The following is a 143,233-nucleotide window of genomic DNA, read 5'->3' as shown; positions in this document are numbered from 1 at the left end:
AAAGACAGTACGTTTAAAGAGCATTCAAAGCAATGGCAATACTTTGTTTTGTTTTTGGGTTTTTACGACGTAGGATCTTACTCTAGCACAGTCTGACCTGGAATTCACTATGTAGTCTCAGGATGGCCTCAAACTCATGGTGATACTCCAACCTCTGCCTCTCCAGTGCTGGGATTAAAGGCATGTGCCACTACACCCAGCCCCGTGGCAATGCTTTAAATAGAACATATGTGGTATTAACTGTTTACTGGTGGACATGGACATTTCTACTATGGAGGAAGCTTTCCCAGAAGGTGCTGGGATTTAATATCAGAAGTACATTAATAGGTCTTTTGGAGGGCGGATCCACAGGGCTCCAAGCACACACCAAGTCTCAGAGATTCCTCCGTGGCTAGTGCAGTCAGCAGAATGGAGTCTGAGTGGAAAAATGGGACTCAACATGACTGCTGTGTTTTGTAGGAGTGACAGGGGCCTGAAAAGTCAACTTCTAAGTACTGATCCCAGCATGTGAAACTTCTAAAGATCAAGGGGCTGCAGAGGTTGTAGATTCAGGAGCACTGGCTGCTAAGGTATATGATCCTGATTTGAACGCCCCACACTAACGTCAGCACAAGCCTGGAAGTCTACACCTCTAACCCCCGGCAGGGAGGCGACATATGACATCTCTGGGGCTTGTTGTCGAGCCACATATGTGAGTTCTAGGTTTGGCGCCAGACCCATTCTCCAAATTAACGTGGAGAGTAACTATGAAGGACCCCAACGTCAACCTGTGGGCTTCAAGTGCATCCGCACCCACATACACTCAAGTCTCCACGTACATATAAACATGCACAGCACATATACAACACACTAAAAGAAATATGAGCTGGGGCTGGGGTTTACGTTTGAGTACCCAGAATAGCAGAAAGGCTTTCGAGGCATTGCCTGAGAATTTTCCTAAAAGGAAGTCACCATGGCTATGACACAATACACCTGAGCTGGTGAACACCCTCTCCACTGGTGTAAAGAGCCTGGGGACTGGGAAGCATCCATGATGTCCTCCAGAGACTTAGGGAGGTCTTGGAATTAATACTGTTAAAACTTTAATTATAACAATTAGCCTATGGATATTCAGGGGTTTGGGCTGCTGTTAAAGTACATTCTCTGGGCTAAATATTATTATTACTGTCATGACTAATAATAAGAGAAGTACTGGGGAAGAAGGACTGAGTAGTAGCTTATGGCTTAAAGAGTGCAAAGTCATCTCTTGGTAGAACCACTCCACTCCCACCTCAGTGGCTGGTGCTGTTAGAAATGAAGGTGGCTCCAAGTGAAGGCACCGAGCATGCCCTGGGAAGGACAAATATGTAAAGATGCTGGGGAGCATCAAGGAGCATCACCATTGTTGGCAGAGGTGGCAGTGGAAGGGAACTAGTGAGATCAGTTGACCAGAGAGAGCAGTATGGGAGATAGGTTCTAGTCACTGGAGAGCCTGGTATTGCCACTACTGCAAAGACACTGGCTGTGTGAATGGGGAACTGGCAATGAGTGGTAAAAATGGAACACATGCCCCTGTGCAGGGCATAAGGGATCAGTTGCACCCCAAGGTGAAGATGAGCCCTGTTAAGATGCACATGGGTGGCAGGGTTCAAGGTTTTGCCATGAGGAAGAAAACAAGAGATTTGCAGAGGGTGTTCTCAGAGAGCTTCCACACTGGGGACCAAATGAAGGTGAGAGTGTGACAAGAAGGGGTACGTGAGTGGCCAGAGAGAAAGAGTCTGTGCCTTGCCAGCAGAGTGAGCAGGACCGCAGGAGGCAAAGCAGGCGCCCAGCACATGGGCAGAGCGGCAGCCTGAGGCGGGCACCGCTCCTGCCTGAGGCTGTGGAGCTGAGCCAGAGGGGCTGAGGGCAGCACTCTGTGCAAGACCCACCCCAAAGCTCAGGGGCACTTGGGATGCCATTTTGATTATCTCCCACAGGTGCTCATCTACCCTTCCCAGGAGTCTGGTAACAATCGTGTGTCAAGGGGGGAGGGAGCAGAAAGCCTGGTTCATAGTAATAGAGAACAGCGGTAATTCCAAGACATCTTCAATGGGAAGTTGTTATAAAACGTTCGTTGTCAATAGACAGCAGGCATCATGAAATGTGGATTCAGGGCTAGGGCCCTGGTTTGGTGGGAGAATACTTGCCTTGCGTGTGCAAAAAACAGGGGCCAATCCCAACTACCACCCCAGAACAAAGCAAATAAAATGAAAATGCTGGCCACAGGGCCCCTAGACCAATTCTGCTCTCTGACATTTCCATTTACTGACTGAATTCAAATTTCACTCAAAGGAAAGGATGTCCATTTGTGTGTGGATTCACATGTTGTACTGACACAGCCAACTCCTGGCTTCCCTCACATGAACCACACCTCCCTGGGGAGACTCTAGTATTCAGAACAATATCTGCCTGCGCCCGCTACCTGGAGAGAACTGACATGGCTGTGGCCCGGAGCAGCCCGGGGACATGCTCTTCCCGCTCCAGCCCCCTGTCCCGGAACTTCACCGTTCTTGGAGCTTGCCCACTCTGTTAGAAGATGAGGGGTAGCTTATGGAAATCCAGGCTGTTACAATTTATTTATTTTTAGAAAACTCACCAGGTCACAGCAGTCTCATCTCTGGCAGCTGAAACCTGCACATTGTCCCCAGGCCACCTCGCCCTGCTTATCTCTAATGGAAAGTCCCATTATGAAACCCCACAGGACCAGTCCAGGGGGACTGTGACCCTGAGTTCCCACCACATACCTAAAATCCAGCACCCTATGGAAGCAGCATTGGCTTGAAGTGAAGAGCCACCGTGGGTTCTCCCAAACCTAGAGTGACTTTGGTGCTGGCCTGTACTGACTGTGGGAAACCGCTCGATACTATGGAGTCGAGCAGTCTATGTGTAAAGGGAGAGAGGTGCAATGAGATATGGTCAATTGTGTTTCAAGTCATTTCCAGCCATGAAACACCCCAGGATGGTGGATAGCACATAATACCCACATTTGTGTTTTCCTGGGTCTGCAGAGTTTCCTACAGCATGGGTTCATTATGCCCTGGCAGTATTTCAGTGATAGACATGTATAAGAGATAGATCACAGGGCTGCTAGGTAATTATGTGAACATCTTCAGTGTGCTTCCACAAAGTTGGAATGGTATAGGTCAATCGCAACATGTGGCCTCCTGGGGCAATGAACAGACATGATAAACAGTAGAGGCATGAGGCCGATGCTGGTATAAAAGGAAAGATTTTGTTATACAGAAAAAATTCTTCACAAGTATTACACTTAAAAAATATACAAACCAGGAATGTACTCATGTGTTAGTACTAAACATGATGTCCTGTATGGAACTGTACGTGATTCCCTTTCCTGTGAATGTCAGCAGTGCACATGTCTGCACCAGTGTTTCCAATCACACGTGACTGACCTCAGTGTTCGATGTCCTCACGACCATGATGTCACTAGTCAATAGGAACTTTTCTGCTCCATCTTAATTTCTTTTTGTTTTTTTTTTTGGTTTTTCGAGGTAGGGTTTCACTCTAGCTCAGGCTCTCCTGGAATTCACTATGTAGTCTCAGAGTGGCCTCGAACTCACGGCAATCCTCCTACCTCTGCCTCCCGAGTGCTGGGATTAAAGGCATGTGCCACCACGACTGGTTTGTCATCTTAATTTTTTTAAAATATTGTATTTTCATTTATTTATGTATTTGAGAGAGAGAGAATTGGGGAGCTAAGGCCTCTAACCTCTGCAAACAAACTCCAAATGCGTGCCCCCCTTTGTGCATCTGGCTAACGTGGGTCTGGGGAATCGAACTGAGGTCCTTGTCTTTGCAAAATAAATGCCTTAACTGCTAGCCATACCTCCAGCCCATCTATCTTAATTTTATGGGCAACATTGACTGATGTGTGTTTTGCACCTTATGGCTGTGTTTAGTCTTTCATCAACACCTCATCCAGCATTTTCTATCTAATGGCTACTGAGGTAGACAATGAGGATCAAAACTATGCAATGATTTCATGAAAGTAGCACTTGTAATGTAATGCTCTTCAGGGGAATATGCATGTATAAGAGGTATCTCATTGGTATATGAGGACAGAATCAAATAAGATTCTAAAAAGTACATGGGGGTGATTACGTATGCAGAAGGTTAAGGACAAGGTAAAGCAAGACATCACTAATTCTCCTAAGATTGCTGTCTCCCATCAAGAACAATTATAAATAATATGAAAAAAATCAATAATGGCTGATGTTAAAAAAAATCTGTTCTCCATTCACTTCCCACAGTCTTGAAAAACAGCTGCCCATCAGTGCATTAAGGCCTTGGAGGAAAGACATTTCTCTTGCTTTCTTCTGGTAAGCTACTCATCAGGATCCAAGAAGACGTGGGGAAGGAAATGGACTTGTGCTCTGCTGAGTCACATTCCTCCAAAGCCTCCCTATCAGAAGAGAGAGGCCATTCCTCCTGAAGGTTACCAGACACACCAGTAGGCACCAGCAGGCCCTGGATCCTCTTCTCTTTCCAGAGGCCTTCTGTCTCTGGGCAGCCCACTGGGCTCTGCCCGACAGAATGTGTCAGGACAAGTCATTAGGAAGGGGTGGTGGGGTTCAGTCTCCAGCCACTGTTGGCAACAGCAAGTACAGTTATGAAACACAGAGCTGCTGCGCTGGTGGACTTCCAGCCCGCGTGGTTCTCCAGAGGCATTACGCCTTTATCACCAACATTTGCAAAAGACAGTGGCAATTTATAACATCTCAGAATTTTTTAATTTGGGTTTGAGAGATTGTTCAGTGGTTAAAGACACTTGCTTGCAAAACCTGATGGCTTGGGGTCAGTTCCTCAGGACCCACGTAAAGCCAGATGCACAAGTGGTGTATGTGTCTGGAGTTTGTTTGCAGTGGCAGGAGATCCTGGAGTGCCTATTCTTTCTCTCTCTCTCTCTGTTTCTCTGTCTTCCTTTTTCTGCCTGTCTTTGTCACATAAATTAATAAAATATTTTGAAAAAAAATTTAAATTTGCTATGAAATTCTACAGAGTTTGAGAAAGTAAGAACTCATTTGGGTATGGGAAAGTTCTCCAGTACCAGTAATATTTCCTAAGTTTTGCTAAAATTTAAGTGATCAATAATGACTACCTCTTTCAAAAATATTTATTTATATTCAAGAAGAGAGACAGAGAGAGAGAAATGGGCACACTGAGGCCTCTTTAACTGAAAATCAATTCCAGACATGTGTGTCTCTTTGTGCATCTTGCTTTATGTGGGTACTGGAAATTGAAACTAGGCCATCAGGCTTTGCAAGCAAGCCATTTCTGAAGGCAAAAATTACCACATCGTATGCATCCTTTCTAACCCCTCTGTACCAGAAGATACTCATACATCTAAATCAGTGAGAAGACTGGAATTTTTACAAGGAACAAAATTTTGGTAGATATGGACAATAAATAGTAAATAAACAGTTACATCAGAAAGAGACTCCTCGGATTCTCCTGTGTCAGGAAGCTAACATCTCAAGAATTTCTCAGTTCATGATGAGGGGTTTTTTGTTTGGTTTTTGTTATGTTTTATTTTGTTTTTGCAGCAGGGCCTCACTCAAGCCCATGTCGAAATGGAACGTACTCTACAGCCCAGGATGGCTTTTACTCACAATGATCCTCTTATCTCAGGCTTCCAGTGCTGGGATTAAAGACATTCGCCACCAGGCCTGGCTGTTCATAGGTTTTACATAAACATTCCAGCTCATTCACTGACTCTGCAGTAAGTAGAGGCAGCTGGCCACATTGTCTCTGCAGTCAGGAAGAAGAGAGAGAAGAATGCTAGTGCTTACTTCACTTTCTGTGTGTTCCTTTGCATTCAAGTTGGGATGGTGACACCCACATTCAGGTGGTTGTTCTCTCCTCAACTAAACCTCTCAGAAAACAGCCTTACAAGAAGCACACAATTTTGCACAGAACCCACTTGAACTGTAAGCTAAAGAAGTATGTAAATAATAAATAAATATGCCTTTCCTATTGTAAGTTTGTTATTTCAAGTATTTTGTTATCCAAATACTTGCTGGTAAATTATTTTGGATGTCTGTGACAAGCTCTCATTGATCATCATGAGTTTGCAGAACCTCTAGCCAGTGGAGCCATTTAGCTTTCTTGAGAGATCCTGGGAATGTAAAACGTGAAGCTGGAGAGGGTGGGGACCATGATCTAACACACAATGCTCCTTAGGAAATGTGTGTTATAAGGAAATAGCTTAGAGGTGGGTTTGAAAGGAAGGAGCAGGTAGACATCTCTGGCCAGAAGTCGAGTTTTGTTCTGAGGTCACAGAGGGACACTTCATATTTCAGCAGTCTTGGGACTGGAAATGTAAAATGTAAAGCAGATTTTTGCAGAGGGCTTTTATCTAAAGGTAAGGTCTTGCTAGCAGGAAGAGAGAGGGAGGGGATGAGGGAGTGATGGGTGCCAGCTGCTTCTCTCAAAATAGCCGAGATAGTTGCCCAGCTCATCCAGTGTCTTTTGAGATAGTCAGGGCAGTGTTATGATCTTCAGCCAGGTTCCGGGGCATCCAAGAGTTTTCTGCTGAATTTCTGAAAATCATTTTCCCTCAGTAAAGAGATTTCTCAACCCTGCTGACTCCTTTAGGTATGACGTGCAGAGAAAGGGGCACGCATGAGTGGCTCCAGCACAGGTCCACAGTTGCCCTGTCCAGTTTGGAGCCACTCATTTGCTGATTTGAGGCCATGTACTGCTTTCTCATCCTCTTCGTAGCTCTGTCCCTTCCCAAGAGTTTTGCTCAAGTTACTAAATACCCAGCTTCAGCCTGAAGATGAAAGAGAGAGAAACAACCCACAGCTCATGTGTCCCCAGCCTCTGTTCTGGTCCGCACCCCGGCTCCAGAGTGAGTCCTCTCCTCACTGCACTGTGCCTGCGCCAGCCCGGGGAAAGCCGGTCTGACCAGCTGTAATTTTTGTCAGGTACTGTCACTACCGATGTTAGACTCATGCATCACACAAAGAGCTCTTTCCTCTATTCCCAATGGGATAAGATTGTCCGCAGGTGTGCTGCACAGTTTTTGCATAGCACTGTCCCTGTGACAGTGTGGCCCCAGGATTGCACCGGAGCAGTAAGAGGTCCCATATTCCATCTCATATGAAGACTTCAGATGTACATGTGTGTGTGTGTGTGTGTGTGTGTGTGTGTGTGTGTCTGTCTGTCTGTCTGTCTGTCTGTCTGTAAGTCCTGAAAGTAAAAAGGGAATCATAAGAGAAGGGGGAAAGGGCTTAAGAGAGAGAGAGTGTTGGAATACATGTGACAAGAAAACAGAATGGGGAGGGGGTTGCACGTGGGAAGGGACAAGCAAGAGAGAGAAGCAGAAATAAGAATAGGGTTGAGGAAGAGGTGGTGAAAAAAGAATAAAGTACAAAGACATGCATGTGTCACAATATGATAATGAGACTCATTACTTTGACTTTCTTTTTTCTTTTTTTTGTTTTTGTTTTTATGGAGGTAGGGCCTCACTCTGCTCAGGCTAACCTGGAATTCACTATGTAGCCTCAGGGTGGCCTCAAACTCAGAGTAATTCTCCTCCTAAATGCTGGGATTAAAGATATGCCCCAACATGCACAGCCTGAATACTGGCTTTAACAAAGACTTAAGAACCCACTCCATTATCTTCCCACTCAGGAGTCAGCTTAGTTAATGAAGAATTCAGAGTTGTGTATGTTTGTGTGTGCGTGGTGTGTGTGTGTCTGTTTTGAATGTAGAAATGGAACTGGGAATGAGGGAGAGGATTTTGAAACACGAGTGATGGATTACATGTGATATGAAAGCAGAATAGGGGGATGACTTGATTACGTGGTAGGAAGAAAGGGACCAATGAGAGAAGCAGAAAGAAGAATAGAGTAGAGGGAGAGGAGACAAAATAAGAACACAGTACAAAGACATGCATGTGTTCTAATACAATAAAGAGACCCATTACTTTGAATACTGACTTCAACAAAGGCTTAAGAGCCATTATCTTCCTCACTCAGCAGTCAGCATAGTTAATCTACCTGCTAACTGCCTGAGGCAGCTGTGCAGGGGACACCTGTGCCTTAGGCAGAGACTTCAGTGTGCCACACTGCTAGAAGCACTTTCCACATTCCAGGCCCTGCACGATGATGATCACGCCTGGGGCACCCTGGACAAGGCTGTGTCTGCAACGTCAGCCCTGAGCTCGAAGCGGCTTCCTTTCTGGCACAACTGCATCTACCCAATAGAGCTGATCCGGAGGAGAGCTGAATCTCAGCTGCAAGCCTCCCGACTCTTCTCCTTCCTGCAGTCCTGAGGCCACCATGGGAGCTGCCTCCTGCCACCACACAGGCCCAGCCTCCCTTTCCACAGCAGAGTCCCTCAGCACACGTGGCTTCCCTGCGAGCAGAGCACGGCCGCCTGTTGCTCTCTCATGCGCAGCCCCCGGGGCTTGCAGGGTCCTCGGTTCGTCCGCAGTGTGTCCCCTGAACTCCTGGGCTGCTTCCTGTTGGCTCCCACCTGCACAGCTCAGGTTGTCACTTTAATCTGGAGCACGCAGTGTCGCTCACCATCCTACAGGTAAGGTGACAGACTTGACGACTAGATGCATATGTCATCTTTGAGGGTGATTCAAATACATACCCTTTTCTGTTCATTTTCCTTAGTAACAAACCCAGGAGCTACTTAATTATTACATATATTAAAATTTCTCCCGTCAAAGTCCTGCTTGGCCTCTGTCCACTGGCAGTACCCTCGGTGATAAGAACATTTTATCCTAACTGCTCTTCACAACCCCTCTTTCATGAATGTGACCTAGGTCAGATGCAGAAGTCATCAGAGAACATTCACAAATGGTGTACTTTGTGTCACTTAGGCTTCAAATGAGGCAATGACGGGAGTCGGAGGCGGGGATGGTAGCACATGCCTGTGTGTGTGAGGCAGAGGCAGGAGCATCACAACTTTGAGGCTGGTTTTGGCTGTATGGCGAGTTCAAGACCAGCTTCAATTCACTGTGAGAAGCTATCAGGACAAGGAATGGGGACGTAACTCAGTTGTAGACTGCTTCCATGGCAGGGGAAAGGCTGGCCTTCAATCCCAAGAAAGCCAACACACAAAAAGAAAGAACAAGTAGAGTGGGTTCTACTGAGTTCTTCTTTTCCTGAATGGATGAAAACTGGTGAATAACTGGATTTGTATGTTTGACTGAGAGGAACAGAAGATCCAGGAGACTGGGCAGGATTCGATCATGCACTGTTCCCAAGTTTTATCTCCTGCCCCAGAGGCAGCAAAAACAATGCAGGGACAGTAGGGATGGAGTGTGGAGACGCAGAACTGCAAAGGCCTAGAAACAGTGGCACTGTAACCTCAGGAGCCTAGGGTGAAGAGCCAGGCTCAATCTGCACGAGAGAGGGGACCAGTGAAGTTGTCTGCTCTGTGTGACCACGGAGCTCATGTCACCCACCCGTAAGTTCTTTGTCCCAAGAGTGCCTTCAAGTGATGACTGTGGTTGACCCTTTTGTACCCACAAAAAAGATCTTTCACGGTTACAAGAAGTTCAGCCTCATAAACATTTATTACAACATACTGAGTACATTCTAATTTGCTGGACATAGGACTGAACAACTACAGGCACTGTGGTCAGGCCCACAGCCCAGTGTCCTGAGAGAGTGAGGAGGAAGTCAGTACTTGTCAGGCAGGCCTCTTGGTCTGAAGTGATTGGGGTCTTTGCCACTGCGACCCCATCTGTTGGCTTCCTGGTCAGCCATGGTGTCCTCGTCTCCTCTGCCAAAGAAACTCTGAAGACTTTCTCTTAAATCACTGATGGAGGAAGGAAGAAAGGAGGAAGGGAGAGAGGAAGGAAGGAGATTCATCCAGGCTGTAGAGCCACAGTGCACACTCCCATCCTCCCCTTTGCATGAATGGCTCTGCAAGGAGCCCAAGAAGAACCGTGACTAAGAGGCTGAAAGTTGGGCTGGAGAGATAGCTTAGCAGTTAAAGTATTTGCCTGCAAAGCCAAAGGACCCAGATTCAACTCCCAGGACCCACATAAGCCAGATGCACAAGGGGGTGCACACATCTGGAGTTCCGTTGCAGCGGCTCTAAGCCCTGGCACACCCACTCTCTCCCTCTCTCTCTCTCTCTCTCTCTCTCTCTCTCTCTCTCTCTGTCTGCCTATTTCTGTACTTCAAATAAATAAATAAAAATAAAATATTTTTTAGAAGATGTTGAAAGTGATTCTAACAGGCCCAGCTCAACCCAGCTGAGGCTGACCAGCCTATAGTCAATGACCATCAGCCACAGGGATGTGGATGGGAATGACTCCCTATCTGTAAGTGGGAGTCAGCTCACCCAGCACGAGCTGTGTGCTGGCTGTGTCCAGAGCCCAGGCCCTGCACTTGGCATGGATGAAGAGGACGGTAGGATGGGCAGGTGGTGGAGCTCCTCGTCCCCTAGGGTCACACATCCTGCTCACACAGGCCTGGTGTCCCCAGCCATCTGTGTTACCTAATCTTTTCAGCAGCCCATTCACCACCAGGCCCCCTTTGGGCAGCGTCATAGTTGCCCCGAGCGTGGAAGTATTTGTCCGAGTTTTTCCAGTTGGCTTCCTTCATGTCAGAGTAGGCTCGCCACATGTCCTTGGCCCCTGGACCGGGAAGGAAAGGCAAAAGAAACATGAAGCAAACAGGAAAACCGTGGTGACACTTTGCAGAGGGACAGAGGAGAGAACAACGTTCAAGTTTCAGCCTGTGATCACGGGTGATTCCTCTAGCCCTCTCTGGCCTCCCCATGCCCCACTACTGAGAGACGTTGGGGGGTGACTGTGCTGCTGTGAGCTCTACCTTACTCAAGGGTCAGGTACAATGGACAGAGGGGGTGAGCTTACGTAGGGGGATGTCCCCACCTCAGCACTATGGAAACTTTGGTCAGGCAGGTCTTGATGGTCCAGGCTGATCTGAGCACTGTAGTGTGCTGACCACACTGATGGCATATTCCCCCAGGTGGACATCCAGATATATCTCCAGATGCAATGACCTCAGCTTAAGGGAAGGACCTGGTCACCTGGGTAGACACTGACCATCCCCACGCGAGGCCTCACCAACAACAAATCATCACAGGCCTCTGGGGGGAGGAGTAAGGTTGGCTCATGTCATGTGGGCCTGACAGTGTTTGCAACTGAACTTAGGAAGAGGTCAGCACACACATTGACTTCTCAATTGGGTCCTCATGCACAGCTCGGTTACATCCTGTGCTCGACCCTCGGCCACATTCAGTCCTTTACAGAAATACTCCCTAGAACCCCTGGTGCATTCTGACGCTCAGGGCAGCTCAGCCTGACAGAGGCTCCAGTGCTTCAGGGTGCTCACGATGACCCCTACAGACCATGTCTCCACCATCCCCCTTACCTCCATAAGCCTCGCTTACAAATGAAAACCAGCTGCCACTGATTCCCAGGACCAAGGAGCAGAAAATGAGGCCTGTGAACAGCTTCATCCTGCGGACATGAAAGGGGAAGAGATCAAGGAGACAGGGACAGACTGGCACTGCCCCCTCTGGCATCTGTAAGTCAGGGAGAGCCTGGCCCTTCACTCAGCTGCTGTTCACTAACATCCCAGCAGGGCCAGGAGACCTTGGCGCAGGACTCCCCTCAGAGCCACAAGCCCTCAGTTCTAATGCTACCATCTTTGAACCAAGTCTGCCTGGGTGACCTTTGGCAGCAATTATGGAGAAAGAGAGGATGGAGGCAGGTTTGTCACCCTTGTGGGAGCCTGTAATTCACTGAACATCTCCATGTGTCCTTTGTTCCCTACACAAACCACAGGTCAGATGAATACAAAACACAAAATTTATTCTAGAAGAAATAACATTGTTTGAAGGGAAGAAATAAGAGGGTCTTTTGAGTTGCTCTGTGGAGCTGTCTCTCACCTGAGGTCTGGTAGAGCAGAGCTTCGGGTCTCTGTCTTCGTGGTGAAGAGTTGGGTATTTATGGTGAGTCTCCCCACTGGGAGCACGGCCAGGATGAGCCTGGCACGGTTCTTGGGGAAAGTCCCACAGATCATTTCCTATCAACGGTTGCAATAGAATCCTTACTGGACTCCAGTGCCCTCCACCCTAGGGTCATTTTGACCAGTTGTGCAACCTGAGGACCAGTTTAGTTTTGTTCTTCCTTTGCAGACAGCTGGGTAATACCTTTAAAAAGTACATGTATAGTATTAACCGCTTACAGATGGACAGCAACGTTGCTAGTAATGCAGAAAACTTCCAGGCAGAAGGTTGGATTTAATACCAAAGTATATCCATGGGTCTTCTGGTGTGCAAGGCCAGGTGGATCCAAATACATAGTAAGCTAAGAGACACCTCTCTGGCTGGTACAGCCAGCAGGCTGAAGTGTGAGTGGGCAACTAGGACTCCACATAGATATTTCAGAGATGTGGCAGAGGCCTGAAAGTGTGTCTCCTTTTAAGTCGTCACCACATTTAAAACTGATTTTAAAAGACATGTTGTAACCCAGGTGTAGTGGAGCACGCCTTTAATCCCAGCACTCGGGAAGTAAAGGTAGGAGGTTAGCCGTGAGTTCGAGGCCACCCTGAGACTACATAGTTAATTCCAGGTCAGCCTGGACCAGAATGAGACCCTACCTCGAAAAAAAGAAGAAGAAGAAGAAGGAGGAGGAGGAGAAGAAGGAGAAAAGAAGAGACATGTTGTAAGTGACTGGGGAGACAACAACACAGCAAGTAAAATGTGGCTCAAACACGAGCAGCTAAGTTTGATGTCCAGTACCAACGTCAAGCTGGGCCTGGCAGGGTAGGTGAGACAAGAGCATCCTGGGTCCTGTTGTCTAGGCAAATTGGTCAAGTCTAGGTATGATGCCAGACCTGGCCCAAAAAACTAAGGAGAGGCTGCTCAGTAGTTAAGGCACTTGCCTGCCAAGCCTAACAACCTGGGTTGAATTCCCCAGTACCCACATAAAGCCAGATGCACAAAGTGGTACTTTTTGTTTTGCAATGGCTAGAGGCCCTGGTGCACCCATTCATTCCCTCTCCCTCTCCTTTGTCTCCCTACTTGCCCTGGTGCACCCATTCATTCCCTCTCCTTTGTCTCCCTACTTGCAAATAAATAAATAAACAAATTTTTTTTAATTAAGTTGGAAGGCTGGGTGTGGTGGTGTATGCCTTTAATCCCAGCACTCAGGGGGCAGAGTTAGGAGGATCATCATGAGTTTGAGGCCACCCTGAGACTACAGAGTGAATTCCAGGTCAGCCACAATAGAGTGAGATTCTACCTACAAAAAAAAAAAAAAAAAACAAGCACTAAACTGTGAAAGACAGCAATGTCCACATTCAGGTTTCAAATACTTGAGTACCACATACACATGTTTCCACACACATAAAAACATGCATATACATGCATGCACAAAACACAACACATTCAAAAAAAAATACATGAACTGGGATTAGGATTTCATTGTCAGTTCCCAGAACAACACAAAGTCTTTCCAGCTACTGCCTGGGAATTTTCCAGAAAGGAAGTCACCATGGTTACTTCACAATACAACTGAGCTAGTGAATACCCTCTCTCCACTGGTGTAAGAGCGAGAGGCTGGGCTTTATCCATGACACACTCCAGAGAGTTACAGGAGTCTTGCAATCGATACGTTTTTAAATCAGTAAAAATTTGTCCTAGTCTTAATATCAATAGCCTCAATGTCCCAACAAAAAGACACTGGCTTGGTGAATGGATGAAAAAGGCAAGATCCTGCTGTTTGTTGCCTCCAGGAAACTCATATCTCAATAAAAGATAGACACTGTCTTAGGGTGAAAGGATGGAAAATGGTACTTCAAGCAAATGGGCCTAGGAAACAAGCAGGAGTTGCTATCCTAATATGTGACAGGATAGACTTCAAACCAGCATTAGTGAGGAATGATAAAGAATGTTACTTTATACTGATTAAAGGAAGACTCCAACAGGAGGACATTATAATCCTAAACATATATGCACATAACATGGGGGACTCCCAGTTACATTAAACAAATACTATTAGAATTAAGGTCACAGATAACATCAAACACAATTGTAGTAGGTGATTTCAATGCCCCACTCTCACCAATTGACAGGTCATCGTGGCAAAAAATAAACAGAGAAACATCTGAATTAAGTGATGTCATGGAATAAATGGACCTAACAGATATCTACAGAATATTCCATCTAAATACTGCAGAATATACATTTTTCTCAGCAGCACATGGAACATTCTATAAAATAGACCATATATTAGGACACAAAGCAAATATCAAAAAAAAAAAAATACAAAGAATCAATGAAACAAGGAGCTGGTTCTTTGACAGGATAAACAAGATTAATAAACCCTTAGCAAATCTGATCAGAGAAAAGAGAGAAGAAGCAAAAACCAGTAAAATTAGAGATGAAAAAGGCAGCATTACAACAGATACCAAAGAAATTCAGAAAATCACAAGGGCATACTTTAAGAATATATATGCTTCTAAATTTGAAAATCTGAAATAAATGGATGATTTCCTTGATTCATATGACCTACCAAAATTAAATCAAGATAGATAAACTATTTAAATAGACCTTGTGGGAGTTTGAATAGAAGGTCCCCAATATAGTCAGTATTTTATTAGTTTGTAGTTTGCATCTGTAGCCACCTGGCTGGAGGCAGTGTCACTGGATGGATCTTAAGGGGTGGTGGTGGGTTTGAGATTTCAACCTAAAGATATGCAAAGCGTGCCTGGCTGGAGCTCCTGGAGTGTGCTGTGTTGTGTGGCTTTTGGCTTTTAAGCTTGTGCTTCTGTCTTTCTCTCTGCTTGGACCTGTGAAGGCAGGCCAGCTTCTTCTGCCATTATGGAACTTCCCCTGGATCTGTAAGCTTCAATAAATATCCCTTCCTCCATAACTGTGCCTGGTCTGGAAGTTCATCACAATGAACTTGAAGCTGTCTGCTATAGACCTTTGACAAGTACAGAGATCCAAGTAGTTATAAAAAGTCTCTCAACTAAAAAAAGTTCAGGCCCAGATGGATTCACTGGTGAATTTTACCAACCTTCATGGAATAACTAACACCACTGCTTCTCAAACTTTTCCCTAAAATAGAAGAAATTCTACCAAACTCTTTCTATGAAGCTAACATCACCCTGATACCAAAACCAGACAAACACAGAACAAAAAAAAAAAAAAAAGAAAAGAAAATTACACACCAATCTCCCTAATGAACATAGATGCAAAAATTCTGAACAAAATATTGGCAAACAGAATACAATATATTAGAAAGATTATTTACCCCAACCAAGTTGGCTTTATCACAAGAATGCAGGGATGGTTCAACATATGCAAATCAATAAATGTGATACATCATATAAATGGTCTGGAAGACAAAAATGACATGATCATCTCAATAGATGCAGAAAGGCATTTGACAAAATCCAACATCCCTTCATGGTAAAAGTAGTACAGAAACTGGGAATAGAAGGAACATACATCAACATAATAAAAGCTGTTGTTGCAGTCTGGTTCACATTGCTGGTAGAAATCACCCAACCAAGAGTAGCTTCTGGGAAAAAGAGGTTTATTTTGCTTACAGGCTCAAGGGGAAGCTCCACGATGGCAGGGGGAAACGATGGCATGAGCAGAAGGTGGACATCACCCCCTGGCCAACATAAGGTGGACTACAGCAACAGGAGGGTGTGCCAAACACTGGCATGGGGAAACTGGCTATAAAGCCCATAAGCCCGCCCCCAACAATACACTCCCTCCAGGGGGCATTAATTCCCAAATCTCCATCAGCTGGGAACCTAGCATTCAGAACACCTAAGTTTATGGCAGACACCTGAATCAAACCACCACAGCTGTTTATGACAATCCTACAGCCAACATAATACTAAATGGGAAAAAAACTTGAAGCTTTTCCACTAAATTCAGGAACAAGACAAGAGTGTCCACTGTCCCCACTATTATTTAATATAGAACTGGAAGCCTTAGCTACGGCAATAAAGCAAGAGACATACATAAAAGGGATACAAATTGGAAAGGAAGAGATCAAATTATCATTATTTGCAGATGATATGATTCTGTACATAAAGGACCCTAAAGACTCTATCACCAAACTGTTAGCATTGATAAACACTTTTAGCAATGTTGCAGGATACTAATAAACACACAGAAATCAGTAGCTTTCCTACATATTAACAACAAACATGTGGAGGATGAAATCAGGGACTCTCTCCCATTCACAATTGCCTCAAAAAAATAATGATAAGGGCTGGAGAGATGGCTTAGCGGTTAAACGCTTGGCTGTGAAGCCTAAGGACCCCGGTTCGAGGCTCAGTTCCCCAGGTCCCACGTTAGCCAGATGCACAAGGGGGCGCATGTGTCTGGAGTTCGTTTGCAGAGGCTGGAAGCCCTGGTGCGCCCATTCTCTCTCTCTCCCTCTATCTGTCCTTCTCTCTGTGTCTGTCACTCTCAAATAAATAAATAAATAAATAATTAAAAAAAATAATGATAAAACAGTACCTTGGAATAAACTTAACCAAGGAAGTAAAGGATCTCTAGAATGAGAACTTTAAAACACTCAAGTGAGAAATTGCAGAAGACACAAGGAAATGGAAAGATATTTCAATGTCTTGGATTGGAAGAATCAATATTGTGAAAATGTCAATTTTACCCAAAGCAATCTACACATTTAATGCAATCCCCATTAAAATTCCAATGTCATTCTTCACATAAAGAGAAAAAACAATCCTAAAATTCATTTGGAAGCACACACACAAAAAGCACCCTCAAATAGCCAAAACAATTTTGAGCAACAAAAATAAGGCTGGTTTAATCACCATACCTGATTTTAAGCTATATTACAAAGCCATAGTAACAAAAACAGCATGGTATTGACACAGACAGACATGTAGATCAGAGGAACAGGATAGAGGACCCAGATGTTAATCCAGGCAGCTATAGCCACCTGATTTTTTGACAAAAGTATTCACTGAAGAAAAGGCAGCCTCTTCACCAAGTGCTACTGGGAAAACTGGATATCTATATGTAGAAGGATGAAAATCAACCCTTGTCCCCATGCACAAGAATCAAATCCAAGTGGATCAGGGCCCTTAATATTAGATCTGAAACTCTGAAATTGCTAGAGGAAAAGGTATAGGGAATGACTTTCTGAATATAACCCCAATTGCTCAGGAAATAAAACCACTAATCACTGGGATCTCAAGAAATTACAACAGTTTTGTACAGCAAAGGACACTGTGAATAGAGCAAAGAGACAACCTACAGAATTGGAGAAAAATCTTTGCCAGCTACACATCTGACAGAGGATTAATATCCAAAGAACTCAAAAAACAGGGGAAGAAATGGAATTTCAAAGGGGAAAGTGTCGGCGGGGAAGGAGGGAATTACCATGGGGTATTTTTTTATAATCATGGAAAATGTTAATAAAAATTAAAAAGTAAAAAAAAAAAAAAAAAAAAAAAAAAAAAACAGGGGAAGAGACTGTATAAAAGAAGGGAGGGGGAGGGTCAATTAAAACTCAAGATATTCTGAATAAGACATATGAAAACCTACTTTTTTGAATAATGGCACATCCAGAAGCCATAGATTGTTACTAGAAAATTTTCAGTGCTAAGGGTGGAATTCCTTCCAATGAGTTGTTGGTAAGAGAGGTCCCTGTTGCCTCTAAAACATTACAGGCTATTGCCAAGGCCCTTGGTTTCCCTTGAGAAAGAGATGGTAAGACCCTACTGCTGAAGACTTCACATGCCTGAGCAGCAAAGTCACTGAGAAATCAAGCTTGTGCTGAGCAGAAAACTTTCTCCCTATAGTCCAGCCAACTGAAAGCTGTAAAAAGCTGCACTGTATGCAGCCCTATAGGAGACAGAAGTCATCAGCAGTGAAAACAATGGACACTAAAAGCCTCAAGTTAGGCCAGACAGGCCAAATAACTGAACAAGTGCAATAGTGGCATGTCTGCTCTGGGGAAAATCAACTGCTCTTTTTTTTTTTTTAATTTTTTTTGTTCATTTTTTATTTGTTTATTTGAGAGTAACAGACAGAGCGAGAAAGGCAGATAGAGAGAGAAAGAGAGAATGGGCACGCCAGGGTTTCCAGCCACTGCAAATGAACTCCAGGCGCGTGTGCCCCTTTGTGCATCTGGCTAACATGGATCCTGGAGAATTAAGCCTCGAACCAGGGTCCTTAGGCTTCACAGGCAAACGCTTAACTGCTAAGCCATCTCTCCAGCCCTCAACTGCTCTTTAATTGGACCAAAAGCCCGCTCTATTGGAGGGAATACATGCCTAGTACTGAAAACCTAATCAAAAGCCTATGCAGAGGAGGTCGTGACCCTTAGGGGTATAAAGCCTGCTCTTGTCAGGATTAATGCATATATTATTCTCACCAAACTGCCCTGAAAGCACTACACTTAATGTTCATACTCATATATTAATGCTACTCTCACTTCTGGTTAGAGAAGCTTCTATTTTCAGCCAGTGATGACCACTGGGGTAACCCAAAAGGCAACATAGTGTTGAGAAGAAGGGACGGAGGAGTGTCTAGTTCTGAAACATCTCATACCCTCCAAGGTTCAGGGTCCATTGTGGAAGAGGTGATAGAAAGAATGTAAGAGCTAAAAGAAGGGTACCACTCCTTACATGCAACTGTCCAGACAGAAACTGGCCTTGATATTCATGACTTCACAGTGCCTAGCAATACCCACAGAAGACCCTCATAATAGGAGAAAAATATGATGACATCAAATTAAAAGAGAGACTAATGGAGAGAGGGAGGGGATATGATGGAGAGCAAAGTTATGAAGGGGAAAATGGGAGAGAGGAGGGAAATATGGTTTGTTGTCTGTAAGTATAGAAGTTGTCAATATATATATAATTAGTATTTCAAAGAAAAAAAAAGAAAAGGAAACTCAAACTGTTCCCTGCTGTAGAGAAATAAGAGGGCTGAAAGAAAATGAAAGTAAAACCACTTGCACAGACTTACACTCCCTAGATAAATATAAGAATATGACTAATAAGGAGTTCTTTGCAAGTTACAGAAAAAAAGAATTACTTGGTCCTCCCATTATGACACCAGAAATTCCAAGGTCCACCTTGAGGAGCTAAGGCAAATACACTTAGGTTTCCTGATCCTACTGACCCACCACTACCCTACATAGGAATTTGTGATGAAAACTCAGGTCACATAGTGAATAAGAATGTAAAATGGGTACGCTATAGTTCACTACCCTTCTTGGAAAGGCTTGCTCGACCAGGCCCTGCTTGGTGTTTGCTATCCAGAGAACAATAGAACTCTTTAATCGAACAGGTTAGTAAGTAACCTTGCCAAGCTTGGCTACAAAGAATGTACAAGAAAGTTAGAAGAATGGCCTTTCAGTATGAAACAGTATGTCTGGCACTTTGCTGACGTTTGTTTTTTTTGTGGTTTTTTTGTTTTGTTTTGTTTTGTTTGTGCTGAGAATCGAGTGTTTTGATATTTCCTGGAAAGTAAGCCTGCTCTTGTTCTGTAGTAGTATAATTAAAACACAAGGTTTGGGGGAGGCAGAGATCCCGAATCACCTGGCACAGCAACCTGGTGACTCTCATTCTTCCCCTGGGACTCCGCATTTCCTTCCAGGACCTCGCTCCAGCTGGGGCTGGCTCCCGTCAAATATGCATGTGCAAGCGTGTGTTTGTGTGTGCACATGTGTGTATGTGAGTGTGCATGGGTGTGTGTTTACGTGTGTGAGTGTGGATGGGTGTGTGTTTACGTGTGTGAGTGTGGATGGTGTGAAAGTGTGTGGCTTTAAGTGTGTGTGTGTGTTCTTTGTGAGTGTAGCTTTGTAAGTGCTGCCGCTCTGGAGGTCAGAGAACTTTGGGTTCGATCCTCGTCCTAAGTGGTGCTGTTGACTGGCGCGTCCCTATGCCTGTCCTGACGCTCCTAGGAAAAATTTGCATGGACTCTAAGCAGCTATCCCAGTAGCACTGATGAGGCAAGTATGAATAAACCATGGGCCAGAAATGTGCCTATACTGAGGATTTGTTTTTAAGGTGTCAGAGTGCCCAAAGGAAGCGTCTTCGGTGGTGTGGGAACTGATTATAAGGGTCCAAAGGCAAGCAGTCCCGCCGCAGCAGCCCGCGCTGGCAGACCCGCACAGGGGCTCCAGATGAAGCCCCCAGTGTTCCCGGGAGAGAAAAGTGCCAGGAAAGGCTTGCCGAGCACCAAAGAGCATCACGGTTACTGGCAGAGATGGAAGCTGAAGAGGACTGGTAGGAGCAGTGACCAGGGGAGCAGCCGGGAAGGCTGGCGTGGTCACTGCAGTACCTACCCTTGCCCACCACAGAGGCTTTGCTTCGTGGCTGTGGAAATGCGGGTGGGGAGTAAAGTGGGGCACTCTGTTCTCTCACCGTTTTGTGCAAGGGGCAAGGGAGCAGGGGCACCCCAAGGCAAAATGAGCCCAACTGAGACCCACGTGGATGGTAGGGTTCAGGGTTTTGTCATGGGGAAGGACATAAGGAGAGAAGAGGGTGCTCAGAGTCTCCTGGCTGAGGACCAAAAGAAGATGATGGGGACAGGAAGGGTGTAGGTGAATGTGACCAGCGAGAGACGAGTCTGCGCACTGCCAGTCTGCTCCGAGTGAGAACAGCGAGGGAAGCAACCATTCAGAACCCAGTCGGAGATCCTGGCCTAGGGGACCTCCCTGCTCCGGCCAGAGAGGGGACAGCTGAGCTAGGCAGGGCTGAGTCTCAGCAGCCAATGGAGCCCCCTTCCCAAAGCATGAGCGAACTCTCAGGCAAACCCTGGGGCACCTTTTCTGATGATTTCCCTCAGGTGCTCAGCCTTCCCTTCGTGGGAAATGGAGACGATGGTATATCAAGGGTGGAGGCAGGAGAAAGTCTGATAATTAGGGATAGGAAAATAGTGTATTTTCAAGAGATCACTAATAGGAAAATTTTTTAAACTTTAAAAAATATATTTATTTATTGGAGAGAACGAGAGAGTGAGAGACAGAATAGGCATGCCAAGGCCTCTAGCCATGGCAAACGAACTCCAGATGCCTGTGCCAGTTGTGCATCTGGCTTTACATGGGTACTGGGGAATCAAACCTGGGTCCTTAAGCTTCACAGGTAAGCACCTTAGCCACTAAACCATCTCTTCAGCCCTTCAAACTTTTTATTGAACACCTCCATACATATACACAATATGCCATGATCATAATCCTCTTCCACAACCCTCAATTTCCCTCCTCCAGTATCCCCACTCCACTGAATCCCTTCTTTCCAACTAGTCTCTCTTCTATCTTAATGTCACCATTTGTCCCTCCTATTATGCAGGTCTTGTGTAGGTCATCAGCCACTGTGAGGTCATGAATATCATGGCCACTTTGTGTCTGGAAGACAGTATTACAAAGCACTCCTCCCCATACTTTGGCTCTTATATTCTTTCCAATGCTTTTCTATAATGGTCCCTGATCCTTGGAGGAAATTTTAATTCAAAAAAGTTTCACTTACAAAGCCAATACCCATCAAGCAAATGTGGATTTGGGGCTAGAGACGTGGCTTAGTGGCAGTGTGCAAGAACCTGGGGGCAATCCTACATACCACAAAAAACAAAAACAACAACAACAACAAAAAAAAAACTTACAAAACTAAACTGCCTACTACAGGACTACAAGGGTAATTCTGCTTTCTGGGAGTAATGTTCACGGACTAAAGATTCAAATGTCACTCTAGGGAAGGAGCACTGGTTCATCCATGGATTCACATTTTATAGGGACGCAGCCAGTCATTTCTCCCTTCATGTGAACCACACCTCCTAGAGATTACTCTGGAACTCAGGAAGAAAAAAGTCTACTTCAAATCCCCTATCCAACAGAGAGCAATAAAGAATCTCTCAGGCTCATGCAAGGACTGGCCCCCAGGATACAGCAGCCCATGGCCCTGCTCTGCCTACACCACCATCCTGTCTTAGAAATCACAACAACCTTTCTCGTGATAAGATGAGGGTACTTAGGAGAATTCCCTGGGTCACAGCAGTCTCGGCTCTGGCAACAGAAACCTGCACATCATCCCCAGGCCACTTTACCATGTTTATCGCTAAGGGAAAGTCCCATTATGAATCGCTAAGGGAAAGTCCCATTATGAAACACCAGAGAATCTTTCCAGGAGAGGTTGTGACCCTGAGTTCCAATCTCATACCCTCAAATCTAGCACCTGGTCTTGGAACCAGCATGGCCTTGATGTGAAAGGCCACCATGGGTTCCCCCAAACCTAGAATGACTTTGGCTCTTGGCCTATACTGACTCTGTGGGAAAAGTTGTAATGCTCTGGAGTCGATTAGGCAATGTTCAAAAGGACAGAGTGCACTTGGACACAGTCCCATATTTGCTCAAAGTCATGTCTCTACCATGAAACAAAACTTGGGAAGTTGTACATTAGATGGTTTTCATATTTTTACTTTCTTGGGTCTTCTGAGTTTCCTAGAGTGATACATTCACTGATGCTCATGCATGATTGAAGAGATGGGTTGTTGCAGTCCGGTTCGCATTGCTGGTAGAAATCACCCAACAAAGAGGAGCTTCTGGGAAAAAGAGATTTATTTTGGCTTACAGACTTGAGGGGAAGCTCCACGATGGCAGGGGGAAACAATGGCATGAGCAGAGGGTGGACATCACCCCCGGCCAACATAAGGTGGACCACAGCAACAGGAGGGTGTGCCAAACACTGGCAAGGGGAAACTGGCTTTAATACCCATAAGCCCACCCCCAACAATACACTCCCTCCAGGAGGCATTAATTCCCAAATCTCCATCAGCTGGGAACCTAGCATTCAGAACACCTAAGTTTATGGGGGACACCTGAATCAAACCACCACATTCTGCCCTGGCCCCCATAAACTGATATCCATACACGATGTAAAATGCAATGCATTCATCTCATTTTAAAAGTCCTCATAGTTTTTAATCAATCCCAATGATGTTCATACATCCCCATAGTTCAAGATCTTTTAACTGAGCCATAATATCAAAAATCAACCTCAAAAAACCCATAATGGCACAGAATAAATATTTACACTGCAAGAGATGGCATTGGGCATAGCAAAGAAACATTCAACCAATACAAAATTTAAATAACCAGGGCAAACATCAAACTCTGTAGCTTCAAGTCCAGCAATTCTAGCCAGTGACAAATCTCCAAGTCCGATAATTCTAACCAGCAACAAGTCTCTGGCATTCCAATTCCTAGTGCATCTGGGGACCACGCTGGTTCACTCTGGAGAATTGAGGTGACATCTAGTTTGTTCTAGGCTACTCACAGTCCTGGGAAACTTCATCGGGGCCGGCAGCTCCTCGGTAGCCATCTCGTGGTCCCAATGTCTCTACTGGGTCTCCACTACAAGCCACGGTTCATCCTCATGGCCCCATGGGGTCTCTATGCAGGCAACCAGCCAACCCGCTTCACACTGCCCATGGCCATTTCCAAAACACAAGACCGTGTTGCAAACTCAATGACCCTCTTTCCAGCATTTCTTATACTCCATGATACCAGGTAGGGTGCCAATTTGTTAATCCAGAGGGGATTAAAGCAGACTTTGAAGAACAGGACTCCTTGAGCACTCAGGCCCCTTCTAAAGAGTCTACATTCTTCCTGTTTCCCCAGTGCAGGTCAGCTAGCCCAGTCTCAAAAGTTGTGATCTCTCAGTTGCAGCTGAACGGGCAGCAGTTCACCCAAAGAATTTTCTTTCTGTGCCATATCCTTCTGCACACACCAGCTCATTTCTACGCAAAGCAACCCTGAACAACTTCTCAGGACATGGGAACAAGAGCAAACTTCTCACACAAACTGCTAGCTCAGTCCAGGCAAAGCTCTTTCTCACCCTCATAAGCCAAACCTCACAGATCATAGTTTTACTGCATTCAGGTCTTGCAGCTCAGACCAGAATAGTACATCAAGCTGTACTTACAGCACTGCAAGGCATATCTTAGGCCAAAGTTTCAAATCCTCCCACATTCCTCTTGAAAATCAGCTCCAAAAGGCCAAAGCTACATAGTCTGGTGTCTAGCAGCAACCCCACTCCTGGTACCACTTTACTGTTGCAGTCCGGTTCACATTGCTGGTAGAAATCACCCAACAAAGAGCAGCTTCTGGGAAAAAGAGATTTATTTTGGCTTACAGACTTGAGGGGAAGCTCCACAATGGCAGGGGAAAATGATGGCATGAGCAGAGGGTGGACATCACCCCCTGGCCAACATAAGGTGGACCACAGCAACAGGAGGGTGTGCCAAACACTGGCAAGGGGAAACTGGCTTTAATACCCATAAGCTCGCCCCCAACAATACACTCCCTCCAGGAGGCATTAATTCCCAAATCTCCATCAGCTGGGAACCTAGCATTCAGAACACCTAAGTTTATGGGGGACACCTGAATCAAACCACCACATGGGTGTATTTAGGGAGATGCATCACAGGTGATTGAGTCATTATGTAAAGATCTTTGCAATGTACTTCCACAAAGCTAGATGGTATAGGTCAGGAACCATTCACCATTTTCTTGAGAGTTGCTGGAAAAGTCAAACAAACAGCCTGACTGTGAGAAGCAGTTTCTGGCACTTACCCTTTCTGGGGTAATGTGGTGTGATATGATGAGGAAGGGGCATTCCTGAGTGCACTCCAAAGCACAATACCACCCCTGGCTCCACTGTGAGCCCTCTCTCATGGACATACTCATGAATCAACCCCTGTAAAGCTAGTGGGTTTCTGCTGGTATTCCCATCAGACAGGGTCACCTACCTGAAGTACAGTTTACATCACACAGAGAGATGTCACCTCAATTCTCCAGAGTGAACCAGGGTGGTCCCCAGATGCACTGCCTATGTATTCTACAATACTCTTTCTGTGGCAGTGTGAGCCTCCAGGATTGCCCTGGAGAAGTAAACGCCCCATGTTTTCTCTCATATGAGAACTTCAGAGCTAAATTTGTGGTATTTTTTTTTGGGGGGGGGAGGTCCTGAAAGTAGAAAACAGGCTGTGAAAGAGGAGGAAGAAATGTGGAGAGGACAGAGGAATAAGAGAGAGGAACGGAATACATTTGACATGAAAACAGAGTGGGGGATTGCTTCAATGAAATAAAGGCACAAACAACTGGGAGGCAGAAAAAAAGACAGAGTAGTGAGAGAGAAGGAATATGAACAAAGTACAATGGCATATGTATGAAAATGTGATAATGACACCATTACTTTTTATACTGGCTTTAAAAAAAAAAAAAAGAAGAAGAGCCCACTCCACTGCCTTCCCTATCCAGGAGTCAGTTTAGCTAATCCACCTGCTAACTTCCTGACCCAGCTGTGCAGGGGACATCTGTGCCTTAGGCTGAGACCCCACTGCTATCAGGCACTTTTCAGAGTCATTCATGGGACAATCTGTTCATTTTCTACCACAGTAACTTCAGACCTGAGCTAAAAGAGGCTTCCTCTCTGACACAAGGAGGGTTAAGTCTTAGCTGCAAGCCACCCCTGACTCCACCCCTCCTAGCAGTCCTGGGGCCACCATGATGGATCTGCCTCCTGCCCCTGCACAGGCTCAAGTGTCCTAGTTCTTCTTGAAGAGCCTATCTGCACAGCTGGCTTTCCAGAGAGCCAAGCACATGCTTCCTGTTGCTCTCACATGAGCAGCTCCTCTGTCTCCTGATGCACATGTGCTATGGCAGCAACTTCACAGTGGTTTCCACCTTCTGCTCATTTGATCCAATCAGCATAATGGCATCAATCTAATGGAGCAACATGAGACCTTCTGGTAGGAACAGATGATCAAGATCCCCAGACCCTAAGTTATGAAAGTTCATGTTGGTGACTACAGAAAATTGGTGCCAGTGGGTGGGATCATTACTACTAGACTCCTGACTGTGTGACTTTGGGCCTTTTGGAACTAATTTCTGAGAAGAATGTGGGAGGATTTTAATCTTTGATCTAAAAGACACCTTGTGGTGTTAGAGGCAGAATTTCTACACAGAGTTAAAAGACCTTAATGCAGAAGGAACTGTAAACTGAAGTTCAGTTTATAATAAGAGGAAAGAGCTTTGTGCAGACTGGGCTAGAGGCAGTTTGTGTGAGAGGTTAGCTGTGTTCTTCCCATGCCCTCAGAACCTGAGCAAGGGTGTGTTGCATAGAAATGGACTGGTGTGAGCAGATGAATAAGACACAGAAAAAAAAAAAAAAAGACATGGGAAAAAAAATCTTTGGGCCTAAACTGTGGCCTGTGCAGCTGTAATTGTTTGAGAGATTATAACCATTGAGACTGGGCCACCTGTTGTGCATTGGGACAGCAGGAAGAGTGCATGCTGATTTTTTTTGTTGTTGTTGTTTGTTTTGGTTTGATTTGGTTTGGCTTTGTTAGGTAGGATCTCATTCTAGCCCAGGAATACCTGGGATTCACTATGAAGTCTCAGACTAGCCTTGAACTCACAGAGATCCTACCTCTGCCTCCCAAGTACTGACATTAAAGGTGTGCACCACCACAAGTAAGGGGCCTTAATGCTGAAGGCATGTCCTGCTCTTTAAAGTTGGCTTTATTCCCCACAGGATTAATAAATATGGTTACCTACCTGGTACTATGGGAGTATAATAAATGCAGGAAAGACAGGGTCATTAGATTTGCAATGCAGTTTGTGTTTTGAAAATGGCCAACCAGGTGATGTGAAGCAGGGTTGTTGGAGTATCTGTGTGAAGGCCTGATGGAGTCATGAGGATAAACCATGGGTTTCAGTGGAGACCAGATGACTTTTTGAGATGCCAGAACTGTGGGATAACTGCCAGCACTTGGGAGGCAGAGGTAAGAGGATTTCCATGAGTTCAAAGCCACTCTGAAATGACATGGTGAATTCCAGATCAGCCTGAACTAAAGTGAGACCCTACCTCAACAACAACAACAACAACAAAAAGAAACATTGGAATATCAGGATGTTTGAACAGTACTGGGATTAAAAATAAACTATGGGGAAGCCAGGCATGGTGGTGCATGCCTTTAACCCCAGCACTCAGAAGGCAGAGGTAAGAGGATCGCCAAGAGTTCAAGGCCAGCCTGAGACTACATAGTGAATTCCAGATCAGCTTGAACTAGAGTGAGACCCCACCTTGAAAAAAAAACCAATAACAATAAATAAACTATGGGGACTTTTAAAGTTGTACTGGGGGCTGGAGAGATGGTTTGGCTGGTAAGGTGCTTGCCTGTGAAGTCTAAGGACCCTGGTTTGACTCTCCAGAACCCATGTAAGCCAGGTGCTCGTGGTGGCACATGCATCTGGAGTTTGCTAGAGGCCTTGGTGCATCCATTCTCTCTCTAATAAATAAACAAATAAATAAAAAACAAATAAAGTTGGACTGAATGCATGGAATTTTACATCATGCATGGTGATAAGTTTATGGCAGGTAGGGGCAGAACGTGGTCATTTGAATTAAGTGTCTCAGAAATTTATGTTTTGGCTTGGTTCCCAGCTGGTGGCAATTTGGGAAGTGGAGCCTTGCTGGAGGAGGTGTGTTGCTGGGGTGACCTTGATGTTTATTAGCACTAGCTTGTCAGTGTCAGTTCGGTTCACTCTCCTGGTGCTGTCTTTCACCTACTGTGGCAGAGGTGATGTCCATCCTCTGCTCAAGCCATATTTTCCCCTGCCATCATGAAGCTTCCCCTCAATATTGTAATCCAAATTTTAAAAACTTGGGCTGGAGAGGTGGCTTAGTGATTAAGGCACTTGTCTGCAAAAATCAAAGGACCCAGGTTTGATTCCCAAGGACCCACGTTAGCCAGATGCATAAGGTAGTGCATGTGTCTGGAGTTCGTTTGCAGTGGCTAAAGGCTCTGGCATGCCCAATCTCTCTCTCTCTCTTTCTCTCTCTCTTTTTTTCTTTCTCTCTCTAATAAATAAAAAAAATTAAATCCTCCCAATCAGCTGTTTTATAGATGGGTGCTTTATCCCACCAATGACAAGGTAACTACAACACATTCCCATGAAGATCAGGACTTGAGCATTCAGTAACAGCATCCCAAGATACAATGTGCTGGGAAGATCATTCAGGAATACTAGTTGGCTTCTCCAACTAACTCTCATGAGGGTTACTAGGGGACGACCTGGCCTATATTTGCTTTTCCGAGCACTGTACTGCTGGCAACTGCACCTTCCCCTAAGTCGGATATGTGCAATGGAGAGGAGGCTCAAGTCCTGAGTCTCTTTCTTTCTTTGACTCTCCTCAGAGCCTCAGGAGAGGTGGCAAGACTATGCCAATGAGCAAAGATATGAAGAGGTACCAAAATGTTTCTGTGCTCAGGGTAAGTAGAACATTGCCCAAAGGGACCTGAAGTGAGCAGGGGATGCCAATGGCTGGGCTCTCCCAGCCTGGGTGAGCAGGACCTTAGTTCCGCGGAACAAGGGTGTGATAAGCCTTGAGAAAGTCCTCTCAGAGTGTGCCTGTCTTCCTCCTGCCCATTCTGCCACCCGCTCAATTGATGCTCAGTTACTCCAACTACAGACAGGGGGTGGCTCCCCTCCCCACTTGTCTGGGTGCTCTTCACCCACTATAGAGTCCAGCCTGGGTGTAGTAGAGCTGGAACAGTCAGTGTCTCCCCTCTTCCTGGGTCTGGCTGGACTCCTCATAGAGCTATTCCACGTGAAGGGGAGAAATGAGAGGATTTGGGGTGTGGACTGTGGCTTTGTAGCTGGTGATGGGGCTCCTTTCTTTTGCCTGCCTCCATGAGTGTTGCCAGAGAAAAAAGTTCAGAGTCTCTGTGGCAGTGAATGTGAAGACCCCTTGGCCAACCAGGAAGCCAACAGATGGGGCCTCGGTGGCAAAGATCCCAATCACTTCAGACCAGCCCCCGCCTGACAAGTATGAATCTCCTCACTCACAGATTTTCAGACTAGGTTATGTGCCCTGTGGTCAGGAACCTGGAGTTCTTCAGTTCAATTCACAAGAGGTGCCAGGGAGCACACAATAGGTATGTAATAAATGCATAAGGAATCAAATTTCTTGCAACTGTGTGCAGTTTTGTACAGTGTGAGGGCTGGCTTGACACAATAGTTGAACAATCAATACCACCTGGAGTTCCTGCATGGATTGTTTACGTGTGGGAGACGTGATCTCAACAGTCACATAGGCCACACACGTGCACTGACACCAAGGCTCAGACCCGCTCCCTTCTCTGGGTCCCTGAGATTACATTGTCACTGAATATGAGCCTTTATGTCCAGACCTCCACCCCACATCAACTGTGTCCTGTTGCCTTCTCTTCCTTCAATGTGCTGGTCTATTGTTCTCACTGCCTCTGAGGACAGAGGACACACCTGTGTGACCACTGGTCTGCCCTGGCCACTGCCCCCTTGATTCTGTTTATCTCTGCTAGACCTACAGATCCAATTATTCAACAGTTTCTGATCATTCCATCAGTGTGTCCCACCCCTTCATCAGCTCATAGGCAACTAGGCTGATCCTATTTCTTAGCTGTTGTGAATAGAACAGCAACAACCATGGCAGAGCAAGCATCTCAATAATAAAGTGTATAGGCCTTCCAGTATACAACAGGAGTGGTACAGCTGGGCCATGTGGTAGATTTATTGTTAGGTTTTTGAGAAACATCCACACTAATTTCCATATTGGCTATACCAGTTTATATTCCAACCAACAGTAAACAAGGGTTTCTCTTACTCCACACTCTTGCCAACATTTGTTGTCATTTAATATTTTGAAGATAGCCATTTTTACCAGAGTAAGATAAAAATTCAAAATAATTTTAACTTGCATTTGCCTGATTGTTAATGATGTTCAACATTTTGAGATGTTTATTAGCCATTTGTATTTCTTCCTATGAGAATTTTCTTTTCAGTTCCCTACCCCAGTTTTGATTATGTTGATATATGCCTACGCCACCTAGTGGGCATGTGTAACCTTGTACTTGCCTCAACTTCGTGCATCTGGCTTACATGGGACCTGGAGAGATCCAACCTGGGTCCTTAGGCTTTGCAGGCAAGTTTGACCACTAAGCCATCTCTCCAGCCCTGCTTATATTTTTGAGTTCTTTACATGTTCTAGGCATTGATTGTCTGTCGATGCATAGCTGGCAAAGACTTTCTTTCATTGTGGCAGTTGTGTCTCAACTTGGTTGCTGGTTTCCTTAGCTTCACAATAGCTTCTTAGTTTCATGAAATTCTGTTTGTGACTCATCTTATTTCATGGGTAATGGAGTCTGTTCAGAAGTCCTTCCCTACACCCATATATTGAACAATTCTCCCTGCTTTCCTCTAGTCTTTCCAGGGCTTCAAGTGTACATTGATGTCTGTGATTCATTTGGAGTTGATTCTTGAACATGGTGAGAGAGAATGGTCAATATTCGTTCATCTACATATACATAACCAGTTTCCCCAGCAATATTTTTTTCTTGTAAATTCTGTCTTTTCTGCAATGTGTGTTTTTGGCCTCTTTGTCAAAGATCACATGACTGTAGTTACTTGAACTTATACTTAGGTTTTTTTTGTTTTTTTTTTTACTCAGTTCCAGTGATCTATGTGTTTGTTTTTGTGCCAGTGTCATGCTGTTATCACTATGGCATTGCATTATAACTTGAAATTAAGTATAGTGACACCATTTCCAGCAGTATTCTTTTTTGTTGAGGATGTTTTTTGATATCTTAAGCACTTTGTGCTTCCATATGAATTTTGAAACTTGCTTCCACTGTTGTGAAAAACGGTGCTGGAATTTTTTTTTTTTTTTTTTGGCGGGGGGGGTGGTGTTGAGGTAGGTCTCACTCTAGCCCAGGCTGACCTGGAATTCACTCTGTATTCTCAGTGACCTCAAACTCATGGTGATACTCCTACCTCTGCCTCCCGAGTGCTGGGATTAAAGGCATGTGCCACCACACATAGCTGGTGCAGAAATTTTGATTAGAATTGCACTTAATCTATATGTTGTTTTTGGTTGGATGGCTTTTTTTTTTTTTTCTTAAAATCCATGAGCATGGGAGATCTTTCCATTTTCTGATGTCTTCCTCAATTTCTTTCTCCAGTTTTAAAGTTTTCATTGTAGAAGTCTTTCACTTACTTGACTTAGGTACTCTGAGATATTAAATATTGGCGGGGGGAGGGCGTTGAAGTAGGGTCTCACTCTAGCTCAGGCTGACCTGGAATTCATTATGTAGTCTCAGGGTGGCCTTGAACTCACTGTGATCCTCCTACCGCTGCCTCTAGAGTGCTGGTATTAAAGGTGTGCACCACCACACCCAGTTTTAGGTATTAAATTTTCGTGGCTCTTGTGAATGGGTCTATTTCCCAGATTTCTGTTTCAGTGTGCTTTTCATTGCTACATAAGAAAGTTGCTGATTTTCATGTGTTAATTTCATATCCTTCAACTTTACTTAAAGTGTTTATGAGCTCTAGGATTTTGCTGGTGGAATCTGTAGGCCTGTTAAATGTAGAATCATATCATTTGCAAATAAGAGTAGCTTGGATTCTTCTTTTCCAGTTTGTATCCCTTTTATTTCTTTCACTTGACTTACCACCCTAAAACATCAAGCACTATGTTGAATGGCAGTAGAAACAGTGGACACTCTTGCATTGCTTCAGATATTAGTGGTATGTGTTGCAGTTACCTTTATTCTCAGAATAAAGCACCCGACATTATCTTCTGCACTACAGGACAGGAAGAGCTCTCCCACAGTGTCAGTATAGGCCAGAGCTAAAGCCGTTCACTGTCTAAGGAGCTCAAGATGGTTCTTCACTTCCAGGCCATGCTGTCTCTAAGGCCGTGTGGATTTCAGGGGAGGTGATGGGAACTCAGGGTCACAGCCTCCCCTGACATGTTCTCTGGTGTTTTGCAATGGGACTTTCTCTTAGAGATAAGTCTGACAAAGAGATAAGTCTGACAAAGTGACCCTGGACAATGTCCATGTTTCTGTACCAGAGCTGAGACTGATGTGACCCATGCCTTCTCGACACCAAGTCACCACCGTGGAGTTACCGTTAGCCACCCCTCTTCTTCTCAGAGGGTGAATACATTCCCAGAAAGGTCATCTGTGAAGTTGGAGGGAAGGGAGCTAGAGCACAAGGAGCGGGGCCAAAGCTGCTCTGCACTGAGCCTGGTAGATTCTCTATAGTTCTCTGCAGAAATGGGGTGGGAAAGCAAACTACTGGAGCAGATAAACACTTTCAGAAAGGTAGCAGGATACAAAATTAACACACAGAAATCAGTAGCTTTCCTATATACCAACAAATGTGCTGAGGATTAAATCAGAGAAATACTCCCATTCATGATAGCCTTCATAAAATTAAAGTGCCATGGAATAAACCTGACCCAGGAAGTAAAGGATGCTGTGGTGGTTTGATTCAGGTGCCCCCCATAAGCTTAGGTGTTCTGAATGCTAGGTTCCCAGCTGATGGAGATTTGGGAATTAACACCTCTTGAAGGCAGTTATTGTTGGGGTGGGCTTCTGGGTGTTATAGCCAGTGTCCCCTTGCCAGTGTTTGGCACACTCTCCTGTTGCTATTGTCCACTTTATGTTGACCAGGGGGTGATGTCCACCCTCTGTTCATGCCATCATTTTTCCCTGTCATCATGGAGCTTCCCCTTGAGTCTATAAGCCAAAATAAACCTTTTTCTCACAAGCTGCTCTTGGTTGGGTTATTTCTTCCAGCAATGTGAACCAGACTGCAACAGATCACTACAATTAAAACTTTAAAACACTCAAAAGAAATTACAGAAGACACTAGGAAATGGAAAGACATCCCATGTTCATGGATTGGAAGAATCAATTTTATGAAAATGTCAATCTTACCAAAAACAATGTACACATTTAACATAATCCCCATCAAAATTCCAGTGGCATTCTTCATGGGAATAGAAAAAAACAATCCTAAAATTTATTTGGAAGCACAAAAAATCCTTCAATAGCCAAAACAATTTTTAGCAACAAAAAATAAGGCTGGTGCTATCACCATACCTGATTTTAAGATATATTACAGAACCATAGTAACAAAAACAGCATGGTACTAGCACAAAACAGACACATAGATCAGTGGAACAAAAGAGAGGACCCAGATGTAAACCCAAATAGCTACAGCCAACTGATGCCAAATGTCAAAAATACTGACTGGAGAAAAGACAGCCTCCTTAACAAACAAATGGTGCTGGGAGAACTAGGTATCTGTATGTAGAAAGATAAAGATGGATCCTTATCTTTTTCTATGCACAAGAGTCAAGTCCAAATGGATCAAAGACCTTAATATCAAACCTGAACTGCTAGAGGGAAAAGTAGGGGAAACATTTCAACATATTAGCATAGGCAATGACTTTCTGAAAATAACCCCAACTGCTCAGGAAGTAAAACCACTAATCAACCACTGGGATCTCATGAAACTAAAAAGCTTTTGTACAGCAAAGAACAGTGTGAATAAACCAAAGAGGTGACCTACAGAATGGGAGAAAGTCTTCGCCAGCTATACATCTGACAGAGGATTAATATCTAGGATATACAAAGAACTCAAAAAACTAAACAATAAGAAATCAAAAAACACAGCCAAAAAATGGGCTATGGGGCTGGAGAGATGGCTGAGCAGTTCAGACATTTGCTAGGAAAGCCAAAGAACCCAGGTTTGATTCCCCAGTGCCCATTTAAAGCCACAAGGTGGTTCATGAGTTTGGAGTTCCTTTGCAGTGGCTAGAGACCCTGGTGTGCCCATTCCCTTCCACCCTCCCTCTCTCTCTCTCACCCTGGTGTGCCCATTCCCTTCCTCCCTCCCTCCCCCCCCCCTCTCCCTCCCTCTCCCCCTCTCTCTCTCTCTCTCTCATTTCTTTCATAGGAGAAAGAGAAAGAAAGAATGGGTGTGCTAGGGCCTACAGCCACTGCAATTGAATTCGAAACGTGTGCACTACTTCACATGCATGTGCAACTTTGCCCATGAGTCATCTTGGGAATCTGGTTTACGTGGGACTTGGGGAATCAAACATGGGTCCTTAGGCTTCAAAGGCAAGTGCCTTAACCATTAAGCCTTCTCTCCAGCCACGCCCCTCTCTCTCTCTCTCTCTCTCTAATCAATAAAATATTTTTAAAATGGGCTATGGAACTAATGGTTTAAAAGAAGAAATATAGATGGCCAATAAGTATCTAATAGCATGTTCTACAACCTTGGCCATCAGGGAAATGCAAATTAAAACTACTTCGAGATTTCTGTCAGAATGGCTACCATCAAGGTTTTCCTTGAGCCTCTATGCTCAGATGCACACATATGCACAAACATTTGAGCACATACATGAACCTGCACACACATGCACACAAGGGATAATCAGAAAGAGCATCACAGTGGCATGCACTTCCCTTGTCACAATAGATCTCTTAGGAAATCAGTCAGAGCAGAAGCTGTGTGGGAAGGCTTTCTCAGCCTTGCATGGTGTCTCCCCAGTTATGAAAGTTCTGTACCACATGTTCCTTCCATCCTGAACACTGCTTCTTGCCTAGGCGTCATGTGGCTTCCAAGAGACATTTTCAATGTTTGGAGACATGTTTGATTGTCACCCTGGGGAACTGTGCTATCAGTATCTGGTGGTGAGTCAGGATGTCAGCACCCTACAGCGCTCAGATCATCCTGGACCACAAGGAACTTCCCAGCTAACATTTGTGGAGTGCTGAGATAGGAAATCCTCTGATCTAACATCTCCCTCTCTCCTGTCCCCATGAGCAAGGTGCACCCCCCAATGTCTCTCAGTAGTTACCCCAAGTGCCAGTGAAAACAGAGAATGACCTCAACCTTGGCATCTCAGGCTGCTGGGCTGGGAGGCTGCAATCTTCTTTCTCTGCCTCTTCTCAGAGGTGTGGGCAAGGAGTGTCCACATGTGCGTGTGCTTACTGCCTTTTCCAGCCCAGGGGCTGAGGACAGGTGGCAAGCCTACACTGACATGAAGAAAGCCACTGGAAGAACAAACACTTCCACGCTTTAGAGAACTATGACGCTGCCCGAGGGGACCAGGGAGTGTCTGGGCTGCTGAAGTATTACTGGAGACACCAGGGCTGGGTAAGCAGGACTTCACTGGAGATGAACTACACAGAAGGCATGGGCAAAGCTCATGCTGAGACAGCCTACTCCCAAAAACAGACAGGGAGTGACTCCCATCCACCCATTGCTGGGTGCTTCACATCCAATGTTGTGAGGCCAGCCTAGATGGAGTGGAGCTGACCCTGGTGGGTCACTGCTTCAGCCTTCCAGAGTCTCCCTGGGCTCCTCGCAGAGCCATTCAGGCAAAGGGGAGGATTGTGAGTGTGCTCTGTGGCTCTGCAGCCTGGTGATGGATCTCCTTCCTTCCTCCCTGCCTCTCTACCTCCCTCCCTCCCTCTCTCCCTCCCTCCCTGCCTCTATGAATGAGTTAAGAGATCTCCTTGAGGGGAGGTAATATGATGAAGAATGGAATTTCAAAGGGGAAAGTGTGGTGGGGGGGAGGTATTACCATGGGATATTTTTTATAATTATGGAAAATGTTAATAAAAATTGTGGAAAAAAAAAAGAGATCTCCATGACAGTGGACACAAGGACTCCATGGATGAGCAGGAAGCCAACAAACAGAGCCACAGTGGCAAAGACCCCATCACTCTAAATCTGCTGGCCTGCTGACAAGGACTGGCTTCCTTTGCACTATCTCATGACACTGGGCTGTGGGCCTGAGGACAGGAGGCCTGGCGCTCTTAAATTAGAAGAAAGCATATAATAGTTATCTAACAAGTATATGGGAGATTGGGCATTTGAAACTATGTTATTCTTGAAGTAATTACTGCTCGCTTTGGAAAAAGGGGTAATTAAACACTCTCATGATACAGAGACTGAACCTGAGTGTCGTTTGTGGGGTTACCTTTGGCAGTTATACAGGTAGAAACCACCCTTCCAGAATCAGGTTTGATCCCTTCCTCAGACCTCTCTGTTGCAGGTGTATGTTGCTCTTTCCAGACCTTTCCATGCCCAGGCCACCTCACTCCCCATCAGCTATGTCCTGTAACCTTCTCTTAGTCCTCAGTGGTCTCTGTCTCTAGGAAAAGGGGATACAGCCATAAGAGGATGTCCTGGAATCCTGCCACTGTCACCTTGATCATTGATTCGTTTCTCAGCAACAAATGCAAATCCAATATTACCCAATTCTGCCCATCCTAACAAATGCTTCCAGACCTGTTTCCCTCTGCTTTATTCTCATGGACGTTTGTGAAATTTCCCAAAGCGCACCATATCTGGAGATAGAGATATATGGACACCATGAACAAAATGGGTCTCTTTGAGAGAGCTACTGGGCCTTACTTATTTTAGCTCTTGCGTGGACATAACTAGGAGAGTAGGATACTAGACTCTTAAAGGTCACAAAAGCTCTACTGGAGCAGAGGCTCTAGACTTCTTTCTCAAATGCAAGAATGAATCTCACAGACAAGAAGTTTGAGGGCTAAGGAGATGGCTCAGTGGTTACAGGTACTTGCTTGCAAATCCAGCTGGGTCAGATTCAATTCCCTAGTGCCCACATAAAATAGATGCACAAGGTAGCACATGTGTCTAGAGTTTGTTTGCAGTGGCTAAAGGCCTGGCATGCCCATTTTCTCTCTCTCTCTCTCAAATAAATAAGTAAATAATATCAAAGGAATCAAAGAGGAAATCAAAGAAGACGCAGGACACCAATTTAATAAAATAAAGAAGGCAATACAAGACATAAATAAGGAAATAGAAATAATAAAGAAAAACCAGTCAGAATTACTAGCAATAAAGAACACAGTTAATGAAATAAAAAATTTTGTAGAAAATCTCACCAGTAGAATGGAAGAAGGAGAGGACAGAATATCTAAGCTAGAAGACCACGTGGCTTTCCAACAAAGAGAAAGACAAACTTATAGAAAAGTATGAGTGGGAATTTCAAGAGATTCGGGACACTATGAAAAGATCAAATATAAGAATTCAGGACATAGTAGAAGGAGAAGAATTCCACTCCAAAGGCATAGTAGGCGTCTTCAACAAAATCATAGAAGAAAATTTCCCACAAATTGGGAAAGAGGTGCCAATGCAGATACAGGAAGCCTTTAGAACCCCAACCAGACAAAACCTGGAAAGAACCTCTCCTCACCATATCATAATCAAACTACAAAACACACAAACCAAAGAAAAAATATTGAAAGCAGTTAGAGAGAAAAATCAAGTTACCTACAAAGGCAAGCCCATCAGGATCACAGCAGATTACTTGACACAAACTTTAAAAGCCAGAAGGGCTTGGAGTGATGTATTCCAAGTTCTGAAAGATAACAACTGTCAACCAAGGTTACTTTATTCTGCAAAGCTATCCATTCAAATAGACGGAGAAATAAGGACAGTCCATGACAAAAGCAGGTTAAAGAAGTATTTGAAGACAAAACCAGCTCTACAGAAAATGCTTGATAGAATTCTCCATGCTGAAGAAAAGGAAAAGCGCCCATATAAGGAACCTGGAAAAAACAAGCAATACTCAAATACTAGTTAACACAAGAGAGCAAAGGTAGAACCAGAACCACAAATACACACCTTTCAATAATATCTCTTAATATCATGGTCTCAATGCCCCAACCAAAAGACATATGTTGGCAGACTGGATTAAAAAGCAGGATCCTACAATTTGTTGTCTCCAAGAAACTCACCTTTCTACAAAGGATAGACATTATCTTAGGGTGAAAGGTTGGAAAATGGTGTTTCAAGCAAATGGGCCAAGAAAACAAGCAGGGGTTGCTATCCTAATATCTGATAAGGTAGACTTCAGTCCAACGTTAGTCAAGAAAGATAAGGAAGGTCACTTTATATTGATTAAGGGCACACTCCAACAGGAGGACATTACAATCCTAAACATATATGCACCTAACATGGGGGTTCCCAAATTCATCAAACAAACACTATTAGAACTAAGGTCACAGATAACACCAAACACAGTGGTGGTGGGTGACTTTAACACCCCACGCTCATCAATTAACAGGTCAACCCAGGAAAAAATAAATAGAGAGGCATCTGGATTAAATGAGGTCATAGAAGGAATAGACCTAACAGATATCTACAGGACATTTCATCCAAATGCTGTGGAATATACATTGTTTTCAGCAGTACATGGAACATTCTCTAAAATAGAACACAAAGCAAATCTCAAAAATTCAGGAAAACTGAAATAAATCCTTGCATTCTATATGACCACAATGGAATTAAACTACAAATCAGTAGCAAGAAAGGCTATAGAGCATACACAAAATCATGGAAACTAAGCAATACACTACTAAATGATGAATGGGTCAATGAAGAAATCAAGAAGGAAATCAAAAATTTTATAGAGTCAAATGATAATGAGAACACAACATACCAAAATATCTGGGACACATTGAAGGCAGTTCTAAGAGGTAAATTTATAGCCGTAAGTGTCAATATTAAGAAATTAGAAAGGTTGCAAGAAAACGACCTAATGCTTCAACTTAAAGCCTTAGAAAAAGAAGAACAAGGCAAACCGAAAATCAGTAGACAGGAAGAAATAATAAAGATTAGGGCAGAAATTAATGAAATAGAAACAACAACAACAAAAAAATCCAAAGAATTAATGAAACAAAGAGTTGGTTCTTTGAAAGGATAAACAAGATTGATAAGCCCTTAGCAAATCTGACCAAAAGAAAGAGAGAAGAGACATAAATTAATAAAATCAACAATGAAAAAGGTAACATCACAACAGATTCCAGAGAAATTCAAAAAATCATAAGGACATACTATAAAAGCATATACTCCACAAAGTATGAAAATCTGAAAGAAATGGATGAGTTCCTTGATTTATATGACCTACCTAAATTAAATCAAGATGAGATTAATCACTTAAATAGACCTATAACAAGCATGGAGATCAGAACAGTTATCAATAATCTCCCAACTAAAAAAAGCCCAGGCCCAGATGGATTCACTGCTGAATTTTACCAGACTTTCAAGGAAGAGCTAACACCATTGCTTCTTAAGCTTTTCCAGGAAATAGAAAAAGAAGGAATTCTACCAAACTCCTATGAGGCCAGCATCACCCTGATACCAAAACCAGGCAAAGATAGAACAAAAAAAGAAAATTACAGACCAATCTCCCTCATGAACATAGATGCAAAAATTCTCAACAAAATATTGGCAAACATAATACAAGAATATACAAAAAGCTCATTCACCCTGACCAAGTGGGCTTTATCCCAGAGATGCATGGATGGTTCAATGTATGCAAATCTATAAATGTAATACATTATATAAATGGGTTGAAGGAAAAAAAATCACATGATCATCTCATTAGATGCAGAGAAAGTATTCAACAAAATCCAACATCCCTTCATGATAAAAGTCCTACAGAGACTGGGAATAGAAGGAACATATCTCAATATTAAAAAAGCTATTTATGACAAGCCTACAGCCAACATATTACTAAATGGGGAAAATCTGGAAGCTTTTCCACTAAAATCAGGAACAAGACAAGGGTGTCTACTGTCCCCACTTTTATTTAATATAGTTTTGGAAGTCTTAGCCATAGTAATAAGGCAAGAGACACACATAAAAGTGATACAAATTGGAAAGGAAGAGATCATGTTATCATTATTTGCAGATGGCATGATTCTATACATAAAAGACCCTAAAGACTCTACTAGCAAACTGTTAGAGCTGATCAAAACCTACAACCATGTAGCAGGACACAAAAAAAATACACAGAAATCAGTAGCCTTCATATATGCTAACAACAAACACACAGAGGATGAAATCAGAGAATCACTCCCATTCACAATTGCATCAAAAAAAATAATAATAAAGTACCTTAGAAACCTAAAAAAGGAAGTAAAGAATCTCTACAATGAGAACTTTAAACCACTCAAACGAGAAATTGCAGAAGACACTAAAAAGTGGAGAAACATCCCTTGTTCCTGGATTGGAAAAAATCAATATTGTGAAAATGGCAATCTTACCAAAAGCGATCTACACATTTAATGCAATCCCTATCAAAATTCCAAAGGCATTCTTCATGGAAATAGAAAAAACAATTCAAAAATTCATTTGGAATCACAAAAAACCTAGAATATCTAAAATAATACGGAGCAACAAAAATAAGGTTGGTGGTATCACTATACCTGATTTTAACCAATACTACAGAGCCATAGTAACAAAAGCAGACATATAGATCAGTGGAACAGAATAGAGGACCCAGATGTAAGTCCAGGTAGCTATAGCCACCTGATATTTGATAAAAATGCCAAAAATAATCATTAGAGAAAAGACAGCCTCTTCAGCAAATGGTGTTGGGAAAACTGCATATATATCTGCAGAAGGATGAAAATAGATTCATCTCTTTCTCCATGCACAAGAATTAAGTCCAATGGAATAAAGACCTTAACATCAGACCTGAATCTCTGAAACTGCTAAAGGAATAAGTAAGGGAAACCCTTCAACATATTGGTCTTGGCAAAGACTTTCTGAATACAACCCCAATGGCTCAGGCAATAAAACCACAGATTAATCACTGGGACCTCATGAAATTACAAAGATTTTGCACTGCAAAGGACACAGTAAAAAAAGCAAAGAGGCAACCTACAGAATGGGAAAAAATCTTCGCCAGCTATATATCTGATAGAGGACTAATATCTAGGATATACAAAGAACTCAGAAAGTTAAATAATAAGGAAGCAAACAAGCCAATCAAAAAATGGGCTATGGAGCTAAATAGAGAGTTCTCAAAGGAAGAAATACGAATGGTATATAAGCATCTAAAAAGATGTTCTACGTCACTAGTCATCAGGGAAATGCAGATTAAAACTACATTGAGATTCCATCTCACTCCTGTCACATTGGCTACCATCATGAAAACAAATGATCATAAATGTTGGCAGGGATATGGAAAAAGAGGAACCCTTCTGCACTGCTGGTGGGATTGCAATCTGGTCCAGACATTGTGGAGGTTCCTAAAACAGCTAAAGATTGATCTTCCATATGACCCAGCTATAGCACTCCTAGGCATATATCCCAAGGACTCATCTCATTTCCTTAGAAGAACATGCTCAACCATGTTTATTGCTGCCCAATTTATAATAGCTGGGAAATGCAACCAGCCTAGATGTCCCTCAACTGATGAGTGGATAATGAAGATGTGGCAGATTTATACAATGGAGTTCTACTCAGCGGTAAAGAAAAATGAAGTTATAAAATTTGCAGAAAAATGGATCTAGAAAGGATTATACTAAGTGAGGTAACCCAGGCCCAAAAAGCCAAGCACCACATGTTCTCCCTCATATGTGGATCCTAGCTACAGATGATTGTGCTTCTGTGTGAGAATGAAAATACTTAGTAGCAGAGGCCAGTAAGTTAAAAAGGAGACATAAAGGGAAGAGAAAGGAAGGGAGGAGGGTACATAATAGGTGGGTATAGTATATATGTTAAGTACAATGATTGAGATGGGGCGGTAATATAATGGAGAATGGAATTTCAAAAGGGAAAGTGTGGGGGGGATGAGGAAGGGTATTACCATGGGATATTTTTTATAATCATGGAAAATGTTAATAAAAATTGTGAAAAGAAAAAAAAAAAGCCCCATGGTAATACCCCCTCCCCCCACCCCACTTTCCCCTTTGAAATTTCGTTCTCCATCGTATCCCCTCCCCATCTCAGTCTTTTATTTTGATGTCATGATCTTTTCCTCCTCTTAGGATGGTCTTGTGTAGGTAGTGTCAGGCACTGTGAGGTCATGGATATCCAGGCCATTTTGTGTCTGGAGGAAGCACATTGTAAAGAGTCCTACCCTTCCTTTGGCTCTTACATTTTTTCTGCCACCTCTTCCACATTAGACCCTGAGCCTTGGAAGGTATGATCGAGATGTTACTCAGTACTCCAGTCATTTCTTTCCAGCACTATGATACCTTCTGAGTCGTCCCAAGGTCACTGCCATATGAAAAGAGAAGATTCTCTACCCAAAGTGAGAATGGCATTAATATAAGGGTATAAATATTAAGAGAAGTGCTTACTGGGCAGTTTGATAAGCATAGTATATACATTTTTCCAGACATCAGCAGATGTTAAGCCCCTAGGTCTCATGACTACCCCTGTCTTAAGTTTTCAGTGTCAGGGATATATTCCCTCCCATGGAGCAGGCCTCCAGTCCAATTGCAGGGCAGCTGGTTTCCACCATGACAGACATGCCACTATTGCACCCATTGGCTCACTTGGCCTGGCTGGCCAATTATAAGGCTTGCAGTGTCTACTGTTGAGTATCTTCACTGGTGGTATCTCTAAATAAATATTTTTTTAAATTCATTTTAAAGAAGAAACTTTATTACAGAGAGAAAGCAAGTTTAGAGAAAAGCTTACATATTTTTATTGAGAAGTGAAAGAAGTAAAAATAAAAACAAAACTATTTATCAGCAGAGAGGGGTCCTCAACAAGTTGCCAGGTAGCACTCAGACCGCAGGTTACATATTGTAGAACAAAGAAGGCAGTTTGCTTGGTCTAAAGAGTCTCCAGGCTGGATGGGGCCTCCATGAGGTCTGGGGTCTTATGCTTCCCGTTCCCCTTTCAGACATCACACTGAACGAGAGAAAGCGGGGGTCAGTCTTGTTACCCAAAATGATCTGGATTTCTGGATTTTCCTTATCTGGGGCTGGCAGTTGGTACCGGTACCCCCTAGGTCTGCGTCTTAACTGTAGGATGTCCTCTAGTGATGTGACTAGTGTTTGTCAGGGCATGCAGATACTTGTGTTGCTTGGGCCTGCAACTCTGACTAAGTACACAAAATGCAGTTGCCTTCTCCTAATGATGCAAGATTTGGGAGCTTGGAAGACAGCTTCCAAGACTTGTCAATCCCAATTTTTGGATTCTTATATGGATTTTAACAAAGAATTGATTAAAACCAAAAAAACAGACTGGAAAAGGGCAAATTACGAATTATTGAGCTTCTTAAAGAAGAAATCATAAATCATGAGGTTTATTTAGAAGAAATTGGTGTAATATCTAGGAAAAGGCTGGAGCAATTGCACACATGCAAGACAGGACCTAGAAGGCCTGCAAAGATTTAAGAGTGGGTTGGGGAGATGGCTTAGCAGTTAAGCATTTGCCTGCAAAGCCAAAGGATCCCAGTTTGATTCTCCAGGACCCACGTAAGCCAGATGCACAAGGTGGCACATGCCTCTAGAGTTCATTTGCAGTGGCTAGAGGACCTGGCACACCCTTTCCCTCTCTCACACACACACATATATATACTCTCTACCTCTTTCTCTCTCAAGTAAATAAATAAAATATATTTTAAAAGATTATCTTTAAAAAAAAGATTTAGAAGAAGCAGGACATGGTGGTGCCCACCTTTAATCCCAGCACTCAGGAAGCAGAGGTAGGAAGAGAGTTTGAGGCTAGCCTGAGATTACATAATGAATTCCAGGTCAGCCTGAGCTACAGTAAGACCCTACCTCAAAAAGCAAAAAAAAAAAAAAAAAAGATTTAGAAGAAACACACACTAGTGAGGTCAAAGCACTAGCCCTGGGCTGGAGAGATGGTTTAGCTGTTAAGGCACTTATCGGCAAAGTCAATGAGCCAGGTTCAATTCTCCAGTACCCACGTAAAGCCAGATGCACAAGGTGGCACATGCATCTGGAGTTCATTTGCAGTGGCTACAGGCCCTGGTGTGCCCATTCTCTTTCTCTGTGTGTGTGTGTGTGTGTGTGTGTGTGTGTGTGTGTTTAAATAATTTTTAAAGGTATCTTTATTCGATCTCCTTCACTAACTTTTCTTTTGCTTTTGGTTTTTCAAGGTAGGGTCTCACTCTAGCTCAGGCTGGCCTGGAATTCAGTCTCAGGGTGGTCTCTGACTCATGGCGATCCTACTACCTCTGCCTTCCAAGTGCTGGGATTAAAGGCTTGCGCCACCACGCCCCCAAGTGTCAGCACTGCTTTAACACTTCCGGCCTGGAGAAGCTGTTTGCTTTGCTTCTTAAATCCACCAGAGAGCAGTCTGCAGCATCCTACTGTCTCAGGCGAGCAGGTCACTCATTAAAAAAGGGTTTGGGCTTGGGAAAGGATGGTATAAATCATAAATTCCTGAGTAAAACAAGCACTTTATTCCTAGGATAAAGTCATTGAATTTTTGCCTAAATTACAGTAGCAAGAAATGAATAATATGGCCCTTTAGAAGCTAATGAATGGACTTTGCTTTCCAAGTACTACTACTTATAAAATGCTGCTTTTTTTTTTTTTTTTTTTTTTTGAGATGGGATCTCACACCGTAGCCCAGGCAAGTCTTGAAATCAGGCCTATTAATTTGTTTCAGCCTCCAGAGTTCTGGAATTAAAGGTGTGTATAACCACATTGCTTTACAACAATAATTTTTCATATTTAAAATATTTTGGAAGGCTTACTTTATCCAGCCTTAAAATTTTGTTTTCAAACAAGATTAAGAACTTCAAGGTTGGGTGTGGTGGCACATGCCTTTAATCCCAGCAGTTGGGAGGCTGAGGTAGGAGGATCACTATGAGTTTAAGGCCACCCTGAGACTACAGAGTGAATTCCAGGTCACCTTGGACTAGAGCTAAACCCTACCTCAATGAAACAAACTAAAGAAAAAAAAAAGTTCATTCTTTGCAACAGCAATCTAATCCTGAACCTCCTCCTAGCAGCATTAGTCTCCCAGGGTCAGTTTGCAGTATCACACAGAAACAGAGGTCATGGAGCTCTGAGCTAGCTCTTACCAGCCACCTGCCACCAAGGTCTCCCTAATTCCATTTATCTTGCCCCTATTTCCTTTCTCTACTCCTAATCTCCCTCTGCCTCCACCTGTCTGTGCCTCTGACCAGAAGTGAATGACCATGGTCTGCTGTGATCTGCTCTACTTTACACTCCCAGATTTTCTTCTTTCTTTGCCAGAGATCTTCAGTTTTCCCACCCCGTTTAAGATAACTATCATTAATCAACTCCCTTGGGAGTTCTCCACAATGCCACTTTCAAAGTAGGAACACGGGCCAGTTACTGAACTGTTTACCTTGAGCCCCACATCAAGCATGCCATGCCCTCCAAGCATTGTATGCCACGTTGATTCCACCCTGGCTGAGGTGGGCTCCGGACACCTGTTCAGAAGAGCTGAAGGAGGTTGACGATAAGGAAGTGCAACATGACAGCCATTCTTTAATTAGCATGAAAATGTAGGTGTGACAGCTTAGGCCTTGAATCCCAGCATTCAGGAGGCCTGTGAGTTCAAGGCCAGCCTGGGCTACAGTGAACACCTGCCACAAAAATTAATTAATTAAATAAATATCTCAATAGTGAGATGGCTCAGTGGCTAACGGTGCTTGCTTACAAAGTCTTCTGGCCAAAGATTCAATTCCCCAGGGCTTACATAAAGCTACTTGTTCAAAATGATGTGTCTGAAGTTCGTTTGCAGTGGCAAGAGACACACCCACACTCTCTTCAATCAAAAATAAATTTAAAAAAAAACCTGAATGAGAGACTGGAGAGAGTCTATCAGCTACCAGCAGTTGGTGGAGTGGGCTTCCCAAAGACTAGCAGACACAGAGAAGGGGCTCCCACATGACTGAGGCAGGAGAGTTGCTGAGATCAGAGCACAGAGAGATCTGGAAACAGCAACAAAGTAACTAGACAGGTCTCAGCGCAGGTGGGTGAGAGGTATGATACACCTGTCTGTGTTGCCTTAAATAGAAAGTCAAAGAGAATGCTTGGTTAGGACACAGAAACCAGGCAGAACATTAAAAAGGATTTATGAAGGAACAGAGGATAAATCCTTCCTGTGGCCCCCACAGACAGATGTCACTCCCTAGGGGAACTGGATTGTCTCATAAGACATTGAAGGAGTCTGGGAATGCCATAGGTTTTAGGAATATGTTGGCATTTCTAGCAGCAAAGTATACCAGTTAATATAACACATAATTGCTTAAAACAACTTATTTTCTTTCTTTTTGTTGTTGTTGTTATTTTGTTTTTCAAGATAGGGTTTCACTCTAGCACAGGCTGACCTGGAATTCAGGATATAGTCTCAGGATGGCCTCAAACTCATGACGATCCTACCTCTTTCCCAAGTGCTGGGATTAAAGGTGTGCACCACCACACCCAATAACAATTTATTTTCTTACAACAAAATATTTTGCTAGAAGTTGAGGTAAAATTAGGGTACTGTAAAGGCCAGTATAGTTAAGGGACATAAGGAACATGTTGATGTTATACCCAAGATTCAGGAACAAATTGTTTTCTTTTTGAGATACTTGGGGATCAAACCTACAGTCTCATACCTGTAACATAAGCACTTGACCACTGAGCTACATTCCCACCTCATGAGGGCCATTTTTACTTTTTAATTTTTGTGTGTTTTTTGTTGTTGTTGTTTGGTTTTCGAGGTAGGGTTTCACTATAGCTCAGGCTGACCTGGAATTCACTATGTAGTCTTAGGGTGGCCTCAAACTCATGACGATCCTCCTACTTCTGTCTCCCGAGTACTGGGATTAAAGGTGTGTGCCACCATGCCCAGCTTTTTTTAATTTTTAAGAGCAATTAAAAATATTTTATATTTATTTAGTTGACAGAGAAGAAAAGGAAAAGAGAGAGCGAGAAAGAGAATGGTGTGCTAGGGCTCCAGCCACTGCAAACGAACTCCAGACACATGCGCCCCCTTGTGCATCTGGCTTACATGGGTCCTGGGGAATCAAACCCGGGTCCTTTGGCTTTGCAGACAAACACCTTAAGTGCAAAACCTTCCCTTCAGCCCTTGAGAGCAATTTTTAAAACAATAAATCCCTCAACTTTATTATAAGCTGGACTTTGACCCCAAAATTCAAAGCAGAACTCTACGAAGCCAGGGTGCATTGAGAGGTCCAAGCTAGAAGTCTAACAGATCTTCTCCCCAGGTCCAAACTTGTGTCTCTAAATGCACACACCAGAAAGGCCATTCCAGTCTGTACCGGCCAGCACCAGAGGAGGGGAGCAAAGGAGGTTGAGCTTGTGTCTGACTCCATGGGAGAGCTGGATTCCCACTGCACACCTCACAGAGGTCTTCCTGAAATTAACTTGCTTCCACTAGTTCAGATTAGACTGAATTGCTGCAGCATAGATACCACAAAATACAGATGCTTATGGATCATGCATTTACCTCACACTTCAGTGTGCGACCAGGGGTCAGTTTCAAGGGTTTTGGCTCTGTCCTCACTTTTGGCTTCCTTTCAAGCTATTATTCTACCATACTCCGGATGGTGTCTTGCTCCTCAAATTGTACTCTGCGGACCAGAAGCTCAGTCACTCAAAGTCCTCACTAGATTGGCTGTGTCATCACAATCACTTAGGTAACATGCAAAATAAATGTGAGGAACCTTTGTCCAGCAACTGTTTAGAATCCCAAGACAGAAAACTGAGCAATACACCAGAAGTGGGACTTAGAGAGTCCCAGGGCTCTGAGTGTACATGTGGATGCCCATGGGGAAGGAGGCCCGTGAAGACCCGTGACATCCCCAGACTGCTTCCAAGCCACTGCAGTCTCACACCCATAAAACAGGACAGTTGGGATTGAAAACACTGATATTATGTCATGAAACTCAGACTTCACTGCCCAATAGCAGATATACTCAAACTAGAGGAATGGATAGACTTGAAATTTTGTTTGAAAATCTTGCTATGTAGCCCAGGCTGACCTGGAATTTATGATGTTCCTCCTGTCTCAGCCTCCTGAGGACTGGGGATATGGGTATGCACCACTGTGCCCTGCTTGCCTTGACTATTTAGACTGGCTTACAGTAAGCAGAGAGTCAGCGTGGAACAACTTGTGATCTGGACAAGAAGAGAAAGCAAGCAGAAATCTGGGCGCATGTGCTCTGGGTCAAGGGCAGGTGGTGCGGAACCCTTGGGAAGTAGCACAGTGGAATTTTCCAGGCCTTTCTTCTGCTCCTGCTTTTTGCAATGGACCAGGCTGGTCTGGAATCTACAGGTTTCTGGGGGCAAGGCAGTGCTGTGCACTGTTATTCTGCAGTATTATTTGGGAAATTCAATGATAATTTCTAAGTAAATTAAGATGTGGAGAACGCCTGGTTTTAGTCATGAGCTCTCAGTTGAAAGAGATTTCCCGAAAGAGATTTCCCACTGCATCACATGGAGCCCGAAAAAGATGAAAGGAAAGCGCTTACCAGAGGAGCGGACTGACTTGGAGAAAGCCTCCAGAATTAGAGGACCTGGGCTGGGGACTGAGGCTGTGCCTCAAGAGGACAAGGCTTCCAGCAATGGATCTGACATTAACTTCCCATGTGACAGAGGCAACTCCTGCTCAGGGGACTGTTTACTTTCAGCTGGGACAATGTTATAACTGAGTCTGGGAACGGAGGCCGGGTAGCAAGCAGACAATAGATTAAAGAAGTACTGATCTACAGACCCCACGACAAGTCAGGATCCCTGATATTGTGTGACAAGCTTCTGTAGTGATTGTGACTTGTGGTCTGCTTTGTGGACAAATGCCTTTAGAGCTCTGTGCTCAGACTGTTAAGTGGCAGTAGGGATGACCTTCAAAGGATATTGGACAGCCTCAGTGCTCTATGGCAGGAAGTAATGGGATTGAGTTGGTGGCAACAGAGTAGGAATAATGTAAATAGAAAACACCACAGACAATTAAAAGGACTTACCTAATAATTAAAAGTGAGGGTAGAAGAGGAGGCAAAGATGAGATTTCAAGACTTGACCCAGGATATGACACAACGGCATTTTAACACACAGAAGGAAATTATTCACTTCAGATCTATGGCTTCCATTCTCTCTCTCTGGTCCATATAAATCCATTTTCTATGGGTCTGACTTCTACTAGGTGAAACAAAGATGTCCCAAACCACTAACATGAGCCTGGCCACTGTACTGGTGATTGGTATGATCTAGAAACAAAAATGTAAGTGAGGTAACCATGTATCAGTCTGCCTAGAATTTTTTTTTTTTTTCTTTTTAAAGAGGCAGAGAGACAGAGGCCAGAGGGTGGGGTGGGGAGGAGAGAATGAACACACCAGGGCTTCCAGCCACTGCAAACAAACTCCAGAAGCATGCACCATCTTGTGCATCTGGCTTACGTGGGTCCTGGGGAATCAAACCTGGGTCCTTAGGTTTCAGAGGCAAATGCTTTAACCACCAAGCCACTTCTCCAGTCCTAGATTTTTAAAAATATTTTATGTATTTATTTTCAAGCACAGAGAGACAAACACAGAAAAAGACACACACACAAACACACACACAGAGAGAGAGAGAGAGAGAGACAGAATAGCTGCGCCAGGGCCTCCAGCTGCTAAAAAATAAATTCCAGATGCATACGCCACTTTGTGCATCTGGCTTTACATGGGTCCTGGGGGATCAAACTCAGTTCATTAGGATTTGAAGGCAGGTACTTTAGTTGTTGAGTCACCTCTCCAGCCTATCTAGACTGTTTTTTAAAAAAATTTCTTTCAATTCATTTGAGAGGGAGGGAATGGCACAATGTGCCAGGGCCTCCAGCCACTGCTAGTGAACTCAACACATACACCTCCTTGTGCTCTTGGCTTTACGTGGGTCCTGGGGGTCCTTTGACATCTCAGGCAAGTGCCTCACCCACTAAGCCATCTCTCCAGTTCCCCACCTAGACATTTTAAGCAAATGAAAGATGCACCTCATTGGAAAACAATGCCTAATACTTGTAGACTGTTCAAAGGTAAAATACTCAGCTGAAGGGAATTTTTTTTCATTTGGCCTTGGAAGACAACTTCAAGTAATGTGATTGAAGGACTATCTCTGTACCCTGCTGGAGAATGAGGACTCCTGTAACTTGCTCTATGACGGGCTATCATGACAGCTTACCACCTCTGCTTGTCATGAGATGTCCTCAAGGCCCTCTTTTAGCCACCATGCTATGACTGACAGTGAAGGGAGGCTGTTGCAGTCAGTTTTTTCATCACTAAGACAAACACCCAACCAGAAGCAGCATACGGAGGAAAGGATTTCTTTCAGGTTTACAAATCTAGGGGAACACCAGGAATGGCAGAAGCTGGCTCCCTTTTGTAGATCCAAGCAGAGACAGCTAACACCACAAAACTGCCCAAGTCCAAATTGTTCTCCACACACCTTAGGGCTAGACTTAAGATCTGCCCCAAATACATACTAGGTCTGGACTCCAAGACTGGCCCCCAGTGACATACCCCTGTAGCAGGGATCTGCCTGCTTTGAGTTCATGTTGCAAGCTCAGTTTTAATGAGGCCATACATTCAGACTACCAGAGACTCTTACTCTTTACCCAGTACAGACTCACATTCAACATGCTCCAATATAACCACCTGAATAATCCATAACCGGGGCAAGGCTTTCCACACTGTACAGAGTTTGTTTGTTTTTTCAAGGTAGGGTCTCACTCTAGCCCAGGCTGACCTGGAATTTACTATGTAGTCTCAAGGTAGCCTTTAACTCATGGCAATCCTCCTACCTCAGCCTCCTGAGTGCTGGGACCAAAGGTGTGTACCACCATAACCAGCCACTTTGCAGGTATTTTTTTCCTTTTTAAAAATATTTATTTTTTATTTACAAATGAGAGACAGGAGACAGACTGACAAAACAGGTGTGCCAGGGCCTCCAGCCACTGCAAATGAACTCAAGATACATGCACTATTTTGTGCATTTGGCTTTACATGCATACTGGTGAATTCAACCCAGGTTGTTAGACTTTGCAAACAAGTGCCTTAACCGCTGTGCCATCTCTCCAGGCCTACTCTACAGATTTCTAATCAACTTTGTGAAGCCTCCTTTCCCTGCCAACCCTTTCAGTCCACCTAGTCACATTGCACCCAAGGGTCACATATAAGTATGAAAGAAACTTGTGACTTTGTTCTCTGGTTTTGTTTTAAATGGAAAAAGGAAAAAAAAAAAAACTGTTCAGGGGGCTGATGAGATAGCTCAGCAGTTAAGGCACTTGCCTGCAAAGCCTCAGGACTTGGGTTTGATTCCCCAGTACCCACATAAAGCCAGATGCACAGGGTGGCGCCACTTTCAGTGGCTAGAGGCCCTGACATACCCGTTCTCACTACCTGCCTCTTTCTCTCAAATAAACAAAAATTTTAAAACCTGTTCAGTCTTCAACGACTCCAACACTTAACTCCATACTAAATTTATCACATCCCTCCCTGGAAATCACTCAGGAATAAATAAATCTCATGTCTATATGCTAGTCAAACAAAGGCTTTCATCAGCTCTTACGTGTACTACTAATATAGCATGCTCCATTAAGTGTACAGGAACCTGACAAATGACAATCCAGCGACACAGCTTAAATAATATACTCACTCATTATAGTATTTGTTAGTACTCAGCTTTCTTTTATTATGGCTTTTTAAAGATAATATTTTTAAAGTGCATGACTTTCTTGGCCTATTCTCCTTAGGAAAAATTATAGATAACATACTACCAGTGATAAGTTAGTCAATTGTATGGTATATAAGTTCAGATTAGAAAACATCAAATAAATACTGAAAATAAAATAAATTTGTTCACCTGAGGTGTGGACAACTTATTTGACATTTAATTTTAATCTTCAATATTTATTATGTTAATACCATTAATTTAGGTCTATTTCAGTAATTTTTCAACTTCCCAAACAAGTAAAAACGATTCAACTCCAGTTAGTAACATGATATGTCTACCTTCATGTAGGAAAAAGCTTCTGCTCTCAACCCAGGAGCCACAGTAGAAACCAATGCCCTGACACCCGGTGATGAGCAAATAATACTGTAGTGCAAAATCAATACTTTCCAATCGTGCGCGTTCTCATTCTGCTTCCAACATCTGGCCACAGCCTTCCTCCAAAATCCAGCTTTGGCCAAGAGATGTTGAGGTCACAGAGCCACAGAGGACACAGTACGTAGCAGGTGGGGGCTCTTCTTCAGTAACAGGTGCACTTCAAAGGTTCCATAGCACAATGCCATTTTTTTCAAAATGTTATGACATCTTGCCAAATCTTCAATTAGGCCTGCTGTGACCAGAGAAATCGATCACATTTTTCAAGCATACTTTGTATCAAGGCCCTGAAATCGCAGAATAAAGAAAAACATTAGAAACAAAGCAAAATTAGCTATAACTCTTCTTTCTTTTTTTTCCCCAAGGTAGGGTCTCACCTAGTCCTTTTAAATTTCAAAACCTAAAGGCTTAGAGGATTTAAAAAATTGACTGATCCTATAAAACAAGACATACAGGCTGAAATCGAAAGAAATTTAGGGACTCAGCTCAGAGGTGGAACACTTTCCCAGCAAGCCTGAAGCCCTAGGTTCAATCCCTAGTACTCGGGTGTGGGGGATGAGGGAGTAAAAAGACAACCCATGGAATGAGTAAAAATATGTGCAAATCCTAAGTGACAAGCAGCTAACAACCAGAATATGAAAGAACTACAAACTTAAAGGAACAAATATTGGGACTGAGGATATGGCTCAGCAGTTAAAGGCATCTGCCTGAAAAGCCTGATAGTCTGAGTTCAATCCCCAGCCACTAATGAAAAGCCAGATGGGCATTCATCTACAGAGGTGAGAGACCCTGATGCACATGCACTTACATGCATACACACATGCAAATAAATCAAAATTTTACAAAAGGACAAGATGTTCATTAAGCATCACTAGGCCTTAGGAAAATGCAAATCAAAACCACAATAAGGGCTGGAGAAATGGCTTAGTGGTTTCCCACAATGCCTAACAACCTGGGTTCAATTCCCCAGTACCCACATAAAGCCAGATGCACAAGGTGGTGCATGCAGCTGGAGTTTGCAGTGGCTAGAGGTCCTGGTGCACCCATTCATATTCTCTCTGACCCCCTACCCCCACAAATTAAAAAAAAAAAAAAAACACAATGAGATATTACGTCACACACATTAGATCATCCATCCTCTACACCAGGGACAGGGCACGAGAGACCAGTATTACCTCTGCCTTTTCTCAGCAATCCTCAGGATATCACAGGTTCTGGTAAATTTCTCTGACAATTCAAGGGTCAGACCACATTCCTGGAGCAGTGACCAGGCCCCATCTGGGCCCATGGCCTTAGCTAACAGAAGTGCCACATTCTCCACGTTGATGGGGGCAGGTCCATCACTCAGGTTCCCACTTAGTGACTCATGGGGAGCTGGCCTGGAGCTCTTGTTCTGCGCGAGGCGTAGGAGAAGCTTCCATTCCTCTGCAGTCTCTGGGACGCAGCCTAACAACACAACAGCATCAGAAATGGGCAGTGTGAGCTGGGCGTGGTGGCACACACCTTTAATCCCAGCACTTGGGAGGCAGAGGTAGGAGGATTGCCGTGAGTTCAAGGCCACCCTGAGACTCCATAGTGAATTCCAGGTCAGCCTGGGCTAGAGTGAGACCCTGCCTCGAAAAACCAAAAAATAAAAAATAAAAAAAAGAGAAATGGGCAGTGTGTAACAGCAAACACACCCAAGCACGTGACCACATCGCCTCAGCACAGCATTCTGAGCATCAGTTGACTAAATAGTCCATGACATACAGAAATCACAAGGTTTGCTTCAAGGTTCCTGGATCTGTCACAGGAACAAAACAGTCCCCAGGCCCTATGCTCTTGTAGCAATTTCAGACTAGTAAAGAAGGTAAACCTATAAACTAACCCGTAGTTATAAACTCTGTTAAATAAATGAAGGAAAATAACTAGAGACCATTAGAGTAGCAGGTTTTTAAAAATATTTTATTTTATTTACTTGAGAGAGAGAAAGATATAGATAGAGAGAGGATGGGGGTGCCAGGGCCTGTAGCCACTGCAAATGAACTCCAGACACATGTGCCTCCTTATGCATCTGTATTACATGGGTCCTGGGGACTCTAACCTGGGTCCTTAGGCTTTATAAGCAAGTGCCTTAACTGCCAAGCCATCTCTCCAGCCCTAGAATAGCTGATTCTGTGAGGACCTGAGAAAGGTACTATGAGGAAGTGACATTTAAGCAAAAAACTAAATGGAAAAAGGAAAAAAAAAAAAGCCAGGCGTAGTGGTGTATGCCTTTAATCCCAGCACTTGGGAGGCAGAGATAGGGGGATTGCTGTGAGTTCTAGGCAACCGTGAGACTGAGCTAGAATGAGGCCCTACCCCCCCCCCAAAAAAAAAGCTAAATGGCAGGTAGGCACAGAGGGCTCATGCATGTAATGCCCAAATCTTGAGCAGGGACATTAATGGATGAGAGGGGCCGGCATCCTGACATAGGAGACATGGCAGATGAAGTGACACAGGAAGAGGTGGTGAGCTCAAGGATTTCTTCAAAGCACAAAGCAGCAGTGTACAGTGGGGACAGAATGATGCACTTGGACCTCTAGGACCTGAGTTTCATCTGAGTTCAGTGCAAGGGTTTCACGGAAGAGCATGTAAGTCCATTTCTGTTTAAAAGAATCATTCTGGCTGCTGAAAGGAAAATGGGTTAAAAGTAGACAAGCATGGCCAAGGCGTGGTGGCACACACTTTTAATCCCAGCACTTGGGAGACAGAGGTAGAAGAATCGCCATGAGCCTGAGGCCACCCTGAGACTACATAGGGAATTCCAGGTAATCTGGACTAGAATGAAACCCTACCTCAGAAAAACAAAAACAAAAACAAACAAAAGTGGGCAAGCTCGGAAGGCAGATGGTCAGTAATGAGTATATGTGGTACCCTAGACAAGCGGCAAGGACCAACATGATGGAGGTGGAATAAAAGAAAGGAAGTAGGGTGAGATGTATATTTGACAACAAAAGTGACATGCCCTGATCAGTGACTGATATGCATTCATAAGAACAAATGTTAAGGACTGGAGAGATGGCTTAGTGGTTAAGGTGCTTGCCTGCAAAGCCAAAGGTCCTTAGTTTGATTCCCCAGTACCCACATAAGCCAGATGCACAAGGTGGCGCATGCATTTGGACCTCATGTGCAGTGGCTGGAAGCCCTGGCGTGCCCATTTTCTCTCTCTCTGCCTCTTTCCCTCTCTCAAATAAATAAAAAAAATATATATTTTTTAAAAAGAACAGATGTTAAGGGAAAAAAATCAATAAACCAAGAATGTGAGTAACTATTAGCATAATTATAGTGACAAAATATTAGGTGTGCTTTTCTCTTGAGTGGAAAAGACTAAGTGATATTTTTATGCTTTATGAATTTTCAATTTTTCTATAAAAGCATAATTTAACAAAAAGTTAGAATTTGTTATAACTTTAAAAACACACACTAATTATATCCTAACTAGTCTAGTTATTTTCAGGAGTATATGTAGTCTATACCTCTAGTCTTACAAACCTGGATGGTGCTTGTGTTTCATTTCAGAATTCAAGATGATCTCAATAATTACAGCTACAGCTATAAGGTCTGAAGCCATCCCTGACAGCTGGTTTCTTGGCTCAGTTTTAACTTGCTCTCTCCCATGCCAACAGGGATGAGAGAGGCTGCAGTGAAGCATCCTGGGTCCTTCCATTGTTGGGCATGTGATCCGTGTTCCTACTCTGAGACGAATATGTGAAACTAAGGGTCATCCCAATGAGCACTCCCTGCACCCTCTTCCTACTCAGCAGGGCAACATGACGCCAGGCAGAAAACAAAAGGACCTGTCTTGAGAAGGATTGGGTCTAAATACCAGCTCAGTATTTATTAGCTGTACGACTTGCACGTAAAAAACAAACACAGCTGAAGAGATGGCTTAGCGGTTGGTCAAGGCATTTGCCTGTGAAACCTAAGGGCCTACATTTGATTCCCCAGAGCCCATGTTAAGCCAGATGCTCATGGTGGTACATGTGTCTGGAATTCTTTTGCAGTAGTTTGAGGTCCTGCTGCACCTATTCACTCTCTCATATATGAACATAAATATATTTAAAAAAAAAAAAGCAGTGTAGTGTGTAAGACAGCAAGCACTCATTAATTTAAAAAAGGTTTCACAAACTGGGCACATGCCTTTAATCCCAGCACTTGGGAGGCAGAGGTAGGAGGATCGCCAAGAGTTTGAGGATACCCTGAGACTACAGAATGGTTTCCAGGTCAGCCTGGGCCAGAGTAAGATCCTACCTTGAAAAAACAAAAAATAAAGGCTTCACAATACACCAAAGTACAGATTTTACACAGTCACTAAAATGTTCAACAATTTTGTTCAGTGAAAAGTCTCAGGCTTTTAAATACTACAACTAGGAGTTACAGGTTGGGATTTACACACCATTGTCCCCTTCCATCAGGCTCATATCATTCAGGTACACAATATTGGTGAAGGCCTCTCTTCTCCTCTCTAGCTCCAAACAGAGTGTAAGATATCCAGGCCAGAACCTTTACAGGGACCAAAATTGAAGAAAGGAATAAGAAGCGGTAAATTTATCTGGAACTGCACAAAACTAGCATGTATTTAAACTTCATTAAAAGAAAATAATTTAAAATTTAAAAAACTGAAAAATGTCTTACACTTGACTAGGCCAAATTTCAAACACTTGATGGCCACATGCAGCTAGTGGCTACTGCACTGGACAGTGAGGAAGAGTATTCCCATTACCACAGACATTCTATCAGACAGCCCTGACCTTGCTTCTCCAACTACATTCTCCTTGATTCCCTCCCTCCTGTCAGGTGGTGGATCCAAACTTTCCACTGCATTTTCCAGTGAAAGGACCCTCGGTATGATCCCTCCTTATCGCCAGTCCACTCACACTTGAATTGCTGCAGTTTTCTAGCAGGAAATAAGCTTCAAAGCTCCACTTTCATTATGCTACCATTGTACCCGAAAGGCTAACTGGGTCTCTACAGATTAACAAAACTCTTTTGCCCAGCTTTTCAAGGAGCTGTATGATCTTATCACCTGCCACCTGGCCAGTCTCATCCTTCATTATCAATGAACAAATATGTATCACATACTTGTCACTGTGAGTTAGACCTTCTAAGGGGAAAAATCAAAGGTCCCTCTAAAAAGGTAATTTAGGAGGATAAGGCAGCATCACCAAGAAATAAACAGCCCATGGGTGATGTAGAGAACAAACAACATCAGTCTTTCATTGCTCTTAAAGACTTCTGTTACCAGGCGCTCCCTACTAAACCCTAGCCAGCGCTCAGCGCTGATCTCCTAAGTCGCATCTTCTTCCTGAGTTCTTTACCAGGGATTCTACAGAACCTACTCTCATTTCTCCCTTCCTGGAAGTCTTTTATCCATTTAAGTGGTGCTTAATTAAATTAATAGCTACATGCCTGAGAACTGGGGTGAGCAACTAAACAGAGGGAATGGAGAACTAGCAAGTTTGTCTCTCTTCATGCAATATATGCACAAATTTAAAAGGAAAAAAGATGCTTACTGTCACTTAAAAAGGTGTATTTATTTTTAGGTAGAAAACTGAATTCTCAGGTATTATAGAGCAAATCAACTCAAACCCTTAACTACAAAGTTACACTCCCATTCCAATGTTAATTTCAGCTTCTATGGAAATTTCCACTTACCCACATGACCTACAGATGTCAGTCATTTTCTCTTTGGTTGTAAAATCTGCAGGAAGCTTAATCAGAAGAAGGATAAGCTGACTGTAACCCCAAGAGAGCAAGTGTGAGTGAGGCCTGTAGAATCAAAGTGTCAGCAAATTAGGTAGGAAATAAACTCTATAAAATACGCATCATCATCTATAAGGTAAGAATACAGCTTGATAGCATTCCATTATTACTTTTCAAAATTTCCTAATCAGATTGTGAAAAGCTACAAATAGGTTCTTTTCCTATAGCCTGTCCATCTAAAATGAATAAATAAACCAGCAGCAATAGAGACAAGAAGTGTAACCCAGTGCTAGACTTGTCACTAGCAATACAGAAGATACTGGGTTTAGTCCCAGCACCAAGAATAAGTCCATCACACAAGCCACTGCACTTTTCAATGCTTTTTGTTTAGGCATAAGGCAATAAAATAGGCATTTGCAGGACTTGGGAGCATAAGGAACATTTCTGATACAAGTATCAGTGTTGATTTTTTTGCAGATTCTATTTAAAAAATTCTAGCCGGGCGTGGTGGCGCATGCCTTTAATCCCAGCACTCGGGAGGCAGAGGTAGGAGGATCACCATGAGGTCAAGGCCACCCTGAGACTCCGTAGTGAATTCCAGGTCAGCCTGGGCTAGAGTGAGACCCTACCTTGAAAAACAAAAAAAAAAAAAAAAAATTCTAAATTAGGGTATGTCTTTAAATCACTGTCAATTTTTTAGAAACATACAAACATACACATGCAGGTACACACAGTTCTCTCTCTCATGTGCATGTATACATAGGTCTCCCTCTCAAACAGATTTAATCCTCAAGGATTCAATGTGCATCCATGAAAGCTACAGGGAGGCCATTTAATTCTTTGAAGTCATGTGCAAAATTTTACAGGAATATGCATGATTTTTGTTTGTTTTTTTCAAGGTAGGGTCTCACTCTAGCCCAGGCTAACCTGGATCTCACTCTATAGTTCCAGGTGGTCTGGAACTCACAGCAATCCTCCTACCTCTGCTTCCTGGGTGCTAGGAATAAAGGCATGTGCCACCATTCCTGGCTGAATATGCATTTTTAATGAAAGGAATCATCAGTTTCTTATAGGCTCTGTGAGCCCAACACATTCAGAACCACTAGGATGGACAGTCTCATTACTTCCAGTACTTGGGTCACTCTTTCCAGAGCTGTCCCTACAGTGAGTCCAGCTGCTACATGAGAGCCTTTCAGTATCATCACTAAGGAGAGATAGATCTTAGTTCTCAGGAAGGGGGCTCCTTCTGTACCTGGGATGTCCTTCTTCATCCACAGTGTTTGTGCTTGGTGGAGCTTCATGGGACACTGCCAAAAGCAGCCACTCCAGCCTTAAAGACTCTGGTTGTAGAAGAAACTCGAGGAAGGATGACCTGAGAGAAAGTTGGGAGAGAAAAAGACAACAGCTTCATGAGAAGAAACAAAGAGGGTGTGTAAAGAAAATATGATAAAGGACCAACATCAATATAATAGATGAAATCACTTGGAAACTCCTAGATCACAAGATTTCTAGAAATGCTAGTGAAAATTTAATAGCCTTCTAAGTGAGTAACTGTGTCACAAGATAGTAAGGAAAAAGGCAAAGAGTGAGAAGAAAATGAAAACCAGTGTGACAAATGTGAACTGGCCAGAGAAGAAAAGAAAGGAAGAGGTTGCCACCTGGAGACAGGGTGTTGGGTCGGCCTCAGCACGCAAAGTGCCGGCACTGGGATCCAGCCACCAAAGCTGAGGTGCAGCCAGTGGCAGGTGACCGCATACCCTGCACTCACTGGCAGGTGACTGCATACTCTGCACTCACTGGCACAGGAAACAAGAAGCCTGTCTGCTGTAGCTAAGGCCCTGAAGAAAGAAGGGAATTTTCCCCTGCTGACTCATGTCTTCCTCAGAGGGAGGGAAGAAAAGACATGTGAACATGTGCATATGAGGAGTGTGCTGTGAGGGGCAGGATGGTGCGCAACTGCCCAAACCCACATCTCCTGCTGGGGGGCTTCACCCCTATGGTGGTAAGGCAGTGAAACAGGACAGTTACTGATGAAAGAGAAGCAAAGCTACCAAAGGCAGAACTCTGTTTATGCCTCCTCCTCACCACTGATCTTCCGGTCTTGATTTCACCAGACTGTCCAAATAGGCCAAAAACTGGGCAGGGTTATGGTGACAAAGCTGCATGATGTCTGAGGGCAAGATGGATGGATACAACCTAATTAAGGACCGCAGGGCGGATTCTCCAAACTTTTCATACAACCTGCATTTTGAAAGAGAACACATTAGTCTCCAATGTCTATGAAGTAACATGACATGGTTACATGAAACACTCATTAGAAATTAAAATCAAGTGCTAAGTCAGCCTGGGCTAGAAAGTAAACTAAATAATCTAATTTGCTGCCCACTAAGCAAACAAGTATAACTTTGGATACACAGACACACAGGAAATGCACGTGCTTTAGTTGCTGTAAACAACCTACCGGGAAGCATAAGCAATCCACAAAGGACTATCAGCAGGAACGGAGACATCCAGTAAATTCAATCTGGTTGGCAGGTCTCCTTCCTCCAGCTCCTTATAAATAGGGTTAGAGCTTGCCATTTCTGAAAAATAAAACACATCTTTTACCCTTTGTTTCTTTGCTGCAAATATTCAAGTTGTGAACACATTCATTCCTCAGTCAATCATACAACTACTATCTGTACCTACTACATGCAAAGCTCAGTGTTTGTTAAGCATCAAAGATAAAAATGTAATTTAAAAAGCCGGAGCCAGGCACGGTGGCACATGCCTTTAACCCTAGCACTTTGGAGGCAGATGTAGGAGGATCACCGTGAGTTTGAGGCCACCCTGAGACTACACAGTGAATTCCAGGTCAGCCTGGGGTAGAGTGAGACCCTACCTTGAAAAACAAAAAAAATTACAAAATAATAAAATAAAAACCCAGGCATAAACTGGGTATGATGGCACACACCTTTAATCCCAGCACTCGGGAGGCATTGGTAGAAGGAGTTCAAGGCCACCCTGAGACTACCAAGTGAATTCCAGGTCAGCCTGGGCTAGAATGAGACCCTACCTCAAAATATCAAAAAGTTAAAAAATAAAAAGCCAGGCCTGGTGGCACATGCCTTTAATCTCAGCACTTGGGAGGCAGAGGTAGGAAGGTTGGTGTGAGGCCACCCTGAGACTACATAGTAAATTCCAGGTCAGTTTGGGCTAGGAGTAAGACCCTACTTTAAAAAGAAAGGGGTGGGGGTGGCTGTAGCGATGGCTTAGCGATTAAAGAGCTTGCCTACAGACCAGGTTCGAATCTCCAGTTCCTACGTAAGACAAATGCACAAGGGGACTCATGTATCTGGAGTTCATTTGCAGTTGCTAGATGCCCTGGCACACCTATTTTCTCTCTTGCTAGCTCTCAAATAAATAAGTAAAATATATTTTAAAAAAGAAAAAAATTAAATAAGGCCTTAAAGTCAAATTGGGAAATAGAATACACTGAAAATTTTAAACAGGACAAAGGAACAAATAATATGTAACTACTATTCTTGAAAACAATGAGCATCTAGGGCTGTGTGTATCTATCATTTATCTCTACCATCAATGCCAAACCGCTGATTGTATATGCATGTTCATGTGCCTGTGTACAGCTGTACACGCATGTGGGGGTCAGAAGCGAACAACACTAGATGCCTCCTCAGTCGCTTTCCTCCTTACTTGAGATAGGGTCTCTCACTGAACCTGGGACTTGCTGATCTGGCTAGACCGGCTGGCCATAGCCCCAGTGACTTCCTATCGCTGTCTCCACAACACTGAGGTGACAGGCATTGCCACTGCACATGGCTTTTTTACATTAATTCTTGGGGCCCCAAAACTCAGGTCCTCATGCTTGCTCAGCAAGTGCTTTATCACCTGAGCCATCTCCCCAGCCCTGCTCAGTTTCCATCTTCAGACTTCAACTCAATAAAATCAAATTTAAAAATATCTGACTTGTTTTAAATAGCAGCACAGCAAATATTCAGCCCATGAAGGAAGACCTAGCTTCTGGGAGTAGCCAAGTCATTAGATGCCAAATTAGGGTCCCTCTCCAATTAGGCTAGACTGGCTGGCCAGTAAGCACCAAGGATGCTCCAGACCCTCAACACTGGGGTGACAGACACAGGCTGCTATGCCTGGCTTTTAATGTGTCTTGGGATCCAAACTCAGGTCCTCATGCTTGCAGAGCAAGCACTTCACCAGCGGAGCCAACTCCTCAGCTCATAAGAGAACATTTCTGCATCAAGATAACAAGTGGCCTTCACTCAAGTTTGAGTCACACTACTGGCTGTACACCAAACAACATGCAAACTCTTCCTCATGGACACAAGGACAAGTTAACTTCCCAGTTTCTTCTGCACTTAGGTAGTGCTAGGTGAAAGAATTCTCACCAATGTAATGTGAAACAGAGGACAGGCAAGCCCCACCAGGCCACACCGGTCAGACAGCATATTCCCCTGAATACAGCAAGCCAACTTTAGCCACAAGCCCTAAGGAAAGATGGAAGGAACTTGAATTCCCACATGGAAGGGATCTGCCTACTGACCTGGACTGTTATATGAGTAAAAAATAAAGTATTTAACCTGAGGTTTTGTTTTATTTTATTTTATTTTATTATTTTATTTTAGAGAGCAAGAGACAGAGAATGGGCATGCCAGGGCCTCTAGCCACTGTAATCAAACTCCAGACATTTGTGCCACCTTGTGCACTGCATTACCTTGGGGGTCTCACTTACGTGGGTTTTGGAGAGTCAATCCTGGGTCCTTAGGCTTCACATACAAGCACCTTAGCCACTACTCCATCTATCCAGCCCCAACCTGAGCTATTTATTACAGCAGTTTAGCCTACCCAACTAGCCTCATTTCCTCACCTATAAAATACAACACCACCATCTGCTCTGAACTGATGTCTGAGAACTGTTTACTACATTATATGCCATGTGGTATACTCAATATCTGGTATATTTCTTCTATGGCAGTAAGAGACATAAGGGATTTTCTTATCTTCATATATTGGTATTTATAAACATTTTATTTTAGCCCCAACTGTTCCAAATTACTATATCCCTTTCTGAATGTGACCTTAAGGAAAAAAAAAAAGAGTAGGAAATTAAACCAAGCTTCAATGAACTATACAAGTTAAGATGAATAGGAAACAGAATGGAGGACTGGCCAGAATAGGGGTGATTTTCTATTTAAATCTTTTGTTAGGCCCCTAATTACAAAATGCTATCACCCTCTATGTTAATACCTATTGTTGGTAATACAATCTGGTTATTACCTTTCAGTCCTTCAATAAAAGTGTCCCATACACAAGGGCTGTTGGGATAACTAAGCTTGATGCTCTCCTTTGCTCTTTTCAAGTCCAGAAGGAAAAAGTACTTCTTCAGGAACTGACAAGCCAAACTTGCAGGAGGGCACTGCTGGGAATAGTCCCTATGTCCACTTGTGCTTCTGGTTGCAGAACTCAACACACTCAGCTCCAGGCACAATGTTGTCAACTCAGCCAGGTCCTTCCGAAGACTGTATGCAATGGTGCATGGAGAACACACTCGGAAACAGTCACTGGCAGACTGCCTCAGACTACTTACACCTTCACAAGCTATTCGACCATCAGTTTCTTCAATGCCTACAGAGTCCCTTTTTTCTTTTTCATTATCTCCATCTAGTGTTCCCTTTTTTGATTCACTATGCAGGAACACGTCCTGGTGTGATTTCTCAGGTCCATTGCCAGTACTGGAAATGCCTGTGAAGTCCACAGCAAATGTTTCTTCTAACCGGGAAAGCCATTCCTGTAGAACTGTTCTTAAAGAGCTGGATTCAAATAAAACCAGAGGATCCAGTAACTTGATCCTAAACAAAACAGATGAGCATAATGTTATGTTTCATTTATTTTATTTTTTTAATTTTGATTTTTTGAGGCAGGATCTCACTATATCCCAGGATGACCTGTATTCACTCTGTAGCCACAGACTGGCACTGAACTCACTCAGCCTCCCAGGTGCTGGGATTAAGGGCATGCGCTACCATATCTGGATTTATTTACTTATTTATTTTTACTTTTAAAAAATATGTATTTGGGCTGGAGAGATGGCTTAGTGCTTAAGCACTTGCCTGTGAAACCTAAGGACCCCAGTTCGAGGCTCAATTCCCCAGGACCTACATTAGCCAGATGCACAAGGGGGCAAACGTGTCTGTAGTTCATTTGCAGTGGCTGGAGGCCCTGGCGCGTCCATTCTCTCTCTCTCTCTCTGCCTTTCTTTCTCTCTCTCTGTCACACTCAAATAAATAAGTTAAAATGAGCAAAAAAAATTTAAAAAATATATGTATTTATTTGCAAGAGGCAGAGATGAGACAGAGAGAGAGAGATGCCCCCACACACATGGGCATTCCTGGGCCACTTGCTGCTACAAACTCCAGATGCATGTGCATCTGGCGTTACATGGGTACTGGGGAATCAAATCCAAGCCATCAAGTTTGGCAACCAAGTGCCTTTAACCACTGGCCATCTCCCCCAGCCCCTTCATTTACTTAAAAAAAAAAAAAAAAAAAAAAAGATTATTTCCATGTTAAACAAGCCACAACTGACAAAGCACACTCATCTGGAATGAGCTTGTTAAATAAAAATGACCTCAGCAAAACATTACAAAGAACACTAACTGAAGTATGCTACTAATTCTTGAGTACCAACTGGAAATGAGGCTGTGCCCCAAGCCCTCAAGACCATTACCTGTGACCTCTGAAAGCCAACCCTATTCAAAACACTCCTCCACACTCACAGTGCTTCTGCTGTTGCTATGGTGAGTTCTTGAAACCTGTCTTCTTCTGGAAGTTGACTATTTACCTCTTTTTCCCCTCTAAAAACATATGAAAAACAAAAGTGATATTACAAGAATCAGAGGCCAAAGCTTTCTTAGACAAGCATTTCTAGACATTCATTAAACAAAAGATATGTTATGTATTCCATTGCCTGAAGAGATTTCTCTGTCTTGTTATTTTCTCAAATATCCCCTTCTTGACTCATCAGGCAATGGCACATCCCCAAGCCAGAGAGCATTAGCGACTTGAAGTTAATACATTAGTCAGAAGAGGCAGGAGAAGGCCTTGCTCCCTAGTCATCCCACTCTTAATCTAACACCTCTCTGACATTCCAGAAACCTGATGAGATTATGGGAAAGACAAAGACCAGAAGTACTAATATGAAACTCTGTCTCAACACTTCTCACTGTTAAAACTTTGTAAAATTCATGATTTGTGATTCACATAGTCTTCAACGAAGAGGGTCATAAATGTGCTCTCTACGACAGGACACAGTCTATGACTTTCCTCAAGTTGACCAACAGTTCCCCTAGCATTTTCACAGACTTATATGCAAAGGCCTTACTCAGTGTCTTCCTCCTGTGGACAGATACACGAACTCACTTCCTCTTCACATGACTGATCCTCTTCCTTGGGTTCTTGTCTCTCTTTCAGCTCGGGGCTTGTATGAAGGGTGCCAATCTTCTCTGTAGTTTTACGCACAAAGCTAGAAACACTGTAAGACAAATTAAAAACTAACATGAAAGTATTACTGTTAAGAATGAAAAATTCAGTACCTGATTTTTCTAACCTTTCTTTTCTTTTCTTTCTTTTTTGTTTTGTTTTGTTTGTTTTGAAGCAGGGTCTCACTCTAGTTCAGTAGCCTCAGCTGGCCTTGAACTCAAGGTGATCCTCCAACCTCAGCCTTCCAGGCACTTAGACTTAAGGCAAAAGTCACTAAGCCTGGCTTAGTATACAACTTTTCTATGCTCTTATTAGTCCTAGGAGACAGCATGGACCTAATAAAGACCCTTTTACATCAATTTCACTAGTGAGCTATATATTTCATGTAAGGCCCAAGTAAAACTTACAATAAAATGATTTTCCGTGTTTACAAAACTTCCCTGATATGAAACTGCCCAGAAAAACTAATAATTCAATGCTAACAAAAAAGGGGGGGTCTTTAACTCCATTTGGATCTGTAGTGTTAACAATAACTTACACAAATTAACAGGTGATCATCACCCCCATCCTCATCACAGGATAACAAAGAACTTCTTCACAAAACTTACCTCCCAACTATCCACAACATACACTTCTAGATAAGCAAAATTTCTATCCAGTAAGACTTAGATAAGCACTTAAACAGAAGACACCAAGTCTCTCTCACACTTAATGCTAAGACTTAATGGCATATAGTAAATTTAAAGAATTCTCAAAAATCTCCAATGCTGGGGTTAGAGAGATGGCTCAGTAGTTAAAAGTGATTGCCTAAAAGCCTGACAGCCTGGGTTTGATTCCCCAGTACCCACATAAAGCCAGATGCACAATGTAGTACAGGAATCTGGAGTTCATTTGCAGGGCAAAAGGCAATTCATTCTCTCTCTCTCTTTCCTTGCAAATGAAGAAATAAAACATATTTTTTTAAAAGAAATCACCAATGCTAACCCAAACCTGAGGAAGGACTAATGACTAATGACTAATAACACTGCTCCCACGAGGGATAAGGACAAAATATTCTTTTCTTTTTTTTAATGCAGGGTCTTACTCTAGCAAGGAAAAAGATATCAAATCACATGGAAACCTTTTTTAACTTTAAAGACATTCAGAAATGAACAAACCCAAGAAAATTAATGCCAAAATCATATTGACCCATATTGACCTGGAATTCACTATGTAGTTTCTTCGGGCTGGCCTTGAACTCACAAGGATCCTCAAGATAAACTCTAAAATGTTGTTCCCTCCCTCCCTCACCCTCCCCACCCCGGTTGAGGTGGGCATATCTACAACTTCAGTACTCAGATGCACAGAGCAAAGTCCAGCTCCTGGGCCTGGAAGGAAAAGTTAGCACCTTCTTCTTAACAGGTTGTAAGATAAATGATTAGAGAGGGGTTTTTTGTTTGTTTGTTTTTGTCATTTAAGACTTTTTTTTTTTTTTTTTCGCCAGGCATAGCAGCACATGCCTTTAATCCCAGCACTCAAGGAGGCACAGGTAGGAGGATCACTGTGAGCTCAAGGCCAGCCTGAGACTAGAGAGTGAGTTCTAGGTCAGCCTGAGAAAAACTGAAAAAAGAAAAAGTTTCCATTCTCAGCACAAAGTACCTTGTATAATAACTAAAGAGAAATCGGAGAGGGGAGGAACAGCAAGACTGCTTGATTTACCTTTCCTTGACAGCCTGAAGTGACACAAGAGGAGATGGAGAACGAAATGATAATGGAATGCCGAAGGGGAGAAAAGTCTCATTCTTATCTGTTTCAAAAGTCACTGGACCATGAGAAATGCTGTCTAATGAACAGAATCAAGGAAAAAGAAATCAAATCACATGGAAACCTTTTTTAACTTTAAAGACATTCAGAAATGAACAAACCAAAGAAAATTAATGCCAAAATCATATTGACCCAGATACAAATGAGCACAGAAGACAGATTGACAAGATGCATGGAATGCATGGGTCCACATAAAACACTTAGGCAGGTACCTTCATTTGCCTGCTAACCCTGAATCCCCATAAGCCAAAAAGGTAGTTTAGAGTTTCTATTAATCTCTTCTCAAAAGTTCAGTCACAGGAATACTGGAGCAATGGAAAGGGAAGGCAGTGGCCCCCCAAACTGTAGCAGTTTTTCATTCCTGATGGGAAATAATTGGTTAGTGAGGATAAAAATCTTTCTATTCTTTTGGTTAATGATCTTCTTTGTTAACCTTTACAACATTTTAATCATAATCAAAATTAGGCACTTTACCAAGATTAGCCTAAATGAGAGGTTAAAGGAGAGAGAGAGAGAAAAAGAGAGGGAGCCGGGAGTGGTGACACATGCCTTTAATCTCAGCACCTGGGAGGCAGAGGTAGGAGGATCGCTATGAGTTCGAGGCCACCCTGAGACTCCATAGTGAATTCCAGGTCAGCCTGAGCTAGAGTGAGACCCTACCTTGAAAAAAAGAGAAAGAGAGAGAGAGAGGGAGGGAGGGAGAAAGGGAGGGAGGGAGAGAGCTAGAGAGGGAGGAAGACAGACAGACAATAGATAAGCACCTTAGAGGTCAGGATGAAAAAGCCTACCAACAGACTAAAAGCCATTGACTAATGGCAAACCCTGGGCAAAAGATAAGCCTGGCAAAGAGAACTCGCAGAAAATAACTGCTTCTCATCAGTAACAAATAATAGACATATTCACCTTCATTTCCAGTGGAGACACAGCCCAGTTCTGGCTGGTCCTCTTCCAGATGTGAGGCAAATTCTTTAAGTTTCTCATCCTCTGAGAAGGTTTGGCTGTGAAGGGAGCAAGAGTCTTCGTCTGACTGACTGCCCCTTCTACTACTGATGATACGGTAAATACCAGAGTCCAAAATGCTAAAACTTTCCTAAAATTGAAAACAATAAACAATCCTCCATATTAGTTTCCCTCTATAACACACTGCAGCTTGTACAGAATAGTATGAACACTAAAGAGGAACATGAACAACTATGGCTTATTAGAAGACACTGGTAAAAAAAGATCTAGACACCTGGAAGCTGGGTAATACGCTGGTTGACATCATGTCACTGTATTTCTCTAGCTTGCCTTCACAGACCATGGCAGTGAAAAAGAATTCAATGATTAAAATAAAAAAATAAAATAAAATAAAAGAATTCAATGAGATAATCCTGAGCTGCTCTGAGACTTAAATTAGCAAAAGCATCTGAAATCACAAACAACTAAGCATCTCATTTGTACTAGAGGCTGTGAGGTTCGTGTGTGAACAGAAAATAAGGAACAATGACAAAAATACAGATTCAAGTCCTATTAACTAAAAGAAAACTCATTTACTATAGTTTAAATCTTCTGAGGGGGAATTTAAGGTAGAGTATCACTCTAGCCCAGGCTGATCTAGAACTCACTCTGTAGCCCAGACTGCCTTCAAACTCTTGGCAATCCTCCTGCCTCAGCCTCTAGTGTGCTGGGATTAAAGGTGTGTACTACCATACTGGCTTATAGTTTGACTTTCTTTTTCTTCTGAGGAAGGGTCTTGTTCTAGTCCAGGCTGACTTAGAATTCACTATATAGTCTCAGGCTGGCCTTGAACATACAGTGATCCTCCTACCTCTGCCTCCCGAGTGCTGAAATTAAAGGCGTGTGCCACCACACCTGGCTTAGTTTGACTCTTGAATGCACCTCAAAGGTCATATATTGAAAGCTTTATTCTCAATTTATAGTGCTTTAGGAGGGTGCTTTAGTAGAAGGAAGTCAGCCCACTGAGGTGTGCTTCTTGGCTGCCATAAGCTGAGCAGCTTTGCTCCATCATGTGGGCCCATCCCCCCGCCCCTTGACATTCACCAACTGTGACCTGAGACCTCTGAAACCAGGAACAAAAACAACCCTCCCCTTCTAACAACCGTGGATCTCGTTTAAGCTGTCTCAGTAATGCAAAGCTGCCTAACAACCCTCCTCATTAAAAGATGTGCTACAAGGAAAGCATGGGATCTTCCAGGAAAATAACACAGGCTAAGGAGAGGCCATCTAGGCCCACAAAGCCCTCTCAGAAGATAGCTTACATGTGAGGAGATGGAGCTTCTTCTGCTGCTGCAAGCTGAGTCCAAAGGTTCACATTTTAAGATCAACTCATCCAGCTGAGATATTAGTTCACTGCAGGTTGCAATGTCCAGCTGAGCTTTCAAATGCTCCAATTTTTCTACAGTCAAAGTTTTTCTTATCTAATAAAAGGACAAGAAAAATTCCAATGTAACAGTTTACTAGTTTTAAGTGAATCTATAGTCAAACTGCCAAAATGTCTGAAATGAAAGTGGTCTAACAGAATAAACCTTCATGGGTGTTTTACCACAGGTCAGCAAGCTGGCAGAAGACTAAATTAGAATTAGCTTAGGAATTAAGTATTAAAAGTTACCATATATACATAATCATCACTCTCAAAAACAAGCTCTGAAATCCAAATCATTTGTGAGAAAATCTGAACTTTTCCTTTATCTTTTCTCTTCTCTTTTTTCTTTTAAGGTAATATATCACCCTAGCCAAGGCTAACCTGGAACTCAATGTGTAATGCCAGGCTGGTCCCAAACTCATGGTGATCCTTACCTCAGTCTCCCAAGTGTCTGGATTAAAGGTGTGTGCCGCCATGCCCAGCTTTTTTTGTTTTTTGTTTTTTTAAGCAAGGATCTCACTCTAGCCCAGGCTGACTGGGAAGTCACTCCATAGCCCTAGGCTAGCCTCAAACGTACTGTGATCCTCCTACCTCTGCCTTCTGAGTGCTGGGATTGAAGGCATGTGTCTTCACACCCAGCTTATTCTTTTTTATATATTTTATTTATTTAAGGGAGAACCAGAGAGAGAAGGCAGAGAATATGAATGAATGAATATGAGCATGCCATGGCCCCCAGCCACTGCAAACAGTCTGGACAAATGTACCACTTTGTACATCTCGCTTTACGTGGGTACTGGGGAATCAAACTTGCATCATCAGGCTTTATAAGCAAGTGCCTATACCTGCTAAGCAGTCTTTTCAGCCATGATATTTTGTTGAAAATGGAAAGTATACCACCTTTATCACCTTCTACTCACCCCATGGACATACATGTCATGCTTCCTTTGGTGATTTATTGCTATACAGGTTAAGTCATATAGAAAGGGCTAATAATGGTGAACAACCGTATAACAATTCTTCTGCTAGGATGGTCTTACCAACCCACAATGAGCAGCTGAGTAGTGCTAACTCACTCTGCTGGCAACGACAGAATTGTGGAAAAGGCAGCATGTGCGAGCAGCCAGGTCCCACAGGCCTCTTCTTAGCAGTCGTTCCACACAGCGCTCCACAGATAACAGGGAAAGGTGTGAGATTTTCCCATTTAGGTATAAACAGAATAGCTCATTCTTATAGACAGCCACATCCTGAATATCTACAAAAAAATCAAAGGGGTGAACAGAGAGGAAATTAACCAAATACTCACATTCCATTTGTATAAGGCCTGGGACTAGAGATGTGGCTCAGCAGTAAAACATTTGCCTAGCAGGCCCAAGGCTCTGAGTTTGATCCCAGTACTGCAGTAGGGATAAATTCTACTATTTTTGCAAGGGCTAAAATTATACTAATAAATTATTTTTAAAAAATATTTTATAGCCGGGTGTGGTGGTGCATGCCTTTAATCCCAGCACTCAGGAGGCAGAGGTAGGAGGCCACCCTGAGACTCCATAGTGAATTCCAGGTCAGCCTGGGCTAGAGTGAGACCCTACCTTGAAAAAGTAAAAAAAAAAAAAAAAAAAAATTACAGTACCAACATGTGCATATAAAAAGAAAAAAATAGGGCTGGAGAGATGGCTTAGTGGTTTAGCACTTGCCTGTGAAGCCTAAGGACCCCGGTTCGAGGCTCGATTCCCCAGAACACGTTAGCCAGATGCAGAAAGAGCACACGTATATCTGGAGTTCGTTTGCAGTGACTGGAGGCCCTGGCATGCCCATATTCCTTCCCTCCCTCCCTCCCTCCCTCCCTCCCTCTCTCTCTCTCTTTCTCTCTCTCTCTCTCTCTCTCTCTCTCTGTCTGTCTGTCTCAAATAAATAAAAGTAAACACCAGGCCTCTAACAAACTCTAACACATGCATCATTTAGTATAACTGGCTTTATATAGGTACTGGGGAATGGAACCCAGCAAGCATCTTTAATCATTGAGCAATCTCTCCAACCCTATATTATAAATTCTTAAATAAGATTTGGCTTGACTGAATTCAATCTCTTTTTATACTTATATTCAATGATGAAAACATATTTTTGACATTATTCTAAAAAGATCAAAAATAAAATATATGGAAAAAGAGCTATAACCCTTTGATCTAAAATCTAAGTTTAAAATGCTATTTTAGGGCTGGAGAGATGGCATAGCAGTTAAGGCATTTGCCTGCCTACAAAGCCAAAGGGACCCAGTTCGATTCCCCAAGACACACGTAAGCCAGTTGCACGAGGGGGCGCATGTGTCTAGAGTTCATCTACAGTGGCTGGAGGCCCTGACACACCCATTCTCTCTCTCCCTCTCTAATAAATAAATAAAAATAAATAAAATATTTAAAATGCTATTTTAGATGGGTGTGGTGACACACGCCTTTAATCCCAGCATTGGGGAGGCAGAGATAGGAGGATTACTGTGAGTTCAAGTCCAGCCTAGGAATATAATGAGTTCCAGTTCTGCCTAGGCTAAAGAGAAACCCTACCTAGAAAACAAACAAAAACTGCTTTTTGTTGTTGTTGTTGAGGTAGAGTTTCACTCTGGCCCAGACTGACCTGGAATTAACTATGTAGTCTCAGGGTGGCCTCGAACTCAGTGATTCTCCTACCTCTAGCTTAAAAACTGCTATTTTTAAAGAGCCAAAAGAGAGTAACACATTAAGAGGCTGGACAGTAATATTTCTGACAGTTTTTACCTACAGTGTTATCAAACCAGTGAGTGAATGCACTTGCTTACTAAGCAACAATACTAAAAAAAATCCCAGATCTCCCACATTTCTTTTATTTTAATTTAATATTCATTTATTTAAGAGATATTTTAAAAAGCAGGGAGAAGAGGCAGAGAGACTGTGCACATTGGGCACATCAGAACCTCTAGCCAATGAAAATGAACGCTAGACATAAGTGCCACTTTGTGCATCTGGGTTTACATGGGTACTGGGGAAGTGAACCCAGGCCATCAGAGTTTACAAGAAACCACCTTTAACAGTTCAGCATTTCTCCAGCTCCATTTCTGGTTTTAACAAAAATAACACAGACGGGCTGGAGAGATGGCTTAGCAGTTAAGCGCTTGCCTGTGAAGCCTAAGGACCCGGTTTGAGGCTCGGTTCCCCAGGTCCCACGTTAGCCAGATGCACAAGGGGGCACACGCGTCTGGAGTTCGTTTGCAGAGGCTGGAAGCCCTGGCGCGCCCATTCTCTCTCTCTCCCTCTATCTGTCTTTCTCTCTGTGTCTGTCGCTCTCAAATAAATAAATAAATAAATAAATAAATAATTTTTTAAAAATAACACAGAAATTAATTTTTTCTGTCTTATTTATATATAATGACTATTGTTGCCCCTATTTTTGACTTCCCCACTAGAAGACAATCCTCACACAATAAATTTCACATGCAATAATGAGAAATAAAAAGATAATTACCTTTAACTTCACTCCAAAGAAGAACTTGAACATTCTGAGGAATGAAAATATAAATTCCTTTCTCTGTCCAAGTTAGCACACAGTGCTCACTGGAAGACAACATGAAAGAAGTCAAGAAAATTCCCATTTTCTAAACACAAACAGAATTTTATAAGTACCTGAACTGAGACCCTCTTTTTCTTTATTTATTTTTGTTTGTTTGTTTTTGCTTTTCAAGGTAGGGTCTCACTCTAGCCCAGGCTGACCTGGAATTCACTCTGTATTCTCAGGGTGGCCTCAAACTCATGGCAATCCTCCTACCTCTGCCTCCTAAGTGCTGGAATTAAAGGCATGCACCACCACACCTGACTGAGACCGTCTTATTAGCTATTAAAGTAAAATCCATCTGTAGAAGAAAATGCAGCAGTAATCCAGCCTATCAAGCCTCAAAACTCCCTTCTAATGGCCCACTCAAAAGACAAAACATTAGTGGTGGCTCATGCTTATAATCCTAGCAATCAGAAGGCTGAGGTAAGAGAACTGTTATGAGTTCGAGCCCAGCCTGAGTTACATGGTCAACCTGGACTAGACTGAGGTAGGTTAGGTAGGTTAGGTTAGGTAAGGTAAGGTAAGGTAAGGTAAGGTAAGGTAAGGTAAGGTAAGGTAAGGTAGGGAGGCAGGGAGGGAGGGAGGAAGGAAGGAAGGAAGGAAGGTTGGTTAAATAAAGTTGCATTGGAAAAATTCAAATGCATACACTAAGTAACTTCTAGATACAGAAAAGGCTTATACTTGGAAAAAGAAAAGCTTAGAACTGACCTATAACACTTTAAATTTCCCAGATTTGATATGACAAGGGTCCATTTAAAACAGGCTAATATCTCACAACCAATGACTACTGCAGTAACATTCTGACTTCATCCACGTGTGTAGAGGACAAAAGGCTGGGAATGCCCAACCAACCATGTACACAGAGCTGTGTTGCCTAAGGAGACCATCAAGGTAGAACTGTTATCCTTATCTTGGAAGAAACTCCATGAGGCTCAGAGATGAAATAACATGGCCTAGGCCACTCAGTGCAAGGTATAAAAGCCCAAATTGATATTCAGGATAACCTGGACGTCTTTCCTTTCTAGCTTAACAAAATCGACCTTCTCCTTCATTATCCTCATCAATCCATTCCCTGCTGTCTCCGGGATCCTGATTATTCCACTTTCCTAACTGCCAAGCCACACAACCCTTCATAATTTCCCATTTTCTTATCCACAGACAGAGGACTATTCTTTCTTCCATCTAATCTCTCCAGATCCCCGGGTACTTTTTGGTTTTCTACCTGTCTCTCCATGTTCTGATGGTCTCCATTTCTGCTTGTCTTTTTCTATTTCATTCATCTATGAGTATATTTCACAAGCCTTTTACTTTCTAAAGGCTGCCACTATTTTCTAAATGCCAGACACTCTCCTCTTCTTACTCCTGGTCAGAACACTGCTCAACTTGCAGATTTTTTACCCCTGCCACATTTCAAAGAATGAGCAGTTTTATGTACCTCTGAAATCCTCCCAAGGCATCTGTGCCCCCTGTTGTAACTACTTCTTATCAGCCCCTCTCACACAATGTATCATCATGTATTGTACTCTCACAACTCTTACCAACATCTTCACAAGAAACTATCCATCTTTCTTTAAAAATAGATTTATATTTATTTATTTACTTATTTATTTGCGAGAGACAGAAAGAGAGAAAGGGCATACCAGGGCCTTCAGCCACTGCAAACAAACTCCAGACGTATGTGCCACCTTGTGCATTTGGCTTATGTGGGACCTGGGGAGTCAAACCTGGCTCCTTTGGCCTTGCAGGCAAGCACCTTAACCACCAAGCCATCCCTCCAGCCCCACCTTTTTAATACATATGTATCTTCAAAAATACTAAAACAGGTCCTTGTGGCTATGAAACTAAGAGTATATTTAAAAGATTTGGATCCTCATTTAAAATTCATTTAGTTAGTTATTTGTTATTCATTTATTTGAGAAAGTGTACGTATGAGTGTACCAGAGCCTCTTGCCACTGCATGGGCCAGATACATGGGCCACTTTATGTGTCTGACTTTACACATGTACACTTTCCAATTGGACCTACGCTGTCGGGCTTTGTAAACAAGCTCTCTTAACCACTGAGTTATCTCTATAGCTGTGGAATTCTCATTTAAATATTAAACATTTTGTCAGGAAAGTAATCTTTGTCACAAAAATGGAGGAAATGGTCAAAATCCTAATCCAAGTTCAGTAAGTTTGGGAAGGTTAGTTTTGAAAGCTGGAAGGAGAGAGATAATGTCCGAGTAAAGAGACATATACCTTTATTTATTTATTTATTATTATTAAAGAGAGAAAGGCAGAAAGAGAAAGAGAATAGGCACACCAAGGCCTCTAGCTATTGCAAATGAACACCAGATGTATATGCCACCTTGTGCATCTGGCTTATGTGGACCAGGGTCCTTAGGCTTCATAGGCAAACTCCTTAACCACTAAGCTATTGCTTCAGCGCATGATTTATATATTGAACTTGATATAAACTTGAAAAATTTCTTAAAATAATCTAGATTAAATGGAGGCAAATAAAAGCTTATACCTGTAATGCATACCTCCCTCATCTCTTATCCTTTCACTGATTAAAAAATATATACATGCCAGGTAAAGTAGCACACGACTTTAATCCCAGCACTTGGGAGGCAGAGGTAGAAGGATTGCCAAGAGTTCAAGGCCACCCTGAGACTACATAGTGAATTGCAGGTCAGCCTGAACCAGAGTGAGACCCTACCTCAGGGGCGGTGGGGGGGGGGGGGGCAGGGGGGGTTGGAGGGAACAAGCCTAATAGCATTGTTGAAAAAGTCAAAGGAGCTGGGTGTGGTGAAGTACTCTAATCACAGCACTAAGAAGGCCGGAGCAAGAACCAGGTTAGTCAGAGCTATACAACTATCTCAAAACAAGAACAACAACAAAAAGTCAAAGAAAGCAGTGATAGCAAGGCACCTGAAGGAAAGACAAGACATGAGAACCCCTGTGAGATCTGCAGTTGTGCCAGTAAAGGTACCACAGGATGTAAGTATTTAAATGGGGCAGAGAATAAACAAACAGGAACAAAGAAACCCTTGGAGTTATGGCTCCCTTGTTTTGCAAGAATGAGCACCAGTAAGGCAGTTGACAATCTCTAGAACAGCACTCTGTGCGCTATCGCATAGGCATTTGGCAGCCAGGCCAGCTAACCCCTGGAACTAGAATACGATGAGTCTGCCTTGAGCAGACCTCTCATGTAAGGCACTTGTCAGAGTAGCTATGAGACAGAGAACTGACATTTCACTGAACTTTCAAAAACAAGATCCTTTGCCTGCATGTTGACACATCAGCAATCCATTACAGCACCCCACCAGGTAGGACAGCTTGAAAGAGAATACAGCTGTTAGCTCTAATTGTTAGATACTCCCTGACAATTCTAAACCCTTCAACTGGTTTGAAGAGGGATGTCTTCATTGCTCTTCTATAGAGAATACTTCATGAAGCATAGTCATCTCCAAAATTCCCAAAAGTTATTCAACAAAAAATAAACTTAAAAAACGAAAAGTAGCCAGGCATGGTGGCACATACCTTTAATCCCAGCATTTGGGAATAAGAGGTAGGAAGATGGCAATAACTTCAAAGCCCTGAGAATATCAGGTCAGCCTGGGCTAGGGTGAAATTCTACCTCGAAAACACCAAAAAAGAAAGGAAAAGAAAAGAGCTAAAAGGGCTGGGCATGGTAGCACATGCCTATAAGCCTTGCTACTTGGGAGGCTGAGGCAGGAGGACTGCTTGAATCTGAGGTCAAACTGGACACTACAATGAGACCCTGCCTACAAAACAAACAAGCCCAACAAAAAACAAGCTTTGAGGTTTGCTCAATGGCATAGTGTTTGCCTACCATGCGCAAGGCTCTAAGTTCTATTCCCAACACCCCCCCCCAAAAAAACCTTTAAACTGATTGGTTGAATGTTTGGGGTGTAGTTTATGGGTCAAGTGATAACAGCATGCACAAAGCTCTGGACTCAAAGCCCAGCACCATTGAAGTTTTTTAAATATATTTTTAAAAAGGTAACTAACTCTGAACAAAAGAGAAAAAAAAAAGCAGAACTTACCTGAAATGCAAGAGCTTGGGAAATGCTAAGGACTGGGAAGACCCAGCAGTGTGCTCATACTGCGGCTCTGATCTAGAAGGCAAGCACTCCTGTTAGCAATCTATCACAACTGAAAGTTGTACTTTTCACTACATTGGGAAATTTTTGCATCCAAAACAAGTCCAAGAGCCTAACTACATTTGTTCTTATTTAAGTCACTGTAATTTTAACAAAGAATTCCTTAGAGACTTTTCTGGTTTCTCTAAATCTTCTGATAAGAATTCTACTTCACTCTTCAAAAAGCATATAAAGGGCTGGAAAGATGGCCTAGTGGTTATGCACTTGCCTGTGAAGCCTAAGGACCCCAGTTTGAGGACTGACTCCCCAGGACCCACCTTAGCCAGATGCACAAAGGGGTGCACACACCTGGAGTTCATTTACAGTGGCTGGAGGCCCTGGTGCGCCCATCCTCTATCTATCGCTATCTGCCTTTCTCTCTCTGTCACTCTCAAATAAATAAATAAATAAATTTTTTTAAAAAGCACATAAAGTCTTCACGACATGCCCAGTGCCACAGATCCTAACCCAAGACCTCCACAACAACTCCTCCAACCAGCCATGCAGGTCACACCTCGGGGTGATCACAGGAAGCGGCGGCAGCGAAAGCAGCTTCTTGAACTGATGTGTGCTTATCACCTCCCCGTCAAAGTTCACCTCCCACAGCCTGGAACCCGGGCGAGCACAGTAAATCAGAGGTTGCTGCCCGCTGGCACACCTTCCAGGGAAGAAACAAGCTCCATATTCTCCATCTCTCTCTTTGTTTCCAATCTTCCAAAACTTTTCTCTAGTATGCAGAAAGAAAGAGAATGTTTAATAACAAAAAAAGAAAAAAATAATAGTATTAAAAAGAATAATATCATTAAAAAAAAATTTTTTTTTTTTTTTTTGGTTTTTCGAAGTAGGGTCTCACTCTATCCCAGGCTCAGGGTAGCCTTGAACTCATGGCGATCCTCCTACCTCTGCCTCCCAAGTGCTGGGATTAAAGGTGTATGCCACCATGCCCAGTTTAAAAACAATTATTAAAAGTAGCATTATATTGTGCTGGAGAGATGGCTTAGCAGTTAAGGCACTTGCCTACAAAGCCATAGGATCCCAGTTCAATTCCCCAGGACCAATGTAAGCCAGATGCACAAGGAGGCTCATGAATTTGGAGCTCATCTGTGGTGGCTGGAGGCCCTGGCGCGCCTATTCTCTCTCTCTCTCCATTCTCTCTCTCTCCCTCTCCCTGCCTATTTCTCTCTCAAATAAAGTGGCATTATAAATCAGCATGAGGGGACTGGAGAGATGTCTTAGCGGTTAAGGTGCATGCCTGGGAAGGCTAAGGACCCAGGTTCAATTCCCTGGATCCCACATAATAAGCCAAATGTACATGGTGGTACATGTATCTGGAGTTCATTTGCAGTGGCTAGAGTCCCTGGCACCCCCATTCTCTCTCTTTCTCCCCCTCTCTAATAAATAAAAATTTAAAAAATATATATATATGTATGTATATATACATATACATACACAGACACACACATACATACATACATACATACATATTTTTTTTAATCAGGAGGGGTTGGGGAGTTGGCTCAGGGGTTAAAGGTGTTTACTTGCAAAACCTGTCAGGCCAGGTTCAATTCCCCAGTACCCAAAGTTAAGTCAGATTCATAAAGTGGCACATTCATCTGAGAAGTGGCAGAAGCCCTGCCATGCCCATTCTCTCTGTGTCTGTCTTCTTTCTCTCTCTGCTTGAAAATAAATACAATAATTTTTTTTTTTTTTCAAATCACAGCTGGGCATGTTAGTGCACACCTTTAATCCCAGCACTGGAGAGGCAGAGGTAGAAGAATCATCATGAGTTCAAGGCCATCCTGAGACTACACAGTGAATTCCAGGTCAGCTGGGCTAGAGTGAGACCCTACCTCAAAACTGTCCCCGACAAAAAAAAAAAAAAAAAAAAATCAGCACAGCCAGGCTGGATAGATGGCTCAGCTGTTAAGGTACTTGCCTACAAAGCCTAACAATCCAGATTTGGTTCCCTAGTACCTATGTAAAGCCAGATTCACAAAGTAGCACATACATCACAAAGTGGTTAGAGGCCCTGACATATCCAGTCTGTCTCTGTGTCTGTATGTGTGAGGATGTGTCTGTCTCTCTGCTTGTAATTAAATGAAGAATTTTTTTGTTATTTTGTTTTACAAGGTAAAGTCTTGCTCTAGGAAGGGAATTTTTTTTTTTAATAAATTTTAAAAGTCCTGTTTCTTATTCAATAGCCAAAGGTCAAAATAGGGCTCTAGTTCTGATTTGCCATTACACAGCTCTCCTGGCAAACCTCTTTACATTAGTACTGTTTATTACCCACAGAGTGAGGAAAGCCCATTTCAAATGCAGAAGGTATTTATTGCCAAGTCATTTCCTTCATCTGTGAGTCCTGCTGATGCTTTCCAAGCCACCCTGGACAGCATGCTATTCTTTGGACACTCCATGAATGCTGTCACTCTACCTACACACCTCTGTCTCTAAGCCCTCCCCTCACCATAAGCACGACACCAGGTTCACTGAGGGTGAGTGACTGAGGTATAACAAAGCTCAGCACATGGCTTGGGAACACGGAAGGTGATGACGCTGAATTTGCCTCCTTTAAAAATCCCTGTAAATCTCTTTTGTTTGTTGTTTGTTTAAAGACTTTGACTTACTTAAGAATGTTCTTGAGAAATACAGTAGGCAGCAAACCAACCAGGACCAGTGGAGAAAAATGGCTAAATATTTCAGTGCAATGAGAATAGCTGAGGAACTTTGACACAGCGACAGGTAACATACATTTCCACCTGTTTCTCATTCAGTTCTGATATTTCACAACTACTCACACACTCCTTTGCCAACCATTGTACTTTTGTACCTTTGACTCCACCCTTGAGTAAATATTTAACAAAATACTTATCAGCTTTACTAAGCTCTTTAACATTCCCCATCCAACGTTAGCCCTTATTAGATTAAACATACAAGAACTGTTAAAAGGAACAGCAAAAATGAGGGAAGTGGTTCTGATTCCCACACTGAAATCGGCCTCTGGCCTTCTCTCACTGCACTTGTTAGGCTACTGAAGACTTGTCTGTCTCCCACTGGACTCTATCTCCTCTACTTCCTGTTTTCTAACTGCAGTTTACACTTACCTGGCTCCTAATCTATGTTATTAACTGAAGGGGCTCATGCTACATGATTCCTAAGACCCCAAATTCTAAAGTTCTATAAAGCTGGTAATTTATAGTCAATCAGCATACCTCTCCGTGTCACACAAGAAGGAGCGAGTAAGTGAAGACACAAGCAATCTTCCATCCAGATAATCTAACTGGACAATGCAGGAGTCAACCGTGGTTATTGTCTGGACAGGAAACATCACAAAGGCAGCAGCTGCCTAAAAGGAAGGGGAGGAGGAAATAATTTACTTCTTTAAAACAAATCATAATCTGCCGGGCATGGTGGCACACACCTTTAATCCCAGCACTCAGGAGGCAGAGGTAAGAAGATCACCATGAGTTCAGGGCCACCCTGAATTCCAGGTTAGCCTGGGCTAGAGTGAGATCCTACCTGGAGGGCGGGGGGATAGATCATAATATCCTCTTTGCTTTTAAATGAAAATAACTTGACTTACATAGCAAAATAATCTTAAAATATGCCAAAATAAGCAGGTATAGTGGCAAAGACCTGTAATCCCAGCACTCAGCAGGCTGAGGCCAGAGAATTACTTCACATTCAAGGCTAGCCTGGGCTACAAAGCAAGCTCCTTCCTAAAAAAAAAACTTAAAAAATTAACCTAGAAATAAGTCAGATGGGCCAGAAACTATTTTGTCAATAAGAATACGTTTCTCTCATTTTGAAGTTCTATGAAATAATTTGATCTATAACTTCAGAATATTCTTAAAGCTCCACTTGTAATTATCTCTGTGACAGTAACATGGAAAAAATAAAGTAAACTAGTGAGAGGATTTTTCACCTGTTGACAGTATTTTTTCTTTTTGAGAAAAGACAGATGAAATCACTGCTATGTGTAAGGCTTCCCCTGTCTTCTGGATGAAAAGTATGTTAGGGATCAACTGAAAACACTGATGGGTGACAATAACCAAGCCAGAGTAATACTCTTGATATGTTTATTGAAGGACAATGATTTAACCAATGGTACCTAGATTTCTTCTTTTCTGCAGGATTCTACATGGAAATAAGTCAGCAATAGGTAAACTCCCCACTTCTAGCTGGGAAGACAGCTCAGTAGGTAAAGTGGCAGGTCTGACTTTGATCTCCAAAACCCATGGAAAAAAGCCAGATGTGGTGGCATGCGCTTATAATCCCAAAGCTGGGGAGGCTGAGACATGTGGATCCAGAGGCTTACTGGTCACCTAGCTTACCCAAACTGACTAGCTCCAAGTAAAAGAGAGAGACCCTATCTCAGAAAACACAATGGACAATGTCTTGAGGAACAGCATCTATGTTTGACATCTGGCATACAAATGCATACACACACATACACACACACACACACACACACACACACACACGTACAAACTGAATACATACCTGTATACACACATATACAAGAGAAAAAAAGAGGGGAAGAGAGACATTACTCACTTCTGATACAATGGCTTTGGAGGAGCAGAGCAGTGATAAGCTAGTCTGCTCTATTTTATAGACTAGAGAATTTTCTTAGAATCTCAACCCTTCCAGCAGTGCCTGTGGCAGAAAGGCTGGGGACCTGTACAACTGAGCACAAACCAACAGGTCTCTTTGTGATTCCAGTCACATTTTTACATGTATCCCAAGACAAAAAGTTCTCAGGAGAAGAGACACTTGAATCATTGGTACCATTCCCATATTTGCCATTTTGTTCACACAACTAGTAAATAAGTATCTTTTCTCTTTCTTTCTTTAAAAAGTATTTTTTGAGCCGGGTGTGGTGGCGCACGCCTTTAATCCCAGCACTCGGGAGGCAGAGGTAGGAGGATCGCCCTAAGTTCAAGGCCACCCTGAGACTACAGAGTTAATTCCAGGTCAGCCTGGACCAGAGTGAGACCCTACCTCGAAAAACCAAAAAAAAAAAAAAAGCATTTTTTGTTATTTATTTATTTGAGAGAGAGAGAACAGGCACCCAGGGCCTCTAGGCACTGCAAACAAACTCCAAATGCCCCCTTGTGCATCTAGCTTTATATAGATACTGGGGAATTGGACCTGGATCCTTTTGCTTTGCAAGCAAATGTCTTAACCACTAAGCCATCTCACCAGCACATCTCTTTTTTCTTCTTGTTCGTTTGTTTGTTTGTCTTCTGAGGTAGGATCTCACTCTAGCTCAGGCTGACCTGGAATTCACTTGGTAGTCACAGGTGGCCTCGAACTCTCAGCAATCTTCCTACCTATGCCTCCCCAGTGCTGAGATTAAAGGCCTGCATCACGATGTTTGACCATCTTTTTTCTTAATAGCCTGGTATTAAAAAATACTTTAAGCTAACTATTCAGGTGAATTACAGGTTATTGAAATAGACAATGTGCAAATTACTAAAGCTGGTTTACAAAGACCATTCTGTAATAGTAGCAAACTACAGTAGGCTACCATATATATTATAAACAAGGCTCAAAATTTCCACACCTGGGGGGCTGAAGAGATGGCTCAGCAGTTAATGCACTTGTCTGCAAAGCCTAATGACCAGGGTTTGAGTCCCCTGTACTCAGATTCCCAAAATGGCATATGCATCTGGAGTTCTTTACAGTGGCTAGAGGCCACAGCATGCCTATTTTCTTTCTTTCTCTCTCTTTCTGCTTGCAAATAAATAAATAAAATTTTTCTATTTCCATTCCTGGGTTGTATTTTTTATTTCTTTACTTCATTTCTTTTTTTTTTTTTTTTTTATTTGAGAGTGACAGACACAGAGAGAAAGACAGATAGAGGGAGAGAGAGAGAATGGGCGCGCCAGAGCTTCCAGCCTCTGCAAACGAACTCCAGACGTGTGCGCCCCCTTGTGCATCTGGCTAACATGGGACCTGGGGAACCGAGCCTCGAACCAGGTCCTTAGGCTTCACAGGCAAGAGCTTAACCGCTAAGCCATCTCTCCAGCCCTCTTTACTTCATTTCTTGAGATAGAGTCTTGCTACAAAACCCAGACTTGCCTTGAACTCACAGTGACCCTCCAGCCCCAGCCTCTGAGTACTAGGAGCATAGCCTCAAACCACCAAACCTAGCTGCATGCTTGGTCTTTAAATGAGACTTCCAAGAAAGCAGAGCACAGGAGATTGTACCCGTTAATCCAAAGCTCTGTAACACACCACCTTACTTCTCAGCACTCGCAGGAGAGGCAGTGGAGTGCTCACCTTCATTTGTTTAGAGGTGTTAAGTTTGATGGCAGACACTTTCCCCACATGATCACCAACAAAAACTCTCAAAATAGCTGTGTCCCAAAGGAGAGCTGTAACTTTTCGGCCTCTGTGTTCTGAAGACACATAAATTCGTTCTGGTTTCCCACGACGTTCTTGATTTAATTCCCAAACCACTACAAGACCTTGACTGCAAACATAAGGTCACAGATGCAAATTTTTGTCAGTGATGAAGAAGACACAATTTAAATATACTACAGTATCATCACATTAAGTACATGTACAAGCTCTTTTTATTCCTCAGTGCTAGAGTTCACACCCAGGGCCTTGTGCATGCTAGACAAGCACTTTGCCTCTTAGCTACATCCCCAGCCTAAAAGCTGTTATCCTTCAGGAAAAGCAGAAGTTAAAAGTCAAAGCAATCATTTCCTTATTTTAGTCACCAAACCAATAAAATAGGGAAACTTAAATGTCCCAAATGATTTCTGTTCCCTTTGTCTTTTAAGGCAATAATGCATAAGCATTTTTCACAAGTACAAGGTGACCAACCGTCCATCCCAGTTGGCTTGGGTAGTAGGACACAGAATTTTCAGTACTAACATTGGGCAGTACTAGGCAAAATGGAATGGTTGGACACTATAACAAACACACTTGTCAGGCGCTTGTTTACAAAGCCTGATGACCTGGGTTCGATTCCCCAGTACCCATGTAAAGCCAGATGCACAAAGTAGCACATGTATCTGAGATTAGTTTGTAGCAGCAGGGGGTCTTGTAATACCCACTCATTCTCTCACTTTCTCAAATAATATTTTTTTAAAGCAAAATAAAGCCAGGTGTGGTGGCGCACATCTTGAATCCCAGCACTCAGGAGGCAGAGGTAGGAGGATTGCCGAGAGTGTGAAGCCACCCTGAGACTACATGGTGAATTCCAGGTCAGCCTGGACCAGAGTGAGACCCTACCTTGAAAAAAAAAAAGCAAAACTAAAATAAAATGCATTTGGAAAAGATCAATTTAGTTTCTTACCTGGTAGCCACAGCAACATAGTCATCATCATGTGAACAGGAAATCTGGGAAATTGCACCTTCCTAGAGTACCAAAGGAAAAACAACTTGTTTACATTCTTCTTTAATTCTAAATGACTCACTTATTATACTAGAGAAATTGGCATTTAGGAAAGGTGGTCCAAATGGTGTACAACTGCCCTTGGTCTTACCCGGTGTGAAAGAAAAAGCCTGTGCTTCCAGCCATCTTTCTGAATGAGATTGAGCCCTCCTCCTGAGCTGCCCAATGCCAGCCATTTCCGAGACACAGCTATGCTGGTGCACTAAAATCATGAACAAAGAAGTGTGAGATAATCACAGCCACTTTATTAAAGAAACTACCCACTGGGGGCACAAGGGGGGTACATGCTTCTGGAGTTCGTTTACAGTGGCTAGAGGCCCGGGAACGCCCATTCTCCCTCCGTCTTTCCCTCCCTCCCTCCCCCCCCCCGCCTCTTTCTCTCTCTGTCTATCTCTCTCAAATAAATAAATAAAAATAAACAAAAAAATTTTTTTAAAGAAACTATCCACTGGAGGCTGGAGATGTGGCTGAGTAGTAAGAGTGCTTGCCTTGGGTGCACAAGGCTCTCAGCTCCATTTCCCCACTACAAAAAATAAACTAGCAGGGCTGGAAGGATGGTTTAAGCAGTTAAGGCAGTTGCAAAGCCAAAGGATCAAGGTTCAATTCCCCAGAACCCATATAAACCAGGTGCACAAGGTGACGCATGCATATGGAGTTCATATGTAGCAGATGAAGGCCCTGGCATGCCCATTCTGTCTCCTCCCGCCCCCACATGCAAAGACATAAACCACATAGGCCTGGAGAGATGACTTAGCCGTTAAGGTGCTGTCCCGCAAAGCCTAAGGATTCATGTTCAATTTTCCAGGTAAGCGAGACGTACTAAGTGATGCAAGGGCACAAGGTCACACATGTACTCAAGGGGGCACATTCATCTGGCATTCGATTGCAGCAGCTGGAGGCCCTGGCATGCCAATTCTCTCTCACACTCTCACACTTTTTCACTCTGGTATTAAAAAAATAAAAAGGCCAGTCTGTTGGTCTTGCCTCACAAAAATAACCATTTTTTAAAAAATAAGATAAGCTATCCATTGAAAATGATAAATGGTAGGAATCTAGGTTGATGCTCCTTCCTTCACTCCACCCCTGCCCAGATGAAAAGAATGTAATGACACCCCTTCTCTCATTCCAGATTACTGAAAAATACTAAACAAAGTACACTGTTTTGAAACTTTTAGTTAAATCTGAAAAGGCTAAACAAGCTTAACAGCATAAGTGAGAAACTTTCTTAGTATTAAATTGTTTAATTTTGTATGCTGTAGCTAGGTCATTCCAATGCTGACTGAAATAGGGGAAACCAAGAAAGTCACTAATGGATGAAGCAGCTGTTTGAGCCACGTGATCAAAAAGCCAGGGTGGGTGGGGTGGCACACACCTTTAATCCCAGCACTCAGGAGGCAGAGGTAGGAGGATCACTGTGAGTTGAAGGCCAGCCTGGGACTACAGTGAGATTTTACCTCAAAATAATCAAAAAATAAATATATAAATAAGAAAGAACTATGAACATGCTACTTCCATGCACATCATACATCAGTATGGCTAGCACAGGTGAAGACACAGATTCCACAAAACCAAGAACTGCAAGCAGGGGCAGGTAAACAGAGTGCATACACACACAAATATGAAAAGGAATCAAGTGAGAATCAAAACTTTCATCCTTAGGGCTGAGGCTGAAACTCTGTGGCAGTGTCTGCCTAGTATACCCAAGTCCTTGGGCACAATCCCAGTGCCATTGACCAGGCATGGGGGCATAGGCCTGTAAGTCTGGAATCCCAACACTTGAGAGACAGAGGCAGCAAGATCAGAATTTCAAGAACATTCTCAACTACAGAGAATCTGAAGCAAGCCTGGACAGCATGAGACCCTCTCACAAACAAAAACAAGTTTACCTTTAGACGGCTGGAATCCAGCCTCAGGGCTGTGAGTAACGGATCCAGTAACTCAAACTCAGCAAGAACATGGCTGTAGATATCTGGTATCACTGGCACAAAAGGCATTTAGCCGGGAAGATACTACTTGTTCAGTGACAGACACAGGACTTCTCACTGAAATGAAACCTGCAAAATCATAATACAAGATCACCAATCACTCAGCACACATCTATTAAGCGTACAGGGAAGAAAATGAAAGCAGAGAGGGCTGGAGGGATAGCTTAGTTGTTAAGACATTTGCCTACAAAGCCAAAGGACCGTGTTTCAATTCCCCAGGACCCATGTTAGTTAAGCCAGACGCACAAGGGGGCGCACACATCTGGAGTTCATTTGCAGAGGCTGGAGGCCCTGGCATGCCCATTCATATTCTCTCTCTCTCTCTCTTAATCTCTCAATCTCTCTCCCTCTTTCTCTGTCAAATAAATAAATAAAAATAAAATATTTTTTTAAAAAAACAGAGAACAGTCAACTCTGAAGTAATGGCAAAAAACATATGCACACAGGCTAGGGAGGAACTTGACACTTAAAGGCAGTTGCTTGCTTGCAAAGCCTGCAGCCCCAGTTCAACTCCCCAGCCACCCACATAAAGCTTTATAGGCATTAGTTTGTATTGGCAAGAGACCCTGGCATGTGTGCAGGTGTGCACACGCCATACACACACACACACACACACACACACAAATAACTTTTTTTTTTAACTCCAGGCATGGTGGTACATGCCTTTAATACAAACACTCAGAAGGCTGGGGTAGAAGGATCACAAGGCCAGCTTGAGACTACGTAGTGAATTCCAAGTCAGCTTGGGCTACAGTGAGCCCCTACCTCAAAAACACACAAAGTTTTAAGCCAGGTGTGGTGGTGCATGCCTTCAATCCCAGCACTCGGGAGGCAGAGGTAGGAGGATTGCCGTGAGTTCAAGGCCACCCTGAGACTCCACGGTGAATTCCAGGTCAGCCTGGGCTACAGTGAGACCCTACCTCAAAAAAAAAAAAAAAAAAAGTTTTAAATTATATATAAGGGGACTGGAGAGATGGCTTAGTGGCTAAGGCACTTGCCCACAAAGCCAAAGGACATAAGTTCAATTCCCCAGTACCCACTTAAAACTAGATGCAGAAGGTGATACATGTGTCGAAAGTTCATTTGCAATGGCTAGAGGCCCTGGAGCATCCATTCTCTCTTTAGTCCTCTCTCAAATAAATGTTTAAAAAACTGGGCTGGAGAGATGGCTTAGCAGTTAAGCACTTGCCTGTCAAGCCTAAGGACCCCGGTTCGAGACTCAATTCCCCAGGACCCACGTTAGCCAGATGCACAAGGGGGCGCACACGTCTTGAATTCATTTGCAGTGGCTGGAGGCCTTGGCGCGGTCATTCTCATTCTCTCTCTCTCTCTCTCTCTCTCTCTCTCTCTCTGTCACTTTCAAGTAAATAAAAATAACTAAACAAAAAAAAATATACAAGGAGACTGAGAAGATGGCTCAGTGATTAAAGGTACTTGCTTGCAAAGCCTACTTGCCAGGGTTCAATTCCCAAACCACCTACATACCCAAGCTACCCAATAAGCTAGACACAAAAACCTGCAAATGTCTATAATCAAAGTATTTGACAATTTCTAATCCAAGAAATTCTTTTTGTCACACATTCATTAAGTAAGTAGTAAATGGCAGGTACAATAATTGGATCGCAATGAGTTCAAGGCCAGCCTGAGTGAGACCCTACCTTGAAAAGCTAAAGGAAAAAATAAGTAAGTAATGGAAAAATGAAGCTATGATAGTAATTGGAGCCCAAGGTAAAAAACACTTTGAATCTCAAGCCAAAGGATCTAACCTCAATTTGGTAGGCCACAAAAGGACATTGAAGGATTTAATATTGAGCCATTAACCAATTTCTATCAAGTGTAGGCAGGCACTAGTAAACAAGGACTTGAACAAACAGGGTGGGAGATGAGGAAGTAAAAATAATGCATTTCCATAACTCAGGAACTCTAGTAGAAAGGGGGAAAGCCTCTTGACTTGCTGCAGAGATTTAAAACGTGTTTTATACGAATGTACTAATAGGTAAAAGCAAAGAATCACTTCCTTTTCCATGCAATGCAATCTCCTATCTACTTCCCAGTCTCACCTCCCACCTCTACCTCTCTCCTTTTCTTCAACTACAGGACTAGCTGTGTTGCTCTTGCACTCTATAGACTTGTACCTCTGGGATTTAATTTGTGCTGTTCACTGAATTGTCCCCCATCTAACAGAATTCTATGTTTTTTTCCAAGCTGAACATTAAAGGCAATGTCTACGAGGTGTTGTAGTACACACCTTTAATCTCAGCACTCAGGAGACAGAGGTAGGAGGACTACCTTGAGTTGAAAGCCAGCCTGACAACACAGTGAATTCTAGGTCAGCCTGGGCTAGAGAGAGGCCCTACTTTCAAAAATGAAAATAAATAAATAAATAAAAAAGCAACTCTGTGGGCTGGAGAGATGGCTTAGCGGTTAAGCGCTTGCCTGTGAAGCCTAAGGACCCCGGTTCGAGGCTCGGTTCTCCAGGTCCCACGTTAGCCAGATGCACAAGGGGCGCACGCGTCTGGAGTTCGTTTGCAGAGGCTGGAAGCCCTGGCACGCCCATTCTCTCTCTCTCTCTCTATCTGTCTTTCTCTCTGTGTCTGTCGCTCTCAAATAAATAAATAAATAAAAGCAACTCTGTGTCACAGCTCTCACCTAGCCAATAAATAAAAGCTTAAGCCCATGCAGATGCTGCTGGAGGATTTATCAAAGTCGTTAAAGCATCTTAAAGGTTGGCCTGCCCAAGAGTCACAAAGCTCAAAAAGATAGTGAAGGGTTAATGCCCTTCCCTGAAAACTAAAAGGAACTAAAGAGTTAATAACTATCCATAAAGCTTGCAGGCAATAAAGAAGCAACAAAGGTATTCCGCCTCATCAAGTTTGACATCTTCCCTGACGGATATACTCCCCTTAACCTAGATGGCCTTGAAGGACCAGGGACCATCAGAGTATACTTATACTCCCTTAGACAATCCTGGTTGAAGAAGCCTTTTCTGAACATGGACAAAACAGCTTTAAGTTCCTTATCAGTAGCACGTGGTAGTCTGTTTTTCTTAGGATCCTCCTTATAAGTTTGAACCCCAGCCTGGCTCAGAGCTTCAGCCTTCATTCCGCGGGAAGGCTGCTATTTCTCTAAATAAACAGTGCCTGTAGAAAGTGAGTCTGATCTTTTCTCTTACACTTTCCTTACAGATAGAACTGAAACGAGAATGAACGAAAAGAGCTAAGTATTTTGCTCCATTTCCCCTGATGACTTGATGATAATTTAAGTATGGTAGGTTGTGATTGCGGCTCACAGAACAAATGCAAATCACAACAGACTCTTTGTTCCTCTGAGTACGTGCGAGGAAAGGCCCGGAGACAAAGAAACAACAAAAATTAAAGACACAAAGAGCAATTATCAGACTTTATCCATGAAGGAATCATCCAATTAAAGAAATACTAATCAAATAACTCGCTGGCTCGGGAGGGAAAAAAAGCGACTCACTCACGCACCAATTCATTCACCACTCCGGGTGCCCACGGGTAAGCTCTGCAAGGCTCCGCGAGAGAGAGGGGTGAACGCAAAGCTGGCTCCGAACACGACAAGCGCCCGTCCTTGTGGCGGAAGTACCTTTGCAAGCGCGGTGATTCTCATGGTGTGCGCGGCGCTCGGCACGAGCAGCCCCGGTGACAGAGTTTCCGAGCCGGCAGCCCCGGCGTCCCGGCCGCGCCCCACGCCAGCAGCTCGCACTCGCCCCCCGGCCGCCCGCAGCTAGCAGCGTCTACCGAGCGCCGACTGACGGCCGGGCCGAGTCCCCCGCTCGCCCCGCCCCCACGCCTCTGCGTCATCCACAGGCGCCGGGGACGCGAGGACAGCGCGGTTCCCGCACTTCCTTGTCACGTGACACCACGCCCCGCCCCGCGCGCGGTCCCTCCCCCTCGGGCCGCGGTCGCAATGACGCTCCCCGCGGCCTGCCGTCGAAGGGCCGTCACGGGCCGGAGACACGCCACTGACCGGAACCGGAGGATCTCTAGGCCAGACGGTGGGCGACGTTGGATTCCCGAACCTCCCGCCGCTCGATCCCGGAGAAAAGGAGACGAAAACAGGAGGGAGTCGGTGGGGGAGGGCGCGAGCTAGCGGAAAGTGTCATGGCGGCCGCACGGTGCGGTCACGTGCCCCCGAGGCCCGCCCCGGCACTTCCGGTCACGTGTCCGCAGAGCCCTCGCAGCCAGCGATGGAGGCGAGACCCCCCGGTAACAGAGGCGGTGGCGAGGGCTGCGGGCGCTCGGTGTCTTCCTCCTGCCCGCAGCGGCTCTGAGCAGCGCGGCAGAGCTCGACCCAGCGGAACTCAGCCGCTCGCTCCCCGCTGGAGGCTGGGACTCCCACCCGGTAAGTGTAGACGAGGGGTTGCGGGCGCCGAGGGCTGACAGGCCCGGGGGTCACGGCGCGGCGCGGACCCGCTCCTCCGTCCTCCGCGTCGCCGCCTACGCTCCGCCGCTGGCCGTCCCCGGGGATGGGAAGGCGCGACCGGCCTGACCCGACCTCCACTGCCTGGAGGTACCCGGTCCGACCTTCCTTCCGCGACAGCTAGGACCGAGCGAGGGCTGCCCCGGAGCCCGGATCACGCGTGCCTCCCGCCGAAGGAAGCGGAGGCCTCGCCCGGCACCGGCCCTTCCCGTTAGGAAGTGCGTGCGCCCCCGACAGTCCTTCGGTTTCCGGGACCGGAGCCCTCGGGCCGCTTGCCTTTTACTTACTTATTTTCTTTTTCTGCCCTTACCTGTCACTGCTGCCGCACTAAGAAAGCCTCATTAACACTTGAGCCAGTCCACACACACACCCCTGTTTTAGCTGTGGCTGGTGTGGTTGTCATGGAATGAAAAAGCACACCTTCAGTACATGGAAATATGTAGTTATAAGTTCTTCCGCGTTTTGAGAGGCTAATTTGAGTTAAGATTAAGAAGAGGTAATCTAATTGACTCTTAAAACACCCATTTTAGTATCTGTAAAACGGGTGGGCTGAAGAGTTGTCGAAAAAATTGCCCGTTCGAAGACCTCCGTTAAAAATAGCATGAAACGGAGTGGTTTGTGGGCCGGGGTGTAGCTCTAAGATAACAAACTTGCTGAGGCTCGAGGTTTCATCTCCTGCGCTCAAAAATAAAATAGATAAGGCTGTGAGTGTTCTTAATGGCATAGCTAGTAGCATGGAGGATACTTGGATTCTCTCCCCAGCACTACCTAAGGAAGAACAGAACTGAGTTGCTTAAAACATTGCTCACTGGGGAGATGGATCAGCAGTTAAAATGTGTGTGCTTGCAAAGCCGGTGAATCCGGCGTTCATTTACAGTAGCAAGAGACCCTGGCGCCTTCATACACAACATGTGTCTGTAAAGAATTTAAAAAATATTACAGTGAGTATGGCTCCAGACAAAATAATATTCTCAGTATACAGTTGTGGTTTTTCAAACCTTCTAAATGGGTGAAGCATCTCTCCCCGTAAATTCTTGCCTGGAATAACATAGCAGCATGCTGTGGTGCAGTAGGGTTAGGAGGGACAGCCTGCGCCCACTCAGCATCCTATTTTGAGGGCATCTCTTTGCAACATAGTTTGGAAAACACTTGATTTGGATTGTGCTTATTATGCCAAAGCTGCCAGCTTTGAGATTTTTTTTTAGAGAGTAATTGGAGTCTCACAAGAAGCTTATAGGGCTGAGCTCTGAAGAGAAATTAGTACTCAACAGACCTAAAGTCTTTTTTTTTTTTTTAATAGATAGGGCCTTGTGTAGCCCAGACTGGCCTGAAACTTGTGATGATATAGCGGTTCTCTTGCCTCAACCTCCTAAATGTTGGGATTACAGGCATGAGTCACCACGTCCAGTTTAAGTCATCCTTCAAAGGAGGGATAGTTTGCTGCCTTCACTCAGCTAACCTTTTGAGGAGTGCAGCAGATTGGATTTGAGTCTGTTCTGGATGATCCTAAATACACATTGCAGTGCAAATGTTAAAAATAATTCAGCATGGGCCTGGAGAGAGGGCTTAGTGGCTAGTTGCTTGCTTGTGAAGCCTAAGGACCCCTGTTCTAGGTAAATTCCCCAGGACCCACATAAGCCAGATGCAGAAGGTGGCGCATGCATCTGGACTACATTTGCAGTGGCTAGAGGCCTGGTGCACACATTCACTTATTCATTCTCTCTTTCTCTCTCTCGCACTCTCTCTCCCCCCCCACACCTACCCCTCTTCTTTTAAGATCTTATTTGTTTAACATTAAATTGTTAAAAACAGTTTTGGATTGCTTTGGATTGAACGGCATTCTAGCACTTGTTTATTTTTTAATTTGAATACAATCTTACTATGTAGCTCAGGCTGGCCTTGAACTTGCAGTCAGTCCTCTGGTCTCCACCTTGGATGTCCTGGGCTAAGGTCCATATTTTATGTGATACATTACAGTAGCTATCTCTTTCAAGCCTTCTTTCCAGAAGGCAGCTAGGATGATAAGGAGTTTATACTTTCTTTTGTTGCCCTCCCCCATCCTCCCTCTGTCTCACCGAGGAAAGGAGATGAGATAAGTAATAGAAATGCAGAGATGCAGTAATTAAAAATTTCTGCTCAACCACTGGATATTCTTCCTATCAGTATATCTTTATAGGGCAGCCTCCAGTTACTGGAAATCTATGTGAAACTGACATTCTGATCTATAACTGAGAGCTGTAGTGCTTTCTGGAGTTGATGTTTACAACAAAGATCTTACTTAGATGTCACAGATAAACATTGAACTCTTCTAGGAGCCACAGACTATGCTGGTGGGTACTTATATTGTAGTGAACATAGCCCATTCAACCTCTGCCTTTATGCGGCTTTTAGTCTAAAAGGGGGAACGTACATTTAAAAATTTACAGTTGTGGAAAGTGTTGTGAAGAGAATAAGAGAGTAGTGATTTTAGAGCTTAGAATAGACTTAAAAGATAACTAGATGAGATAAGACAGGAGATTGCAAAATTCAGAGCAAGGCATATGCATGTAACTTTGAGATAAATGAAATGTTTTAACTGTGAATGAATGAATGCCTTTCCTAGGGGATCTTGCAGTTCACAGAAGTCATAACATTGTTTTGGATTTTCATTGACCAGATTTGTTTAAAAGCAGCTTGCAGTAATATCTTTTTTTAAATATTTATTTATTTATTCATTTGAGAGAAAGAGAGAGACAGAAATAGAGGGAGGGAGGGAGGGAGGGAGGGAGGGAGGGAGGGAGGGAGGATGGGCATACCAGGGCCTCCAGCCATTACAAACGAACTCCAGATGTGTGCGCCTCCTTGTGCATCTGGCTTATGTGGGTCCTGGGCAGTCGAACCTGGGTCATTTGGTTTTGCAGGCAAGCACCTTAACTGCTAAGCCATGTGTCCTGCCCCAGCAATATTTTTTATAAAGGAAACACCATGGCTCTTACAGAGTTCTGTTGGGAAGAAGCATTTACCACCCAAGTGAACTCTTCAAGAAATCTGAGATGCACAGAAGCCACTGTAGGATAGCCCAGGTGGGTCCATTAGCCCTCCTGAAATTAAATTTTTCCCTGTACAATTAACAGAAGTACTGCAGATGATCAAGGGAAACTTGCCAAGTAGCCAGACAATTGTCAGTTGTGCCCAGTGATCTATAACTTCCCTTTCTTTTCTCTCTTTCCACCTTCCTTCTCCCTTCAAAATAACTAATGGAGATGATGGAGGTGGGAACTTAAGTCCTTGAGAATGCGAGGCAAACATTTAATCCTCTGTACGGCATCCCTAGTCCTGCCTTCCATTAATTTTAATAAGAATGGTTTCCTGTGTTAAATAGAAAATGCCTTATTTTCCCAACTGATTAAATGTACTAAAAGTCAGTTCTGTGCATACAGTGCACTTTCTTTGTTATCCCTATTTTTTACCTTTTCTCTACTAACTTTTTCTGCTCATTTTCAAAGTAAACACTTTTGTGTGCCCAGTTAATTAGACACTTGATTTATAATCTGTTCTTGCCTACCGGTTTTTATTTCCTGCTAGTGTTGTATTTAAATTATTCTATACTTGTGTGCTTACCTACTTCCCAGTTCTCTACTGAGGCTCACAGATTTTAATTCAGGTTTCCTGAAATGTGTTTTGTATAGTATACATATTTTAATATGTTTTTAAGTTTTTATTATAACTGGGAGTGAGTGAGAGACAATATGAGTGCACCCAGGTCTCTATCCACTGCAAAAGAACTCCATATGCATGTGCCACCTTGTGTATCGGGCTTACATGGGACCTGGAGAATCGAATCTGGGTCCTTAGACTTCAAAGGCAAGTGCTTTACCCACCAAGTCATCTCTCTGGCCCTATCCAGTATTTTAAATTCTTTTTTTGTTTTGTTTTGTTTTTTTCATTTTTTCTAGGTAGGGTCTCACTCTAGCCCAGGCTGACCTGGAATTCACTACGTAGTCTCAGGGTGGCTTTGAACTCACAGCGATCCTCCTACCTCTGCCTCCCAAGTGCTGGGATTAAAGGCTTGCGCCACCACACCCGGCTAGTATTTTAAATTCTTTAGTCAGGGCCATGTGTGGTGGCGCAAGCCTTTAATCCCAGCACTTGGGAGGCAGAGGTAGGAGGATCGCTGTGAGTTCAAAGCCACCCTGAGACTACGTAGTGAATTCCAGGTCAGCCTGGGCTAGAGTGAGACTCTTCCTCGAAAAACAAACAAAAAAGGTTCTAAATTTATATACATTGCAGAGATTGAAAATAAGGAGTACAGAAAACAGTTACTGGAAATAGGGAAGAAAAGAACTGATAGAAACAAGCCTCTGAGAAGGCCTTCCAGAGTGAGAGAAAGGTTCCATAGATTGTTTTGCATTATGGTTTGTGTGTGTATATACAGTTATCAAAACATATCAAATAGAATGCTCGTGAGCTGTGTGTTTTGTTGCTTTGTCAGTTGTACCTCAATTTCTTTTTGTTTGTTTTGTTTTTTGAGGTAGGGTTTCACACTAGTCCAGGCTGACCTGGAATTCACTATGTAGTCTCAGGCTAACCTTGAATTCATGGTTATCCTCCTACCTCTGCCTCCTGACTGCTGGCATGCCCCACCACGCCCAGCTTGTGCCTCAATTTTAAGACTATAAAAATTCAAAAAAAAAAAATTCTCCAGCAAGCCAGGCATGGTGATACACGCCTTTAATCCTAGCACTTGGGAGGTAGACATGGGAGGATCATTGTGAGTTCGAGGCCAGCCTGAGATGACATAGTGAATTCCAGGTCAGCCTGGGCCAGAGTGAGACCCTACCTCAGTGGGAAAAAAAATTCTACATCAGCCGGGTGTGGTGGCGCAGGCCTTTAATTATAGCACTCAGGAGGCAAAGGTAGGAGGATTACCATGACTTTAAGGCCACCCCGAGACTACAGAGTGAATCCCAAATCAGCCTGAGCTAGAGACACTACCTCAAAAAGGGGGGGGGGGCTAGAGAGATGGCTTAGCGGTTGTGCGCTTAACCTGTGAAGCCTAAGGACCCCAGTTCAAAGCTCGATTCCCCAGGGCCCACGTTAGCCAGATGCACAAGGGGGCGCACACATCTGGAGTTCGTTTGCAGTGGCTGGAAGCCCTGGCACGTGCCCATTCTCTTTCTCTCTGTATCTGTCTTTCTCTCTGTGTCTGTCACTTTCAAATAAATAAAAAATAAAAATCCTACATCAGCCAGGCGTGGTGGCATACACCTTTAATCTCAGCACTCGGGAGGCTGAGGTAGGATCACAGTGAATTTGAGGCTACCCTGAGACTACATAGTGAATTCCAGGTCAGCCTGGGCTATAGTAAGACCCTACCTAAGGAAAAAAAAAAATCTGCAGCAAATCTTTCATAGAACTTCCTATTGTGAAAAAACTTGCCCAAGGCCCACTCAAAATATTTTCATCTCTTTTTGGAACTAAACATACATAATACATACATACACATTTTTACATGCCCAGTACAATTTTTTATGATGCTTAGACACAGTAATTTCTCCAAAATGACTAAATTGTACCTGAAAAAGTAATTTTAAGGGTTGGAGCAAGGGCTTAGGGGTTAAGGCACTTGACTGCAAAGCCTAAGGACTCATGTTCAACTCTCCAAGTCCCGTATAAGCCAGATGTACAAAGTGCGCAAGGTCGCACATACACACAAGGGGATGTGCACGTATGGAATTTGATTGCAGTGGCTGAGGCCCTGGCGGACCAGTTCTCTCCTATACACTCTTGATGTCTCACATAAATAAAAATAATTTCAATAAAATGAAGCCAGGCGTGATAGCACCTAATTTTAGCACTTGGAAGACAGAGAGAGGAGGATTGCTGTGAGTTTGAGGCCACCCTGAGACTACATAGTGAATTTCAGATCAGCCTTGGCTAGAGTAAGACCCTACCTCAAAAAAACAACAACAAAAAAAAGTTATTTTCTATTCCTTTCTAAATGAAAAGTCAGGGCTGGAGAGATGGCTTAGCGGTTAAGCCCTTGCCTGTATAGCCTAACGACCCCAGTTCGAGGCTCGGTTCCCCAGGTCCCACGTTAGCCAGATGCACAAGGGGGCGCACGCGTCTGGAGTTCGTTTGCAGAGGCTGGAAGCCCTGGCGCGCCCATTCTCTCTCTCTCCCTCTATCTGTCTTTCTCTCTGTCGCTCTCAAATAAATAAATAAATAATTTCTAAATGAAAAGTCATATCTTTACCAGCAATTACATATATGTAGCATTTGAGCCGCAACTTTCCCAATCTTGGCCTATGACAGGCATCACTACCCATCTTGGTACCCTTCCCATTGAGCCCAGATAGCTTCAAAGTCTTTCTTCAGCCCTTCACTCTAGATAAAGTGGGAGCACGGACCTCCAAGCAGTTTCCCATGTGGTTGACTAGCCATATACAAACATGGAGAGTAATTAACGACATTTGATGATTTAAAAAAATAACAGGGGTTGGAGAGATGGTTTAGTAGTTAAGGTGCTTGCCTGCGAAGCCTAAGGACCCATGTTTGACTCTCCAGATCCCACATAAGCCATACACACAAGTGGCACACATCTGGAATTCGATTGCAGTGGCTAGAGGCCCTAGCACAACAGTTCTTTCTCTCCTGCCCCCCACCCTTTTATTAAAAGAAAAAAAAACAGAAAAGGGGAGGCTTGGGGTTAGCGATGCATGGCTCCCATGCACATGTCCCAAGGTTTGATCCCCAGCACCTCATAAAACCAAGCATGGTGGTACACCTGTAATCCCAGCACCCAGAAGGACAGAATAAGAAGATCAAGGTCATCCTCCACTATGTGGTGAGGCCTGGACTTCATGAAACTGTCTTTAAAAACAACAGGGCTGGAGGATGGTGTAGCGGTTAAGCACTTGCCTGTGAAGTCCAAGGACCCTGGTTCGAGGCTCTATTCCCCAGTACCCATGTAAGCCAGATGTACAGGTGGTGCATGCATCTGGAGTTTGTTTGCAATGGCTGGAGGCCCTGGCACGTCCATTCTCTTTTCCTCTCTCTACCTCTTTCTCTGTCACTCTCAAATAAACAAATCTTTCTTTAAAACAACAGAAATTCAGAAACTAGCTTCTTTAGTTTTATGCATCACTGTCTCTTTTCAGGCACACAAAGGAAACTTGGGTTAGGGACCAGAAAACTTGGATGTGGTTTCACCTCTGGTAGTGGTTCTTGTAAGGTCATGCAAATTCTATGATCTTAATTGTTTAGTAGAAACAGGTGTGACCTAAATACTCAGTATTATCAATTCTTACTGGAGCATGGTAGCTCATGCCTGTAATCATTGCACCTGTTCAGAGTCTGAGGCAGACGCTTTGCCATGAGTTCAAGGCTTCAAAACCAGGCTACTACATAGACAATTCCAGGTCACCCTGGGCTACAGAGTAAAACACACTTTCAAAAGTAAATAAATTTGGGGGCTGGAGAGATGGCTTAGCGGTTAAGTGCTTGCCTGTGAAGCCTGAGGACCCCGGTTTGAGGCTCGATTCCCCAGGACCCACGTTAGCCAGATGCACAAGGGGGCGCACGCATCTGGAGTTCGTTTGCAGTGGCTGGAGGCCCTGGCACGCCCATTCTCTCTCTCTCTCTCTCTATTTGCCTTTCTCTCTCTGTCACTCTCAAATAAATAAATAAAAATGAACAAAAAAATTTTTAAAAAAATAAATAAATTTGGGTTCAATTCCCCAGTGCCCACATGTTGCAGTCAGGTTCATATTGTTGGTAGAAATCACCCAACCAAGAGCAGCTTGTGAGTTAAAAAAGAGGTTTATTTTGGCTTACAGGCTCGAGGGGGAAGCTTCATGACGGCAGGGAAAGTGATGGCATGAGCAGAGGGTGGACATCACTCCATGGCCAACATCAGGTGGAAAAAAGCAACAGGAGAATGTGCCAAACACTAGCAAGGGCGAGCTAGCTGTAGTACCCATAAGCCCGCCCCCAACAATACACTGCCTCCCAAATCCCCATCAGCTGGGAACCTTGCATTCAGAACACCTAAGTGTACAAGGGCCACCTGCATCAAACTACCACATCACATAAAGCCAGATGCATAAGGTAGCTGGAGGCCGTGTCACACCCATTTTCTCTCTCTCATATAAAGTATTTAAAGGGAAAAAATAAATTCTAAAACTCTAAATATAGATTAGATATTAAGACCATACATCTAGTCAAATTGTGTATTTACGATGTAAGAATATAACTAGAAAATACAGATAAACTAAAAACACTAATTGGATAGAATATGTGGAAATAATACGAGAAACTACCAAGTGTTATTATAAACTGTAAGATTTGTGTGAATTTACACTTGTCTTAGCAAAATGAACTCTGTAAAATATATATTGCTATGCAACTTTATCTTTGAATAAGGTGATAATTTTCCTTAGTTTTGTATAGTTAGTACTCTAGACCAGGATTCTAAAGGCAACAAATCCACCCTGATTAACGTGTGGTGTTTTGTTTAAACTATTTCCTCCATTAGCACTTTCTAGCCATCATGGCAACTTCGTCTGAAGAAGTTTTGCTGATTGTAAAGAAGGTACGTCAGAAGAAGCAGGACGGAGCTCTGTACCTCATGGCAGAAAGAATTGCTTGGGCACCTGAAGGCAAAGATAGATTTACAATCAGCCATATGTATGCAGATATTAAATGTAAGTCAGTTCTACTCACATCTGATTTATGTGGATGTCATATTTGCTACTGATTTTCTTTCTTAGAAGTGTTTATATGAGTTCATATGTGAGAGAGTACACATATGCTAGTAATTTTATTTTAATATTTAAGAATTAACTGCAGCCAGGCGTGGTGGTGCACGCCTTTAATCCCAGCACTTGGGAGGTGGAGGTAGGAGGATCGCCATGAGTTTGAGGCCACCCGGAGACTACATAGTGAATTCCAGGTCAGCCTGAGCTAGAGTGAAACCCTATCTCAAAAAAACAAAACCAAAAAAAAAAAAAAAAGAATTAACTGCAAAGAAATAATTATAAAGCTATACATGATGGTGCAAGCACACAGGAGGCTGAAGTAGGAGTGTTTCCTTAAATTTGAAGCCATCCTGGGCTAGAGTGAAATCCTACCTTAGAAAGAGAGATAGGGAGGGAGGAAAGGAGAAATAATTATAAGATCTTTGAATGTAAACTATGCTGTAACCTGATCTTACTCACTAACATAAGCATTGTGTGTTTTATATATCTGCAAACCTCCTTACGTTTTCTTTGTGGAGGCAGACTGAGCACATGTAGAGATCAGAGGATGGCCTTGCAATAGTGGTCCTCTCCTTCCACCTTTTTTTTTTAATTATGTATTTATTTTCAAACAGAGTCTCTTGTTTTTGCTGCTGGGAAAGTCATTCTAGCTAGCCTGAGCTTTGGAGATTCTCTTGGTTCTGCCTACCATTGCCATAGGCATGTTGGATTAGAGACATGTGCCACTTTGTGTCTGGCTTTACATTGATACTAGAGATTTGAACTTCAGTCAGTAGTCTTATGGAGCAAACACCTATAATCACTGAGCCATCTCCCCAGCCCTTAGCACATAATCTTCCATTGAATAGGTTTAGAGTCTGTGTTTAACTGTCTTTTCTTGAAGGATAATTAGGTCATTTCCAGAATTTTGTTATAGCAGACAGTTTACAGGGCAGAACTCTGTATTAACATCCTTTGGGGTTGTATGGATATGATACATCCCTGCAGCACCTGTGCTTCTTAAAGTTATAGATGATCAGATTATCCATCAATAAAACTGCAATACAAGCAAATTACTTGATTGATTATTGGTTGTGTGGCCATTATCTACTGAACAAAAATAGTGAAGTTTAAGGCAGATAAGAGAAGTAGAACTGAGCAGTAGGGTAGGAGGTGTTGCCATCAACCCTAGGGAAACTCGTATATGAAGCACATTCTACCACTGAGCTGTAACCTTCAGCTTTAGAGCACAGTGTTATACATTTTCTTTAGTTCTAAATGTGTATTTAATTATTTGAGAGAGAGAGAGAATGGGCACATGAGGGCCTCTAGCCACTGCAAACAAACTTCAGACCCAAGTACCGCCTTGTGCATCTGGCTAATGTGGGTACTAGGGAGTTGAACTTGGGTCCTTAGGCTTCATAGGCAAGTGCCTTAACTGCTAAGCCATTTCTGTAACCCACATTTTTTGTTAGAATTTTCCACTGGTAAAGCAAATCAAAATATCTTCTCTTTCTAAATTCCCAAGGTTCGGCTGAGGACATGGCGCAGGGATTAAAAGCACTTGCTGGCAGTAGCCTGCGAGTCCAGATTCAAAATCCTAGTTCCCCTGTAAAGCCAGATGCACAAATGATGCATGCATCTGGAGTTCGTTTACAGCAACAAGAGGCCCTGGCACAATTAATTCTTTCATTGCAAATAAATAATATATTAAAAAATAAATAAATTTTCAAGGTTATCTTTGCATTTATTAATTGATATGATATGGTATTTTGTTGAATAATAATTAGGTTTAAACCCATCAAGGGTCAGCCAGGTTTGGTGGCCCATGCCTTTAATCCAGCACTTAGGCTAGATGGCGTAGAAGGATCGCCTTGAATTGGAGGCAGCCTTGGTCCTAGAGTGTGTTTCAGGTTAGTCTGGGTTATAGAATGAGACCCTGCCTCAAAAACCAGAAATCATCCGGCTTAGAGCTTACTCCGAAAGGAATTTCTACAATCACCTAACCCCTCCCTCTCTCCTCCTCTCCCCCTCTCCCCCTCTCCCTCCCTCCCTCCCTCCCTCCCTCCCTCCCCCCCCTGCACGCGCACCTGCCCCCCCCCCCCCCGTCTCTCTGTCTCTCTGTCTCTCTCGTATGTGTTATTGGTTTTGTTTTGGGGTAGGTGAGTTAAAGTGTGCTGCTGGACCTTCATGCAAGCTCTCCAAGAGCTATAACACCAACTGTGGTACATCCCCAGCTGTCTTCCTACCTTCCTCCCTCCTTCACTTCCTTTATATTTGAGACAGGGTCTCATGTAGCTTGGGCTGGCCTTGAACTCCTGTCTCTGCCTCCCAAATACTAAGATTAAAGGCACAGGTTACCACACCCAATTTAGGCAGCACTGTATGTGGGGATCAGATCCAAGGCTTAATGCATGCTAGGCATGCCGCACTCTTACCAGCTGAGTCTCATTCCAGGCCCACATATGTCTTAGAAATTGAAAGTCACTTCTGAAGGTTTGTCGTGTTCAGTTTCAATATTTTGGGCAGCAATAATAAATACACAATGTTCTTGTTGTGTCATCTCAGAAGACACACAGTATCAGATGGTCCTGTTTTGGGTTTTTGTTTGTTTTGTTTGTTTTTGCTTTTGAAGTAGGGTCTCACTCTAGCCCAGGCTGACCTGGAATTCACTGTGTAGTCTTAGGGTGGCCTTGAACTCATGGAGATCCTCCTACCTCTGCCTCTGGCGTGCTGGGATTAAAGGTGTATGCCACCATACCCAGTCATTTTTTTTTTTTAAGTGTGTGTGTATTTATGGTCATGCATACCACAGCACATGAGTGGAGGTCAGAGTTGTCTGTGCTCCACCTTCTTTGAGACAGGGTCTCTGCCCAGCCCAGCGGGGAGTCGAACAAGGAAACGAGGGGAAAATTAACCTCAATGAAAAAAGGCAAACAGACACAAGAAGGAGCCCATGCTAGATGTTTGTCAAGGTCTCAGAGTCTTTATTTTTTACACAGTGGTTATATAGGGGAAGAAAAGTGGGGGAATAAGCTGGCTGACGTGATTTAGGGCTTGGAATTGTCAGGAAACCTAGAGGGGATGTAATTAGGTGTTCATCTAATCTTGCCTCAATGGCTTAACATCCTGACTGCACCAGGCTTCACATCCTGACCGTAAACTGGCCTTTTGCAAAAGATAAGATTCTGTAAGCAGTCTGCTGACCAGTTCCAGAAGTATCTAACGGAAAGCTGGATGGACCAGCTTTCTGAGTAATGAGTCAGTTTATGAGCAGGCTCAGGCAAAATGGAGAGGCTTTTGCTCTATGGCTCCCGACAGGTCTCTTACCACTGAAAATGAGTCTGGCCCATGGGCAGCTTTACATGAGTGCTGGAGAATTGCACCCAGGCCAGCAGGCTTTGCAAGCAAGTGCCTTTACCTGCTGAACCATCTCCCCAGCTGCAACCTGATTTTTTTTATATTTGATTTTTGTTTGTTTATTTGAAGAAGAGAGAGAATGGGTGTGCCAGGGCCTCCTGCCACTGCAAATGAATTCCATATGCATGTCCTACCTTGTGCATCTGGCTTACATGGGTCCTGGGAAATTGAGCCAGGGTCCTTTAGCTTTGCAGTCAAGCACCTTAACTACTAGTCATCTCTCAAGCCCCCTAATGAGACTAAAATTTGGTTAAAGTGACTATAGATTTCTTAAATGTAAAATAAATACATGGAAATTGCATGTCTTTCTTTACAATTAGTAACTAAATCATAAGTTGTATTTAGCAGTGTTTTAGATTATGCCAGCCATTTTTATGAAGGATAATGTTGCTTAGAGGCAGTTGTTTAGGGAAAGATTCAGGACTCCTGGGTGGCTGGAAAAGTTTGCCTCAGTTGAATGGAAATACAGGTCATTAGTACTGGAGATGACAGCAGAGGAAGAGAAGTGCAACAACAAAACACTACTGAACAGGGAAGCATATCATTAGCAATGAATTTGTTGAGCCATGATGTGATGATACTCTGGAGAAAATTATTCTGCCGAGCTCTAAGATTGGAACAGGACTATCGGGTGTGGTGGTGCATACCTTTAATCCCAGCACTTGGGAGGCAGAGGTAGGAGGATTGCTGTGAGTTTGAGGCCAGCCTGAGACTACATAGTAAATTCCAGGTCAGCCAGGACTAGAGTGACACCCTACCTTGAAAAAAAAAAAGATTGGCAGGGAGGGGACTGTTCTCTTGGTTCTCTTGCTCACTGACCCACATGTTCTACCCCTCTCTCCCTTTTCTGGCCTGCCCTCTCGCCGGGAGGTCTAGTGCCTGCCTCTCTTTCCCTATGGCTTTGAATCACATCAGTCTCTCTTGGCATTACAATAGTCTTAAACATGGATGGGTTAGTGGTGGGTCAATGCTAAGGCCCAGAAGAATCCTGAGTCGTCTTGGAAGAAGTAATCTATTCTGTAGCCATTTCTGTGATGTGAATATCCTTTTCTAACTAGCTTCATGCTTCTTTTAGGCCAGAAAATCAGTCCAGAAGGAAAAGCTAAAATTCAACTTCAGCTGGTCCTGCATGCAGGGGACACAACTAACTTTCATTTTTCCAACGAAAGCACAGCAGTAAAAGAAAGAGATGCGGTGAAGGACCTTCTACAGCAGCTACTGCCCAAATTCAAGAGGAAAGCAAATAAAGAGCTGGAAGAGAAAAACAGGTGAAGGAGCAGCAGAGCATTTCAGGTGGTATATACTCGGCCCTCCCAGCAGGATTGTCACTCCTCCTTTTGCTATGACCCTGTAAAGCAGGAAAATACAATCTTTAGAGGGAATTACCATGGGATATATTTTATAATCATGGAAAATGTTAATAAAAATTTTAAAAAAATACAATCTTTAGTGTCTTTGTGTAGGTATTTGGCTCTCTACTCCAGTGTGACCAAATGACACCTGCAGACCCACAAGTTATTAAGCCTAACATCTGATGGGAGCCAATTTGAGATTAGAAGATGCTATAATTCCTTTACTACTTTTTCCAGTTTTCTATAAACTATTAGAAACAGGTTTATGAACAGAAAACTGAAAGAATTCATATTATGAAAGATTGAGGTAGCTATTTAAAATAATGAAAATTCCTGATAATCGCAATTACTCCATTGTCATTATCTATCAAGGCTATCTGTACTTACAGCTCCCATTGATTGTGAGAACAATGAATGAGTTGCTGGAAAATTTCTAGCATATCTTCTCTTCACCTTTATATGTGAAAGAATACAGTATTGTTCAAATACAAAGTCATCTTTGTATTAGGAGGATGCAAAAATGAATAAAACCAAGTCTGTACCCTCATAGAGTTTAGTCTTTGCATCTTTAGGCTTACCTTCCTTAATCTATCTGCTGCCCTTCCTTCATTCCTCCAAAAATGTGTTTTTCCTGCTATAAAATGAACGGAAAAAAATAAAATAAAAATGAGCCAAATGACCTCTGCTGCTCAACCATCCCAAAATCAAACTAGTGCTTTAAGTGCTTCACGCCACTGAAGTCTTAAAATGGTATCTAAATGTAGTCTTGTTCTAGATGTTGAATTATGTTTACTGTGTTCTATCACCAGAATGCTCCAAGAAGACCCTGTTTTGTTCCAGCTTTATAAAGACCTAGTTGTAAGTCAAGTTATCAGTGCTGAGGAATTCTGGGCCAGTCGTTTAAACGTGAATGCAACAGATAGTTCTTCTACATCCAATCACAAGCAGGATGTTGGCATCTCTGCAGCTTTTCTGGTATGTGACTTTTCTGTTTCTGAAGGAAAAATTCTTGACAACTCCAGTACATGTATAGCATTACCATTCCTCAAGCTAGGGTAGTACATGCCAGCAATTGGGAGCTAGAGACAGTAGGATCAGGAGTTCAAGGCCAGTCTTGGCTATATGAAACCTTGTCCAAAATACTAATATTTTCTTTAAATATTTCTTTAAGTATTTAACATTTCCTTAAAGAACATTTTGGTATCAGTGATAGTCTTCTAAAATATTTTTTGCATGCAAATAGTGTGTGTGTGTGTTTTTGGTTTTTTTTTGTTTTTTTTTTGTTTTTTTTGTTTTTTTTTTTAGCAGGGTCTCTAGCCCAGGCCTCATACTCATAGCAATCCTCCAGTCTCATCCACCCACGTGCTAGGAGTAAAGATGTGGGCGATTTATTTATTTATTTTATTTTACTTATTTATTTATTTATTTTGGTTTTTCAAGGTAGGGTCTCACTCTAGCTCAGGCTGACCTGGAGTTCACTATGTAGTCTCAGGATGGCCTCAAACACATGGCGATCCTCTAGGATTAAAGGCATGCACCAGGGGCTGGAGAGACGGCTTAGTGGCTAAACGCTTGCCTGTGAAGCCTAAGGACCCCGGTTCAAGGCTCAATTCCCCAGGACCCACGTTAGCCAGATGCACAAGGGGCACATGCGTCTGGAGTTCATTTGCAGTGGCTGGAGGCCCTGGTGCATCCATTCTCTGTCTCTCTCCATATATCTGCCTCTTTCTCTCTGTGTCTGTCGCTCTCAAATAAATAAATAAAAATAAAAAAGCGTGTGCCACCATGCCCAGCTTTATTTGTTTGTTTTGCTTGAGACAGGGCTCAAACTTGGCATCCTGCCTCCTGTGTGCTAGGATTACAGGTGTGTGCCATCAGGCTCAGGTGTGGAATCATTTTTAAATGATTATTGTATTTTACTCATAAGACAAAGTTAAATATAAAGACCATCATGTTTAGGTTATAAATTGCATTTAGTGGAAAAAGTAGTAATAGCTTACCTGTAGAATTAGGAGATGGAATTCTGTGTGGTAGAATAAAAACAATATGTGTTTGTTTGTGTGAGTATGGGTATGCCAGGGCCTCTTGGTGCTGCAAACAAACACTAAATGCTTACACTGCCTTTTTCATCTGGTTTATGTAGGTGGCTTGGGAATTGAGCTTGGGCCAAGAGGCTTTATAAGCAAGTGCCCTTAAACAGTACGCCATCTTTCCAGTCCCTAAGAACAGTATTTACATATTCAACAAAACTGACTACTAGGTCAAGTTTGGCACTACATATCTATAGTCCCTGCACTTGAAAAGCTGAAGTTGGAAGGTTGAAATGTTCAGGGCCAACCTGACTACATAGCATGATCCTTTCTCAAAAAAAAAAAAAAAAAAAAAAAAAAAACCTGAAATTTAAGAAATGGGAATACTAGGCTGGAGAGATGACTTAGCGGTTAAGCACTTGCCTGTGAAGCCTAAGGACCCCAGTTCAAAGCTCAATTCCCCAGGACCCACATTAGCCAGATGCACAAGAGGGCGGACACATCTAGAGTTCATTTGCAGTGGCTGGAGGCCCTAGTGGTGCCATTCTCTCTCTCTCTCTCTTGCCTCTTTCTCTCTCTCTGTCGCTATCAAATAAAAATAACTTCTTTTAAAATGGGAACACTGTTTATATATTCATTATCTTTCAGAGTGTGTAGCGGTTTTGGCAAATGTGTGAGTTGTATCAAAGCTCCGCTAGCTTTCTGACTTGGCCTCTCTTGAACACATCCTTTTGGCCACCTTAGACTTTGAAGGAAGCAGATTGCACAGGTCACTAAAGGTCTGGGAAATAAGCCTATGTTTCCTGGGTCCTATCTGTAAAGTGAAAGTGAAGCACCTAATCTGTCTCTGCAGTTTGTTTAGAAAGTCTGCTTTCACCTTTGTGCAGTATCTGTTGAGAACTTAGATATACTCCCTGATACTCTTTTATGTATAAATAAATGTGCTTGTGTGGTCTTTGTTTCAGGCTGATGTCCGGCCCCAAACAGATGGCTGTAATGGTTTGAGATATAATCTAACTTCTGATATCATTGAGTCCATATTTAGGACCTATCCAGCAGGTAGGAGGAGTCACTTATTTTAACCTTCAGATGATTTGTTTAGATGAACTCTAATAATAACATTGATTTTTTTTTTAAAAAAAGCTTCCTTTTTTTTTTTTTTTTTTTTTTACTAATTAAGTGCAATAAAATAGTAAAATACTTGGCCCCCAACATTCTAGATACTGAGAGCTCAGTAAATTATGTTGTCGTTAGTTCATTGGTGTGATTACTATCATTCTCTCCTTCAGTGGTTCTTGAACTTTATTTAGCCTTCAGTGCGTCTAGAGTGAAATGAATTACTACAGAGACATTAATTCTGTTTCCAGAGTGACCTTTCCAGCCACAACAGATCATGTCACATGCAGAAGCATAAGGACAAATGCCTTGACCCCAGCCCTAGATTTATGACGTGTAGTCCAGGATGAGAGTCACTTCATCAGTTGTCCCTCTGCCTTTCCAAGCTCGGCCCCCTTAGTCTTTAAGAAACACCTCTTATTACCAATACTTGGAGTTTGGGCCATGTTAATCTTGTTTCCTGTTGTTTCTCTGCCATATCAGAGATTGGAACACTTTCCCGTGATGGTTTTGGCCATCTCAAGCATTGGTATAAATGAGACAGCCTCAAGAGAAGATTTAAACTTTGTTTAAAATCCACCTGAATTTCAATACTTTTTCTGAGTTTGGTTATATTCTCCAGTGATCCCTTTGCACAGAATTATGCTTTTCTGATAAAAGTTGTCCGTAACCAAATGACTTATTTTTCCCTGTGGTTGCTATTCCTTCAAAATGAGAACACTTCAAAGGAAATGGCTTTTCTTGAAAAATTTTACAGAGATAATAATATTTTGAGGCAAGATTAGCAAACCAGATCATATTTTTGTCTGTCTAATTCCTGTATTACCTAAACATGTCCAAGTTGGGACAGTTTTTGTTGTAGCAGCTTTTCAGGATGACTGACAACCCAAAACAGACCTGTGATTGTTGGTGTTTGAAAATGTGGAAGCAGTAGACTTAGTGACAGTTCACCAAACTGGGATAAATCTAAGGAACATGCCCAACATTTTGAAATAGAAGCATCAGGTTTAAACTGCACCATGTAAATTTCTATCAATTTTTTTGCATTATTGTATAATGGAGTTCTCGAAAAAAATTAAGTACTATATGCTTTTTTGTTACTATAAATGTTACTGGCATTTTTATTGATTGGATAAAAACTTAGGGCTTTTTTGTACATAATAAATCTGTACATATTTTTATACTTGGTTATGTAAATTTTTCACAGAAAGTTTTTGACATAAAAATTTTGTTCTGTGCATGCACTACTAAAAGTGTTTGATGTATGTGATGCTTAAAGAATGGCAAGCATTGTTAATTTCATTGTTCATTCATTGTTAATGAAGGGTTTTCTTCAATTAAATTTATTTTAAGCTTAAAAAAAAAACCCTCTTAGAACTCCATTTGGGCAGTGCCTCCTTGCTACTTCTATAAAATCCTATCCCCCTCAGGCACATAGACACAAGCCTCTTCCCCTTTTCCTCAATAAAACCTTCTGTCCATCTCAAGGAGTTACTAACATGCAATGTAAATATTTTCATAGCTTCTGGTAACACAATTCTATAGTGTTTACTGTGTAAACACAGACATGATTCCGAGGGTTTTTGCATATTCATTTGCTTACAAATATCCCAGGTAAAAAGATGATAACATCAAAATAAAAGAGAGACTGATTGAGGGGGAGGGGATATGATGGAGAATGGAGTTTCAAAGGGGAAAGTGGGGGGAGGGAGGGCATTGGCATTGGGCTATTGTTTATAATCATGGAAGTTGTTAATTAAAAAAGAAAAAAGCTAAGACCAGAGTTGGAGAGATGGCTTAGTGGTTAAGGTACTGGCCTGAAAAACCTAAAGACTCAGCTTCAGTTTCCCCAGGACCCACATAAGCCAGATGCACAGATGGCACATGCTTCTGGTGTTTGTTTGCAGTGGCTGGGTGCCTTGGCATGCCCATTCTGTCTGCTTCCTTCCCTTCTCTTTCAAATAAAGTAATTTACATCTTTTTATGTGCTTGGATCAGACAAAAACTTGGGGTAATATTCCTTGCCTTCCATCTTGTTAGAGAGCCTCTGCAGATGCTAGACTAGGTGGCCTATCAGCTTCAGGATCCTTCTCATGTTTACTCCTATTGTTATAGGCCCATTGGGATTATAGACAGTTGCACTACTTGCATCCAGCTTTATGTGAGTTTTAGGGATCTGTAAAAAAAAAAATGTACTGGAGAGATCCCTTAGAATTTAAGGCAGTTGCCTGCAAAGCCTGAGGATCCAGGTTTGATTGCCCAGAACCCACTTAAAGCCAGATGCACAAGGTGGCACATGTGTCTGGAGTTTGTTTGCAGTGGCTAGAGGGCCTGGCGCACTCATTCTCTCCCTATCTGCCTCCATCCCCCTGTCTCTCTCTCTCTAATAAATAATATTTTATAAAGAACTTAATTTTCTTTCTGCATAATGTTGTTTTCAGTTACAAGATTCATGAGTAGTGCTTCACCTATGTAGTACATAAAGATAAACTTTGTAAATTTTTTTTTTAACTTTTGTTGGTTTATTTTTATTTATTTACTTGAGAACAACAGACAAAGAGGCAGAGAGAGAGAGAGGGAATGGGCGCACCAGGGCCTCTAGCCACTGCAGACGAATTCCAGACACGTGCGCCCCTTGTGCATCTGGCTAACTTGGGTCCTGGGGAATCGAGCCTTGAACCGGGGTCTTTAGGCTTCACAGGCAAGCGCTTAACCGCTAAGCCATCTCTCCAGCCCAACTTTGTAAAATTTTTATGGTCTTTTTTTTTTTTTAGGTTGCCTAATTATAAGTTTTTAAGAAATGGAAACTTGTGTATAACTATATCTTACTGGTTTTTCCTCCACAGTAAAAATGAAATATGCAGAAAATGTTCCCCATAACATGACAGAAAAGGAATTCTGGACACGTTTTTTCCAGTCCCATTATTTTCATAGAGACCGGCTAAATACAGGGTCAAAGGATCTCTTTGCAGAATGTGCCAAGATAGATGAAAAAGGTAACTTCATTCCTAACACGCTCCTATTCATCTTTCCCACTCTTATTGTTGGAGCTGTTAATGAAGCTTTCTTTTAATATGTAAGAAAGATGAGCCTTGAACCTTTGTTTCTTGATTTTCTAGGATTAAAAACAATGGTTTCATTAGGAGTGAAAAATCCACTGCTAGATTTGACAGCTTTGGAAGATAAACCGTTAGATGAGGTAAGAAACAATAAGAGTAAGAGATAAGACATTCTTGCCCTGGTTTTCAACATTTTTATGGCTTTAACATTAGCCTTCAAGTGTAGATATCACTTGTAATATTCTGAAATAAACAGAATGCTGTTTCTTAAAATACAACTTTTCAGGCTGGAGAGATGGCTTAGCAGTTAAGGCACTTGCCTATAAAACCAAAGAACCCAGGTTCAATTCCCAGGACCCATGTTAGCCAGATGTACAAGGTGGAACATGTGTCTGAAATTCATTTGCAGTGCCTGGAGGCCCTGGCATGCCCATTCTCTCTCCTCTCCTTCCCCCCTCCCTCCCTCCCCCCCCCTCTCCCTCTCCCCTCTCCCTCCCTCCTTCCCTCCCTCTTTCTCTCTGTCAAATAAATAAAAATTAAAAATATTAAAAAAAAAAAAAAAAAAAAACCTAGGAAGCCAGTTTATGGGGGACAGCATGATTCTGCTGAGACTAGCTTTGATGGTTTACTCAGAGCATTATATCTCCTCTTAACCTGGTCACCTTGGCTGTCTCACCCAGCTGCAAGCCCTCTTGTTCTTTCCCAGTGTTCCCAATTTTGCTGTTTTGACCATAACATTCACTGTAACTGTTAGATTCCTAAGGCGAGGACTTTGGCAAAGAGCAGCTGTGTAGTAGCCAAGTACACAGACGAGACAGCTGTACTCTCAAGAGCCTTCCCTAAGTAGTAGCAAGTTGCTTCCTTCTACATTTAAGTACTGTGCAAACATTTATCCCACCCTGGTCTTGAACCCATTATAGAGATATGAGCCTTGAGCTTCTGATCTCCCTGCCATCACACCCATTTTCTGTGGTGCTAGAAATCAAACCTACGGTTTCGTTCATAAGAGTTAATAAAGTACTGTAATCTGGCATATATTTTGAATTGTGTGTATTATAGTACAGTCAGAACCTTATAGTGTTTAATCTGCTGAATTGTTTCTTACAGGGCTATGGCATTTCCCCTGTGCTATCAACTTCCAGTTCTAAGTCCATAAAGGAGAATAGTAATGCTGCCATCATCAAGAGGTTTAACCACCACAGTGCCATGGTCCTGGCAGCAGGTCTCAGGAAACAGTTAAGTATACATGCAAAGGCTTAGTCACTGGGCTTTATCAGATTGCCGGGTGAGGTTATATACTGGTGGTCAGCTTAAAATGTTTAACATTTTATTTCCCCTTTAAGACAAGCACAAAATGAACAAAATGGTGAGCCCAGCGGCATGGACGGAAATTCCGGAGATGCAGACAGCTTTCAGCCAGCAGTCAAAAGGGTACGGGCACAAATTTGGGCCATTTAAAGGTTGGGCTTCTCCAGATATAGGGAATCTGAAAGCTGTATGTTGCTTGTTTCATGAGGCTATTTTCTGACCAACACAGTGTCACACTGGCTTCAGTTGTAGAGCATTGTAAAGCTTTTCTACTTTGGCTTGCCAGTCAACTTCCCAGTGACTCCATTCTTTCTGCAAAATAGTTTTTGTTGGGTTTTCCCTCCTCATGTATGCATACATGGGGTGTGTGTGTGTGTGTGTGTGTGTGTGTGTGTGTATGGTTTTGTTTTCTCAGAATATTTAACAAATAGATTTTTTAAAAGGTTTCATGTATATGGTTTCAAAAGAAAGTGTATATAGGCCCTTGTATTAAACTTAGCATTTCAGAGCTGGAAACATCTTATTAAATATTAAGTCATTTTGAGGGAATGGGGAAGTATGGATAGAATTAGCTACTTTAATATTATTTCCTTTCCTATAACATTACTATGATGCTGTATTTTTCTACTACTTTTTTTTTTTTTTTTTTTTTTTGAGAGAGAGAAAGAGAATATGGACATGCCAGGGCTTCCAGCCACTGCACTGGATGCATGTGACACCTTGTGCATCTGGCTATCGTGGGTCCTGGGGAATTGAACTGAGGTCCTTTAGCTTTACAGGCAAACACCTTAACTGCTAAGCCATCTCTCTCTCCAGACCTTCTCTATTTTTTTTTTTTTTTTGCTTATTTTTATTTATTTATTTGAGAGCAACAAAGAGAGAAAGAGCCGGGGAAGGGTGTGCGCCAAGGCCTCCAGCCACTGCAAACAAACTCCAGATGCATGCACCCCCTTGTGCATCTGGCTAACCTGGGTCCTGGGGAATTGAGCCTCGAGCCAAGGTCTTTAGGCTTCACAGGAAGTGCTTAACCGCTAAACCATCTCTCCAGCCAGACCATCTCTACTTTAAATATATATATATATTATTGCAAACGAACTCGAGACAAATGAGCCACCTTGTGCATCTGGCTTTACATGGGTACTGGGAAATTGAGCCCTTATAAGTCTCTCCTATCCCAATTACAGAAATTATGGTAATTCTTTCTTAGAGGTCAATCAAGCTGTATATTGAAACATTTTAAAGGGTTTTTGCTTTTAATTCCACTTCTGGGCTGTAATCTTTCTGGGCTTTTTTTTTTTAATTTTTTAATATTTATTTGAGAAAGACGCAGATAGAGAATGTGTGCACCAGAGCCACTAGCCACTGCAAACAAACTTGAGACTCATGTGTCATCTTGTATCATCTGGCTTACATGGGTCTTTGGGAATCAAACCTGGGTCCTTCCTTGGGCTTCACAGGCAAGCATCTTAACTGCTAAGCCATCTCTCCAACGCCTTTTTAAAAATTTGTATTTATTTTCAAGGAGAGAAAGGACAAAGGAAGAGAAAGAGAGAATGGGCACTCCATGACCTCTTGTCACTGCAAAAAACTCCAGATGCATGTACCATTTAATAAAAATGTGTGTGAGGATTTAAGTAGATGCATGTATCATATTAGAATATCTGGTATATCCAGAAAGGATTAATGAGTATAGGATGTGGCTCAATAGTGGTAGGCTTGTGCAGAATTCACAAAGTGCTGGGTTTCAGTCCTTGGCACCAAGTAAAGTTGCAAAAAGTAATAATGGCATACAGATGACCCCTAACTTAAAAATTATTTTGTTTTATGATGGACTCTATCTAGGGTATTAAACAGATTTTCAAGTTCAGCTTGTGATTATATCTGGTCAGTTTAAAGTAGGGGCTGTTGGTGTTGCATAAAATAGAGTCATAGAGCTGAGTGGGGTGGTGGTACTCATCTGTAATCACAGCTTTTAGGAGGCTAAGGTAGAAAGATTGCAAGTTCCAGGCCAGTCTGGGTTGATGTACTTGCTATGACGAGTACCAACCTAGCATGTTCTACATAACAAGACCTTAACTCAAAACAAGCAAACAAAACAAAATGTATGCAGGATGTGGTAGTGCACACCTTTCATTACAGTACTCTAGAGTACTATTTGCAAGCAAAGAGAATGAGAAAAGGGATGGGCATCTTACAACTGCAAACTCCAGATGAATTTGCCACTTTTTGCATCTAGCTTTACATGGGTGTAAGGGAACTGAGCCATCTCTGTTAGAGCTAAGATATACTAGAAATTGTACTTGTCTTTGCAGTGCTATTGGCCTAAGTACTCTGGGTTTGGGTAGTGAACAATTTGTCAAAAACATTTACTTCCCTGTCTATGGGATTGCTTAGTGGTTAAAGGTGCTTGCTCCATAAGCCTGCTGACTACAGTTGGAATCCCCAGCATCCATATGAATTGGAGATGCAATAGTGCACACATCTGTGTTTGGTGTGCCTTCAGCAGTACAAAACAGATTAAGGAAAATCACAAAATTTACAGGCCAGCAAGTCTAGCCGTCTCAGTGGCAAATAGGAAAAACACTATCTCAAACAAGAAGGGAGAGTACCAACACCCTGAACTTGGCCTCCAGCCTATACTGGTACCCTGTGACACTTGCATGCACATACACACAAAGTAATCATTTAAAAAAAAATCTTGGGAGCTGAACATGATGACACACGCCTTTAATCCCAGCACTCAGGAGGCAGAGTAGGAGAATCACCATGATTTCAAGGCCACCCTGTCACTCCATAGTGAATTCCAGGTCAGCCTGAGCTAGAGTGAGATCCTACCTCAAAAAAAAAAAAAAAAAAAAAACTGAAAATTTTAACAAAAAAAATCTTGGCTTGTCAGCATTAATTTTCACAATATTCAGTAGTAAATGCTGCTTTGGTTAAATATGCAGTCTACTGATCTAAGTACATTTAGGCAGAAGCTTGGGATTTGGATAGAGAATAGTTTAAGTAAGGCATTCAATGGGATAGAAATTAGTTAGATGGCCACACCCTGGAATTGTAGATGAGCATGTATAAACATGGTCTTGAGTTCAGTCTCCAGCACCGTCAACAAAAAATAAATAAAATTCCTTATGTCCAAAAAGAGCCAGACGTGGTGGCACACACCTGTAATCCCAACACTTGGGAGGCAGAGGAAGGAGGATCACTGGGAACTCAAAGGCACCCTGAGACTACAGAGTGAATTTCAGGTTAGCCTGGGCTAGAGGGAGACCCTGCCATGAAAAATTAAAAAAAAAAAAATTGATGATGATGATGACAGTGATTCCTTTCTCATTTTAAGCACCTAATAGAAAAAATGGAAACATGCAAATAACCCATTTAGGGAAAATCATAATAAAATGCAGAAAATTGAGATACCAGGTTAGCAAAGTTTAAACTTCTATAATTACTAATGTGATAGAAACACAGGTACTTTTTTTGTACATGGTTATTAAGAAAATGGGCTTAACCATTTATAGGACCATCATCTCTACCTCATATTGAGAAGCTCATGGTGAATAGGCTTCATTTATTATCATCTTTGAAGTTTTACTTTTTTAATATTTTACGTTTGTTTATTTGAGAGAGAGAAAGAAGCAGATAGAATGAGCATGCCAGGGCCTCTAGCCACTGCAACAACGAACTCCAGGTGCATGCACCACCATGTGCATCTTGCTTATATGGGTATTGGGGATTGGAACCTGGGTCCTTGGGCTTTGCAGGCAAGCGCTTTAACTGCTAAGCCATCTCTACAGCCCTAAAGTTTTATTTTTTAGTCATGCTCATTACTTGTATAAGAGAATTTTCCTGACAATAAAAAATGTAATTTATTAATTATAGGCAAAGTTACAAGAGTCCATTGAATATGAAGACTTGGGAAAAAATAACTCCGTAAAAACAATTGCACTTAACCTCAAAAAGTCAGATAGGTAAGTTTGGTTAATGGTAAGTTAACTTAAAAGAGAACAGTTATGTTGTACAAGTCACTACAGATAATGTTCTAGAAGTTTATGTAGTACCCTTTTGGTTTTTTGAGGTAGAGTGTCATTCTAGCCCATTCTAGCCCAGGCTAACTTGGCAATCACTGTGTAACCCCAATGTGGCCTTGAACTCCTACTCCTTCAGCCACTCCAGCACACCCAGCTTGTTGCTTGAATTTTTTGCCTTTTTTTAAAGTTAGCATAAAAGTAGAATATACGTTTTTCTCAAAAATATCATATGCCTGGCGTGGTGGTACACACCTGTAAACACTTGGAAGGTAAAGGTACTAAGGGAGTTCTCTGAGTTCAAGGTTAGCCTGGGCTAGAGCAAGACCCTACCTTGAAACACCCTCCAAAAAATGTATTTTATGAAATAAAAATAGACAAATGTATTTGGTAAACCAGGCATGATGGCTCATGTCTGTAATCCTTCTCCTGAGTAGATAGAATTAGGAGGATCAGAAGTTCAGGGCCATTCTCAGTTTACACGACAAATTGAAGACCAACCTGGGCTGCATGAGACCCTCACAAAGAAAAAAAAGTGCATATTATTAGTAAATGATCAAGGAAATAAATATATTATTATACTGTTTCTTATTGCTCTTTTTAGAAATTAAGTTGTTTTTTTGATTTTTCTCACTGTGGCATCAATTTTTGTCTTGTGGGGGAGAACATTGCATTTATACTAAAATGTCTGAAAGGTAGATATTGAGTCCCTTTACTCAGTGTGAATGGTTATTTCTTCTGTGCTAACCTTCAGGTATTACCATGGTCCTACCCCAATCCAGTCATTACAGTATGCAACGAGTCAGGACATTATTAATTCTTTCCAAAGTATTAGACAAGAAATGGAGGCTTATACACCCAAGTTAACTCAGGTAGGTAATTGTACTATTTAAAAACAGAATTTTGGGGCTGGAGGGATGGCTTAGCAGTTAAGTGCTTGCCTGTGAAGGCTAAGGACCTCGGTTTGAGGCTCAATTCCCCAGGACCCACGTAAGCCAGATGCACAAGGGGGCGCATGCATCTGGAGTTCGTTTGCAGGGGCTGGAGGCCCTGGTGCCCATCCTCTCCCTCCCCCTCCCTCCCTCCCTCCCTCTCTCTCTCTCTGCCTGTTTCTCTCTGTGTCACTCTCAAATAAATAAATAAAACTAAACAAAAAAAATTTAAAAACAGAATTTTGTTGTTTCTACCTCAGTTTATAAGTACAGGAAGATTGAACTATTTGTTTGGTTTCTTGAGGTATTGTTTCACTCTAGCCCAGACTGACTAGAACTCACCCTAGTTGCAGGCTGGCCTCCAACTCTCAGCCATCCTTCTACTTCTGCCTTCTGACTGCTTAGATTGAAGGTGTGCACCACCACGCCCAGCCTAACCTACATAAGTAATCTTACTTGTTTTTTTTGGGGGGGGGTGTCTTTTTTTTTACTTGGTTATACAAGGCCATTTTCATTCAAATATTTACTGTTCACTGAGTATATTCTTTCCCTTCCCCTGCCCCCCAAGTCCTACTGTCCTCTTTCTCACCACTCCCATTTGGCCCATTTGTTCTGGGCAGTTTTACTTCTACGTCCATGTTATCTGCACACATACATCTATGTGTCAGCATAACACCTAGGGTCCACAGATGAGAGAAAACATTCAAGCCAGGCATGGTGGCACACATCTTTAATCTTCACACTTGGGAGGCAGAGGTAAGATGGCTGTGAGTTCAAGGCCACCGTGAGACTACAGAGTAAACTCCCAGTCAGCCTGAGCTAGAGTGAGACCCTATTTCGGGGGGAGGGATCTAAAAGTACTGGGTACTGGGAAGGGGTTTGGAGCAGGGTGTTTGCTGTAAGAGAATAGTACATGGATGCAGTCAGTACACACTCAAGGAATGTGTGAAAATATCACGCCCACACCAAATCCCATTAACTTCTGTTAATTTTGTGTTAATGATTGTGGGGCTGGGAATACCTTTATAATCGGCCCTAGCTCACTTCGCCAGTCCTGTCTTCAGCTAGTCTGTCTTCAGCCCTAACAGACTAAGCTATCCAGAGTCTTCACCACATGGTGAATTGTTTCTGGAATTTTCCATTTAATGTTTTATACTATGATTGACTACAGGAAACTAAAATCTCAGAAAACAAAACTACTGATAAGGGGAGACTCTTATTATTCCTGGAAGATAGGGTTTTTTTCTTTCTACATAGACCATTTCTTCTAGAAGAGTGTTTTCTCCTGTTGCTATAAGTGATGTTTATTTGAGACTAGACACTTCCCTTGACCTCGTGCTATAAAAGTAGAACACAGAAGTAACAAAGCTAACAGAAAGGAGGTAAATCATTTGTGTCTTATCTCTTTTTGTGCAGGTTCTTTCAAGCAGTGCTGCTAGTGGTACCGTTGCAGCACTGTCCCCTGGAGGAGCACTTATGCAGGGAGGGACACAGCAAGCCATAAACCGTACGTACGGGGCCACTTGCTTCATTTATTTTAAATGCAAAAAAGAGGGTGACAGAGAGGGAGAAAGAGAGGGTGTGCCAGGGCCTTCAGCCACTGTAAACAAAATGTAGGTGCATGCACATCTGGCTTATGCGAGTCCTGGGAAATTGAACCTGGGTCCTTTGGCTTTGCAGGCAAATGCCTTAACTGCTAAGCCATCTCTCCCACCCCACTTTAATTTTGTATGCATAAATAACACTAAAGAACAGGCCAGGAAGAGTGCTAAAGCTATTGGTTTGTCTGGGCTGAGACATCTGTGAGTGAAGATAGTTTATCCTGTGGACTTCTTCCTTCTTTTATAGAGATGGTGCCAAATGATATTCAGTCTGAACTGAAACACTTGTATGTGGCTGTTGGAGAACTTCTGCGGCATTTCTGGTCCTGCTTTCCTGTTAATACACCATTCCTAGAAGAAAAGGTTAGATCCAATTTTAAATTCAGCCAATTACTGTGGTGATGACTTAGTGAGGTGTTATTTTTAAATGAAGGGTGGGCTGGAAAGATTGCTTAGCAGCTAAGGCACTTGCTTGCAAAGCCAAAGGACCCAGGTTCAATTCCCCAGTACCCACATAAAGCCAGTTGTACAATGTGGCACATGTATCTATAGTTCATTTTTAGTGGCTGGAGGCCCTAACATGGCCCATTCTCTCTCTTTTCTCTGTCTCTGTCTAGCTATCTTCATTCTATTTCTCTCAAATAAATGAGTAAGTAAAATATTTTTTAAAAAAATTAGAACACTTATTGAACATGTGCCAGACTCTGTTATGACTGCTATTCTATAAATACATACTTTTACACCTCATGGTGTTTTTATAGAGAAGGTGTTGACTAGAATATTCATGTTTTCATGAATTAGGAAGCTAAAACACAAAGCAGTTCCATAGCTAACGGTCATACAACTTAAAACATATACCTGTCTTCATACGTCAGTAAATAAAGAGAACAGAGAGCCTGGTGTGGTAGCACACACCTTTAATCCCAGCACGTGGAAGGCAGAGATAGGAAAATCACCATGAATTGGAGGCCACCTTCAGACTACATAATGAATTCTAGGTCGGCCTGGGCTACAGTGAAACCCTACCTCAAAAAAACAAAAGAGAGAGAGAACAGAGACCCAGAAAAGAACAAAACGTGGTTTGATTTTTTTTTTTTAATTAACACTTTTTTGTATTTTATTTATTTATGTTAGAAGGAGGGAGAGAATGAGTGCACCAGGGCCTCTACCCACTGCAAACAAACTCCTAACACATGCTCCACCTTGTACATCTTGCTTGCATAGGTACTGGGGAATCAAACCTGGGTCCTTAGGCTTCACAGGCAAGCGCCTTAACTGCGAAGCTCTCTCTCCAGCCCTGGTATATTTTTAATTATCAAATAATTTTTTGTTCTGTTTTATATATGAACAGACTAATTTGGTCATGTTCCTATCCCGTTATCCTCTTTGGTTCTTCGCTGTAGCCAGGCTGGCCTTGAACTCATAGCAGTCCTCCTACCTCTGCCTCCCGGATGCTAGGATTAAAGGCATGCACCACCACGCCCGGCGACCCTCCTTTTTATAAGTAGCCCTTCCTCAGTTTTGTCTCATTCCTTTTGTGCCCCTCCATCCTCCTCATCAAAATGTTGATGAGCTCAGAAGAGTGTCAGTCTTGTGAAAATATTGCAATCACTTTGGGGTCATGAATGTACCATGTACTCCTTCCCACCCTGTGGCTCTAACATTATGTCTGCTCCTCTTCTGCAATTGATACGTGTTTTAGTGACCACAAATCAGAAAAATGAAGCTTTCTTGTACGAATTACTCTCTAAACAATCATACAGAAAGTAGAGCTAAGGTGAAACTCAGGAGAGAGCATATACTTCATGCATATGGTCCTAGCTTCCATCTTCAGCAATAACAAACAGCTCCCCTAAAAACAATAAGGGTGCTGGTGATGGAGCTTGATAGAGTGCTTGCCTAACACATGCAAGGTGCCCTGGGTTCCATCCCCAGCACCACATAAAACTGCTTATGGGTGGAACACACCTATAGTCCCAGCAGTAGGGAAGTAGAGTCAGAAGGGTCGTAAGTTCAAGGTCACCTTCTGTTGCATAATGAGCCCAAACTGCTAGCCCAGTCCAAGCAAAGCTCTTTCTCACCCTCATAAGCCAAACCTCACAGTCCATAGTTCTTACTACATTCAGGTCTTGCAGCTCAGACCAGAATAGTCTGTCAAGCTGTACTTACAGCACTGCAAGGCATCTCTTAGGCCAAGGTTTCAAATCCTCCCACATTCCTTTTGAAAATCAGCTCCAAAAAGCCAAAGCCACACAGTCAGGTGTCTAGCAGCAGTCCCACTCCTCGGTACCACTTTACAGGTTCACGTTGCTGGTAGACATCACCCATCCAAGAGCAGCTTCTGGGAAAAAGATATTTATTTTGGCTTACAGGCCTGAGGGGAAGCTCCACAATGGCAGGGGAAAACGATGGCATGAGCAGAAGGTGGGCATCACCCTCTGGCCAGCATAAGGTGAACCATAGCAACAGGAGGGTGTGCCAAACACTGGCATGGGAAAACTGGCTATAAAATCCATGAGCCCACCCCCAGAAATACACTGCCTCCAGGAGGTGTTAATTCCCAAATCTTCATCAGCTGGGAACCTAGCATTCAGAACACCTGAGTTTATGGGGGACCCCTGAATCAAACCACCATACAGAGCAAGGGAGAAGAGAGACTAGTTGGAAAAAGAAAGGGTTCACTGGGAGAGGCATGAAGAAGAGGGGGTTAGGAAAAGAAAATGATCCCAGCATGGCACACACCTTTAATCCCAGCACTCAGGAGGTAGGGAGGAGGATTGCCCTGAGTTCAAGGCCACCCTGAGACTACATAGTGAATTCCAGGTCAGTCTGAGCTAGTGAAAGACCCTACCTGGGGAGAGGTAATAAGAGGGAATTATGATCAAAATCCATTGTAGGGGCTGGAGAGATGGCGTAGTGCTTAGCGCTTGCCTGTGAAGCCTAAGGACCCCGGTTTGAGGCTCGATTCCCCAGGACCCACGTTAGCCAGATGCACAAGGGGGCGCACGCATCTGGAGTTCGTTTGCAGTGGCTGGAAGCCCTGGTGTGCCCATTCCCTTTCTATCTGTCTTTCTCTCCCCCTCTCTCTGTCACTCTCAAATAAAGAAATAAAAAATAAAAAGCTGTTAAAAAGAAAATCCATTGTATACACATATGAAAACTGTCAAATTATCTTTAAAAAAATAAATAAAATATGGGGCTGAAGAGATGGCTTAGCAGCTAAGTTTGCAAGACCTGAGGACCAAGGTTTGATCCCCAGGACCCATGTAAGCCAGATGCACAAGGTAGTACATGCATCTGGAGTTCATTTGCAGTGGCTGGAAGCCCTGGTGTGCCCATTCTCTCTCTATCTGCCTCTTTCTTGTGCTGTCTTTCAAATAAGTAAATGAAATAAAATTTTTAAAAAATTAAAATAAATAGAATATGAATTATGAACCAGGCTGTTAAAGTTAATTGCCAACTAATGGACTATAATAGATATGGGTTTGTTTGAGGGGTTTTTTTTTTTGTTTTTTTGTTTTTAACATTTAAAAAATGTATAGCAGAAGTAACTTTATATGAATGATAGTATTTTTCTTTTGGTTCTTGGCTCCTGTATCCTCTCTGAGATTTCTCAGATTCATTGTTTCTCATCATTTGTAGGTAGTGAAAATGAAGAGTAATTTGGAACGGTTCCAGGTTACAAAGCTCTGTCCATTCCAAGAAAAAATTCGGAGGCAGTATTTAAGCACAAATGTAAGGCAACAATTTGATTTAGGTCTGGTTTTCTTCTTTATAGTAAATAGTGCAATTAACTTTGCTTTCATGTAAATGAATGCTTTGTTTTCTTTTGCCCATACTGTTCTTTACTTGTGAAATATGTAATTCATTCAGAGAAGTGTTTATAGAAAATTCATGTAGGGCTGGAGAGACGTCTGAGCAGGTAAGGTGCTTGCCTGTAAAGCCTAATGACCTGAATTAGATACCCCATTAACAACATAAAGCCAGATGTACAATGTGGTGCATGCATCTGAAGTTTGTTTGCAGTGGCTAGAAGCCCTACTGTGCCCATTCTCTATCTGTCTTCTATCTGTCTCTGCTTGCAAATAAATAAACAAAAATACTATTTAAAAAAGAAAAAAAAAAAAAAAAAAAGAAATAAGTACATGTACTCACCAGTTAGTGAACTTGGTGGGTTTATCACCCCAACTCAGATTGCTCTGAGTGGCCCTGTCCAGCTGTACACCAGTACCTCCTACCTTGCCAAAGTCATGACATTTGTAGTAATCATCTCCCACATTATTATTACAGATTTATTATATATCTTCCTAAAAATCAGCATTAGTGGTGGCGCACACCTTTAATCCCAGCACTTGGGAGGTAGAGGTAAGAGGATCACCGTGAGTTCGAGGCCACCCTGAGACTACTTAGTGAATTCCAGGTCAGCCTGGGCTAGAGTGAAACCCAACCTCAAAAAAAAAAAAGCAATACTAATTTGCAAAGACGGAGTAGTAATCACAGTCCTAGCCATATCAGACATAATTGCACTTTACAGTAGCTTTTCTATGTAAATACTGGGGATCCAAACTCAGGTCTTCAGTCTTGGGCAAGCACTTTTTTTTTTTTTTAATTTTATTTATTTATTTATTTGAGAGTGACAGACACAGAGAGAAAGACAGATAAAGGGGGAGAGAGAGAGAATGGGCGTGCCAGGGCTTCCAGCCTCTGCAAACGAGCTCCAGATGCGTGCACCCCCTTGTGCATCTGGCTAACGTGGGACATGGGGAACCGAGCCTCGAACCGGGGTCCTTAGGCTTCACAGGCAAGCGCTTAACCGCTAAGCCATCTCTCCAGCCCAAGGGCAAGCACTTTTCTGCCTAAGCGATCTTTCCAGTTGCTTACCTTTTTTTTTTTTTTTTTTTTTTTTTTTTTTTTTTTTTTTTTTTTTTTGGTTTTTCGAGGTAGGGTCTCAGTCTGGTCCAGGCTGACCTGGAATTAACTCTGTAGTCTCAGGGTGGCCTTGAACTCATGGCGATCCTCCTACCTCTGCCTCCCTAGTGCTGGGATTAAAGGCGTGCGCCACCACGCCCGGCTTTGCTTACCATTTTTTAAAATGAATGTAGATAACTACAAGAGTCAGCATTTGTGTGCCACATAAGTCCTGCCAGAGGTAAAGACTTAGAAAAATTGTAAATACAAGGCTGGGGAGATCATTCAACAATTAAAGGTACTTGCATGCAAGGGTCTGCCATCCTTGATTCAACTCCCCAGTACCCACGTAGAACCAGACACAAAGTGGCCCTTGCATATGGAGTTGGTTTGCAATTGCAAGAGGCCCAGGTGTCCCCATTCTCTCTCCCTCTCCCCCCCCCCATACATAAAATTAAAAAATATATAGTGAACTAGAGAGCGGAGTCAGTGGTTAAAAAGCTTGCCTTCAAAGGCTAATGACCTGGCTTCATTGCACAAAGTAGTGTATGCATTTAGATAAGAGTTCATTTGCAGTTCCTAGAGGCCCTGGCGTACCCATACTCTCTCTTTCTGGTGTTTCTGTGTGTCTGCTTGCAAATAAAAATTTTTTTAAAGTACAAGTATATGGTCCAGTTCTTCAGTAACTATAGGATAATCAGAAAAGGAGTTCTACAACTGAAAGCTGAAAAATCATCATTTAAGATTTCTAGTGTTTATCCTCTGGACGTTCTGAGGGTTGTGTGGCTCTCCACAGTAGGCACAAATGACAGATGGGTTTCAAAGCTTGTGCCTTTTCAGTTGGTTCTAACTGTCTGGAGCACTGTATGGAAAGAATTCTGAGACCATGTGTACCCAACAGTAGGGTATTTGCAGGATTCTGTGAGGTATTTTTTCATTTGCACATGAGTTGCTGAGATCAAACCCTTTAGGGGTTGTGGTGGTAGGATACGGTGTCCACCTAATTGGAACTGTAAAGCCACTGCTCCCCATCAGGGAGAATTGCCATAGTTTACAGACAGCTAACTAGCATATCCCTCTCACTCTCCAGTGATAATAGGTGTGGCAAATAAGAGGGACTTAGGGTGGGGTGCTAGAGATTGAACCCAACACCTGTGCCTTCTAAACAAGGGCTCTACTGCTTCTAGTCAGGGGTGAATGTGTTTTTTGACTCTAGTAATCATTGATACTAAGAAGATTTGAAACTTTCTGATCACCCTCCTCTCAAGACCTTGCTTCCAACCACATAAACACTGTCCACTTCCAAGGGCACATATTCGTGAGACTGTCTAATCTCAAGAGTCATTGTAGTCAGGGCAAAATTCTCCACTCACCAGAGATGGGACATCACACATTCCAGGCCATCCTGGGCTACAGAGTAAGCCTCTATTTAAACAGCAAAAGATAATGTTGATATATAGCCTTGGTCAATAAATGAATTTGTAATTCTCAAAATTTCCACCGTCAGCTCTCTCCTTTGACCAAAGAAGCTGGGACCCAGAGCCAGAGATGAGTTCTCAGCTCCTGCACTACGCCCACTCTCTCTCTCTCCTACTAAAATGTACCCTTGACTATTATTATTGCACCTTTATGGTGAGCTTGTATTGTTCCTCACCTGCCTGGGGAAATACTGATGAGTTGGGACAGTGCTGGAAAGCACCCCGGGTATGGGTCAGGAACATTAACCAGCCTGCCTCTGCTCAGTTGTGAGTGTGCTTCTGTTTCTTTCAGTTGGTGAGTCACATAGAAGAGATGCTCCAGACAGCCTACAACAAGCTCCACACATGGCAGTCACGGCGCCTGATGAAAAAGACGTGAGGTGTCCCTGGTGCTCACAGGTTTTGTGAGATTGAGAAAACTGTGACCTGCAGTGACTCTGGAACTGGCCTGACAGACATGCAGATGCTCACAAAACAAGAAACATCTGCAGCATGCCCACCCCCAGAGCTGACGCTATTGTACTTGCACATTAGGGACTGAAAGGAAGGAAGGAAGGACTGTGGCTCAACTAAACCCTGGGGAGGTGACTTAGGGCAGAACCAAATGAGCTAAGTTGCAAATATATATGTATGTGTGCATATATATGTATTTAAAGACTGTTTACTGCAGTTACTCAGGAACTGCTTTTGATTCACATTAAGCTGCTTTTCAAAAAATTAAAACTTTTTAAAGGGTGCATTGATAAAATCTGAGAGTTTCTGTTTTTTGTGTAAATTTTCTTTCCTAAGTTTATGGCACAGGGTAGACCTTAAGTATTTTTCTGCCATCCTCCACTTGGATCCTCAAATTTTACTGAATTCTAGGTGTACCTAACATCAGCAAGTTCTTAAAGAGAGTACCTTAGAACAGATGGAGACTGTTGCTCAGCCATCAAGAAACAGCTGTGGTCAGAAGTTATCATTGGTCCTGTGTTTCCTACGGAAATAAGGAGTGTTGCACTGATGTTTGTGGTTTGTAGTCCCTAAATGAGAGGGGCCATATTTGCAGGAAATCATGTGGGGTTTTAATGCAGAATTTTGTCAGAAAGACAATGGCGCTGCATGTGTTTTTTTGAGTGCAAATGTATATTGCTAAGTTTTTTTTTAAGATGGCATGTGCTTTGAAAAGAGGAGATTGCATTTTTAAGAGTAAAAATCTTACAAGTGAGAAATATAAGAAAACTTACTTATTTTCACCTCTTAAAAAGAAATAAAAGATGTTTCTCATACCTGTTTTTCTCAGTATCTTGACTGTTAACCATCCTTGGCGATTTGATAATCATTGCATAGTGACTGAAAAGCCTAAATGCAAAAAGAAAAAATTAATAATGACAATAATTTATCTTTGTTCTTGTTTCTGGAATTCATGCCATAGTTTGTTCCTCACAGGATCAACTTACTGTTTATCTATAAAAGATTTTAGATGCTTGTATTAAAAATTATACAAATGTAAACCTTTTACACATGCTTTTTTGGGGGTTGGGTTTTTTTGTTTTTTTGCGGAGGGGTCCCATTCCAGCCCATGCAGATGTGGAACTCACCCTAGTCCCAGGCTGGCCTAGAACACAGTGACCCTCCTACCTCGGCCTCCCAAGTGCTGGGATTAAAGGCGTACACCATCAGGCCCAGTTCACACATGCTTGTCATAGTTGTACACTGTTGAGTTGACCATCTAAACCAGACACTGTTTTGGGGAGGAATGGGATTTATTTTAGGCTTACCGATACAGGGGGGGGGAAGAAACTACTTTAGTATCTGCACAGGCCCCCACCCCATTCCCAATCTGTGAAACAACCACTAGTGACTGAAGGCCCCAAACCAGCACTGAGCCAAGCACTTTGCTACAATGCCTCACTCACTTCATTCTCAAAGCAACATTAAAGCGGGCAGAGTGAAGATTCCTCTCCACATTAGAAATAATTTAAAGGGGCTGATGTTGCAGATACCTTCTGCTCTATATTTTCCTCTGCAAAACACTCCATCCTTTTATTAAATTCTGTTTTGTTTTTCGAGGTATTTGCAGCTCAAGCTAGGATAGTCAAGTTCAATCCACAGACCCTGTGTATAAAGCCAGAAGCCATGGTGGGAGAATTCCTTGAAAGCTTTGATGAGCAGAGCAAGAATCCAGAATGAGAAACCCTCCTGAAATGAAATGGACAGACAAGAACCACCCCAAAAGTTGTCCACTAACCTCCACACGTGTGCAGTGGCACACATGTACCCACACACACATGAACACATACGCACTCACAGACATGAGTGCATACAAAGTAATTTTTTAAAAATGATTTAGGGCCGGGCGTGGTGGTGCACGCCTTTAATTCCAGCACTCAGGAGGCAGAGGTAGGAGGATCACCGTGAGTTCAAGGCCACCCTGAGACTACAGAGTTAATTCCAGGTCAGCCTAGACCAGAGTGACACCCTACCTCAAAAAAAAAAAAACGATTTAGGGTAGTCGGGCGTGGTGGCACACACCTTTAATCCCAGCACTTGGGAGGCAGAGATAGGAGGATCACCATGAGTTTTAAGGCCACCCTGAGACTACATAGTGAATTACAAGTCAGCCTGGGCTAGAGTGAGACCCTACCTCGTAAAACTAAAAAAAAAAAAAAAATGTTAAGACACTTGCCACAAAGCCTAAGGAGCCAAATTCAATTCCCCATACCCACATAAGCCAGGTACACAAGGTGGTGGCTGGAGGCCCTGGCATGCTCATTCACTCACACACACACACACACACGCTCTCTGTGAGTGTGTGTGTAATCTCTCAAATAAATGAATATAAAAAAAAAAAAAAAAGCTGGACATGGTGCAACATGCCTTTAGTCCCAGCACTTGGGAGGCAGAGGTAGGATTGCCATGAGTTCGAGGCCACCCTGAGACTACACAGTGAAATCCAGGTCAGCCAGGGCTAGAGTGAGATCCTACCTCAAAAAATAAATTTAAAAAAAAAAAGAAAAAGATTTAGAGGCTAAGTGTCTTAAATTCCACAGCCAGCAAGTAGTAGGACTAGAATTTACCCTAAACCACCAACCCGCCTCTGTTCACTTAGGAGTGAAATGTCTGTGACTGGAGCTTGTGTTCCTGACCCAGGCTTTTCCAATGACTGCGCTGCCATTCCTGCCTTTGGATCTTTTGCTGTGGGGTTAGTTGGTTAGAGACTGCTTAGTAGAGCAAGCACATGGGCCTGGAGAACTGCAACATGTTCGTCTTCCTGAAGAAATGAGTGTCTTCCGGAAAGAAGTGTGGTGGGCTGGGAGATGGCTTCTGGTTAAGGCAGCGAGAAGTTGGTAGGGTTAGTCTGCTCTTAACCTTGAGCTGCAGTGTAATGTAAATAAGTATCCTGAGGTGTCTACTGTCAGCAAAGGGTCATTGGAATATCAATACCTAGAAAGGTAACCCACACATCCAGGCTGAGGTTGAACCTGAAAGTGCCTTCTTTCTCTTGGTGCACGCATTCTCTGGAGCCAACTGCACTGGGATGGAAAGCTGCCTGTTTTAAACTTAGTTTTGCTGTCTCCAGTGTCAAGACCTACATGGGATTCCTCAGGATTACCTCTGCCCTTTCCCAGTTTAGCTCATTCAAGACACAGCTGTTCTCCCAGTTCTGGAGGTCAGGGGAGTCTTAGTTATTTTCAGAGCCCTAACGGTGCCTTAGCCTGATTAAGGAGTGAGCCGGCTTAATTTGTTGCCTATCTCCTTGTTTGGGTGTGTATTAAAGTCACTTTGGAAGTCTTGGCAGCTAGTGGTTTTCAAACTCTACAATCTTAACTTTAGGATCTTGTTTTTGTAAAGTCTTTTCCCAGACAACCATGACAGACATGGGATTATAGGTTAAGATGTAGCTCAGCAGACATGTGATTCATACCTGTAATCCCAGCATTTGAGAGGCAGAGGCAAAGGCAGAAGGATTAATGCAAATTCCAGGCTAGCCAGGGCTACATAGTGATACCGTGGCTCAGAGAGAGGGAGGGTAGGAGGAGGGAGAAAGAGATCCTTCTGTTCTCCTTTCCTACTGCCTCTCTGGCCACCTGGAAGCCTGCTGTGCTCCTTGAAAGGCTGGTGTAAGGAGTGTGCATAATTAAAAAACATAAATTCTGGCTTAAATTTATGTATCTGAGGCTAGGGGTGTAGGTCAGTTGATAGAGGGTTTCCCTATTATACACAAAGTCCTGGGTTCCATTCCCAGTGCCACATAAGCCTGGCATATTGGGACCCTGGTTTGATTTCCCAGTACCCACGTAAAGCCAGAGGCACAATGTGGTGCCTGCATCTGGAGTTTCATTTGCAGCAGCTGACGGCTCTGACATGCCCATTCTCCCTTTCTCTGTCTGTCTCCCCTCTTCCTCCCTTTGCTTACAAAAATAAATAAATGAATGAATGAAATTTAACTGGCTCTTTCTGTTACGGGCACATAGGCACGGGCGGCACACAGAGCCAACATGCTATAGCCCAGAGCTGAGTTTGTTGAGGGAAAAAAAAAAAAGAAACTTGGGGCCTCTGAGAAATCTCGTCTAGACCAAGAGCTGAAGCTGATCAGTGAGTGTGGCTCCAGAACATAAATAAACAACATGAAAAAAAAAAGTTTAGGGCTGGAGAAATGGCTTAGCAGTTAAGTCACTTGCCTGCAAAGCCAAAAGACCTAGGTTCGATTCCTCAGGATCTACAGAAGCCAGATGCACAAGGGAGCACCCTGACTCAACAACAGAAAATAAAACGACTCAACCACATGCTGGCTATAGTCACAGAAAAGCCCAGCCTCACTGGACTTGCCTTCTCGCCAGGGGTCAATTCAGTTGCAGTACATGTTAGTAGATTTCAAAGGCTTTCAGTACTGTAAAATTTATTTCTCTCTGCTCCTAGTAGCTTAGTAGGGAACATAGCTGCAAAATATAATATTACTGCCCATTAATGTCCACTTTACGAACCCAGTGTGCTGGTGCATGCCTATAAACCTAGCCCTATGTAGGCAGAGGCAGGAGGATCAGAATAAGGCCAGACTAGGCTACACCCTGCCTCAATAAAGAAAAAAAGTTTTTTAAACTTTAAAAGCATACCTTATTTTTTTTTAAATAACTTTTTGTCACTTGAGAAGTAATGAAGTATATTAAATGGAAATTATCTCTGTGCTCTCACTCTAGTTCTCACCCTGACTCTAACATTCCTCATTCTCTTCTGGACATTTCTCTGTTGCGGTAGTTGGAATGGATGTCTCCCAATAGATACAGCAGTTTGTTAAAGTTGGCAATTTAGATCTGCAGTCATCTGGCTGGAGGAGGTGTCACTGTGGGTGGGCTCGAGGGTCTGGCCCTAAGGCAGATCTGAACTCCAACCTGCGGGGTGCAAAGGGTCTGAGCTCTGCCTGTAGGCCCCAAGTGCACTTGCTTATGGGGCTGGAGGTGGTTTTCTCTCCGTGTGCATCTGGTAAAGGGGACCAGAGTCTCTTTGCCATTATGAAACTTTGCCTTGATCTGTAAGCTTCAAATAAATGCCGTTCCTCCCGTAAGCTGTGCCTGGTTTGGAGGTTCATCCAGCAACCTGAGGCTGTCTAGTACATCAATGCATTCAAATGCTTTTTCTAGTCTGAATCTGAAAATGGTAAGAAAAGGATACCTGTGCCTATGGCCATGCCCTTGAAGGTAACCCTTGACAAAAAGACTCACCATGAAGAGGACTCCATGAGCAGCCCTGCTTCTGTGAACCAAATTCTTTTGAACCTTGGTCCTGTCTGTTGGCAACCAATTTCTGGCACCTATTCATGAGAACGGATTAAGCCCGGTCTGAGTACAAATTCTAGGAATCCTGCCTGTGCCAACGAGATCCTTGTGCTAGAGCAGAGGGAAAGAAGAGCTAACAGCAGACCTTCCTGGCCTCAGTGGTACCTTGGCAGCTGCAAAGCCACGGCCCAGCAGAGCTGTCCAGCGGGGCTCACACTCTGCATTTCGGCATTTGCTGTTTGGGTTTAGACTTCAGCCACGTAGTTCACTAGCTTTTTGACCTTAAACAGTTTACTTAACCTGTTTGTTTGTTTGTTTGTTTGTTTGTTTGAGGTAGGATCTCACTGTAGCCCAGGCTGACCTGGAATTCACTATGTAGTCTCAGGGTGGCCTTGAACTCATGGCAATCGCCTACCTCAGCCTCCCAAATGCTGGGATGAAAGGTGTATGCCACCACACCCAGCCGCAACCTGCATTTGATGTGCCTATGTGTGATGACGAGCTATGAAAAGTTCTCTAGGAGTGCCCAACTGCTGGTGCTGTGGAGCAGTGTCGTGAACTCATCATTTAACCTGAGACCCTCAGGGAAGAGGTTCCCCTCACACCAGGACCAGGGTGCTGGTTGTAGCTTAGTGGCAGCACGTCCAGCATGAGAGAAGGCCTTGGGTTCGATCTTCACCACTAGAGAAAATGAGAAAGAAAGAAAAAAGAAAAGAAATAGCACACTGAGTTAGCAGGGAAGCAGCCTGACAACTTGGTTCAGAAAGGAGCAAAGGGCTCCTTTTCAAGACTGAGTCATTAACAGGCTTCAGCTTCTGTACCCTAGGCCTAAACTCGTGGTGTGACATCAAAACAGCTATAACTAGCCAGGTGTGGTGGCATGCACCTTTCATCCCAGCACTCAGGAGGCAGACACAGGAGGACCGCTGTGAGTTTTGGGCACTGCAACCGGAAGCCCTGCAGTGTGAGGAAGAGGGGCCATGTCTAATTTTTTTCAGTGATATAGTCATTGGTAAAGCTGCACGCACTCTGGTAGATAACCCGTGACCTGTGCTCATATAAGCAACTTGAATTAAACTCACTGGGACAGGCACACACACACAGCATCAAGCTCATAGAGGACTAGCTAGGAAGAAGAAAGGGATTCAGTGGGAGGGTGAAAAGAGAAAGTAATGGGAAGGGATTAAGATCAAAACATTTCATATAAGCCGGGCATGGTGGTGCACGCTTTAATTCCAGCACTTGGGAGTCACAGGTAGGAGGATTGCTATGAGTTCAAGGTCACCCTGAGGCTACAGAGTGAATTCCAGGTCAGTGTGGGCCAGAGTGAGACCCTACCTCAAAAAAAACAAACAAAAAAAAATTCATATATATGTGTATGTGTGTGTGCATATATATATATATATATATTTATATTTATATATATGAAGATGGTCATTTTTTTCTTTTTTTTTTTTTTTTTTTTTTTTTTTTTGAGGTAGGGTCTCACTCTGGCTCAGGCTGACCTGGAATTCACTATGTAGTCTCAGGATGGCCTTGAACTCTTGGCGATCCTCCTACCTCTGCCTCCCGAGTGCTGGGATTAAAGGCGTGCGCCACCACGCCCGGCTAAGATGGTCATTTTTTTGTTTTTATTTATTTGACAGAGAAAGGGAAAGAGGCAGATGGTGAGAAAGAGAATGGGCACACCAGGGACTCCAGCCTCTGAATAGGGACTCCAGACACACGCGCCACCTTGTGCATCTGGCTTATGTGGATCCTGAGGAATTGAACCTGGTTCTTTTGGTTTTGCAGGCAAGTGCCTTAACTGCTAAGCCATCTCTCCAGACTTCTTTTGTTTGTTTGCTTGTTTGTTTGTTTTGTTTTGTTTTTCAAGGTAGGGTCTCATTCTAGCCCAAGCTAACTTTGAATTCACTATGTAGTCTCAAGGTGGCCTCAAACTCACATTGATCCTCCTACCTCTGCCCCCAAGTGCTGGAATTAAAGGCATGTGCCACCATACCTAGCTTTATTTTTTTCTTACAAGGGAGAAAGAGAGAGGAGATAATGGGTACACCAGGGTCTCCAGCCACTGCAAATGAACGCCAGACATATATGTCACTTTGTGCATCTGGCTTACGTGGGTCCTGGGATTTGAACCAAAGTCCTTTTGCTTTGCAGGCAAGTGTCTTAACTGTTAAGCCATCTCTCCAGCCTTTTTTTTTTTTTTTTTTTTTTTTTTTAGGTAGACTTATCTTTTTTTTTTAATTTTAAATTTTTATTAACATTTTCCATGGTTATAAAAAAAATCCCATGGTAATTCCCTCCCTCCCCACCCCCACACTTTCCCCTTTGAAATGCCATTCTCCATCATATTACCTCCCCATTACAATCATTGTACTTACATATATACAATATTAACCTATTAAGTATCCTCCTCCCTTCCTTTCTCTTCCCTTTATGTCTCCTTTTTAACTCCAGCCTTTTTTTTTTTTTAAATCAGAGTCTCACTCTAGCCCAGACTGACCTGGAACTCACTCAGTAACCCAGGCTTGCCTTAAACTCAATGTCCTCTTACCTCAGGGAAGAGGTTCCCCTCATAGGAGGGCGAGGGTATGGGTTGTAGCTCAGTGGCAGCACGTCTAGCAAGAAAGAAGGCCTTGGGTTCAATCTTCACCACTACAGAAAATGAGAAAAAGAAGAAGAAGGAGGAGGAGGAGGAGGAGGAGGAGGAGGAAGAGAAGAAGAAGGAAACAAAAAGAAATAATAGCACACTGAGTTAAAAGGGAAGCAGAGTGCTAGGACTGAAAGCATGAAGCAAGGCTGGAGAGAAGGCTTAGCAGGTTAGGTGTTTGCCAGAAAAGCCTAAGGACCCCTATTCAACTCTTCAGATCTCATGTAAGCCAGATGCACAAGGTGAAGCAAGTGGGCAAGTTTCCATATGCACACAAGGTGACACAGGTGTCTGGAGTTCGATTACAGTGGCTGGAGGCCCTGGTGTGCCAATGTTTTTTTTTTCTCTCTCTCTCCCTCTCTCTCCCTCTCTCTCTCTCTCTCTCTCTCTCTCTCACTTTCCCGCATTAAAAAAAAAAAAAAAAAAAGTCTGTTGGGCTTGCCTTGAAAACCAACTTTTTTAATGAAGAAAAAAAAGCATGAAGCAGAAATAAAGGGCCTTGGGTAATGGTCTCTGGTCTGTGTCCCTGCTTTTCCCCATGACTTGATGAAGTGGCATGGAAACAGTCTGACAGGAGCTGTTTCAGATGTTTCAGATGGGCGGATGCATTCCTGCTGCTCAGTTCCGAGAGGGAACAGCCTCCTGCAGCCAGGTCCCTGTCAGCCTCATTGATTTTCTGCTTCATTACCTGGCTGAGGGCCCTCTTCAGCAAGGCCTAGCAGGTCGCTAGGAGCTCATGGAGAAGCATGGTCCATGCTTTTATTACAGGCAGTCTCAGCACCTTGTCTCCACAAAGGACACCTGGATATGTCATGTTTCTTTTTCTTCTTCTTTTGTTTGTTTATTTTTTAAAATTTTGTCTATTTTATTTATTTATTTAAGAGTGACAGAGAGAGAGAAAGAGGCAGATAGAGAGAGAGAATGGGTGTGCCAGGGCCTCCAGCCACTGCAAACGAACTACAGACGCGTGCGCCCCCTTGTGCATCTAGCTAACGTGGGTCCTGGGGAACCGAGCCTCGAACCGGGGTCCTTAGGCTTCACAGGCAAGCGCTTAACTAAGCCATCTCTCCAACCCTCTTTTTTGCTTTTTCAAGGTAGGGTTTTGCTCTTGCCCAGGCTGACCTGGAATTCATATGTAGTCTCAGGCTGGCCTCAGACTCATAGTGATCCTCCAACCTCTTCCTCTGAAATACTGGGATTAAAGGCATGCACCACCACACCAGGTTTATAAATTTATTTTTTATTTGCATAAATGTGTATATGTATGTAAGTATGCATGTGTTTCAGGTATTCCTGCCACTACAAACAAAGTCTAGAACTCTAGACTCATGTACCATTTTGTGCATCTGGCTTACATGAACACTGGAAAATCCAACCCAGTCCAACAGGCATTGCAAGCAAGTGCCTTTATCGACAGAGCCATCTCTGCAGCCAAAGAGAATGCATTTAAAGGCTCATATTTAGTGATGAATAAATAGGATTGTTGCAACTCTTATAGAGGCTGGACCCCTGGGGTTTGGTCTCCCCTTACTAAGAATCACCTTTTGGGTTATACCCTTAATCCCAGCATTTAGGGATTTGAGGTAGGAGGATCACTGTGAGTTCAAAGCCTGTCTGGGCTACAGAATGAGTTCCAGGTCATCTTGGGCTACAGTGCCTCAAAAAAGAGGGGGGGCTTTTAAGCTAGAGGATGGTTTAGCAGTTAAGGTGCTACAAAACAAAAGGACCCAGGTTCGATTCCCCAAGACCCACACAAACCAGATGCACAGGTAGCACATGTGTCTGGAATTTGTTTGCAGCAGCTGGAGGCCCTGGCGTGCTCATTCTCTCCCTCTCTCGATCTCTATCTGCCTGCCTCTCTCTCTTAAATAAATAATAAAAATTAATATTTTTTAAAGTGCCTTTCAGTGTTCAAAACTAACTTCAAGCTGGTGTGATTGTGTGCACCTATAAACCTAGCACTGAGAGGTGAAGGCAGGGGGATCAGGATCAGGAGGTCAAGACCAGCCAGGACGACACAGCAAGATTGTCTCAAAAAAAATTTAGCTCGGTGTAGTGGCACACATCTTTAATTCCAGCACTTGGGAGGCAGAGGTAGGAGGATCGCTGTGATTTCAAGGCCACCCTGAGACTACAGAGTGAATTCCAGGTCAGCCTGAGCTAGAGTGAGATCCTACCTCAGAACCGCCCCCCCAAAAAAAAAAAAATGTTAAGGGCTGGAGGGATTGCTTAGTGGTTAAGGCTCTAGCCAGAAAAGCCAAAGGACCCAGGTTCAATTCCCCAGGACCCACATAAATCCAGATGCACAAAGTGGCACATGCATCTGGAGTTCATTTATAGTGACTAGAGACACTAGTACTCCCATTCTCTCAATTAGCCTCTCTCACATAAATAAAGTTAGAAATTTTAAAAAAAAAAATTTTCTTTGGCTTTTTGAGGTAGGGTCTCACTCTAGCTCAGGCTGAGATGGAATTCACTATGTAGTCTCAGGATGGCCTTGAACTCATGGCAATCCTCCTACCTCTGCCTCCTGAGTGCTGGGATTAAAGGTGTGTACCACCATGCCCAGCTTAAATATTTTTTAAAAATAAAATGGAAATAATTTTAAGCAGGATATGGTGATGCTCAGGGAGGCTGAAGTAGGAGGATCACTGTGAATTTGAGGCCAGCATGGGGCTACAGAGTGAGTTCTAGGTCAGCTGGGCTAGAGTGAGATGCTACCTTGAAAACAAAATAAATAAATAATAACAATCATTTCAAGACAGCTCAAATCTGCGGTTGACCTGCTACAAAGTGGTCAAAGAGAACCCTCACCCTCTGCCTCCCTTCAGCTCACCAGCCCCACAGCCAAGGCTTCCCTTTGACTTTCCCACCTGCAGTGCCTCTTGAACTATTTTCCCCTGCTCCCCCATTATGCCAATACAGCCTGTGTAGACACAAAACCTTTGGCTCTCAGAGGAGACTGGAGAAGAACTTGAAGAGGAAAGAACGTCCTGGGAGCAGGAACGGCGGCTCCCTCCCATACTCTGCCTCACACTGGAGCTGGAGGCAAAGAGGAGGGTCCTGGAGGGCCAAGCAGAACCCACAGCAGTCCCTGAGCACCAGTTAGTAATGGGATTTGTTTTTCTCCTGTTTCAGCCCTCCCCTCCTCCACACTTTTGAAGAACAGACCAGGGTATAGGTTGGCTTGGTATCCCCCTCCCTCTGCCTCCCCACCCTTGCTGACCCCTCTTTAGCTCTTTAATTCTTCAATGATGTGAACCTCCACCCAGTCCCCTAACTGAGACTCTACCAGCCCCTTTACTGCCACAGGGACCATTTTATGAGATGAGGGTGAGAGAAGGGTTGGAAGGAAACCAGACTGTAGCCTATTGATTGCAATGCATCCCTTGCATACACCCCTCCTGAGAGCAAAGTCTAAAGCCAAATAGCAAAGTGGAATTTTAACTTTTACCTATTGCCCTGAAAGGTTTTAACACTGTAGCCCCACAGCTGGCCTAGAGGAATCAATACCATGTGGGAGGGAGAGGGCCAGCTTCGCTACATCAGACCTGCCTCAAAGGACTCCTTCTAGAGCTGAAGACTTCGGGGCCACTCAGCTGCCAGGCCTCCTAAAGCACAGGCCTTTGGGGTGGTAGACTGAACTGCTGCAATGGCAGAGCTTCCTGGGGTATGCCAGGGAGCCCTTATGCAGCTCTGGATCCTGGCAGGAAGCTGTAGGCCCCATTACCTTAGAGATGCTGGCACAGCCTTGGTCCATCTGTGGTTGACAAGCAGCCTCCCTTATGAAAGGGGGCAGAGAGGCTGGGCATGGTAGCACACCTTCAATCCCAGCACTCAGAGTTCGAGGCCAGCCTAAGACTATATGGTGAATTCAAGGTCAGCCTAGGCTACAATGAGACCCTATCTTGAAAAATGAAAAACAAACAAAAAAAGAAGAAAGAAAGAAATAAGAGAGCAAAAGACAGAAAAAGAAAGGAAGGAAGGAAGGAAGGAAGGAAGGAAGGAAGGAAGGAAGGAAGGAAGGAAGGAAGAAGGAAGGAAGGAAGGAAGGAAGGAAGGAAGGAAGGAAGGAAGGAAGGAAGGAAGGAAGGAAGGAAAGAAAGAAAGAAAGAAAGAAAGAAAGAAAGAAAGAAAGAAAGAAAGAAAGAAAGAAAGAAAGAAAGGAAGAAAGAGGGGTACTTGAGAACCAGCTCAGCTTGGGGCAGTCTGCAGTCACCTGGGGGCTGATGAAGCTGGATGACAGAGGTGGCCTACCAGAAATGCTGCAGCTTTAATAGCTGGGGTGTGGCTTCCTGCAGGAGCAAGCCCTCACTGTCCAGTTGCCAACCCCAAGCAAGAGCTGCTGCAAGAGGCTGTGGCACAGTGGAAAAACCCAGGAGTCAGAGGAAGGCAGCAGAGCCACACCCCAAGACTAAGGAGAAGCCCAGACTTGTTGACTAAGAGCAGCAAAGCCAAGCTCCAGAGGAATCAGTCTGCTCTCTTGGCCACCACCAGTGTGTGTGGGGGTGGGGGGTGGGGGGAGTCTGCTCTCTTAGCCTCCACCAGTGAAATACCAAGAGGACCAAGCATTTCCCCCTCCCTTCCCTGGACCTGAAGGCTCCAAGGTGTGAATGAAAAGGCCATGCTCTGAGGGCCTCCGAGGCTTCCCTCCCTTCTGCCACTAGAGCAGGGGAGGGTGTAGGGCTCAAGCGGGCTCCAAGGCAGGCATCTGTAGGGAAGGCAGGCACGCGTGGGTCCTGTAAGAGCCTAACCCCAGGCCAGGAAGAGGAAAGCACACTAGGCGTTGCCTTAAAGAACCTGTGGCCTCGTGATCCGCCCGGCCTTCCAGCCACCTTGGGTACCGGGCCGGACTGGTCATCTTTGCCCTTGGCTATCCAGGGAGCAAAGGTCTGTTTTCTTTTTCTTTTTCTTTTTTTATTTTTTTAGGGAATTTTTTTCTTTTTTTTTTTAATATATTACTTATTTACTTGAGAGAGAGAAAGAGGGAGAAAGAGAGTGGGCGCACCAGATGCATGTGCCCCTTGTGCATCTAGCTTACATGGGTCCTGGAGAATTGAGCCGGGATCCTTTGGCTTAGCAGGAAAACACCTTAACTGCTAAGCCATCTCTCCAGCCCCAAAGGGCTGTTTTCTTACTCTCCTCCTGGCTGGGAGGCAGGGAAGTCCCGACAGAGTGATGCTGGGGAGGGAAAAACTTTCCACCTGTGTGATCTGGGGCAATGAGAAATTTAGTAGTTTGGTAATGTCACCACTAAAGTGTGGAGATGTGTATTCTGCTTTTTTAAAAAACTAGTTTTTAAATTTTTTGATTTGTTTTATTTATTTGAGAAAGAGGCAGATAGAGACAGAGAGAAAAAGCATGCCAGGGCCTTCATCTGCTGCAAACGTGCTACAGATGCCATGCGCCATCTTGTGCATCTGTCTTGCATGAGTCCTGGGGAATTGAACCTGGGTCCTTTGGCTTTGTAGGCAAGCACCTTAACCACGAAGCCACCTCTCCAGCCCCTGTTCTGCTTTTAAAAGGTCTCCAATTGGGGGTGAAATGCCTGAAGAGAGTAGATGGGAAAGCCACCATGCGCCAAGCACAAACAAAGGTCCTGGTGAGCCCACCGTGGCCACAGGAGGAGCCTTCTCCCACCAGCCACACAACCACAGCCTGAAGTCCCCGAGGGAGGTCCTGGGAGCTTTCCTTGGCTCCTCTTAGCCGAATCCAGACCTTTGAGTAGAACCTGAGTCCCTCTGACCCATAGAGAAGAAGGTGGGACTGTCTTCATGGGGAGGGACCCCTAAGCAGGCTCACGAAGCAGGGCAGAGTGCCTCCTTGGCCAGCCAGAACCTGCTTTCTGAGATGTGGTGCACGACTGGTTGTGTAAACAGATAGAGGGAAACTCAGGACCCATAGGCCGGCAGCCAGCAACCTCACAGCTCAGACCTTGTCCTCCTTTCCAGCCCCAGGAAATGACAAATAAACCTCTATGAGTGCATTCATACTTATAATTGACTTTGTTCTCCTGGAACTTCTCAATAAACTGCCTTGTCTCATTGACCTCAGGCTTGATATAATTCTCCATTTGGTAGGAAAGGTTTAAAATAATCTCCACAAGAATAAAGAGTGATGGGCTCCTGTTATCACAAGTTTTTCAAGGGTAGAGATATAGCTTAGTGGTAGAGCACTTGCCCTACCATCAGGAAGTCCATTGGCCCTACCACAAAAATAAATAAATAAATAAAAAATTTGGGCTGGAGAAATAGCTTAGCAGTTAAGGTGTTTGCATGCAAAGCCAAAGGACCCAGGTTTGATTCCCCAGCACCCACATAAGTTAAATGCACAAGTTAGCACATGTGTCTGGAGTTTATTTGCAATAGCTAAAGGCCCTGGCACACCCATTCTCTCTCTCTGACTCTTTCTCTCTCTCTCAAAAAATTAAAATAAAATAAATATACTTTAAAACATCTACTTTCAAAGCCCTGTGAAGTCGTTTCTATTAACAAATTTAACACCATCTTCATAGGAATTTTGGACCTTATTTTGAAACTCACAAGAGGGCAGTAGACAGGATTCTGGTGGCTATGGGTAAGACAAATCCTAACATGTTTTTTGGATGTTGCCCTCAATGCCAGGAGCAGCCCTGGTGATTGAGTAGGAGGAAGGAACTTGCTAGGTAGTTAGGGAAGGGCCCTGGTCTCTGCCCTTAACTGCAGCCAGCACAGCTGCTGCTTGGGAATGGAACAGTTAAAAATGCTGAGGTTAATGACACTAGTAATTTGTAGAATTGTTGAAATGATTAAAGATTATAGAAGGTGAAAGAGTTCATAGGGATTTGTAAGTTGGAAAATAGATCTCTTAAAAGTGTGATCATAACTTATTAAATAACCATACAATGATGTCATTTTTTTTCCTAATAAACTCTTGGTTGATTACTGGAAAAAAAAATGCTGAGGTTAAACCAGTAAAGTCAGAAGGAGGCTTACAGCTGGGAATGAGCTAGCCAAACTGGCCAGATGAGAGGAAGGATGGTCTCTGGGTGCAAACAGCAAAGCCAGTCTCAGCAGTCTCTGGCTGGCCCACTGAAGGCCCCTTGTTTTACATCCTTGATTCTGTCCTGCTTCTTTCGCAAGAAGCGAGCAAAGCTTGCAGGTGTGTGCTGAGCTCCTCCGCTAAGCCCAGTTGCTGACAGAGGAATGTGACCCATTCCCTGATTGGAGACACATGGACACCTTGTGGAGATAACCGGGGAGAACTACACTTCTCCCTATCATTTTAATGATCAACCTACGTCCCTGTCCAGAGAGCCTTGTGAGCCCACAGACAAGGGTACCAACTGGCAACCTGTTTCTGAGTCCCCTGCCTTCCGCGAGGAGCTTTATTTATCCTTGTGCTTTTTCACTTTCACTGAGATCAGGCTCTGCCATTCCAAAACTGGAGGACAGTTTTGCCTCTGAGTCCTAAGCAGCTGTAAAAATGTAATGTGTGTGGAGGCTTAACTCAGAGCCTCCAGGGACATTAACAGTGGAAAGGGGAGAGCCCCTTATGCTTGTAGTAAAGAATACTGAGGCTACAGAGGGAGTAGGACCGTCCCAATGTCACCCAGGGGGTCCCTGACAAGTTGTTTGCCTGCAAAGCCTAAGGACCCAGGTTCAATTCCCCAGGACCCAGGGAAGCCAGATGCGCAAGGTGGTACATGCGTCTGGAGTTCCTTTACAGTGGCTAGAGGCCCTGGTGTGCCCATTCTCTCTCTCTCAATCTTTCTCTCTCTTTGATTCTTTCTCTCTCTGAAAGAAATAAGAAAGAAAGAAAGAAAGAAAGAAAGAAAGAAAGAAAGAAAGAAAGAAAGAAGGAAGGAAGGAAGGAAGGAAGGAAGGAAGGAAGGAAGGAAGGAAGGAAGGAAGGGAAGAAACAAAGAAAGGAGCAAAGAAACAAAAGGAAAAGAAAAGAACCATGTTTCTTTTTTGTTTTGTAGCTCAGGCTGGTCTTGGACTCCTGATGCTCTTGCCTCCACCTCCTGAGTGCTGGATTACAGACATACACCCCTATGCCCTGCCCAAGGACACAGGTCAGAGCTCTTGACCCCCATTGTCCTCTTTCCATAAAGGGGCTCACTCAACTTTATGAAGACATGTCCATCACTGTCTGAAATATCAGGAAGAGAGTCTTTCATTAGCTCGCCATGGTTGCACACTTCTGCTATGAGTGCCCACGCTGGTGTTCGGAGGGGCCTTGTGGCTCCCTTGGAAGTACTTGTTTGGAGGTCATTTGTGCTCTAGGAATTCTCTGTCAGGGAACATGTCAGTGGAACTGGAAGCTTGGAGCCTGGAGACCTTGAGGTCCCCAAGGGTGAAGAGTAAAGGACATAGCTGTTCCTTCTCTCCAGGAATGAGGAGTCTTCTCAGGAGGACTGGGTGGTAGCTTGGTTGGCAATGTTGACAGAGCAAGCACGAAGCTCTGACACCACCTGGCATATATATGATGTATGATTCATGCCTGTGATCCCAGCCCTTTGGAGGTGGAAACACGAAACTCAGAGGTTCAAGGTCATCCTCCACTACCCTACAAGTTTGAAGCCAGACTGGGCTACATGAGACTTTCTCTCAAAACTAATTAATTACATAATTCATGATTAGTGAATTAATTAAACAATTGGGAGTGAGGTTAGGATGAATGCTGGAAGGAACAAAAGGTTTAAGCCCAAAAGGGAAATAGGGCACCACGTAGCCGCAGGCTAGAGAGCAGAGGGGAAGAGTGGGACAAAGGCGAGAGCCCTGGAGGTGTCACAGGAGTGCTGAGCTGGAGCAGATGGGGGTGGAGTCTTTAGGCTTCACACCCATCATCTGAGGGATGGATGGGCTGGGGACTGGGGGAGGGGAATTGTAACAGCAAGTAGTTTCTCAGGGAAAGTGCCAGGCTCTCCCTAGAGGAACCTCTACTCTGGCATGTACACAGTGCTCCCGTGTCAAGGACAGAAACGGATGAGGTCGTCTGGATCTTGGGTCCTACAACTCAGGAAAGCCATCAGCTTTGCAACCATGGACAAAGTGGAAAAAGTCAGGCTGTCAGTGAGTGTTCAGAGGGGTCCAGGCTGTGGAGGGTTGGGTCAGGGAAGTGTATGTTTTGTACCATATTCTATATGGAAGGTGCCCTACTTCCCATGGTCTCTCAACTACCTGGCTTGCACCTTATCTCTCTCCAGAAACTTCACCACCAAAAGGCAAGCAAGCAAACAAACAAACAAACAAAAACAGACACTACACCTGAGTGTTTTAGCCTGGCACTTAAGGCTAAAGCTTCCCCAGACATGCCTCATGTCTTCCGGCCTCTGCATTGCTTCATCCCATGCACTCCGCTTTCTCAAGACTAATCCACCAGTTGAAATCTTTTTCTTGCATCATCTCTGATGCTGCTTCTTCTGGGAAGCCTTCCCTGGTTTCTCCTCTAAATGTTAGAGTACTTTGTTTAACTCCTTTATGGCAACATGAGTTAGCATTTTATTTATTTAGTGTTTAAACGCTTCTATTTACGAGAAAGAGAGAGAGAGAATATAGGTGTGCCAGGGCCTCCGTCTGCTGCAAACTAATTCCAGACACATGAGCCAATTTGTGCATCTGGCTTAACATGGGTACTGAGGAATTGATCCTGGGATGTCAGCCTTTGCAAGCAAGTGCCTTTAACCACTGATCCATCTCTCTAGCTACATTTTTAAAAATTTTGTTAGTTCATTTTTTTTAAAAATTATTTTTATTTATTTATTTGAAAGTGACAGACAGAGAGAGAAAGAGGCAGGGAAAGAGAGAGAGAATGGGCATGCCAGGGCCTCCAGCCACTGCAAACAAACTCCAGTTGCATACACTCCCTTGTGCATCTGGCTAAAGTGGGTCCTGGGAAATCGAGCCTTGAACTGGGTCCTTAGGCTTCATAGGCAAGCGCTTAACCACTAAGCCATTTCTCCAGCCTTCTTTTTTTTTAAGACAGGATCTCATGCCATCCATGCTGGCCGCAAACTCACTATGTAGCTGAAGCTGTCTTTGAACTTCTGATCCTTGTGCCTCCCCCTCCCTAGTGCTGGAGTAGCAGGCATATAGCACCATGTCTGGCATCTATCTTGAGTTTCAAGTACTGAGGAGGTTGCTAGCAGTCTCTTCACATTGGTCTTTCAGGTCTATAAACTACCC

At 43.3% G+C, this 143,233-nt stretch overlaps 3 protein-coding genes across 9 annotated transcripts; 1 reads left to right on the top strand and 2 right to left on the bottom strand.

Moving 5' to 3' along the window:
* Positions 1-9,658: 9,658 nt before the first annotated feature.
* LOC101603349 (serum amyloid A-5 protein) lies at positions 9,659-11,493 on the bottom strand. Of its 2 annotated transcripts, none has more exons than XM_045145485.1 (3): positions 11,406-11,493; positions 10,507-10,645; positions 9,659-9,819 (listed from the first exon to the last, which is right to left on the bottom strand). In XM_045145485.1, the coding sequence occupies exons 1-3, from the start codon at positions 11,491-11,493 to the stop codon at positions 9,681-9,683; spliced, it is 366 nt and encodes a 121-aa protein (XP_045001420.1). In that variant the 3' UTR covers positions 9,659-9,680. The 2 variants fall into 2 exon arrangements, with proteins under 2 accessions (XP_045001420.1, XP_045001421.1); XM_045145486.1 differs by having other exon boundaries at positions 9,662-9,732.
* Positions 11,494-51,320: 39,827 nt separating this feature from the next.
* Positions 51,321-90,409, bottom strand: Hps5 (HPS5 biogenesis of lysosomal organelles complex 2 subunit 2). Of its 5 annotated transcripts, none has more exons than XM_045144984.1 (23): positions 90,257-90,408; positions 86,168-86,335; positions 84,373-84,483; positions 84,183-84,244; positions 83,156-83,348; positions 80,080-80,213; positions 77,385-77,597; positions 76,775-76,846; positions 72,634-72,722; positions 70,218-70,396; positions 69,041-69,199; positions 67,683-67,869; positions 66,675-66,798; positions 64,879-65,028; positions 64,274-64,351; positions 62,776-63,347; positions 59,945-60,065; positions 59,569-59,724; positions 58,736-58,855; positions 57,436-57,549; positions 56,177-56,283; positions 52,935-53,205; positions 51,321-52,046 (listed from the first exon to the last, which is right to left on the bottom strand). In XM_045144984.1, exons 2-23 carry the CDS (start codon positions 86,273-86,275, stop codon positions 51,986-51,988), a joined length of 3,381 nt encoding a protein of 1,126 aa, XP_045000919.1. In that variant the 5' UTR covers positions 86,276-86,335; positions 90,257-90,408; the 3' UTR covers positions 51,321-51,985. The 5 variants fall into 5 exon arrangements, with proteins under 5 accessions (XP_045000919.1, XP_045000920.1, XP_045000922.1 ...); XM_045144985.1 differs by lacking the exon at positions 90,257-90,408 and adding an exon at positions 89,873-89,971; XM_045144987.1 differs by lacking the exon at positions 90,257-90,408 and adding an exon at positions 89,755-89,873.
* Gtf2h1 (general transcription factor IIH subunit 1) lies at positions 90,183-126,148 on the top strand. Of its 2 annotated transcripts, none has more exons than XM_004650799.2 (15): positions 90,183-90,631; positions 99,225-99,393; positions 103,922-104,114; positions 105,008-105,173; positions 107,194-107,287; positions 110,191-110,340; positions 110,464-110,543; positions 111,511-111,638; positions 111,747-111,834; positions 115,591-115,679; positions 116,491-116,608; positions 118,085-118,175; positions 118,517-118,632; positions 121,912-122,004; positions 124,948-126,148. In XM_004650799.2, exons 2-15 carry the CDS (start codon positions 99,240-99,242, stop codon positions 125,032-125,034), a joined length of 1,647 nt encoding a protein of 548 aa, XP_004650856.1. In that variant the 5' UTR covers positions 90,183-90,631; positions 99,225-99,239; the 3' UTR covers positions 125,035-126,148. The 2 variants fall into 2 exon arrangements, with proteins under 2 accessions (XP_004650856.1, XP_045000925.1); XM_045144990.1 differs by lacking the exon at positions 90,183-90,631 and adding an exon at positions 93,683-93,771.
* The last annotated feature ends 17,085 nt before the right edge of the window (positions 126,149-143,233 follow it).

This window comes from Jaculus jaculus, chromosome 3, assembly GCF_020740685.1.
Source record: "Jaculus jaculus isolate mJacJac1 chromosome 3, mJacJac1.mat.Y.cur, whole genome shotgun sequence".
Taxonomy (NCBI): domain Eukaryota; kingdom Metazoa; phylum Chordata; class Mammalia; order Rodentia; family Dipodidae; genus Jaculus; species Jaculus jaculus.
This window is presented reverse-complemented; position numbering and strand designations above follow the sequence as displayed.

Bases quoted from the DNA above. Each gene is read 5' to 3' on its own strand.
- Hps5 (XM_045144984.1), bottom strand. From the start codon at position 86,275: ATGCCTTTTGTGCCAGTGATACCAGATATCTACAGCCATGTTCTTGCT. The intron at 84,245-84,372 runs GTAAGACCAAGG...TTGGTACTCTAG, and splicing joins GGCTTTTTCTTTCACACCGG to GAAGGTGCAATTTCCCAGAT. The intron at 60,066-62,775 runs GTAATAACCAGA...TTTATTTTTCAG, and splicing joins TTTTATTGAAGGACTGAAAG to AAATGGCAAGCTCTAACCCT.
- LOC101603349 (XM_045145485.1), bottom strand. From the start codon at position 11,493: ATGAAGCTGTTCACAGGCCTCATTTTCTGCTCCTTGGTCCTGGGAATC. The intron at 10,646-11,405 runs GTAAGGGGGATG...TTCCCGGTCCAG, and splicing joins TGTAAGCGAGGCTTATGGAG to GGGCCAAGGACATGTGGCGA. The intron at 9,820-10,506 runs GTAACACAGATG...TTCCTCCATCAG, and splicing joins TGGGCTGCTGAAAAGATTAG to TGATTTAAGAGAAAGTCTTC.
- Gtf2h1 (XM_045144990.1), top strand. From the start codon at position 93,742: ATGCACAGAAGCCACTGTAGGATAGCCCAG. The intron at 104,115-105,007 runs GTGAAGGAGCAG...TTCTATCACCAG, and splicing joins GAGCTGGAAGAGAAAAACAG to AATGCTCCAAGAAGACCCTG. The intron at 118,176-118,516 runs GTACGTACGGGG...CTTCTTTTATAG, and splicing joins GACACAGCAAGCCATAAACC to AGATGGTGCCAAATGATATT.